Genomic DNA, 144,179 nt, shown 5'->3' on the forward strand with positions numbered 1-144,179 from the left:
GTAGCCATCAAAAGCAGCTACTGTGCCCATCAAACACAGCCACTGTGCCACCAAACGCAGCCACTGTACCCATAAATTGCTACCACTGTGCCATCAAACGCAGCTACTGTACCCATCAACTGCTGCCGGTGTTTCCATCAATTGCTGCCATTGTGCCCATCAATTGCCACTGCTGTGCCCATCAATTGCTGCCACTGTGCCCCATCAATTGCTGCCAGTGTGCCCATCAATTGCCGCTACTGTGTCCCATCAAATGCTGCCAGTGTGCCCATCAATTGCTGCCACTGTGCCCCATCAAGTGTGCCCATCAATTTCTTCCAGTGTACCCATCAATTGCCGCTACTGTGCCCCATCAATTGCTGCCAGTGTACATTCCCGGGGACTTACCTGTCTTGCAGTGGGTGCCACTGTGGCGTCCTCTACGCTGCTCATTGTCTTCTCCTGTCCTCTCTATCAGGCATCCAATCACAGCACCTGTTGTTTCAGCCAATCACGTGACAGGTAACAGACCCAATCACCTGATTTGCTGAAAAGTCAGACTGCGCTAGGAAAGCGATTTATTCGATTTCCTAACACAACGCTGAGTGAACAGCGGACGCATAGCACCGTTTTCGACGCTTAATCAGGTGCTTCCAACAAAAAAAAACGCCGCCGTGACCATAGATGCATAAATCTATCTATGGTGAGAGAGAGGTGACAGGAGAGAAGAGGTGGAGCCCGTGCGCCCTTTATGGACGCACCGCCACTGGTGTATTATGTACTCAGTATCATCATTTGGAAACAGCAAGATTTAAACGCTGCCAGACACTGGATTTTAGTTAATCAATAAATATATTAATTGGTATTGTAACCAGCAATCAAGCCAGAAGACTCCACATCTAATAAAATATATTGCTTACTCAATATCACTATTTTGTGCCTAGATTGAAACCAAAAATAATTATATAACCAGTATGAGCTCACATATTCAATAGACCCAACTTCCTATAGATCCTCTCAATATCCCTAGTGGGGAGGGGGATAAAGCCCCCCCCCCCCCCAAGATGGAACCGACCCCAACCCGTATGACAAGACAGGGTTACCCCAAATCCACTTGCATCGGAAGGAATGTGTGCCCATTGTTAAAGGGATTGTAAAGGTTAGTTTTTTTTATTTTCTAAATGGGTTCCTTTAAGCTTGTGCATTGTTGGTTCACTTACCTTTTCCTTCCATTTCCCTTCTAAATTTTTCTTTTGTTTGTTTTCTTTGTCTGAGTTTCTCACTTCCTGTTCCTCCTCAGTAAGCTGTTCTGGATGACTAACCACCGCTCGGATGATGGTGGCAAGCTTACTGAGGATAAACAGGAAGTGAGAAATTCAGACAAAGAAAAAAAACATTTAGAAGGGAAATGGGAGCAAAAGGTAAGTGAACCAAAATGCACGAGCTTAAAGGAACCTATTTAGAAAATAAAATGAACCTTTACAACCCCTTTAATTACTCAATGTACATTTTATCCTATGTCAGTAAATCTTCATAGAAAATAAACAAAACATTTTTGAAACCTTATCTTTCATTTATAAATACCTACAGCCGACATCCCATCAAAACAGGATGAAAATATCACCCTAGTCAAATCTTCAGGGAAAATAAAATTCCTAGAGAAAAAGTTTGAAACAAATCTGTTTAAACCTGGTGATTTTGTCGCCTGCAATCGGAAAATCCATTGGGTCTCCAACTGCAGGAGTCGTTTGTCAATGTTCCCACCTCTAGGGGGAGGCATTAATGCCGCGTACACACGACCGTTTTTCATGACAAGAAAAATTCAATTTTTTAAAATTGGTTGTGAAAAAACGGTCGTGTTTATGCTCCAGAGCATTTTTCTAGATGAGAAAAATGGCCGTTAAAAATGTAGAACCTGCTCTATTTTTTCTCGTTGTTTTTCACGTCGTTCTATTTCACATCGTGAAAAACAATTGTGTGTACGCTTTAACGAGGGGGAAAAAAACGCTTGTTCTGGTAAAACTAGTGTTCGTAATGGAGAAAGCAGATTCGTCACGCTGTAACAGACTGAAAAGCACGAAGACTGAAAAGCGTGAATCGTCTCTCACCAAACTTTTACTAACACGCGGTAACACAAAATCAGCCAAAGCAGCCCAAAGGGTGGCGCCATTCGAATATAACTTCCCCTTTATAGTGCCGTCGTCCGTGTTGTACGTCACTGCGCTTTGCGCAAGCATTTTTTTTCACGATCGTGTGTATGCAAGGCAGGCTTGAGAGGAATCACGTTGAGAAAAACGTATTTTTTTTCATTGACATGAATAACGGTCGTGTGTACGCGGCATTACACACAGAGCAAAAAAGTTCATATGGTCTAATTCAAAATGATGGTATAGGCCAATTGAATAAATGTTTGCTTATGAGTTTAATACTGTTTTAAGTTACCGTAAGCTACATTTTCCATAAGATGTACAAGTATTTATTTCATTTGTTTTTGATTTAGAAATATATATCAGCTGTATATGTTCAGCTGTTTTATTCTTTAGTCTCTTTAGCCCATTTCTAAATTCCTGACTGACTTTTTGAAATTCGGCCTATTTATTTGCGTGTTGAAAGAACTTTAGCAGAGAACAAATAACATCCTATTAGGCAGAAAACATTGAGATATGATGATTTAATCCACTTAGTGAGATTACTTCAGCCAAAGCCATGCCTGACCACCTACAACAGAGCCTGTAATGAAGGCATGCATGCTGTGATCTTAATGGTCCGATTTACTCTTTGCTTCTACGGTCATCAAGGTCACCATAGACACAGCTGCTCGGAGAACATCAACAAATTGAGCTGTCTTGGTAGACAAAGGTTGCTGACCTCGATGAACATTTTGATGGGTAATTTTGTAAAAAGGTAACAACATTTTGTATCACTTTATTGTGTTCAAATGTTGACATGAATTAAAAGAGTGATGCTTATTTGCAGTCCTCAATGGCTTCTAGCAACAGCGCTTGGTTCCCCAAATAACAGGTAGTGGTACAGCTGCTCTTTGTTGATCAAGATATTCTTTATTAACCACCTCCCGCCCACGCTATAGCCGAATGAAGGCTACAGCACGGGCCTTAATTGCCGGGATATGCCGCCATATGTGGGGCGCATGCAGCACGCTCTGTGATCACTGAGTCTATGAGAATCTAGGTGAGAGGATGATCGAGTTAAAGAGCTGCAACGGGCACAGTGAGGACAGGCTGTAAATGGGCACAGGGAGGCTGCAAATGGGCACAGTGAGGCTGTAAATGGGCACAGTGAAGCTGCAAATGGGCATTGTTGACCCTCTTTTCCGCTTACAGTAGCTGCTGCATTCTCACCCTAGGGAAAGGGAGTCACCGCCCCAGGTGGATATGCTGAGCAATCAAGAACCTCTCAGGAAACCAAGGGTGCCGGCAATGCACAAGGCAAATAATGGAAACTTCAAACAGATGGACACCCGCACTCCAAAAAACTCTTGAGTTGTCTTTATTGTAAAATAAATGATAAAATGCACTACAAGCAGCAGCAAAAAATAGGGAAAACAGCCAATTTCTCACCCTAGGCTTATACTCGAGTCAATACGTTTTCACAGTTTTTTGTGGTAAGATTAGGTGCCTCGGCTTATACTCGAGTATATACGGTAAATCCAATTGAGCATCTGTGGCAAGACTTGAAAATTGCTGTTCACAGACGCTCTCCATCCAATCTGACAGAGCTTGAGATATTTTGCAAAGAAGAATGGGCAAAAATGTTATTCTCTATGGGCCAGATTCTCAGTCAGCGGCGTATTTTAGCGTCGGCGTAACGTATCCGATTTACGTTACGCCTCCGCAACTTAGACGGGCAAGTGCTGTATTCTCAAAGCACTTGCTCCTTAAGTTGCGGCGGCGTAGTATAAATCGGCCGGCGTAAGCCCGCCTAATTCAAATTTGGATCAGGGGGGCGTGTTTTATGTAAAACTACTGTGACCCGACGTGATTGACGTTTTTGCGGAACGGCGCATGCGCCGTCCGTGGAATTTCCCAGTGTGCATTGCTCCAAAGTACGCTGCAAGGACGTCATTGGTTTCGACGTGAACGTAAATGACGTCCAGCCCCATTCACGGACGACTTACGCAAACGACGTAACTTTTTCAAATTTCGACGCGGGAACGACAGTCATACTTAACATTGTTACGCCGCACTTATGCCTCATATAGCAGGGGCAACTATACGCCGGGAAAAGCCTAACGTAAACGTCGTAACTTTACTGCGTCGGCCGCGCGTACGTTCGGGAATTCGCGTATCTAGCTAATTTGCATACTCGACGCGGAATTAGACGGAAGCGCCACCTAGTGGTAAAAAAAAATGCAGTTAAGATCCGACGGCGTAAGAGACTTACGCCTGTCGGATCTAATGGATATCTATGCGTAACTGATTCTTAGGCCCCATACACACGATAGAATCCATCCGCTGAAAAATCTCAGCGGATCGGTTTCAGCGGATAGATTCTATGGTGTGTACATTCCAGCGGATCTTTATCCGCGGATATTTCCGAATTCCAGCAGATAAAAATTTGTTGACATGCCAACAAATCTATCCGCTGGAATCGGATCCCACGGATCGATCCGCTGGTCTGTACAGACTCACCGGATCGATCCGTCCGAGGGGATCCCCCGCATGCGTCGTAATGATTCGACGCATGCGTGGAATTCCTTATATGACTGCGTCGTGCACGTCGCCGCGTCATCATCGCGGCGACGGCGCGACACGTCATCGCCAGAGGAATTCGGCGCGGATTTCGATTCGATGGTGAGCACACTCCATCGGATGGAAATCCGCGCAAATCCTCGAGAGGATTTATCCGCGGATACGGTCCGCTGGACCATATCCGCGGATAAATCCTCTCGTGTGTATGGGGCCTAAGAATCAGGCGCATAGATACGACGGGTCGGATTAGGACTTACGAAGGCGTACATGGCGCTGCGCCGTCGTAAGTCCTTTCAGAATCTGGCCCTATATGTGCAAAGCTGGTAGAGACATCCCCCAAAAAGACTTGCAGCTGTAATTGCAGTGAAAGGAGGTTCTACAAAGTATTGACTCCGGGGGCAGAATACAAATGTACCTCACACTTTTCAGATATTTATTTGTAAAAAATGTTGAAAACCATTTATCATTTATCACTTGACAATTATGTGCAACTTTATGTTGGTCTATCACATAAAATTCCAATAAAAGACATTTACATTTTTGGTAGTAACATGACAACATTTGGAAAATGTTAAAGGGGTATGAATACTTTTTCAAGGCGCTGTACATTTATAGTTTCTCTGGACCGTTTTGTGTTGCCTTTTTCACCGAAGGTCACCTCAGCTTATACATTTGCTCATCGCATGCTCGGTTTAAATTGTCCAGACCTGTGACAGGTTTACCCAGTCATGGATAAGGGGCACAAAATCCTTAATAAATTCCAAGTTCTCCCCAGATGCCACAGCTTCTCAATGTAATAAATGGTGCCTCAGCATCTGGAAAGTATTAGCTCTGCATTGGCTTGAGGGAACTATGACATCTAAGCCAGTATGGAAATTTCTAATCCACGTGTGAGCGCAAACCTTAATCATCCCCTAGTAATGTTTATGATGGGATAGCATAAATCTACAGATAAAATAGACAATTACCTAATGATAAACTATTGTGTATATGCATTTTTAATGTGGCTTTGACATGTTTCATGTTGGCTGTTTGCAGCCCCCCCCCCCCCCACTTTCTCCATCAATAAGTCCTGTAGACATATGATGTCATACTCACATTGTTCAGCCTTTTGTTCATCTATAAATCAGAAGTGTAATTTCACAATTTCCTAGTTTTGGTATCTGTTAAGGGAAAGGATCCTGTACTTAAAAAAAAATCAAAAAAAGTTAAACCAATATGTGAACTGATAACGATATATACACTAATGCCCTGTACACACGATTGGTTCATCCGATGAAAACGAACCGATGGATTTTTTCATCAGATATCCGATGAAGCTGACTTTCATCAGTCTTGCCTACACACCATCAGTTAAAAATCCGATCGTGTCAGAACGCGGTGACGTAAAACACAACACAACGTGCAGAAAATTTAAATACAGGTTCTATTTTTTTTCACCGATGGGGAAAAAAAAACGATGGGACCCACACACGATCGGTTCGTCCGATGAAAACGGTCCATCGGACCGTTTTCATCAGACGAACCAATCGTGTGTACAGGGCATTATGCCTTGTACACACGATCGGAATTTCCGATGAAAAAAGTCAGCCAAAATTTTTTCATCGGATTTTACGACCGTGTATGGGCCATATCGGACTTTTTTCCATCGGAGTTTAGAAATAGAACATGTTTTATTTTTTTTTTCGATTGAAAAAAATCCTATCGGAAATTCCGATCATCTGTGTGGTACTCCGACAGAGAAAAAAACATGCATGCTCAGAATCAAGTCGACGCATGCTTGGAAGCATTGAACTTAATTTTTCTCGGCTCGTTGTAGTGTTTTACGTCACCGCATTTTGGACGGTCGGAATTTGGTCTGACAGTGTGTATGCAAGACAGCTTGAATGGAATTCCGACGGAAAATTCCATTGGATTTTATCCTATCGGAAATTCCAATCGTGTGTACAGGGCATAAGAGCGTGATTTGGATCAGGACTTTACAGACATTACAACTACATGGTTATATAAATATACAAATTTTGTTTGTCACATATCATAAAAGACATTTAAAATGGTATGGACAATTTTGTAAACATATGGGGCTGGATTCACGTAGATCGGCGCATTGTTACGGCGGCGTAGCGTATCGTATTTACGCTACACCGCCTTAAGTCAGAGAGGCAAGTACTGTATTCACAAAGCACTTGCCTCCTAACTTACGACGGCTTAGCGTAAATGGGGCTGGCGTAAGCGCGCCTAATTCAAATGAGGATGAGGGGGGCGTGTTTTATGTAAATGATTGGTGACCCGACGTGATAGACGTTTTTTACAAATGGCGCATGCGCCATCCGTGTACATATCCCAGTGTGCATTGCTCCAAAGTACGCCGCAAGGACGTATTGGTTTCGACGTAAACGTAAATTACGTCCAGCCCCATTCACGGACGACTTACGCAAACGACGTAAAATTTTCAAATTTCGATGCGGCCTAGGGGGCAGCTTTATCTTTACGCGGCGTATCTCTTACGGAAACGGTGTATCTTTACTGCGACGGGCAAGCGTACGTTCGTGAATCGGCGTATCTAGTCATTTACATATTCTACGCCGAAATCAACGGAAGCGCCACCTATCGGCCAGCAGAAAAATTGCACCCTAAGATACGACGGCGCAGGCCGTCATATCTTAGCTAGGTTTAAGTGTATCACAGTTTGAGCATACACTTAAACTAACGACGGGCTTAGATTCCGAGTTACGTCGGCGTATCCACTGAAACGCCGGCGTAACTCTTTGTGAATCCAGCCCATGGTGATCATAGTATAGTTTTGGTGCATATTTCACATAAACTGATGCGTTTCGAGATATTTTCTTCTTCATAGCAGACAGCTGATAAGCACATATGGCACTAGGGAGATGTATCAGCTAGTAGACCAGAAATCACCGCACTTAACAGGATGAACTGATAAGCAAACACTGCCGCTGTACTGGACTCAAAATATTCATTTAGCTCATTCAGACAGGCAGCTGACTACCTACCTAAACCTAGAAATGTAGCCACTCGTGGCTGGGTCCATGCTGTGGCTACAATGCTTTTCTGATGCAAAAACCTTTCTTTTCCACAATTGATACCACTGCATTCAAATAAATGGGGATGTGCCATGGTGGGCCATTATTTAGAGTGTTAAAGTATCAACATATCACCTCCTCACCATCTGTCAAATGCCCTTTGAAAAGCTGGCAGTATAGATGGCAGTATATTAACCAACTATACAGAGGGCAATAAACAATGGCTTAAGGCAGGGGTGCTCAAACTATGGCCGCGGCCAGATACGGCCCACCTAGGCAATTTTCCCGGCCCGCGGGTGCTGTGTAAAAGTGAGCCATGGCGGATGCTTTGATTCCAATTACTACTTCCTGCCCAGTCCACTCATCCAGCCGCCGCTGGCTGCATACTTGTGGGCTGCCACCATCTCGGCCATCTCCTGGGCTCTTTGAGCTGCATCCACCACCCTGGGTCACACTCATCAGCTTCATCCTGTCCCTGAGGCTGTCTGGGGCTGGTCGGCTGGCCTTTTCCACGGATCTAGCTGATGTTTTCCCCATCCTTGTAGCTGGCCCTCATCTTGGCTCATCTGCTGCAATGATGTGCACAGGTGTGGCTGCATTGCCGTGCACATGTGAGGCTGCATTGATGTACACATGTGAGGCTGCATTGATGTGCACAGGTGAGGCTGCATTGATGTGCACAGGTGTGGCTGCATTGATGGGCACTGGAGAGGCTGCAATGATGTGCACAAGTGTGGCTGCATTGATGGGCACTGGAGAGGCTGCATTGATGGGCACTGGAGAGGCTGCATTGATGTGCATAGGTGTGGCTGCATTGATGTGCACAAGTGTGGCTGCATTGATGGGCACTGGAGAGGGTGCATTGATGGGCACTGGAGAGGCTTCATAGCTGGACACTGGTGAGGCTGCATTGATGGACACTAGAGATGCTGCACTGATGGGCACTGGAGAGGCTGCATCGATGAGCACTAGAGATGCTTTGATGATTTGCACTGATCAGGCTATATTGATCCAGCCCCCAACAGTCTGAGGGACAGTAAACTGGTCCCCTGTTTAAAAAGTTTGAGGACCCCTAGTTTAAGGAAATGAACTATATAAATTCTCATTTCACAGTAATATAATTATTAACCACTTGCTGACCACCCTATAGCAGATTTACTGCTATAGGGCGGCCGTTCTGTACGGAATCACTTATACATACGGTACATGATCCTGCACTTCCCCTATTTTGTAGACGCTATAATGTTTGCGCAAACCAGTTAATATACGCTTATTACTAGTTTTTTACCAAAAATATGTAGAAGAATACATAGTCGCCTAAACTGATGAAGACATTTTTTTTTCAATTTTTGGGATATTTATTATTTATTTTTCAAAATTGTCGGTCTTTTTTTTAGTTATAGCGCAAGAAAAAAAGAAACCACAGAGGTGATCAAATACCACCAAAAGAAAGCTCAATTTGTTGGAAAAAAAGGACATCAAAATTTGTTTGTGTACAACGTCTCATGACCGCGCAATTGTCAGTTAAAGTGCCGTATCGCAAAAAATGGCCTGTTCATTAAGGGGGTAAATCATTTCCGGGCTGAAGTGGTTAAAAGTCAGCAGCTACAGTATTTGTAGCTGCTGACTTTTACTTTTTTTAATACTGGCTGGAACTCCTCTTTACGTCAATAATTTTTTTTTATTGTAAAATTCACAAAAATAGCAATTGTACAATCATAAGAAAATTTCCGCCTTTTAACATGTACTTGCGTATAGACATGTGCACACTGAAATATTTTGTTTCGTAATTTCGTTTTCGTCCCAAAAATAAATTTATTTAGTTACTCCCGAAATTCGTTTTTATTTATTTTGTTTTTCGTTAAAAAAATGCATTCGTCCAAAAATCCAAATTAACCACTTGCTTACTGGGCACATAAACCCCCTTCATGCCCAGGCGAAATTTCAGCTTCCGGCACTGCGTCGCTTTAACTGACATTTGCGCGGTCATGCGACGTGGCTCCCAAACAAAATTGACGTCATTTTTTCCCCACAAATAGAGCTTTATTTTGGTGGTATTTGATCACCTCTGCGGTTTTTATTTTTTGCGCTATAAACAAAAAAAGAGCGACAATTAAAAAAAATATATATATTTTTTACTTGTTGCTATAATAAATATCCCAATTTAAAAAAAAAACGCAATAAGCGACTGGTTTGCGCAAAAGTTATAGCGCCTACAAAATAGGGGACAGAATTATGATTTTTTTTTATTATTATTTTTTTTACTAGTAATGGCGGCTATCTGCGATTTTTATTGGGACTGCGATATTGCGACGGACGTATCGGACACTTTTGACACAAATTTGGGACCATTCACATTTATACAGCGATCAGTGCTATAAAAATGCACTAATTACTGTATAAATGTGACTGGCAGTGAAGGGGTTAACACTAGGGGGTGAGGAAGGGGTTAAATGTGTAGCCTGGGTGTGTTCTAACTGTGTGGGGGGAGGGGGGTGACTGGGGGAGGTGACCGATGCTGTGTCCCTATGTACAAGGGACACAGATCGGTCTCCCCTCCTCTGACAGCACTTGGAGCTCTGTGTTTACACACAGAGCTCCACGTATCTGCTGTGTTACCGACGATCGCGTGTACCCGGCGGACATCGCGGCCGCCAGGTACACGCATCGGCTCCCCAGCGATGCGCCGGGACAGTTTTTACCCGATGCGCGCCCCCCAGAGGCGCGCGCGGGTAATGCACTTGAAATGATGTCCAAAGACGTCCAGTTGGCACCTGAGAGCCGCGCTGTTGACGTCTTTTGTCAATAGCGCGGGTCTCAAGTGGTTAAGGTCGAATCTGTCATTGAAGGCTTATGGTGTCTGTCGAATGTTCTAAGAAAAAATTGTTTTGACTCTTCATGTCTCTCTATGTCGAATCTTCATGTCTCTCTATGTCGAATCTTCATGTCTCTCTATGTCAAATCTTTTCTCTCTATGTCAAATCTTTTCTCTCTATGTCGAATCTTTTCTCTCTATGTCAAATCTTTTCTCTCTATGTCGAATCTTTTCTCTCTATGTCGAATCTTTTCTCTCTATGTCGACTCTTCTTCATGTCTCTATAATGTCGAATCTTTTCTCTTTATGTAGAATAATATTAGACTAATAGAGTTAAAGTGGTTCTCCACCATAATTACAACCTTGCCTCATTCATATTTCCGTCCTAAAATATGTTAAAAACCGATGTTTTCAATTGCTATAAATGTACATTACCTCTGTAATTGAAGAGGCTTCCGGTCTCCAACGTTGCGGGAATAATACGGGCATTCCGTCACTTCCCGTTTGCAGCAGTGTACTCTGGGAGCTAATATGCATAGCTCCCTTTCTTCAATGCGCAGCCGTAATATCGCGGGATTTCGTATGCAGGAAGTGACGTTCGAGATAAACAAAGGAAGGAGGGCGGGCTTCTCAAAAACCTCCGTTACTGCAAGGCTAAGGCTGTGTAACGTGATTACAGCGTCAGCGAAAGCAGGAAGTCGCTGCTGGTGGGATTCTAATGCCCACAGTGAAAATGGCGACGGCGCACACACATGAATATAACTGATTATTGCAGACTGTAATCGAAAGGAGCGGACGTTTAACCACCGAAACGTGAGTTTATTTAACCCTTCCTAAGGTCCTTTTAACTACCCCCAAAAAAAAAAAACGATTTGGCATGGGAGAACCGCTTTAAGGATAGGCACATTCGACCACAACGAAAACGGAAAAAAAGCATTTGTTTATGTCGGATGTTTCGGTTTTCGTTTTCTGTGCTTTCGTTATCGTTTGTTACTGTAAAACGATTACGAAAAATACCTGAAATTCAGACGAAAATGCATTCGGACGAAAACTAATGCACATGTCTACTTGCGTATAGTAAATTCAGAGATAAGTATTACAAGACATAACTGTATAGTTTCATAGCAATGATCTTCAAATCTAAATGGAATCTTAAAGGGGTTGTAAAGGTAATTTTTTTTTCCTAAATAGCTTCCATTACCTTAGTGCAGTCCTCCTCAAAGGGAGGGGGCGAGCACGACACTCCACACCAGGGAGAAAGCCTTGCATTACTGTGTGGAGTTACAGACAGAAGAACAGGAAGTGAGGATTTCTCAGAAGAAATAAGGACATTTAAAAGCAAAATGGAAGGATGAGTTAAGTGAAGGAGGACTGCACTGAGGTAAAAGAAGCTATTTAGGGAAACAAATTGTACCTTTACAACCCCTTTAATAAATCAAGTATGGCTAAAGAAACAAGTGCGGCACCCCAATGAACAGTCGGAGGTGTTGCGGTGATCAGCCGACTGGAACTCCTCTTTAAAGGGATGCCGGGCCTGGGCAAGAAGGAGTTAATCATTTGGTGTACCTTTTCACCCTCCGTTCCCATCAATACACATCTGTCATCAATGCTGGTCTTAACTTGTCTTGACAATCATTGAGTTGTGTAAAAGAAAGTTTCACATTGTACACCCTTCTATAATATGACTTGTTGAAACCTTGCATGCCGTGTTCACATACAAGTCTATCACGTGTGTGTCAGGCTTTGTACGGGAAGTTTTCATGTATCACTATCACAGCTTCTTATCCAACTTGTCTGTTTCTTTGAGTATCATCATTCAAGGGCATGATCAGCCCAAAGTCTTTGTTTCCCGAATCACTTCCTTCAATATGCGGCCATACATCCACGGCTGTTCCATATTTATATAAGCCCGATCCCGCTCCTAAATGTTATCTCGGTTCTGTCTGCACATACCTTTGTTTGTTCAGGTGCAAGGAACCCCTCTGAACTGACTTCACTGAAAGAACTCATTCATTGAGCCGGTCCACTGTGTATAGATTTAAATGCTGAAAATACAGGATTTACTGCTAGATTAAGTTATACAAACACAGAGAAGGCTTTTTTTTTTTTGGAATCCATCATTTAGAAGATTACTATAATGGGATTTTGATTCTGCCCTCCACCCTTTAGAATCTCAAGGCTGTAAAAACACTATTTGTTTTCACTTTAAGTGTCATTACATGTATGAATATAAGAAATGGCCAGATTATAATGGTTTAATCTGCTTGAAAAATAACAGGATTAGTTACTGACATACTTCACTAGACATAGTCATTGTCTTCTATCAAGTTTGGTTTAAAGAATATGTTACCTGTTATTCCTGATATGTGTCTGTTGTACCATATACAGTAAAACCTTGGATTGCAAGCATAATTCCTGGAAACATGCTTGTAATCCAAAGCACTCGTAGGTAGCACCCTGGTGTTTAGGCTAGGTTTCTCCTAAATTTACCTGCCAGGTAAAGCTACCTTGACTAATTGTTGAGGATCAATTGAGTTCACTCTAATGCCCGTTAACACACGGTCGGAATTTCCGACAGAAAAAGTCAGATGGGAGCTTTTCATCGGATATTTCGACCGTGTGTATACCCCATCAGACTTTTTCTGTTGGAATTTCAGACGCATGCTCGGAAGCATTGAACTTCATTTTCTCGGCTTGTCATAGTGTTGTACGTCACCGCGTTCTTGACGGCCGAAAGTTCAGTGTTTGCAAGTCAAGCTTAAGCGGAATTCCGTCGGAAAAAACATCCAGGTATTTTCCAACGGAAAATCCAATCATGTGTACACTGCATAAGTCTGTAATTGCTGCACTTTTATCTTTTGTCGCTAGGTGGCCGGGTATCTCGTGGCATTAGATACGAGAAGGGCAATGCAAGGTCAGATTATGGGAATATGAGGTATCCCAGCCAATGGGACAGAATTATGATTTTTTTTATTATTATTTTTTTTACTAGTAATGGCGGCGATCTGCGATTTTTATTGGGACTGCGATATTGCGACGGACGTATCGGACACTTTTGACACAAATTTGGGACCATTCACATTTATACAGCGATCAGTGCTATAAAAATGCACTAATTACTGTATAAATGTGACTGGCAGTGAAGGGGTTAACACTAGGGGGTGAGGAAGGGGTTAAATGTGTAGCCTGGGTGTGTTCTAACTGTGTGGGGGGAGGGGGGTGACTGGGGGAGGTGACCGATGCTGTGTCCCTATGTACAAGGGACACAGATCGGTCTCCTCTCCTCTGACAGCACGTGGAGCTCTGTGTTTACACACAGAGCTCCACGTATCTGCTGTGTTACCGACGATCGCGTGTACCCGGCGGACATCGCGGCCGCCAGGTACACGCATCGGCTCCCCAGGCAGGGCAGGGGTTTTCTTAAATCCCTTGGCCTGCTGGGAGAACCTATATATTTGGATGAAGTCAGGTGATCAGTGTTCTGTGGCACCTGGACGGCTGTCTGGGTGGACATGTGTTGTATTGCTGCTAGGCCGGAGTTTGGGCCTATCGCGGGTGCATCTGGCTGCTAGGCTGTCTGAGGGCCTATCCAGAAGCAAGAGAGCAGCACAGGATTGGGATTGCATCTTGCAGTCCAACCAGAAGTGACAGTTTTGCCAGCCTGTCGTGGTCGGAGGTAGAGGGGAAGCTGTCGCCACTAAGGGACCATCCACCTTATTACCAGGGACCACTGTGAGTAACTGAAGCAAGTAGAGTAGAATTCTCACCAACCGGGGATGATGAAGAATCTGGAAACTTCAGCGGGTATCAAGCCAGGGACTTAGCCAGTGGAGGTTACGCTTGCAGAGCAGCCTTGTGTGTCAAGCCAGGGACCGAGCAGGCCAGTGGGGTGAAGCTTGAGAAGTATCTGGAGTGCCAAGCTAGGGACCCAGCAGAGAAGTGGGGGTGATGCTTGTGGAATATACTACAGTAAAAATTGGAGGAGCTCACGGGATTCAGTGGCAGTGAATCATCAATTCTAGTGAGAGAGACTGGGAGCTAAGTGGGCTAAACAACAAGAAGTGATTGTATTGGAAGTGAAGGAAATGTTACACTTTGTGTTAGAAACTGTTAAAGACTGTTGCCATAGGAGACAGTATTCCTACACATGCAGAAGTGGCATCTTGCTGGATTTCTTTGACTAGCATGGCTGTCTTTCTGTTGAAGTCTCTGAGTCTGCCAATTAACATTGCAACTACCTAAGGGTGTCCTGGCCCTAACCCTCTCTCCCAAAGTTCTGTTAAGAGAAATACAATCTCTTTGCATTCAAGAAATGTCGGGTGCCCAATGAATCTACCTTACATTACACCCACCATGCTTTACAACCCACCATATACAGAAGGATATCAGATATCTCTGGCCCTGGAAGTTCTCATTAGACTGAAGGAGGCCTGGGACCTTATATCAAAGCGAATTTCCCCATAAGAAATGGTGGAAACTCAGATGATTCCCTAAGACCACACATCCCAGAGACCATTGCAGTGGCCTGAAGGCTGCTGGGAGGGACGATAAAAGGAGCTTAGAAGTCCACGCACACTCTCTTTCTGGGCCTGACGCAAAACGGACCTCTCTGTGTGACAGAGTGAGAGAGAGAGGTTGTGGCCTACTATGCAGAACGCTACTTCCACCACAAGGCTTCAGGGGCCTAGTCCTGCTTCCCCGCTGTCTGACATCCTGGCACTAGTATCATTTACAGCGCCTACCCATCAGTGTTGACGTGTGGAGAAAGTCACTACAGAAGGCCAAGACAGAGGATCCTAAGAGTAACCCTAGACTCTGAACTGTCCTTTCAGGCCCACATCCAATCCCTATCCAAATCATGCCACCTTAGCCTCCGCAACATCTGTAGAATATACCCCTTTTTAACCAATGACACCACCAAGCTTCTAATTCACTCCCTGGTTATCTCTCGTCTCGACTACTGCAACTCCCTCCTCATTGGATTACCTTTACATACACTATCCCCCCTTCAGTCCATAATTAATGCTGCTGCAAGACTCATCCACCTTACCAACCGTTCAGTGTCCTCCACCCCCCTCTGCCAATCCCTGCACTGGCTTCCGGGCTGATATGTCTGTTAGTAAATCAGTGATGTGTGAGAAAACTGATGGGGTGAGCTGAGGGATAGAGAGATAGATTTGGGTGTCATCTGCATATAAATGGTAGTGGAAGCCATTTGAGGCTATCAGCTGATCCAGGGAGGACGAGTAGATCGAAAAGAGTAGAGGTTCAAGGACAGAACCTTGGGGGACCCCAAAGGTAAGAGGTGTTGGAGAGGAGGAAGTGGAGTTGTAAGTGACACTGAAGGTGTGAGATAGATAAGAATCAAACCAATGGAGAGCCCAACCATGCATACCAGGCAAATTGAGTTTTTTTGGAGGAGGGGGTGATCAACTATATCAAAGGCAGCAGAGAGGTCCAAGAGTAAGAGTACGGAATAATGACCATTGGTTTTAGCTGTTAGCAAGTAGTGTGTGAGTTTTATGAGAGCAGTTTCTGTGGAGTGCTGTGGACGAAATCCAGACTGAAGGGGATCAAAGTTATTCTCAATGAGGTGGTCGCTCAGTCGGTTGTAGACTAACTGTTCAAGGAGTTTGGAGGCAAAAGGGAGTAAGGAGATGGGTCTTAGGTTGGTAAGATTGGTGAGGTCCAGTGAGCCGCTGGCTCTGATAGACACTTCCAAAGCCAACCAACTGCTAGTATTCAGATGGCCGGCCCTCACCAGAGGGCCGGCCATCTGAATAGTGGGCAGCAGCAGCACTGGCGACAATACATAGATTCATACAATGCAATTGACTTCAGTGGCGAAGCAGGAGAGAGAGGGGTGGCGCTCCTGCGCCCACTATTGACGTACTGCCACTGATGGAGTTGGTGCCAGTAGAGAGGGAGAGGTTAAAGATATGAGTTAAAGAGTGTAGGATAGAGTCAGAGGGTGACCGTAGTATTTGAGAAGGAACAGGGTCCAGCGGGCAGGATGTTAGGTGGGCGTTAGAAAAAAGTTTATTGACTTCCTCTGTAGTAGCTGTGTTAAACAACAGTATTGATTGTACAGGAATACAAAGAGTGTAAAGTAAGGGAAATATCTGTAGAGTGGAGATCTTGAGACGAATTGTCTCAATCTTATTTTTGAAATCATTAGCCATCTCCTGAGCAGCAATCAAGTTAGTGGGTGGAGGTAATTGAGAATAAAGTGGAGCGTTAAAGGTAGCAAAAAGTTGACGGGACTGCGTGAGAGGGAGTTAATGAGAATGAATAAGTAGGTCTGTTTGGCAGTGTCGAGGCAGGAATGGTATTTTTGGAGGGCAGATTTATATTGGCTGAAATCTTACTGTGACTTAGTCTTACGCCACAGATGCTCAAGAGCATGGCTCTGTCTTCTGAGGCCTTTGGTATTGTCTGTCTACCAGGGCTGTAGCGGTCAGGGCCTGATTCTGTGCGTAGTGAGGGTGGCCAATGTATCCAGGGTGGATCACAATGACCTGTTGTAGATAGAAGTGGCAAAGTTGGGGCAGGACAAGGATGAGATTTTTTTATAGAGACAATCTGTAGCAGAAAAAAAGAAGAGAAGGGTTAAGATGGCAAAGGTTTCTACAGGTAATTGTTTGATAGTTGGAAGGCAAGGAGGAGGGAGATAAGGAGAGAGTGAAACTAATAAGGTGGTGATCAGAGAGAGGAAAAGGAATGCTGGAGAGGTTGGGTGGAGTGCATAGGTAAGAGAATATGAGGTCAAGGCAGTTGCCAACAGAGTGAGTAGAAGTGTTTGTCCATTGTTTTAGGTCAAAAGAGGAAGTTAGGCTCAGAAATGTAGAAGTAGCAGGAGTGTTAAGAGTAACAGGGATGTTGAAGTCACCAAGAACGATTGTTGGAATTTCAGAACAGAGAAAGACGGGTAGCCTGGCAGAGAAGTCATCAACGAAGCTTGATAATGGTCCAGGGGGCTGATAGATCACAGCAATTCTCAACGAAACTGGAGAAAATAGACAAATACGGTGAGCTTCAAATGCGGAGAGGGACAGAGAGTGGGGTGGATGTAGAACCTGAAAAGTGCTTTGTGGGGATTGGAGAATTCCAACACCACCTCCTTTCCATCGACTAGGCCTGGGAGAGTGAGTCCACAGAAGGCCACCATGGGAGAGGGCTGCAGGAAACGGAAAGTACGGTTCTTGAAGCCATGTCTCCATAATTGCAAGTAGGTTGAAGGAGTTTGTGATAAATAGGTCATGGATGGTGTTAAGTTTGTTGCAAACAAAGCAGGCATTCCAAAGGGCACAAGAGAAGGGGAGGCTGGTTCTAGGCAGTAGAGGAATAGAAATTAGATTGTGTGGACTGCGGCTGCTGTCAGAGGATAGGCCAATGGGGAGTATGTTGGCCAAAGGTAAATGATGGCGGTCCAGGATTTTGGGAAATATCTCCAGACGTTAGGGGAGAAGCAGAAGGGTGAGAGAGGTAATAAGGGAGTGTGACTTATGTGGGGGGGGGGGGGGGACACTTTCTAGTGTCCTGGATGTTTTTATTGGTATGTGGGTTCAGAATTGGTAGGAGCTGATGAGTGCAGTAATACGGTGAAAACAGGAGAGAGGGTGAAATATGTAAGCTGTGGGGTGGAGAAGAGGGGTGAAGAAGAGAGAGTTTAAGGAGAGAGGATGCAACTGTGAGACGGAAAAGTAGGGAGTGCATGATACAGAGAGGTGAGTTTGAAAAGCAGACTGGATGAGAGATGAAAAAGTTCTACGAGCAATCAGGTCACCTGTAGTCTGTTTAGTGTGTTGCAGTAGTCAGTTGTGGATGTTCGCTGAAGTTCATTCGCTGAAGTGCTGAGCCGAAGTGCTGAGCCGAAGTGTAATGCCGCGTACACACAACCGTTTTTCATGTCATGGAAAAAAACAACATTTTTATCAACGTGATTCCTCTCAAGCCTGCCTTGCATACACACGATCGTGATAAAAAATGCTCTAGCAAAGCGTGGTAGCGCACAACACGTACGACGGCACTATAAAGGGGAAGTTATATTCAAATGGCGCCAGCCTTTGGGCTGATTATGCAACTTTCCCTTTTCATAACTTGCTTCTGAGCATGCACATTTTTTTTCCCGTCGTTAAAGCCTACACACGACCGTTTTTCACAACGAGAAAAACAACGTGAAAAAATGGAGCAGGTTCTAAATTTCTAATGCCCATTTTTCACGTCGAGAAAAATGCTCTGGAGCCTACACACAACCGTTTTTAACGACCAATTTTAAAAATTGCATTTTTCTCGTCATGAAAAACGGTCGTGTGTACGCGGCATAATACTTAATCCAAAATGATAGTTGCCAATGCAATCCCTGCCTATGCAAACCCCTGGCTGTGCATTCCCCAGAGAAGGCCTACATTTATACTAAGTTGGGTGGAGGTATTGACAATTAATCAGTCAGGATTGCATACGAGGAACACATGGCTAACAGAACAAACTTCTCACACCAAGGCAGACTATGCCCTGGTTCAGACATTGATGCTACTTTGAAATCGTGCTACTTCAGTTCAATTAGCACAATTTCAAAGTAGCAAGGTCAGCGCGATTTCAGGTGCTACTTGATAGAAATCTGTGTGGCTTCATGCACAGATGTCTATTGAAGTTGCACCTAAAATCGGCAAAAGTAGTATCGAAACTACTTTTTCAAATCAGTGCGGCACTGCAAAATCGGTGTCGCACTGATTGGAACAGTGCCATTGCCTCCAATAGGCTGCGACTTGTCGTGCGATTTGATCTCTCAAATCGCAGGACAAAACGCTCCAATGTGAACCTAGGCTACAAGACACAGCAAGAGATCAGAAGGGTCACGATTATAACGATAAGATCAGCTCATAATTTAGGTGTAGGCAATAAGAAATCAAAATAAACATCACAGTGATATGGACAGAGATAAAGAATTTGAAGGCAGATTACCATAAAGCACATTTAAAACAATGCAGCAGTTGCAGCTAAAGGTGGAACCTGAAGGCAGATTACCTGTGGAGGAATATTGGGCCAGATTCAGATACATTTACGTTGCTCCACGGCAGCGTAACGTATCCCATTTACGTTACACCGCCGCAGGTTTACAGCGTAAGTGCCTGATTCTCAAAACGCTTACCTGTAAACTTGCGGCGGTGTAACGTAAATCCGCTCGGCACAAGCCCGCCTAATTCAAATGGGGCGGGCACCATTTAAATTAGGCGCGTTCCCGCGCATGCTCCGTCTGGAAAATTACCCGACGGGCATTGCGCTAAATGACGTCGCATGGACGTCATTTGTTTAGACGTTAACGTAAATGCCCTCCAGCGCCATTCACGGGCGATTTACGCAAACGACGTGATTTTTTAAATTTCGACGCGGGAACGACGGCCATACTTAACATTGCTTAGAACACCTAGGGCTCAGCCCTAATTTTACGACGCGTATCTCGACGGAAACAACGTAAAGTTAGAGCGACGGGTAACGCGGACGTTCGTGAATCGCCGTAACTAGTCATTTGCATATTCTACACCGACCGCAATGGCCTCGCCACCTAGCGGTCGGCCTAGAATTGCATACTAAGATCCGACGGTTTAATTCAATTACACCTGTCGGATCTTAGGGCTATCTATGCGGAACTGATTCTATGAATCAGCCGCATAGTTAGGACGGGCGGATCACAGAGATACGACGGCGTATCAGGAGATATGCCGTCGTATCTCTTTTGTGAATCTGGCCCATTATGCCTAGTAACCTGCACCCTGAGGAGGAACGTCAGTTTTCCCTGGCACTGGGGGTCACCATCAGGTCCTTGGAAGATGAGGAGACCACTACACATTTACTTTGTATCCAAAATAATTTCCATGAGTTTGTATTGCAGCCTGCAGATGGTACTGGACCACCCAGTTGCTGAGCCCCTTAGTAGTTGTATGGCTTTCTCCTACAATAGTTGTTCTGAGTGTCAAATTTATCAAAACAGCTTAGTTGCCCATCTACCGAGGCAACAAAATCTCACCAAATCATACCGAGGATTCCTCACTGGAGGCAAGGGGCCCTCAAAGTGCAGGACCCACTACCCCAAACAATGGTAATCTTCTATTAGTAGAGACGAATTACAGTTCATACTGTTGTGGTGCTGAACTTTGGCTATGACCAGGCTGAACGTGCTTGATCAAGAGTATCTCAGGATCTGGCGTTCGGCCAAAGCACACACAACTTCTTCATTTTTAGCAAATGCTGAGAGAAGCAGAGTGTTAGGCCTCGTACACACGACAGAGATTCTCGGCAGAATTCGCCGAGAAACTCGGTCAAAACCCGGATTCTGCCGAGAATCTCTGTCGTCTGTACAGTTTTGGCTCGATGGAGCCGCCGAGGAGCTCGACGAGAAAATAGAGAACATGTTCTCTATTTTCTCGTTGGCCGCGTTGTTCTATAGGAGAAGGCGGCCCGCCGAGCTCCTCGGCGGCTTCATCCCAAAACGAGACGAGGAACTCGACGTGCCAAGCACGTCGAGTTCCTCTGTCGTGTGTACGGGGCCTTAGACACGCTATTCCAGAAAGTTAACTGAACAGTCCTGGGAGGGATTTCAGATACTAACTAAAACATAACCAGATATCCTAAGCTAAATAGAAGGAACTTGGGGCCAGATTCACAGCGGAGATACTCCGTCGTATCTCTCAGAGTATCTATGCGACTGATTCATAGAATCAGTTACGCATAGATAGCCCTTAGATCCGACAGGTGTAATTGTTTGACACTGTCGGATCTTAGGAAGCAATACCGCGGCCGCCGCTGGGCGGAGTTCGCGTCGTATTCCAGCGTCGGGTATGCAAATTAGCAGTTACGGCGATCCACGACGGATTTTCGCGTTCGGTACGTCGTCGCTAGTATAGTTTCCCGTCACAATTTTAGGCGTCGTTTGACCTGCCCTAACTTTAGTCAGCACACGTATGTGCTGTTTAAAGTATGGCCATCGTTCCCGCGTCGAAATTTAAAAATGTTTTTGTCTTGCGTAAAACGTCCGGGAATACGAAAGTACGCTACGCACGTCGCACGTCGTCGCCGTTCGAAAAAATGACGTCACTTCGCGCAAAGCACGACGGGAATTTAAAAACGGAGCATGCACAGTAGGTCCGGCGCGGGAGCGCGCCTAATTTAAATGGCACACGCCCTTTTGAATTACGTGGGCTTACGCCGGAGGCTGCCAGCGTAAGTTTTCACGCAAGTGCTTGGTGAATCAGGCACTTGCGATGAAAACTTGCGGCGGTGTAACGTATCTACGATACGTTACGCCGCCGCAATTCTACGTGAATCTGGCCCTTGGTGTGTTTTCTGTAGTGAGTAATTGTATGAGCAGGATAATAAAGATGACCATCGTTCCCCATCATATGGCATGGATGTACATTTAGCTAGTTGAGGATTATTACAACAATATGCATTAAAGGGGTTGTAAAGGTTTGTTTTTTTATTTTCTAAATAGGTTCCTTTAACCCCCCTGGCGGTATTCCTGAGTCTGGCTCGGGGTAAGATTTCAGGACCAAAATCGGTATCCCCGAGCCAGACTCGGGCTCGCCTCGCAGCATCCACAGGTATGGTTTACTTGCCTTGTCCCTGGATCCTGCGATGCCTCCCCGCTGTGTGAGCGAGCAGGACCTCGCTCTATTCACACAGTGCCTGTGTGCCGCCGATCTCCGTTCCCTGCGACGTTACGACACACGGGGGCGGAGAACGGCACCAAATTCAAAAAAGTAAATAAACACATCAGATCTTACAGATTACAGTACTGTATGTAAAAAATACACCCCCCTTGTCCCTAGTGGTCTTCCCAGTGCCCTACATGTTATTTTATATAATAAAAACCTTTTTTTCTCCCTGCAAACTGTAGATTGTCCATAGCAACCAAAAGTGTCCCTTTATGTCAAAAATGGTTTTAGATCAGCTAGAAAACAGCGATAATAAATTATAGCCACTTGCAGAATTGAGCGATAGCGATTTGTGGGGAAATTCGTCATAAGTAAAGAAAAGTAATGACAGCGACAATTCTGCAACTGAGTTTTCAGTGTTTTTGAGTTGATTACTCAAATGTTTTTTTTCTTTGTTTTTTTTCTTTGTCTGAATTTCTCATTTCCTGTTCCTCCTCAGTAAGCTTGCCACCATCATCTGAGTCGTTCTGGTTGGGGGTTAGTCAGCCAGAACAGCTTACTGAGGAGGAACAGGAAGTGAGAAATTCAGACAAAGAAAAAAAACATTTAGAAGGGAAATCGAAGGAAAAGTTAAGTGAACCAACAATGCACTAGCTTAACCTCCCTGGCGGTATGATTATTTCAGATTTTAGGTGCTGAAAGCGGTACCATTATTTTGCAAGGAAATTTGGCGTTTTACATTGTAGGCCTGTAATTCTTAGGAATAACTCACTTAAATCTGTCCAAACAAGAGTCTAGCAGGCATCCCGGGTATGATAAAGTTTGAAAAACAAAATCATAAATTGTAATATAATAATATAGGTTATATAATTATAACGCAAAAAAAAACTGCAGAGGTGATCAAATACCACCAAAAGAAATCTCTATTTATGGGGGAAAAAAGGACATACCTTTTGTTTGGGTACAGCGTTGCGCAATTGTCAGTTAAAGCGACGCAGTGCCGTATCGCAAAAAATGGCCTAGTCATTTAGGGGGCAAATCCTTCTGGTCCTTAAATGGGTTGTAAAGGTTCGTTTTTATTTTTTAAATAGGTTTCTTTAAGCTCGTGCATTGTTGGTTCACTTACCTTTTCCTTCCATTTCCCTTCTAGTAGCTGGATTCAAAGACGCCGCCGCAACTTTAAGGCGGCGTAGCGTATCGTATTTACGCTACGCCGCCTTAAGTCAGAGAGGCAAGTACTGTATTCACAAAGTACTTGCCTCCTAACTTACGGCGGCGTAGCATAAATAGGGCCAGCGTAAGCGCGCCTAATTCAAATTAGGATGAAGGGGCGTGTTTTATGTTAACGGAGGGTGACCTGACGTGATTGACGTTTTTTTACGAACGGCGCATGGGCCGTCCGTGTACATATCCCAGTGTGCATTGCGCCAAAGTACGCCGCAAGGACGTATTGGTTTCGACGTGATCGTAAATTACGTCTAGCCCTATTCACGGACGACTTACGCAAACGACGTAAAATTTTCAAATTTCGACGCGGAAACGACGGCTATACTTAACATTGACTAGTCCAGCTATTTGATGGAATAACTTTACACCTGAAAACGCCTTACGTAAACGGCGTATCTTTACTGCGACGGGCGCATGTACGTTTGTGAATAGGCGTATCTAGTCATTTACATATTCTACGCCAAACTTAACGGAAGCGCCACCTAGCGGCCAGCCTAAATATTGCACCCTAAGATACGACGGCGAAGGCTGTCGTATCTTAGATAGGTTTAAGTGTATCTCAGTTTGAGAATACACTTAAACTTAGAACGGCGCAGATTCTGAGTTAGGTCGGCGTATCTAACTCTCTCTGAATCCAGCTATAAATGTTTTTTTCTCTTTGTCTGAATTTCTCACTTCCTGTTTCTCCTCAGTAAGCTTGCCCCCATCATGCGAGTGGTGTTTAGTCAGCCAGAACAGCTTACTGAGGAGGAACAGGAAGTGAGAAATTCAGACAAAGAAAACAAAGAAAGAACATTTTTTAGAAGGGAAATGGAAGGAAAGGGTAAGTGAACCAACAATGCACTAGCTTAAAGGAACCTATTTAGAAAATAAAAAACAAACCTTTACAACCCCTTTAAGTGGTTAAGCTAAAGTAAATCTTGCCTGCTTTATTTTCAGAGTTGCTTTGCTTTGTGGGGTACTGAAAGGAACATATATAAATAACTTCAGTTAGTCATGATCTCCAGCTACACTTCACGCTCCGATGAAGTTGAAGGATAAAGTTATGAATCTGTTACTGTGACACCGTCTCTCTAATCAGAGAACAGAAGTGAAAGTCAAGTGACAAGAGGAAGTGGTTCCGCCCTGCTTGGACTGAATGCCAGGATCGGTCAGTGTCAGTGCTTCCCAGGAAACATCTCACCTAGACTGACACATATGTGTTTAAAGCCCCCTCGCAGAATTTTCCTGTAACCTGAGAGATTCTGTTTAAAGGATAACTAAGCCCAGGAGCCCAAAAAAAATGTATTATATAATGCAGAGTATGGACTGTAGATGTGGTGGCTGCTTTAGTTTACTTTTTTCAAGCTAAGAATATTTTCAGTAAATTTCATAGATACATGGAGGAGCGATTTAGCCATCCAAGGACAAGAAGTGTGTTTTTTGTTGGATTACCAGGTGAAAAAAAAAGCAAAAGAAGCCCTCTTAAGCTGCAGTATTTATTGCATTTTGGGTTTCAGGTTTAGATTAACTTTTTATAATATATTTTTGTTGACATTTTTATTATAGAAATTTGTAAAGATTTACAAAAGGAAAAAAATAAATACAGTTAAAGGGATTGTAAAAGTACAATTTTTTTTCCTAATAAGCTTCCTTTACATTAGTGCAGTCCTCCTTCACTTACCTCATCCTTCCATTTTGCTTTTAAATGTCCTTATTTCTTCTGAGAAATCCTCACTTCCTGTTCTTCTGTCTGTAACACACAGTAAAGCGAGGCTTTCTCCCTGGTGTGGAGTGTCATGCTCGCCCCCTCCCTTGGACTACATGAGAGTCAGGACACCCACTAACATGCAGCTCCTTTCTCTATCTGCAATGTAGAGAGCGTCCTGACTCTCCGGTAGTCCAAGGGAGGGGGCAAACACGACACTCCACACCAGGGAGAAAGCCTTGCATTACTGTTTGGAGTTACAGACCTTTACCAACTATGTAACATAGTACAAAGAGTGAAGCAATCAGGAATATGTAGCCCCGGGGTGCTCAACCCGTGGCATACCCTCTGAAATTTCCTACAACCTCATGCTCTGGCATGGCAGGTCGGTAAGTCTAGATTAAGAAGAAAAAGAAGAAAAAATGTAGTTGCGCTATAAAAATTAAATAACAAAAAATTACAAAATCCAATGAAGTGAATCAAAAATGGAAGACAATAAAAATGTTCATTGATAAGGAAGTCCTATTAAGGGTGCAATGAATAATTCCAAAGTGAATCGTATGCTGATAAACCACCACCAATAAAGATCATCGTAAGGGATGCAAGCTTACCAGATGTCAAGCATAACCAGCTTGCGACTGTAAACCCCAGCCCGGGCCTTGTGATGGAACTGCAACAAACACCGGTATGTGGGATCCTCCAGGTATGCGTGGGTAGCAGTATGAACCCAGAAAGAAATAATACTCACAATAGTAATGTACCGTAAAATAAACACAAATTTAATAGAAAAATTGCACTTACAACATGGTTTCTTCATAAAAGCATGGGATAAAATGGTAAAGCTGGCCAGCTCTCACGAACGCCCGTCCACACAGGACTGTAACGCCACACGTCAATACGTCTCCTTTCCCGACGTACGTTTCGTCATACAATGACGTCGTCAGGGACACCCCCCTTCCCAAAAATCAGCTTGTGCTGTAACGAATCACAGCACAGTGATTGGACACAAGAGTTGGGATTTATGATTTCTCCAATCACAAGCAGGGGGTGGGATTGTGCTCCTCCAGGCAATTACCGGTCAGGACAAGTACTGTCAGTGAGTAAAGCGGTGATGTGGCGGCCTTTTTTGGGGGCATCAGATTGACCCAGGTTGTGGTTGTGTTAGTTTCATTCCGGGACACTGTATTGTCCTGGAATGAAGGTGCCCGGGACAGACCTTCAAAATGCGGGACTGTCCCGGGCAATCCGGAACACGCGGTCACCCTAAGAGCATCGTGCATGGAGCCAGCACTGGCAGCAGGGGAAACTGCATGGAGGGAGCAAGAGCTGCATAGGCCAATGCACAAGAGAGTGCACCAGCCAGGACTATAAAACATACAACGCAGCATATAGAGTGCAGTGGTAAGGGATATGTAATTGTAGAACAAAGTCTCCCTTTAAACTCTAAAGATGTTTAAGAGGGGATTAGATAAATCTGTAGGTATAGTAGAAAACCTTTTTAAGCCAACCTGTTCGAAAAAAAAAAAAAAAACACACTGGATCTACTAGAAAAGGTCAGTCAGCACAGGAAATTCATGTTCCATATTAATAGGCTATCTTCAGTCAACACAGGGTTATCAGCGAGGATACAGTTTCAGAGTGGCGGAGTCTGTTTCTCAATGCTGCCAGTGTACATCTGCAATTATTAATCTGATGTATCTGCATGTATTTTTTTCCATGGTGATCGGTGACGTCTATATAACGGCTGAAGCATTTGGCTAGGGAGACAGAAAATTGCTGGAGGATCTGTGCAAGCTGGGACAACAATACTTAGATAAACATGTTATTTTTGTTCATCTCTAATTAAATAAGGCCTATTGATTGCATCTTGTGCTATTTTGTTTTTCATACAGCGTACTTAATGTACAAGGCATGGCTGTCCTACATTAAAGATTGTCAGTATACAGGGCACATGTGGAAACAAGTTCTGTTAAAGTATAGAAGAAAAGAGAAATCATTGTGTTGATGGCTAAAACTATCACAATTGAATGAATGAATGACTTGTATAGCGCTACTCATGCGAACTGAATCGCCTCTGGGCGCTTTTTCCAGCCAGTGTCTGCTTGGCTGCTGCGGTCATTTTACCCCGTAGGATCGTGACACGCTTGGGACACACAGATATACATATATATTCTGGGCCAATTTGGACAAGATCCAATTTACCTACCAGCATGTCTTTGGAGTGTGGGAGGAAACCAGAGTGTGGGAGGAAACCCACACGCAGGCACAGGGAGAACATGCAAACTCCAGGCAGATGGTGTCGTGGTCGGGATTCGAACCAACGACCCTTTTGCTGCTAGGCGAAAGTGCTACTCACTACACCACTGTGCTGCCCCAATTAATCTGGTTAAAAAAAAAAAAAAGTCCATCCAGTTCGAACAACAGAGAAAACAAGTTCAACCAATAGAGTAAAAAAAAAACACACACACACACACAAATAGAAAACCTCCATATACAGTAGGTCACCACGATATTGTGTCAATCTCGCTCCCTTTCTCTGCGAGATTGACCACCTACGAGCCCCGTCGCGGGAGCCAGCGCCGAGCCGGCTCGCTGCGATGGGGAAAAAGCCTTCATAGAAGCAACGGGGATCCGACTTGGATTCCCACCAATTCTAGCCACGGCGTTTTGTATGAATCATGAGGGGGAACTCCACGCCGAATTTTAAATAAAAAACCGACATGGGTTTCCCCCTGGGGGCATACCAGGCCCTTAAGTCTGGTATGGATTGTAAGGAGAACCCCCTACGCCAAAAAAACGTCGTGGGGGTCCCCCCACAATCCATACCAGACCTGTATCCAAGCACGCTGCCCGGCCGGTCAGGAAAGGAGTGGGGACGAGCGAGCGCCCCCCCCTCCTGAGCCGTACCAGGCCGCATGCCCTCAACATGGGGGAGTTGGGTGCTCTGGGGCAGGGGGGCGCCCTGCGGCCCCCCCACCCCAAAGCACCCTGTCCCCATGTTGATAAGGACAGGGCCTCTTTCCGACAACCCTGGCCATTGGTTGTCGGGGTCTGCGGGCAGGGGGCTTATCGGAATCTGGGAGCCCCCTTTAATAACTTCAGTGTTTACTTCAGTGTTTACTCATAGCTCATGAGTAAGCTATGAGTAAACACTGAAGTTAGTGTGAAACGTGTCAGCTGTCCTAGGTTCCGTTGCTGTGATTTGTAGTGCCTGTTTCCATTTTTTTACATTAAAGTTACGTTGGATTGGAGTGCGGCTGTCCTGACCATCTTTTGTTGTTATATAGATGTACCACTCGGTAGTTTAGGCAGGGAGGTCCTCACAAATTTACTTGCCAGGAGTAGTTTTCCTGGTTGATTGATAGAGATCTTTTTCCTAAGTTTGGCCTTGTTGCACTCTTCTCTTCTACCACTAGGTGGCCGGGTACTTGGTGGTACTAGATATGAGAAGGGCAACCCAAGGTCAAGTTATGGGTATGTGGGGTATCTCAGCCAATGGGCAGGGGTTTTCTTGAATCCCTTGGCCTGCTGGGAGAACCTATATATTCGGTGGAGTCAGGTGATCTGTGTTCTGTCCCACCTGGACGGCTGTCTGGGTGGATGCGTGTCATCTGACCCGGGCTGCTAGGCCGGAGTTTGGGACTATCCCGGGGGACATCTGGCTGCTAGGCTGTGTGAAGGCATATCTAGAAGTAAATTGGAAGGGTTTTGGGCCAAGGTGCGAGACATCATAAAACAGCTTACGGAGTACGATCTGGGTCCAGACCCAGACAGATATCTTCTTCAGATCTCTCTAAGCATAAATATAAAAATTCAATATTGGTTCATCTTCTGAATGCTGCTAAGACTTGCATTCTGGCCTTATGGAAGCAGGAAGCACACCCTATGATCTTGTTGTGTCTCACCAAAGTAGCTGATATTTACACTATGGAGAACATTACCGCAACTTTGCAAGGCAGAAAGGAGAATTGTTTTTAAAAATGCACTGGTCCCTCTATGTCTGCTCCAAGGAATATGGCTCTGCACTAATGGAGGGGGGCCCCTAGCTTTACCCCTTCCCTCTTCTTTTTTTTTCTTCTAGGTTTTCTTCTAGGTTTTCTTTTTCAAGTTACTGGAGTGCGGCTGTCCATATCCTTGTCGTTTTTTGCACATCCAGTGCATTGCCAGCACCCATCTGCTTCTGAGTGGACATCAATTACCCTAGTGAGCTCACCTGGAGCGGCAGCTTTCTTACCTGTTTCTTACCTGTTAGGTAGTGAACCAACAATACTTCACTTGCTTTCGTTTATTAACCACTTCCCATCCGCCCGTCGAGTTTTTACGGCCACAAGGTGGCTCTAAAATCCCGGGAGGCCGTCAATATACAGCCTCCCGCCACTGGGGGGGGCGCGCGCGCCGCCGCGTCACTCAGGTGCCGATGCGCGTGCCTGGTGGCCGCGATGTCCGCCAGGCACCCGCGATCACCTCCCCCAGTCAGTCCCCTCCCCCCACAGTAAGAATCACCTAGCAGGGCACACATTAACCCCTTGATCACCCCCTAGTGTTAACCCCTTCCCTGCCAGTCACATTTATACAGTAATCAGTGCATATTTATAGCACTGTTCCCTGTATAAATGTTAATGGTCCTAAAAATGTGTCATAAGTGTCCGATGTGTCCGCCGTAATATCGCAGTCCTGACAAAAATCGCAGATCGCCGCCATTACTAGTAAAAAATAATAATAAAAAAAATGTTTAAAAATTCTATCCCCTATTTTGTAGGCGCTATAACGTTTACGCAAACCAATCACTATACGCTTATTGCGATTTTTTTTTTTACCAAACATATGTAGAAGAATACGTATTGGCCTAAACTGAGAAAACATTTTTTTTTTTTTAATTGGATATTTATTATAGCAAAAAGTAAAAATATTGTTTTTTTTCAAAATTGTCACTCTATTTTTGTTTATAGCGCAAAAAATAAAAACCGCAGAGGTGATCAAATACCACCAAAAGAAAGCTCTATTTGTGGGAAAAAAAGGACATCAATTTTGTTTGGGAGCCATGTCGCACGACCGCGCAATTGTCATTGAAAGCACGAAAGCTGAAATTTTGCCTGGGCTGGAAGAGGGTATATGTGCCCAGTAAGCAAGTGGTTAAAATAAAATAAATAAAAATTCAACACAGCAGTTTAGAATATGCTGGTAAATGAGAAAATGATCATAAAGCTAGAAATGTAAATACAAATTTTACGTATGCAATATTTCATACTTACCTAACTAAAAAATATGCATGTTTTTAAACTGTGATTTTAGCCTGGACATAAATAAAATATAAAACAACACTATGCGTTCGTTACCTTTCAAAGAATGACGTGTTATGGCATTTATTAAAACCATGAGTACTAATCTTCAAGTATACATAATGTTGCAATGTGTAAATGAGAATGTCAGCGTGCACCTGCAGGTATGTTTGACAAATGGAGCAATTTTCATAAAATAGAAGGGCCTATGCTTCTCCATTTTTTCCATTCATCAACAAACCCTTTCATAGTATTTTTAAAGATATAAATTTTAGGACTGGGCTTGTTCATTTTCCACCAACTATGCTTGATACATATACCTGTCTCCGAATTCAGGAACCCATTTATCACAGCCACATCTGGACAACCAGCAAATTTTCATGTAAAAATTGTGCAGTTTTCTTTTTTACTAATTCATCAAATTCGTATCATTCAATGGAAACTATAAATGCAAGTAATCCATCATGGTGTTTTATTTGGGGAAAATGAACATAATTACATACAAGTGTTTTCCTTTGGATCATTTTAATGCCTAGAATAGCTTGTTGTGAATATGAAAGTGAGAATATGAGTTCTGTTTTTTTCATATACAGTTTGTCTGGATTCAAGGTGTAGAATATTGTGGCTAAAAAACTGGAGTAGGGTGCATTGACTGCATGCACTACAAAGGGGACTTACAAAAGAAAATGCCTGTCTTCAATGTCTTTCATGGCGACACTACTATGTAGTCCACAGACTCGTCGGGAGTCTCAATTTCATCCTCGTGTTCCTCGTCGGGCTGGTTTTCGACGAGAAACACGTTCGTGTGTATGCTTAGAAACCCGCACATGCTCAGAATAAAGTATGAGACGGGACCTTTCGGTAAAAGTAGCGTTTGTAATGGAGATAGCACATTCGTCACGCTGTAACAGACTGAAAAGTGCAAATCGTCTCTAACCAAACTTTTACTATAGTGGAGGTTCACCCGGAAATACATTTTTTTAACCTTAGATTCCTGCTCATTTTGTCTAGGGGAAACGGCTAGAATCGAAGCTGTACTTACCGTTTTAGAGAGCGATCTTCTCCGTCGCTTCCGGGTATGGGCTGCGGGACTGGGCGTTCCTATTTTGATTGACAGTCTTCCGACAGGCTTCCGACGGTCGCATCCATCGCGTCACGATTTTCCTGAAAGTAGCCGAACGTCGGTGCGCAGGCGCAGTATAGAGCCGCACCGACGTTCGGCTTCTTTCGGCTACTCGTGACGCGATGGATGCGACCGTCGGAAGCCTGTCGGAAGACTGTCAATCAAAATAGGAACGCCCAGTCCCGAAGACCATACCCGGAAGCGGCGGAGAAGATCGCTCTCTAAAACGGTAAGTACAGCTTCGATTTTAAAACAACTAGCCGATTCCCCTAGACAAAATGAGCATCAATCTAAGGGTAAAAAAAATGTATGGGTGAACTCCCGCTTTAACACGCAGTAACATGAGATTAGCAAAAGCAGCCCCAAGGGTTGTACCAGTGGAATCAAACTTCCTCTTTATAGTGCCGTTGTATGTGTTGTACGTCACCACGTTTGAGAGCGACGAGATTTGGTCTCGACAGTGTGTACGCAAAGAAAGCTTGTCAAGTTTCTCGACAAGCCTAACAAGGAACTCGTCGAGGAAAACGATGTTTCATTTACGACGAGTTCCTCGGTCGTGTGTACGAGGCCTGACTCCATCAGAGAGATTTCCTCTTTACCCTTAGATCACCAGGATAAAAAAAATACAGGTATAATTAAAGGAGAAGTATAGCCACGGCTATTTGGCTATACTTTTCCTGGGGATCACAGTTCTGTACTCCTGTGACCCATTTCCAGACGACAGTGGGCTAAAGCCCATTATCAGCTGACGTCACTCAGCCGCTCCAGGGTCGGGAAAGATCCCAACTAAATGATCGCTATCCACCCAGATTCCTGGACCAGCAGCTGGATCAGCCTCTCACCGAGTCTAAACCAGCCGCTTCTGGCCTCTCCACAGCCCAGCGCTCCACTGAGTGCTGGAGGGACAGAGCAGAGAGACGCTAACTGACCTTCACTGGCTCTTTGCAGTCTGACGACCGAGAGCTGAGCGAACAGCAGTGTTTGTTCACTCAGTTCTCAAGCCCTGTACACACGGGCCAGAATCTCGTCAGGAAAAAAACATAGTTTTTCCTGACGAGATTCTTGGCAAGAATCTCTAGCCGCCCGAGTGTACAGGCACTCTTTTCAAAAGAACCGCTGTTCTTTTGAAAGGCAAGAACGCGGTGACATCATGGCGTATGACGAGCATGTGCTCGTCACATTCTATGCCGTCGCCTCCATCTTGTTGCACCCTACCTATGCCTAGGAAGCTACTGCGCATGCGTCAAAGTCATTTCGAACATGCGTGGGTTTCCACGGCGACAGGTAAGTATACACACTCTTGGGTTTCTCGGCAGGAGAACACTGCAGAGAATCACAACGAGAAAATAGAGAGCAGGTTCTCTTTTTCTCGTCGAGATTTTAGGCAGTTTTCTTGACGAGAAACCTGAAAGCCTCGTACGCAAGCTCTGTATACTCGGCAAGAAAGCTCTGCAGGCAAGTTTTCTTGCTGGTTCTTGCCGAGTAAACGAGTGTGTGTACGAGGCTTCAGTCTAATGCCCCGTACACACGATCACTTTTTGTGATGAAAAACCATGCTTCAATTTATGTCATTTTTTTAAATGTCATTTTTTGTGTCATAAAAAATGATCGTATGTGGGCAAAAACAACGTTTTAAACCCGCACATGCCCAGAAGCAAGTTATGAGACGGGAAGTAAAACTACCATTCATAATGGAGTAAGCACATTCATCACGCTGTAACAGACAAAAAAGCACGAATCGTCTTTTACTAACAAGTAACCAGCTAATAGCAGCCTTAAGGCGAATAGAACTTCCCCTTTAGAGTGCCGTCGCTTTGTTCATAATTTTTCAAAACGATGGTGTGTGGGCAGCATCATTTTTAATGATGAAGTTGGAAAAATGTCGTGTTTTTTTTCATCACAAAAAGTGATCGTGTGTACGCGGCATTAGAGCCAGCAGAGTACAGCCACCCAGGTAAGTATAAATGTTAATTTTTTTTAAAACCCGAACTTCTCTTTTAAGACAAGAAGGCTCATAGAGATACAGTACGTATACATAAAGCTGAATTCCGTCAGTATTTTTACTGACAGCCAGTAAAAAATGGCCACTTTTCTCCTGCCAGTAAATGCCAGTGACAGGAAAAGGTTGCCAGTAAATAATATGGCTGTGAAGTTTGGCTCAGAACTGCATATGCCAGAGCCGACCGAGACCATCCGAGTGCCTGCTACAGTGTGTTTGGGGCGACGTCGGTGGGTCTGGTGATGGCGGTGCTTGAGCATGTGATATCATAATGCAAGGCTGAGTTGAGTGGAGCGGTTGGAGCCTCGTATGTGGGTCTGCGGGACAGGAGCAAGGCAATCCGGGAGCGGGACTGTCAGTGCTCTTTGGACTGGAGTGGACTGAAGGGACCACCTGGCGTGGAGAGAGATTGTCACCATCTGGATAACGTATTTATTGTGGCATATGTCCCAATATGCATACTCCGTTGTAGGGACCACAATGTACAGAGGCTGCTCAATGGTGACTAATATATATATATATATATATAAATATATGAGTATATGCAAACTGAAACCTTAGTTATTATTGGCATAGTAGAAGCAGGATTATTCAGGTTTATTTTGTTGGCTACCAAACCTGAGTGTCGGGGAACTTTTGTGTGTTATTCTAGATATATAAATACCTCTAAAATTATAGACATATATTTAAAAATGCTTTATGTAATGGCTAGGATCTTATCTTCCTTTATATAAAAATAGACCTCTTCTCCAATATTATTTTAAAGCAATGTTAACATCTTTGTTGGGATGGATATAGGGGAGCAGAATGGCAGAAATACCTTATTCGGTAACATTGCCCAGCTCCAGCATCAGCTGGTCACTGGATTAATGCTTCGCCAAGGGTGATGTATTAGCGAAATGAAAAATTAACCGTGCTTAGTGCTAATTAAATTAAACTCCAATGATTAGTGATAAAATCTGTGAATAAAACAGCAGCACTCAAAACTTACCACGTGTTGCGCTGTAAAAAAAATCAATAAAATTAAAATCAAACAAATCAACCATAACAGGTGAGAGCAGTCCCAAAAATATACAGTTCCAGTAAAAAGTCCACTGTGCTGAATGATCCTGCAAACACCTATACTAATTCCAGTGCTCTGGCCACCACTTCTCAGGCCCCGTACACACGTCCGAGGAACTCGACGGGCAAAACTCATCGTTTTGCTCGTCGAGTTCTGTGTGAAGCCGCCGAGGATCTCGGCGAGCCAACTTTCCTCATTGAACAACGAGGAAATAGAGAACATGTTCTCTATTTGGCTCGACGAGGAACTCGTCGGCTTCCTCGGCCGAAAGTGTACACACGCCGGGTTTCTCGGCAGAATTCAGCTCCGATCGAGTTTCTGGCTGAATTTGTGTGTACGAGGCCTCAAAATCTGCTTACCAGAGAATCAGACCTACGTATGCAGGAGGTCTCATATGGCTTATTAGTGTTTCCGTATGGATGGCTTTTCCTTCTGTTGTAGTATCTTTCCACTCAGTTGATTAAAACATATTAAAATATTCACAAGCGAGGAAGTAAAGACCAAGAACAAAGTAAAAAATGTTGCCCGTCCAAGCCAGCATGGTGATGTTACTGCATAGCTCCGTCCTAATGTGTTTTGTCCTACAGAATGTTAGTCATCACCAGAACAGGAGGCGAGGGGACATCCAATGGCAAAACCTTAGATGATAATTTCTCTATTTTTGTAGAGATTTCTTCTCATAACCTGTTGCATCTCTGAGACAGAAAGTGCAGGTAAGTCTTTGCAATAAGTCTCTAACAGCAGTTTTATGGGCTTTTGATGCTAACTAGCTGGAGAGTGTACTGGGGAATTATTGTGTTGTCCTCCAGAGATATTTCCATTCACTTTGTGTCTTGGGACACCTCTCGTATTCCAAGACAAAAATCCAAGGGAACAGGAGTCCCGACTCCCTCTCATGCCGCGTACACACGATCAGTCCATCCGATGAGAACGGACCGTTTTCATCAGTTAACCGATGAAGCTGACTGATGGTCCGTCGCGCCTACACACCATCAGTTAAAAAAACTATCGTGTCAGGACGCAGTGATGTAAAACACAACGACGTGCTAAAAAAATGAAGTTCAATGCTTCCAAGCATGCGTCGACTTGATTCTGAGCATGCGTGGATTTTTAACCGATGGTTGCGCCTACTAACGATCGTTTTTTTTCCCATTGGTTAGGAATCCATCGGTTAAATTTAAAGCAAGTTGGCTTTTTTTTAACCGATGGTTAAATAACCTATGGGGCCCACACACGAACGGTTTTGACCGATGAAAGCGGTCCATCAGACCGTTGTCCTCTGTTTAACCTATCGTGTGTACGAGGCCTCACTAGGACAGGAATTGAGAACAGTGATCACCCAGACTGCAATAAAAACCATAAAGAAGCTCTAAACCTTCTCCATACTTTGCATTTAGGATTAAAGAGACAATGCCACCTTGCCTTGCAGGGCAAAGTCACAATGTCTCTGGAAATTGTATCCCCATACCCCTACCCTTTGCAGCTGATAACTCTACCCAATACTTCTGGATATGGATGTAAAATATTATTATTATTATATTATTATTATTATTATTATTATTATTATTATTATTATACTCCCTTGTGGTGGTGCTCAGACCAATTAATTGATGTTGTCATAAGACCAGTGGAGTGACATCTTTGCTCTCATGGGTTACTGTGAAGGAGCACAGGTACAGTAAGTACAGTGGGTATAGAAAGTGCCGTGCCATTCTGCCGACGTATATGTACCGGCGGCGGTCGCAAGCGGTCAGGGGAGGGCTGGCAGCCTTAGGCCTGGGGGGCAAGTCAAGTGGCCCATTGAATCACCGAATCAGCTCACCAAGCAGCCTGATCACTGGGACAGGTTACATGGGGTGTATGGTGGGGGGGAGAGATGGGGGTCAGCTAGGGGTGTCAGGGTCTCTCACCTCAGTGATCCCAGCTCAGCAGGTCCTTGCACACCACGGCCTCCTGGGGTGGTAATGCTCCTGGTCCTGGGGTCAAGTTGCAGCCAGTGCCCAGTCCTGCATCCCTACTACCTGGCATGCTCTGCCTCTGTCTGCTTCCAAGAATCCAGTCCCAGGGAGTTGTAGTTTCCTCTGCGCTGCTCTGTTTTCCACCCACTGGGAGCTTGAGCGTGGACTACAACTCCTGGAATGCAACAGCTAGTGGTAAAAAATAAAATGGTAGCACATTTTGAACATAAGTTAGAGTGGCCTGGGAGGCAATTGCCACCCTGCCACCTGGCCCAGCCCTCCCCTGCAAGCGGTTAAATCTCATGTTGAACATTAGCTTTCCTGACAAGCGGTAGGCAGACAAATAAGCAGCTTTTTTGTTTTAGAGACTTTTGTGCTCTGCCTGGAGTTCTCCTTTACCATCAGTCCCAATATGCATTTATCACATCCAGATGAAATGGTACAGCTTGTGTAATAGAAGCAGACTGTTAACATTAGTGTAATGGGAACGGACTGTTAAGATGAGTGCCACGACCCATTGTGACATGTTTATTGTTCAACATCACGATCACCCTCCCTCTCATGTTGCAAGCCAAACCTATGCATATATGTACAAGCACCCTATTTTAATAAGCTATTATGCTAATCAGGAAATACCAAAAAAAAAAGACGCCTATTTAAATCAACAGCGGAAAGTTAAGAAAAGAAATAAAACTTCAGCACAAACGGTTCAATTTCCACCCAGCTGCTTACATATAGACCGTTCCATTCCCTATGGAAAATCCAAGTTTAATTTGAACAAGTTTATGCAGAATTTCTGTCATCGTGGATGTTTTTTCTTTCTTTCCGTGATGTGAATTCATTAGTCAGTGAAGGCCTCTGATGGAATCCAGAGCACAAATTCTATACTGGCAACGCTAAGTAGATTTGATATGCTTGTAGATTTTGAATATAGGACGTTTTTTTTTTTTCTGTAAGTCTGCATAATTTCCATTCAAAGCAACACACGTACTCCTCAAAGTCCTGATTAAAATACTAAACTAATACAAAAAACATCCCTTCAAAAGGCATTAGCATATTTGATGGATAGGCTTTAACCTACACCACGCTCTGTTTGAATAGATGCATTTACTTCTGCCTGATGGAGTATTGATGACGGGGAGATGTCAAAGTCGAGGCTTAATAAAGAGCAGAAATGTCTTGGCAAGCCAAAGCAGAGCGGCTCGGATCGTTTTCATGCTTTAGAACGCAAAAAAAAAACCTTTACTAAGGCAAAATTGATTTCTTTTTTTTTTTTATAAAAAACGAGGAGCTTGTAACGAGAACTATACACTGCATCCTGGATTTATACTTTCCAGATGGTTCTCATTAAATGTGCAGCTCCACTTTCACTTTAAGGTTTGCATGTAGCCCTGCTACGGTAAAAGAACTTCATGTTAGTGAATGTTACCAGTTAACAGAATTTGTATTCCTGGAAAAGAAAGCCAACGGCAGCCAAAACTTTATTTTTTATTGTATTTTTTATTTTTTTTGGACAAAGTAGGAAAGGGTTTAAAAATCGAATAGGTTTATATTGTTATCTGTGTAAATGTCACCAGAACAGGAAGGCCCAGATTCACAAAGCACTTACGCCGACGTATAACAAGTTACGCCGACGTAAGTGCAAATGTGCGCCGTCGTATCTGTGCGCCAGACCCACAAACTAATATGCGCCTAAAAACAGGCTACACCCCGCCGACGTATCTTGCTTACGCCGGCGTAGAGTGGGCGCACATTTATGGTTGGGAGCATGGTGCCGCTCCCATTGATTAGTCATTCGAACATGCAAATGAGGGAAATACGGCGATTCACGAATGTACGTGTGCCCGGCGCATGCTACGCTAGATGCGCGTTAGTTGTACGTCCGGCGTAAAGTTATTCCCAATAAAGGAGGTGCAACCCAGCAACAGACATGCTCAGGTCTGCACCAGGGAACACAAGCCGGCATATTGTGCGTTGGACGTGTGTCTGGCTGGGCGTACGTTACGTTCACGGCGTACGCAGTGATCCGGCGCAGCTTAGGCAGTTGTGCCGGCGTGGTTGTGAGCAGGCGGGGGGGGGCAGGCGCGGGGGGTGTGCGCATGCGCAGTTCGTGATACGTACCTGTCTGGCGCTCGGCCCATCATTTGCATTGGGTCACGCCTCATTTGAATGGGTCACACCCACTTCTACCTACGCCGGTGTACGCCTACGAAACCCACGCCACGCTGGCGCAGCGTTGGGAGCACTACGGCGGCGTAATGTGCGCCCACACTCTGTGAATCTGGCCCAATGCGAGGTTCTTCTAAAGGTGATACAGGCAGTATTAAAACCTGGCAGAAGTCCTAAAGGCTAACCGTAGCACAACATTAGCATAAGTTGCCCAAAGTGTGGCGCTAAAGAGCCGAAAAAACCACGTAGTGTCGTATTTATTCTGACAAAGTTTTGCCGTCTGTATGCAGAACAAGTTCACAGCCAAAGCCCTTCGGACAAAAGTCCTACGCTTTGTCCGACGGAAATCCGATCGTGTGCATGAGGCTTTATTTATCCTTCCCTGATCGCAGTGGCGGGCATATCAGCAAAGGACCCCTGTGTAAGAATAATTTTTTCTTCAGTCATTCAAAAACTGTGGATTGATAGATAGATAGCTAGATAGAATACGTTGGAGTACATAGTTACATAGTAGGTGAGGTTGAAAAAAGACACAATGTCAGCACTACAAATAACCTTTATATGAATAATATGTCAGTAAATACAATAACCTCAGCATTGGTGTTATTGGCGGTAATAACAATCTTCAGCATTTGTTTCAGTGAGCGCAATAATAACTTTCCAGCATTGGTGTCAGTGGACAAATAATAACCCTCTCTCATTCATTGGTGTCGGTGGACACAATAATATACCCCATCATTGGTGTGATTGGATGCAATAATAACCACAGATCATTTATGTCAGTGGATGGAATAATAACCCCCCATCATAGGTGTCAGTTAATGCAATAACCCCCCCCCCCCAATCATTGCTGTTATTGGACGCAATAATTGGTATCATCATTGGTATCAGTGGATGGAACAATGGCCCCCCAACATTGGTGTCAGTGGATGAAACAATAACCCCCCAACATTGGTGTCAGTGGATCCAATAATAACTAGTGTTGAGCAGAATATGCCATATTCGATTTCGCGATATATCTCGAATATATATTCGAATATTCGAGATATATTCGCTAAATTCGAATATTCGTGATATTTTATCGAAAGTAAATGATTGCGATTTTTCGCTATTGCGAATGCGAAAATAATTGCGATTTTTTGATAACTGCGGTAGGAGCACTCTGATTGGCTCAGAATATTCGTGATATTTTATCGAAATATCGCAACATGCGAATGCGATATTTATTGCGCAATTTCGAGAAATGCTGGAGGAGCGCTCTGATTGGCTCAGAATATTCGTGATATTTTATCGAAATATCGCAACATGCGAATGCGATATTTATTGCGCAATTTCGACAAATGCTGTAGGAGCACTCTGATTGGCTCAGAATATTCGTGATATTTTACAATACAAAATAATTGCGAATATTCGGCAAATGCGGAAGGAGCACTCTGATTGGCTCAGAATATTCTTGATATTTTACAATACAAAATAATTGCGAATATTCGGCAAATGCAGAAGGAGCACTCTGATTGGCTCAGAATATTCTTGATATTTTACAATACAAAATAATTGCGAATATTCGGCAAATGCAGAAGGAGCACTCTGATTGGCTCAGAATATTCTTGATATTTTACAATACAAAATAATTGCGAATATTCGGCAAATGCGGAAGGAGCACTCTGATTGGCTCAGAATATTCTTGATATTTTACAATACAAAATAATTGCGAATATTCGGCAAATGCGGAAGGAGCACTCTGATTGGCTCAGAATATTCTTGATATTTTACAATAGAAAATAAAAAGTGTTTTGCATTGGTGGTGATTCTTTACTCTATCCATCTGTCACAGCCGTTTGTCAATCAAACACCTTGAAGATTGAACACGTTCATGCTGCATGCTTTGGACTTTTTTTCACTTCACATATCAGACATTTTTATGAAAGATTATTTTTCTATTATTGGGACTATATTTCTTTATATATTTGTTTCACTGTGTATTTCACAAGTTATTTGCGCTTGCTTATTTTATAATTTGCCCACATGTCTTGTCACTAGACATATTTTTTATTCTTGTAGAGCGACTCCATTTTCTGTCTTGTATTAATTTATGTTGTATAACATTTTTGAGTTGCTGCTGTATTCTCCCCTTTTTTAAGGTATGCGCAATTTTTTCCTTCTTACAAAAAATAATAATATCAAACATACAAATATTCATAACATACACATACACAAAGCCCCCCCCTTTTGCATCAGAGACAATCAGAGTTCTCCTACCACAGTTATCGAAAATTCGCAATCATTTTCGCATTCGCAATAGCGAAAAATCGCAATTTTTTTTTTTCAATTTGGCAACATAAAAGGATCGCCTCAGCTTAGCTACTCGGCCCAGGGTCTCTAATCATACCAGCAATGCTTTTAGACGTCGATAGGATGTGATCTGTTTTAAAAATCAAATTGAAAAAATGCGAATATTCGGAATTGCGAATATTCACCGCGAAATTCGAAATATAGCGCGATTTCTCGAATATGCTATATTCGAGTCGAATATTCGCAATGCGAATATTCGTGAGCAACACTAATAATAACCCCTCCATCCTTGGTGTTAATGGAAGCAATAATAACCCTTCATCATTGGTGTCAGTGGATGCAATAATCCCCCCAACCCCCTGCCCCCACCCTTGGTGTTAGTGGAAGCAATAACTCTTCATCATTGGTGTCAGTGGACCCAATAATAACCCTTCACCATTGGTGTCAGTGGATGCAATAATCCCCCCAACCCCTTGCCCCCAACCCCTTGCCCCCAACCTTGGTGTTAGTGGAAGCAATAACTCTTCATCATTGGTGTCAGTGGACCCAATAATAACCCTCCATCATTGATGTCAGTGGATGCAATAATAACCCCCATCAGTGGTGTCAGTTAATGCAATTATAACCCCCATCCCATCATTGGTGTTAATGGACACATTACTATCCCCATCATTGGTATCATTGGGTGGAACAATAACCCCCCAACATTGGTGTCAGTGGATCCAATAATACCCCCCCCCCCATCCTTGGTGTTAGTGGAAGCAATTATAACCCTTCATCATTGGTGTCAGTGGATGAAATAATACCCCCCGCCCCCACCCTTGGTGTTAGTGGAAGCAATCTTCATCTCAATAAATATGTAAAAAATGTGGTATGCATTTTTATCCAGCCCCTCTGATATCCCTAACTAAAATCTAGTGGAACCAATTGCCTTCAGACGTCACCTAATTAGTAAATAGAGTCTTCCTGTGTGTAATTAATTCTCAGTATAAATACAGCTGTGAAGCCCTCAGAGGTTTGTTAGAGAACCTTAGTGAACAAACAGCATCATGAAGCCAAGGAACACACCAGACAGGTCAGGGATAAAGTTGTGAAGTGTAAAGCAGGGTTAGGTTGTAAAAAAATATCCCAAGCTTTGAACATCTCACAGAGCACTGTTCAATCCATAATCCGAAAATGGAAAGAGTATGGCACAACTACAATCCTACCAAGACATGACCGTCCACCTAAACTGACAGGCCGGGCAAGGAGAGCATTAATCAGAGAAGCAGCCAAGGGACAAAGCATATTCACATGTTAGTCAAAGTCCAGACCTAAATCCCATTGAGAATCTGTGGCAGGACTTGAAAATTGCTGTTCACAGACGCTCTCCATCCAATCTGACAGAGCTTGAGCTATTTTGAAAAGTAGAATGGGCAAAAATGTCACTCTCTAGATGTGCAAAGATGGTAGAGACATCCCCAAAAAGACTTGCAGCTGTAATTGCAGTGAAAGGCGGTTCTACAAAGTTTTGACTCAGGGGGGCTGAATACAAATGTACCCCACACTTTTCACAGATTTATTTGTAAAACATTTTGAAAACCATTTATCATTTGCCTTCCACTTCACAATTATGTGCCAGTTTGTGTTGGTCTATCACATAAAATCCCAATAAAATATTAGGGCTGCAACTAATGAGTATTTTCATAATCGATTAGTTGGCCGATCATTAAAAAAACGTAATATGCAATTTTTTATTTATTTAAAATAATAATGAAAAAAAAAAGTGTTACACAGGTATACACAGGTCATATACAGGTATACTGTCATGATGGGGTTTATAGTACAAGAAACCCCCCAGGAACACCAATGATGGGGCACTATCCCCCCCAGGAACCCCAATGATAGGGCACCATCCCCCCCGGAACACCAATGATGGGGCACTATTCTCCCCAGAAATGCCTATGATGGGGCATTATTCCCCCCAGTAACACCACTGATGGGGTACTATTCCCCCCAGGAACACCAATGATGGGGCACTATTCCCCCCACCTCCCCAGGAACACAAATGATGGGGCACTACCCTCTCTCCCCCCAGGAACACCAATGATGGGGCACTATTCCTCACAAGAACACCAATGACGGGGCACTATTTCTCCCCGAAACACCAATGACGGGGCACTATTTCTCCCAGGAACACCAATGATGGGGCACAATTCCCCCCTGGGACACCAATGATGGGGCACTTGTCCTCCCAGAAATCCCAAAATCAATGTTTTGCCATTGTATTTTAAAAGTAAGCCGCTACTCTATCGCAACTCGGCGCTTACCCCTGCTTCTCTCCTCTCTTTCTCCCCTCGCGGCAGCAAAGCGGGCGGGGCTGAGAATACCCCTCTGCCATCAGAGAGGAGGTGAGAGGTGGACGTACCTGGTCACATGAGTGCCACTTTGAGAAAGCAGCTTGTACACAGGGGATTGTGTAACACTTGGACGGAGACAGGACTGACAGGCAGGGAGGAAGGTGCGTGCAGACCAACAAATCGATAATGAAAATTTTGGTCGAAGGATTTTCATTATCGATTTTATTGATTAATCATTTTAGCCCTATAAAATACATTTACGTTTTTGGTTATAACATGACATGGATTCCTATGGATCCGCAGCATCTCGTGGGGGCGGCGAGCGCGAGAAGCACAGCATCGCATCGCCGGTTTCCAGCGCGATCCCATCGTGCTGGAAACACATAATCGGCGGCACCTACTGTACCATGCACAGCTGCACCTAGATTTGCACTCTCCAGTTTTAGTAAATCAACCCCATAGGCTTTTAGGATCGTTTAGGTGCTGCCGCAGTTAGTGGAGGCTCAACCTCCCTCTAACTAAACGCAGAAGAATCACGTTCAGGATAGGAACGTTTTTGGATGCAAAACATGGCAAAACTGCAGCACGATTTTGCCGCGTTTCGCGATTTCCCACAGCCGGCGGTCATAATAGGCATTGTGTACATGAAGCCTAAAGCTGCATGTGAAGGATCCAAGCCACGATGGCCACCAATCACTTTGTGTGGAATGTTTTATATCCACAGAAATGTGGCCTAACCATAGAAGGACCTGTAGGTCGTGTTCGCCAACCAGCCCAAAATTTTCCATTCCTTCTTTATCTTCGAAGTGTCTGGTTCAGTGGATATTAGTTGCCCTTCCAGAGACAATATTTTTCTTAGATTATTGATTATTAGATCTTTAATTATTTAAAAATTGAAACAGCTTTGCTATTAACAACTAATGAAAAAAAAGTTTAGACTGGACCTCTCATTTAATCTAGATTACTCTCGTCTTCTGCGTCTCTATAACTGATATTGATGGATGTGACTTGCTGCACATTGTTACTGAGGCTGATCAAAGCGGGTCGTTGAGTAATCTGCTGAATTAAATGTCACATTAGTAAATTCTTGTGGGCTATTATTTAGATTATTCTCACTGTGTGGAAAGCTGTCAAGAGATAAATCACGGGTCAGAGGAGATGAGGGTGGAAATGTCATTATGGCATTATGGTAAAATTTCCTTAGCTTGACCCACACTCAGCCATAAATCAGTATTGGTCTCTTTCGTAATTAAAGGTTACTCCACTTTCATGGGAAAAAAGGACAAATAAAATGATATTGCATAAACAATAACTACACAAGTCATAATGTAATTGAAAGAGGAAGTAAACCCTCTAAAACATTTTTTCTTTTGTTTTTAAATGTGCAAAAGAAAGGCATTATGAATTACTTACCTGAGATCGAAGCCCCCGAAGCGACTCTCGTTCCTCTCCTGTGCCCCCACCATGATACCCGACTGACTTCCAGGTATCGCGGCTCTGGCGCTGTGATTGGCCAGAGCCGCGATGAAGTCACTCCCAGCACGATCATCGCCTTCACAAACGGCACGCTCAGTGCGCCTGCCCCGTTGTCTACGGCGTGCCTGCGCCTTAGACACCGGCCCAGTCTTTTCTGCAAATATCTCCTAAACCGTGTAGGTTTAGGAGATATTTTTTGCACCTACAGGTAAGCCTTAATCTAGGCTAACCTGTAGGTTAACGTGGTCTGTAAGGCCGAGTACACACGGTCGGTCTAACCGATGAAGCTGACTGATGGTCTGATGCGCCTACACACCATAAGTTAAAAAAACTATCATGTCAGAACGCGGTGATGTAAAACACGACGACGTGCAGAAAAAAGAAGTTCAATGCTTCCAAGCATGCGTCGACTTGATTCTGAGAATGCGCAGGTTTTTAACCGATGCTTTTGCATACTAACCATCGGTTTTGACCTATCGGTTATCAGTCCATTGGTAAATTTTAAAGCAAGTTCTCTTTTTTTTTTGACCAAAGGATAACAGACCGATGGGGCCCACACACGATCGGCTTGGACCGATGAAACGGTCCTTCAGTCCGTTTTCATCGGTTTTGACCGACCGTGTGTACGCTGCCTAAGGGTTTACAACCACTTTAAAGGGGTTGTAAAGGTAAATGTTTGACGGTACCGCCCCCCCCCGGAACCCCCGTTTTACTTACCTCACCCCTCGAAAGTCCTGCGCGCGTCCCCGTGATCTTCTTCGGTTTCCAACCTGGCCGTTGATTGGCTAGGCTGAACGGATTGATAGCAGCGCAGCCATTGGCTGGCGCTGCTGTCATTCACATCCAATGACGCGGCGCGCCGGGGGGCAGGCCGAGTGATACATTGGGTGGCTATGCTTGCCGCTGTATCACTAGAGCGCGCCCACAAAAGCTTTCCACCATGCGAGGGAGCTTGCATGAAGGTCGAAAGCTCTTACGAGGAGGAGCCTGAGACAGCCACTGAGGGACCCCAGAAGACAGGGTTCGGGGACACTCTGTGCAAAACAAGCTGCACAGTGGAGGTAAGTATAACATGTTTGTTATTTTACAAAAAAAAAAAAATTTTACTTTAGTGTTCCTTTGATGATAATGAACAAATCCTTTCCTTTTCAATCTGCATCGCTGTCATTTTCTTAAATACTCCAAATACAATATGACAACCTGAAGGCGCTCTGTACACAGTTGGTGTACACAGCGCCCCCAGCAATGTAATTTCCTGCTTATGTGATTGGCTCACTGATTTCCCCAAAAGTCTGCACTAAGTTACAAGTCAGATTTTAGGCATCCTCTGCAATAGGATATTTTTTTGGTGAGATATTTGTTAAAGAATATGTAAACCAAACATTTCATATTACTAAAATGGGCCTGCTGTACCATGTACTTGTGTGAAAAAGTATCCGGTTCTCTTTGTATTGCTTGTATTGCAATACCCCCCCCCCCCCCCCCCCCATACTCACCCCACTTCTTTTTTTGGGCATTAGAGATAGGGGAGGGGGTCTTTGTTTCTCAATATTGGGACAAAGGTGCCTTGCCAGGAAGAAAGCTTTTCTGCCCCATCCTTTGCCAGGTAACCCCCCAATGTTGAAAGACACATGATCTGGTCTGGTACAGGAAGGAGGGGAACAGGGAGAAAGCTCGCTGACCTCTATTTTCTGGTCATCCATGCTGCATGTCTGAATAAGGATATTGGTAGAATTTTAAGGAGAACCGTACACCGTTTTTTTCCCTTTTTCCTTTTTTAAGGGACTTCTTCTTACTGTCTCATAACACCACATGCGAGTAGGTAGGGTGCAGCATGGTGTGACAGCAATAAAACACAGTCCAAGTGCGATGAAGAACTTGTATTGAAATAATGCAAAGATAGTTTACAATAACCCCGGCAGAAAGACAACCCAACCAGGAATACCCACGGATCCAGCAACATGTAGAGAGGTTTCAGCTGAACGAATTCTGCGTACACACAATCGGATTTCCTTGGGTGTTTTTTCCAACAGAATTCCGCTCAAGCTTGGCTTGCATACACACGATCACACAAAAGTTCTCTGAACTTTCGACCGTCAAGAACCCGGTGATGTACAACACTGCGATGAGCCGAGAAAATTAAGTTCAATGCTTCCGAGCATGCGTCAAATTGTTTCCGAGCATGCGTCGAAATTTTGCGTGTCGGAATTGCTACAGGCGGTCAGAATTTCCGATTGGATTTTTTTCAGTCGGAAAATTTGAGAACCAACTCTCAAATTTTTGTTGGTGGAAATTCCGACAGGAAAAGTCTGATGGAGCATACACACGGTCGGAATTTCCGATCAAAAGCTCACATCGGACTTTTGTCAGAATTTCCGACTGTGTGTATGGGGTATTACAGTTCCTGTTAGGAGGGGCAGAATGCGGCCTGACCATCTCGTGCCCAAATGGGAAGATATCCTGACAAGTTGAGAGCCCTACACCTTCCCTCATCAGGAACCTTTCCCTGCCACTAGTTCTGTCCCTACCGGGCAGGATACCTGGCCCTACTCTACCCACATGCAAAATGTACACCATAGACTCTGCCTGACCAAAGATGGCTGTTAGAGACAAATGAAGTGACAACATCCAATTGGATTGCTTCCCCAGTGACCCCAAGAAACCATAGAGGAACCATGCTCCTCCTGACTTTCACTTCAAATGCAGTGCCACTGTAGAATAGCGCCACCTGGAGTGGAGAAAATAGACTGCACCTGCCGACATGCAGATTTAAAGCACCCCCCATGCTAACCCTCTTCATTCGGTCTCCTTCACTTCTCTTTGTCTTCTCATCTCCTGGATCATGAGAGGAAACCTCCACTGGTCAGCCAATTGGAATTCTCTGCATCCTTCAGGTAGTAGTGTGGACTCCTAGAAGAAGGGTCCCTCCAGTAAATAAAGACAAGAAGGACCTACCTGATGCTCGATGAATTTGTAAATACAATTTCACGCAAATTAAATTTTCTCTTGTTTAAAAAACAGCAATCAGGTAGAGGAGGGTGGGGAGGGGGTACATTTATCACAGAATTGGGATTAGGGCCAGAAGTTCCATACCTCCCAACCGTCCCGGATTTCACATGAATGTCCCGCGATTCACGAAAAATCCCGTGGTCCCGTGAGCAATGCTATGTCCCGTAATTTCGCGGTAAATCCTGCGGTCCCGCGATTTGCGGTAAACCCCCCCCCCACTCTGATCCACGGATTCCCCCCCGCTCAACAACTCAGATCCGCGAACCCCCCCCGCTCAACAACTTTAATCCGCGGCCACCCCCCCGCTCAACAACTTCGTTTGGGGGGGTATGCTCATTTGTCCCTCATTCTGAAGTTTAAAAAAAGTTGGGAGGTACAGTATGTGAGAAGCACAGTGGAAGACCCCCTCCGTGGCAGGTGTAGACCCCTAGTTTATATCTGCATCAGATCTAGCAAGCAAAGTAAAAATGGCACAGAAGCCACATGCCAAAAACTTCCAGCACCAGGCTCCTGGCACTAGAACCCAATGACAAGACCTGGCCTTGAAAGAAAGCATGCACTATCTTTCGAAAACATGAGCTATGTATTCTTCATGAAGGAAAAGGAAGGTTAGCTGCGGAATATATTGAATACCAGATCTGATATCTGTTTATGCGTGCAGAAAGCTTTTGCCAAGAAGGACACTGTAAAGAAAAATATTGGTTTAGAAGTAGTTATCCCTCTGAAATGAAAGTGTTTTACCAATTCTCCTTGCAAGTCAAATAAACAGAAGGTTCTGTCATGTCTGCCGAGCACTGAGCCGGCCTTTGCAGCCCAGGGTTCTACTTACTAAAGCAATAGGACGAGGGCAAACCAAGTGCAAGAAAACACTTCCATATTTATCAACGGAAAAGAAGCCTATTAAAATAAACCCACATTTTTCTGATGTAGCCCTCTGAGGACCGGCCTTTATCCCTTCCTGCAGCAGGTAGAGTCCAGAAAATGAATCCTGGAAAGTTCACAGGTCAGCGGGGAGTTGTGTATGAATTTTCAAATTTAAAACTTGAAATCAACTTGTGCAGTGGCCCGTGAAGAATCTCTCAGGAGGCCTCGTTAGTATGGGAACATAACGAACAATAAGCCCTTAAAGGAAAAATTGTTTAGTTTAAAATATATTTATGTAGCGCTTACCCCCGCAGGAGCCGCTGGATAGAATAGGGATGGCGTGTTACCTCTGTGAGCGTCTAGGGGTAAATGATGATGATGAGGTGATGAGAGAGCAATGACGGAATGTCCAAGCAGCAGGTGTCTTTTCTTGTGCTTAATTTCACCCAACATGGCAAAACAGTAAACTTGAGGTAGATAGGAAAAGATGGGTGAAGAGGAGAATTGCAGATTCAGGCTTGAACAATACAGAAGCAGTCCTGCTTCTAACGGCACTTTTCTTTACGTCGCCACTCCAGCCGGAGTGGGTATAGTGAATCTGGACAGGCCTCTCACACCGACCTGGCAGCCAGAGTATCACTCGGAAACTTGAGGAGAAAATAAGTCTCTGCCACAGACTTAGTAGAAATAAAGGTCAGAACGGGACCTCTGCCACAGGCCCCTTCTCCAGAATGTAGATTGTGAGGTAAATCCTCCTTACTGAATTTAGTGCCTGAATCTCCCTCAGGTAGCTCTCAAATGGTCACCGACTGACAGGTTGCCAACAGACAAACTCTCAATGTCCGGTCACCTTGACCCCCGGTGGATTGTCGAGGCCCTGTTGGATCGCCTGCCTCTGGGCTCTCCTCAGACTGACCCCCCACCGAACAGCACAACTCGCTTGGGATCTTCTCTCAAAGTTTGGGGGACCCAGTAGATCACTGGGGCCTCGCCATAGCTTCAGTTGCTCCGGGCCAGCATGGTCCCAGAACCAAGAACACAGCGTTGCACACGCACCCCGGCCTGGAAGGCCATATCGCCGGGGGCCGTGATGTGCGCACACCCTGAAGGTGGGTGCTTCACCCGGAACAAGAACCCCGCCAACCGGCGTCTGCCTCAGAAATACCCTCCCCCAGCATGCCCCGCGAGGGAAAAAAACCTCTGATTGAATGCTGGAGAGAGGCACCCCTGTCTGGACCCCTCTGGCGCCATCTGTCACCCCAAGGTGGAAAAGCACCTCTGGAATACAAAATGAAACCACAGCGCAGCCCAGCCTGGCAGAGACCCAATTTACACAAATTAACCGGATGAGAGCCAAGTAACTTTTTCATCCCCCTCTAAATTTAAAATAGAACCTGGACTGAAAGTACACAGGCGCTACATTTATATACTGTATATACAGCGGGTAAAATAAGTATTGGACACGTCACCATTTTTCTAGGTATATATATTTTTAAAAGTTCTATTGATTAAAAGTTCTATTGATATAAAATGTTCACACGTGTTGGTAACAACCCGTTCAATCCATACTTACAAAGAAACCAAAGCAAATAAATTGAGAAGTTAAGTTATGTGTATTAAAATGGAATGGCACAGGAAAAAAGTATAGAACACATGAAAAAAGGGAGGTGTAAAAAGGCATGGAAAGCCAAGACACTAGCGGAAATCTATCAGCACCTAGAAAGCAATCCAGCCCCTTGTCAGTGCAAATTAATATCAGCTGGTTCAGTCTCAACTGATGGCTTATAAAAAGATGTCTCATTACCAAAACATCTCATGATGGCTAAAAACAAATTGCTCTCTCAAGACCTTCACAGCCTTAAGCCTCGTACACACGACCGAGGACCTCGACGGGCGAAACACATTGTTTTCCTCGTCGAGTTCGTTGTTAGGCTGTCGAGGAACTCGACAAGGCAAGTTTCTCCATTCCCGTCGAGGAAATAGAGAACTTGCTCTCTTTTTGGCTCGTCGAGTTTCTCGACAGTTTCCTCGACGAAAGAGTACACACGACCGGTTTCCTCGACAAAAAAATATCTCCCAGCAAGTTTCTTGCTGGTTTTTGCCGAGAAACTCGGTCGTGTGTACGAGGCCTAATTGTTGCAAAACATACTGATGGCATTGGTTACAGAAGGATTTCTAAACTTTTGAATGTTCCACTAAGCACTGTTGGGGCCATAATCCAGAAGTGTAAAGAACATCATTTTACTCAAATGGCCACGACCAGGTGCTGCTTGCAAGATTTCTAACAGTGAGTGAAGAGTGAAAAGAATTATGAGAAGAGTTGTCCAAGAACCAAAGACCTCTTGTAAAAAGCTTCAGCAAGACCTGGAATTAGCAGATACAATTGTTTCAAAGAAAACAATAAGTAATGCACTCAACCGCATGGCCTATATGCACGCTCACCACACATTGCTGAAGAAAAAGCATGTTGAAGCTCGTTTGAAATTTGCTGCACAACATTTAAGCCCTTTACACACGGGCCAGAATCTCGTCAGGAAAAAACGTTGTTTTTCCTGACGAGATTCTTGGCAAGAATCTCTTCCCGCCCGAGTGTACAGACACTCCATTCAAAAGAACCGCCGTTCTTTTAAATGGCAAGAACGCGGTGACGTCATCGTGCACGACGAGCATGTGCTCGCCACACTTGATGCCGTCGCCGCCATCTTGCTGCACCCTACCTATGCCTAGGAAGCTACCGCGCATGCGTCAAAGTCATTTCGAGCATGCGCTGGTTTCCACGGCGACAGGTAAGTATACACACTCGGGTTTCTCGGCAGGAAAACACTGCAGAGAATCACGACGAGAAAATAGAGAGCAGGTTCTCTATTTTTCTCGTCAAGGTTTTGGGCAGTTTCCTTGACGAGAAACCTGAAAGCCTCGTACACACGCTGAGTTTTCTTGGCAAGAAAGCTCTGCCAGCAGTTTTCTTGCTGGTTCTTGCCGGGAAAACCGTGCGTGTGTACGAGACTTAAGACAAGCCTGTGAACTACTGGGAGAATATAGTCTGGTCACATGAGATCAAAATTGAACTCTTTGGATGTCATTATACACATCATGTTTGGAGGTCAAATGGCACATCACCCCAAAAACATCCCAATACCAACAGTGAAGTTTGAAGGTGGGAACATCATGGTGTGGGGCTGTTTTTCACCATAAGGTACTGGCAGACTTTAAATTATTAAAAGGGGTTGTAAAGGTTTGTTTTTTAACAGGAAATGAAAAGGAAATGAAACAGGAAGTGAGAAATTCAACCGAAGAAAAAAAAAAAAACATTTGGAAGGGAAATCGAAGGAAAAGGTAAGTGAACCAACAATGCACTAACTTAAAGGAACCTATTTAGAAAATAAAAAAAAAACCTTTACAACCCCTTTAACCTCCCTGGCGGTATTCCCGAGTCTGGCTCGGGGGGGAAATTTCAGTACTAATAGAGGTAATCGCATCGCAGTATCCAGGCAGAGTTACTTACCTTATCCCCTGGATCCTGCAATGTCTCCCCGCTCGATTGACACAGTGCCGTGTGCGGCCGAGCTCTGTTCCCTGCGACGTTACGACGCACAGGGGCAGAGATCGATGCCAAATTAAAAAAAGTAAAAACACAGTACACATACAGTATACTGTAATCTTACAGATTACAGTACTGTATCAAATAATTACACACACCCCTTGTCCCTAGTGGTCTGTCCAGTGACCTGCATGCACTTTTATATTATAAATACATTTTTTTCTGCCTGGAAACTGGAGATTGTCCATAGCAACCAAAAAGTGTCCCTTTATGTCAAAAGTGGTTTTAGACCAGCTAGAAAACAGCAATAATAAATTATAACCACTTGCAGAGTTGAGCGATAGCGATTTGTGGGGAAATTCGTCATCAAACACTGAAAGTAATGACAGCGAAAATTCTGCAACTGAGCAAATTTCAGTGTTTTTGATTTGATTACATTATTGAATATTTTTTATTATTATTATATTATTATTTGTTATCATTATTTATAGTTATTTATTATTTTATAATTTATGATTTTGTGTTTCAAACTTTATCATACACGGGATGTCTACTAGACTCTTGTTTGGACAGATTTTAGTGAGGCATTTCTAAGAATTACAGGCCTACAATATAAAACGCCAAATTTCCACGCAAAACAATTGTACCGCTTTCAGCACCAAAAATCTGACGTAATCATACCGCCAGGGAGGTTAAAGAAAGGGTGAATGGAAAAATGTACCAGGGCGCTCTTGATAAAAATCTGCTGCCATCCCCCAGGATGATGAAGATGAAACAAGGGAAGACATTTCAGCAAGACAATGATCCCAAACCCAAAGCCAAGGAAACTCTCAATTGGTCTCAAAGAAAGAAAATAAAGCTGCTAGAATGGCCCAGCCAATAGAAAATTTATAGAAAGAACTAAAGATCAGAATTTATAGAAGAGGCTCATGGATACTTTAAGATTTGAAGACTGTTTCTGTGGAAGAATGGGCCAAAATCACACCTGAGCAATGCATGTGACTAGTTTCTCCATACAGGAGGCATCTTAAAGCCATTATTACCAGGGCTGGCCCAAGACATTGTGCTGCCTGGGTCCAAGAATTAAATGTTGCCTCCCCCCCTCCCCTCCAAAAAAAACAACACACCCACCAAAAGGCCCTCACACTTATTATGATTATTTTACATCATAATAAATAAAACTAAAATGTAAATGATCAGGAAGTCAGATTGTGTACTAAACACATACAGTAAGTGTGAACCTAGGTTAAGGGCTAGTGTAGTATATAGACAGGCTAGTGTAGTAAATAGACAGGCTAGGGTATATACAGACAGGCTAGTGTAGTATATAGACAGACTAGTGTAATATATAGACAGGCTAGGGTAATATACAGACAGGCTAGTGTATTATATAGACAGGCTAGGGTATATACAGACAGGCTAGTGTAGTATATAGACAGACTAGTGTAATATATAGACAGGCTAGGGTATATACAGACAGGCTAGTGTATTATATAGACAGGCTAGGGTATATACAGACAGGCTAGTGTAGTATATAGACAGGCTAGTGTATATACAGACAGGTTAGTGTAGGATATAGACAGGCTAGGGTATATACAGACAGGCTAGTTATTATTATTATTATTTAAGGTACTTATATAGCGCCGCCAATGTACACAGCACTTTACATATACATTGTATATTCACATCGGTCCCTACTCTCAAGGAGCTTACAATCTAAGGTCCCTAACTCACATTCAGATACTGGGGCCAATTTAGACAGAAGCCAATTAGCCTACCAGCATGTCTTTGAAGTGTAGGAGTAGACAGGAGTACCCGGAGGAAACCCACACAGGCACAGGGAGAACATGCAAACTCCAGGCAGGTAGTGTCGTGGTTGGCATTCAAACCAGCAACCCTTTTTACTGCTAGGCAAGAGTGCTACCCACTACACCACTGTGCTGCTAGTGTAGTATATAGACAGGCTAGGGTATATAGAGAAAGGCTAGGGTATATACAGACAGGCAAGTGTAGTATACAGACATGCTAGTGTAGTATACAGACAGGCTAGGGTATATACAGATATGAAAGGGTATATACAAACAGGCTAGTGTATATACAGGCAGGCTAGGGTATATACAGACAGGCTAGTGTAGTATACAGACAGGCTAGGGTATATACAGACAGGCTAGGATATATACAGACAGGCTAGTGAAGTATTCAGACAGGCTAGGGTATATACAGACAGGCTAGTGTAGTATCACACCCACCAAAAGGCCCCCACATCCATTATTTTACATCATAATAAATAAAACTAAACTAAAATGTAATTTTTCAGGAAGTCAGATTTTGTACCAAACACATACGTGTGAACCTAAGGTCTAGTGTAGTATATAGACAGGATATGGTATATAAACAGGCTAGTGTAGTATATAGACAGGCTAGGGTATATACAGACAGGCTATTGTAGTATATATACAGACTAGGGTATATAGACAGGCTAGGGTAGTATATAGACAGGCTAGGGTATATACAGACAGGCTATTGTAGTATATATACAGACTAGGGTATATAGACAGGCTAGTGTAGTATATAGACAGGCTAGGGTATATACAGACAGGCTATTGTAGTATATATACAGACTAGGGTATATAGACAGGCTATGGTATATATAGACAGGCTAGTGTAGTATATAGACAGGCTAGGGAATATACAGACAGGTTAGTGTAATATATAGACAGGCTAGGGTATATACAGACAGGCTAGTAACATTTTATCTCCTTTCCCAATTTCCTCCTTGCCCTGGGTTACCAGCTTTCTGGTAAGTGTAGTCCAGTCAGTGCTAAAGATTACAGTATGTCCTGGCTGCAGGACTACGTGTCCCAGAATGCTCTGCTTGTTGAAAGAAGAGATCCCACTTTGCTGGCAAGAAATTATGCAACTGTCCCACCATTGAGCTCTAGAGGGAAAAGGCTACATCTCCATACTCCCATCTTGTGTCTAAAAAGGAATTGCATATTGAATACTTTTACATTAGTCTATGGGTTTTCACATAATTCAGGGACAGCAAGCTGCTTACATTTGTTTTCTTATTTATTATATGGGTGATAGTGTTGGAGATGGGGTAAGTTTTATAGAGAAAGATTTTTTTTTGTTTGTTTGTTTTTCCCAACAATGTTAATTGGAGTTAGGTATTAGGAAGGAGTAAAGAGCCTTCGTAAAACAGAAGGTACCCCCATGTCTCACCTTCATGAAAAATACCAAAATTAAGGGTTTACTGTACTTCTTAAAGAAGAGCTAATCTCTCTCCATCAATATGAACTATTGTATTCATTATGCTGATGGTATTAGTAAATAAATAGGAAGGTATCTTATATTTACTTGTTTTAAGCGTTTTTTTACATTCCTTCAGTTGCTTCCTGGTTTCTGACTGTGACGGTATTGGTATGATATCCCCGTCAAACAGTCCCTTCTTCCCATAACGAAAATCACCCAATACTCCACAAGTAGGAGTCCATGGAATCGCCCCAAATAGCCACACATGAGACAAGCTTACTGCTGGAACAACACAGACTTTTAATGGTATAACACAGAGCTTATATGTGGTTACAACTGTTACAATGACAATCTCCGCCCCCCCCTCACACAGTGGGGGGTGTTCAATACAGATCCTTTGAAATAAGGATATTTCTTTGAACTAATCAGTATCTAGCCGGTTCGGCTCCGCTATGTTTAACCTGATCAGACACATTTCTTTAGACAATGAGATCAGTGACGCTAATTACTAGTTGTACTGAATACATTAACTAGACAGCTCGACCCCGCATATAGAGAGATAATTACCACAATGAAGCAATCAGCATAATTAACATGAGCCACTTATCTAATCACAGTAACCAGTAAACACAGGGCTTTTCCACACAACACACTAGAGCAATTAACATTTGAAACAGGACTGGCTGCAGAAGGGTAAATACCATTAACAGCCTTAAACGAGCAGGGAGGATTACACTCAAGCATGCTTCACACTGACCTAAGCCAAAATGATGTCATACATCTCAGGAGTCTTCATGGGCATTTTTTTTTCTTATTTGGAAGAGAAGAGGAGAAGCTTTCTCAGCTAAACATACCCTGCTATCTACATGCCTGAGCTAGGGACAGTTGTGAAAGCGGGCCGGGGTTCCTCTCTCGGTTCTTTGAATGGGAGAACTACAAGTACCGACATCCTTTGCGGCTGTCGGCTTGTACTTCTCAATGAACAACCAGGGTGCTGTTGAGGTTGGTAAGTAGCTCATTGATGCTCCCCGTCATTGTGTAATGGCCTGCTGATACAAGGTAGATTGACAGTCTGCAGGAGGCTGAGATCAGCAGATCGTGGGTGCAATGGCTCTGCACCCCGAGGACCCCCCTTTTTTGAAGCCAATTAGAGCCTCGAACTCTAATCATGTGCTTCTAAAAAAAAACAAAAAAACATTGGAATCCATGCATCCGGCGCCCTGCATGCAGATTAGGGGATGAACGCATGGATTAGGGGGGCGATGCCCCTGCACCCCGTATGGATGGGCCGCCACTGTTTAAAGGGTTATAGCACGCCCTGCATGCAGATTAGGGGCTGGACGCATGGATTAGGGGGGCGATGCCCCTGTACCCCGTATGGATGGGCCGCCACTGTTTAAAGGGTTATAGCACGCCCTGCATGTAGATTAGGGGCTGGACGCATGGATTAGGGTAGCGATGCCCCTGTACCCTGTATGGATGGGCCGACACTCTTTTAAGGGTTATAGCATGCCCTGCATGTAGATTAGGGGCTGGACGCATGGATTAGGGGGGCGATGCCCCTTCACCCCGTATGGACGGGCCGTCACTGTTTAAAGGGTTATAGCAAGGGGTGAGGAGGCGATAAAACGCCTCCTCGTTGTCTGTCAAATGCTCTTTGAAGAGCAATCTGAATGTGGGCCTTTATTCAGAGATCAAAGCATGTATGAACGAGCCCTGACACTATAAAAGTGGGGAGGCCTCAGCCCACCCTACATCACCTATAACTGAAATACCTCTTTGGCAGGGCTGATTCTTAAACCTCTACTTCCAAACTGCCCCTGAAAAGTGACAATGTTAGTGGCTTCAGATTGAAGTGTTGCAACACATACAGTAAGTATTACGCATACCTACTAAAGAGCACAGCTGGTTATAATTGCATCTCATTTTTAGAAATATGCAGACTGTTTGATATTTCTATTCAGACAATATGAGTAGAAGGTTCTCAGTTTCTGCATCCAATAAATTTTTCTTTTTAAGTGAAGTGTTATATTTATCCACACCTCCGGGATGTGTCTAAGCTTCGTAAAAGGCTGTAAAATTTTGTCAGGCGGACTTTTGAACAGCTTGTATGGAATGAATCAGCCTTGTGTTCTGAGGCTCTTTACTCTTCCACTCCAGCTGCTGACTAAGTCCAGAGCCTTTTTTTTTTTTAAGTGCTAAAGGCTCCACAAATTTTTAAATTTAATATTAATAGTATATTTTTAGCCTAAAATTAGAAGCAGGCCATGTCATCTGGGAGAGGAGTAGTGGATAGCACACTTTGTAGGCAAGCTTTAAAGACGTTCTAGACACAAACCTTTTTCTTTGACGGTTTTACGTTGCACGTGGTCTATGTCCTGTAGGAAAATACGTTTTTCTTTATTGACCCTATGCTGATTCCCAGAAACCTAGCCATGGCACTGTCAGTGAATGGGGCCGTTCAGAGATTGCAATTCATAGGATAACCCTTCAGGTTAGGGATACGGTAATGCACACACCGTGGTATGCTGGTAGGAAACAAAGAATGTTTGAAATAGAAAAAAAAGTTTTAAAAGGGTCACTCCCGCCATTCCTTCACAGTTATACAGGCTCCTCTCCTGTTCAGAAAATTCTTAATCTGTTTTACCTTCACACTTTTAGGTAGATTCACGTAGATTGGCCTAACTTTAGGGCGGCCTAGCCTTTTTAGGCTACACCGCCGTAAATTAGTTAGGCTAGTAGTGATTCACAATCTACTTACCTGCTAATCTACGGCGGTGTAGCCTAAAACGAGCGGGCGTAAGGGCGCCTAATTCAAATGACTTGGAGGGGGGCGTGTTCTATGGAAATGAGGCTTGACCTCACGTTTTTTGACGTTTTTTGACACTGCGCATGCGCCGGGCGACTACATTTCCCAGTGCGCATTGCGGCTAAGTAGGCCATATGGGCGATTTCGACGCGGATGTAAACGACGTAACTCCCGATTCGCGGACGACTTACGCAAACAACGTAAAAATTTCGAACCTCGCGGCGGGAACGGCGGCCATAGTTTAACATTGTTTTTCCACCTCATAGGTGGAATAACTTTAGGCCGCCTAAGGCCTTACGGAAACAACGTTAATCGACTGCGGCGGGCTCGCGTTCGTTCGGGAATCGTCGTAAAAGCTAATTTACATAATCTACGCCGGCCGCAATGAAAGCGCCACCTAGCGGTCAGCCAAAACATTGCAATCTAAGATAGGACGGCGCAAGCCATCCTATCTTAGATATGTTTAAATGTATCTCTGTTAGAGAATACACTTAAACAAACGCTGGCGTAGATTCAGAGTTAGGTCGGCTTATCTACTGATAAGCCGGCCTAACTCTTTGTGAATCTACCTATGTGAGCTTCTTACAGTTTGCATTAGAATATGCAGCAAGTCCATAATCTAGATATATAGATCAGGGGTCTCCCAACTGCGGCCAGAGGGATGGATGTGGCCCTTTGCTTGCATTTTTACGGCCCTTGGAAAACGAGTCATTCCATTGATACAAGGCACTATTCCTTGCACTGGTTGTAAACCCACTTAAAAATAAATAAATAAATAAAACTAACACCTGCAAGACAAAGGCATAATGAGCTACTATGCATAGTGCACTATAGTCCATTATCAGGGCATAGAACATGTTGGCAAAAAAGAACTCCCCTTCTTCTTTACTTGAGCAGTAAAATCCCCAGGAACCTAGTCTAACGGACTAAACATTTTATTCCCCCCAAAGTCAAACACATCACAGCCAATGTGGGAAGGAAAAACACAAAAATCATTCCTGTTCGGGACTTCTTTAACCACTTAAGACCCGGACCTTTAGGCAGCTAAAGGACCCGGCCAGGTTTTGCGATTGCGTCGCTTTAACAGACAATTGGGTGGTCGTGCGACGTGGCTCCCAAACAAAATTGGCGTCCTTTTTTTCCCCACAAATAGAGCTTTCTTTTGGTGGTATTTGATCACCTCTGCGGTTTTAATTTTTTGCGCTATAAACAAAAATAGAGCGACAATAGAGCGACATTGCAATATTTTTTACTTTTTGCCCCAAAATATCCCCAAAATATCCCCCAAAAATATATAAAAAAACGTATTTTTTTCCTCAGTTTAGGCCGATACGTATTCTTCTACCTATTTTTGGTAAAAAATAAGCGTTTATCGGTTGGTTTGCGCAAAATTTATAGCGTTTACAAAATAGGGGATAGTTTTATTGCATTTTTATTAATTTTTTTTTTTTTTACTACTAATGGCGGCGATTTTTTTCATGACTGCGACATTATGGCGTACACTTCGGCCAATTTTGACACATTCAAAAAATGCATTTAAAATGCATTGTTTACTGTGAAAATGACAATTGCAGTTTGGGAGTTAGCCACAAGGGGGCGCTGAAGGGGTTATGTATGACCTCATGTCTGTTTCTAACTGTAGGGGGGTGTGGCTGTAGGTGTGACGTCATCGATTGTGTATCCCTATAAAAGGGATCACACGATTGATGCCGCCGCCACAGTGAAGAATGGGGAAGCTGTCTTTACATACTGCTCTCACGATCAATTTCTCTGGGGCTTTTGATAACCACCCGATCATGGTAAATGTGCCGTCCGTGGCTCCAGGCTTCCAGGCAACCTTTCGAACCGGTGGCTAACACTCGAGTCTCATTACCTTTTAATAATGCGACTTCCCAACTGGCTTGCGGGATTTCTGCCCTCGGCGTGGTATCCCCTGAATCCATTGGAGAACATTCTCTGGAGTTGTGGGTAGGCAGAGCATGGAACCCTTTGCCCCATTGCAGCTCGGGCAGCTCCGGTTTAAACCAATGGTCATCGCCCACGTCGGAGGAGGAATCAATTTCAGAGCTGTGGTACTCCTCCGCGGGCAAACAGACACGTTCAACTTTTGGTTTACTGACCTTGTCCTGCTTTCTAGACCTCTTCTTGACCTCGACAGGGGCAACATCCTCCCTGGAGTTTGGTCCGGGTGTACGCAGGGGTAGGCCTCGACCACAGCTGTGGGAGGCCTTTACGGAGCCCATTTTATCCAGAGTGAGCCACGCGGGCACCACCGCCATACATGCAGTCTCGGTGGCAGCATCCACTTTTACAACAGGCACAGTTTCATTAACATCTCAGTCACTTACATTGGGGGACACCATTGGTGTGGCGACCAATGACAAAGTGGCAGCAGCAGCAGTAGTAGTAGGGATAGGATCGGGCCAGGGGAGGACTTCTTCCGCTGTCACAGCCCCGGTGAGCCAGTCAACCCGATATTCGCGGGGAGACTCCGTAGGTTGCTCCACTTGGAACAGATACTCCCCACACTTCTGGCATCAGACGAACGCCTGAATCCTGATAGCCAACTCTGTGCATCTGGGGCAAGACACGCCAAATGTCCCTACGCTACCGCCATACAACCGCTCGAACCTCCCCCGGGACTTCATACGGATTTCGGTGTCTGCCAAGGAAGCTCCAGTAAGGACAGGCATTGGGTTAACTCCCGGGAAGGACATGGGAGCCTCAGCCTCTCGGGTGGCGTTGGGACTGCAGACATGGTTTCACTATCCTCTCTCATGGGCGGGCAATCACTCTCTCCCTTGGCGCCAAACTCGCCCTACATCTCACGCAGGGGTGGGTAACTCCTCCCACTTCGAGCTCTTTTCTAGCACATTGCTGGGACACGTCACTCCACTGCACGTGAGCCCAGAACTTTTCAGTGGATAGAAGAAAATCCTGGACTGCCGCACTCCTTAAAACAATGTCTTTATTGTATAAATAAAATCCAAAAAACAACCAAAGCGAAGCAGTCAAAATGAAGTGAACAACAGGAAACGAGTAAGCATCACATGATGTGAAACATTTCAGCCACCTTTTTCCTGTTGTTCACTTCATTTTGACTGCATTGCTTTGGTTGTTTTTTGGATTTTATTTATACAATAAAGACATTGTTTTAAGGAGTGTGGCAGTCCAGGATTTTCTTCTATTCAATGCACCTGTGCATAGCCAGCACCTTTTTGGTTTAGAGGGACGGAAGCAAAGCCAAGGGATCAGCAGTTTTTAGAGCGGTATCATTTCTCACAGAACTTTTCAGTACCTGAATTTAACCCCTTCTTCACCGGCACAGTCCAACACCATGACAATTCCAAGCTCTCAATGGCAGAATAAAAAACACAAAAATCACTCAGTTCAGTTGCCAGAGGTAACAGCCAATCCCGGGACGAGCCCCCATGTGTAGCACTACCCCTGAAGGAGCTGCTGGTTTGATTTGGGTGGTATGTTACCTCTTTATCTCCTCCGTCTAGGGTACTGGATGAGAGCTGCCGTAAAGTCCATGTCCACAAGACAGATGTCTTTTCTGTGCTTTTATTACCCAATGGGGCAAAATAGTGAAAATTAGTGGAAGATGAAGGCATAGCAAAATGAAAGACAGCTAATTCAGGTGTAACTGGATATGGAAACAGTCCTGCTTCCAACAACAACTTTACTTCACCACTGCGGCCGGAGTGGGTATAGTGCATCCGGACAGGCCTCTCTCACCAGCCTGGCAACCAGAATGTCACTCGAACGAATAAACCGGATTAAGCCTCTGTCACAGACCCTCCTGAAGATTGGAGACAGTTGCGGTCCAAAATCCTTCTTGACTGGATTCAGCAACCGGTTCTCCTTCAAATAGCTTTGGTTAAATCAGCAACTGATAGACCTACGTCCAGCCTCTCAGAACCAAAGTGTACTTCGATGAATGGCCTCTCCTGAAACACCAGCCTTGTGCTCATTATCTCCCAGACAGGTTCCTCATCAGTCAGCTTCCTCCAATTGGACGGACAGCCCAGGACCATCTGGCAAGTTAGGGACCCAGTCGACTCACTGGATCCACCAGATAGATGAATGTGCTCCAGACCAACGTGGTCCCGGAGCCAGGAACACTGCGACATGCACACACCCCGGATAGGAGGGCCACACACGGGGGTGGCGGGAAGACTGCCCAGCTCAAGGGCAGGAACACAGCGACCTCGAACCAATGGCATCTTCCCTTTGAATACCCCATCCCAGCATGCACAGCAAGGCGATCAACCCTCCTGATTGGCTGCCTGGAAGAGATATCCAACTGCACTTGACCCTACTGCTGCCATCTGTCGGCCTGGGGTGGGACTCACTCCCCAGTCAACGACAGTATGCACAAATAGTACAGCCAAAGCTGGAGCAGTGGCCCTCAATTTAACTAAATAAACAGGTTCAGAGCCAACCACCTCTCTGAACTCCCTCTAAATTTACAATAGCACCGGCTCTGAAAATAGCCTGGCGCTACACTTACAAATCATAACATAAGTGCATCTTAGTCCTGGAGGACCACCCGCCACAAGAAAGAAGAGGCAAAACCTGTGACAGCATTTCCAATTAGAAGGTTATAGAGAGTTATGTATAAGGGAGCTTTAAAGATCAAGGAGGAAGGCTTTAGAGGGTTGGGGGTGGGCACTGGTAGTTAGAATAGCTAGAGGGTTACTTTAGGAAGTTCTCAGACCCAACAGTGAGACTCAAACTGATTTGGGGAGTTTGAAGCTGCTTTGTGATACAAGAAGCAGAGAGAGAAAGAAAATGAGATTGCTTAGGTTTCAGGAAGTACGTTCCCATTGACCATGTGAGATGTTCTCTGAACAATTTCAGAGAATCCAGATTAAACTAAATGATTTTTTGACTGAGCACAGCTGCTATGTTTTCTGGATAACCTCAGTAGCTAATTATTTGGTTTCACTTTTTCCCTGGAGTTGTAATTTACCTTTCAAAGAAGACTATTAGACAAAAAAAAATTAGTTGTTGGGTTTTCTTAATTTTGGATATTTTCTGTACTGAAAACCACTAACATTTCTGGGGGCTGAACTACTAGGAACAGATGTGAGATTGTGGCATATGAAACATTTGACTGCTTGGCTGCTAAAACTTTAATAAAAGCTCAACTTTCATGTGAAATGCCATGTATAATATTCCCTGATGTCTGGGGGGTGGGAGTAGAAAAATTACTCTATGCTGCATAAGATCGTTGAACAGGGCTATTTCTATCATGGTACAAACGCAGCTCCAGGCAACAAGTCAATGAGTGGATTGTTAATGCAATCACATTAAAGCTTCAATTTTTTTTTAAATAACAAACATGTCATACTAACCTCCACTGTGCAGCTCGTTTTGCACATAGTGGGCATGATCCACGTCTCCTGGGGTAACTTAACGGCTGTCTCAGCTCCTCCCCGCTTCTGGTAACACCCCTGGGAAGCGTTTTCCCAAGGGGTTTAACTTGCGGGCGCGCTCCCGTGTCCTGTATCGGACATCCATAGCTGCCGACTACAGAACTTGGCCCGGGCCCCGCATCATTGGAGTTGATTGACAGCAGCGCGAGCCAATGGCTGCGCTGCTATCAATCTATCCAATGAAGAGCCGAGAAGAACCGAGAAGCAAGCGTGTTCTCGACGTGGGATTTTCGGGGGCTCGGGTAAGTAAACGGGGGGGCTGGGGGGCTGGTATGTAGTGAATGTTTTTCCACCTTAATGCATAGGATGGATTAAGGTGAAAGAACATGAAGATTTACAAACCCTTTAAGTTGGAAATGTATCAAAAATGTATTTCAGTCAGATTCAGCAGGCTTTTTGCAATGCTTTTGAGTAGGACTGGTGATGTTTTTTTATGATCCTTTAGGCTGGGTTCATACCATTGCGAATTGAATGCGGGATCCCAGCACCCAATTTGCAATAGCAGGAGATTTTGACCAGCTCACTATGGAGCCGGTTCACATATGTCCTCAGCGGGTCCGGTGCATTTTGCACAAAAACACTGTGCGTATTTTGGTCCATTTCAGGTCCAAATTCAGCCCAAAATTTGGGCTGAAATCCAACTTGAAATGGTGAACCAGCATGCCCGGACACCTGGTGTGAGCTGCATGCGGCTCATATGTGAAACAAGCCTTAACCTGAAAACTAAAGAGGGTCAAGCTTAGAGTGTGAAGGGGTCAGTCTTGTATTTTGAAAATATTTGGATATTGAATCATGAAAAAAAATGACACTGGCAGGCATAACTGATGAGGCAGTCAGCTACACATGATAAATGTTAGCGTAAAATAATTTACAGCCATTCAGTAGGTAGGCTAGTTCTTCTGTGTGAGTAATTTCCTTTTCTAACAAATCTTATTGAATTTTCAGCAGAAGTACTGTAGGTAACATGTAGACCTAACAACGTTGAACCAGAGACAATAGTCATGGAATCATGACTCCACTGACTCCACTGTATTTTGCCAAAATGGCAAAATTTCACCAGGATTCAATAACATGAAAACCCCCAGTTTAACTCAATCCACAGCTGTCAGAATAAAATATTTTTTTGCAAAATGTTCCTTCAAATAAATGGAGAAAAAATGTTGGTCTATACAAAATGTACATAAAATAATCAATTTAAAATATGTAGATAGATGGAAAAAATTGCTGAAATAAAAGACTCATTTAATATAACATACACACAACACATATACTTGTGTTTCTATGTACGGTAGGTCAAATAACTAAGTGGCAGGTCATTATTTTTTTTAAGAGGCCTACAAAAACATTGTTTGACCCTTGGCAAAGACATATGATTGTGGGGTTAAAGGTGACTATATTCCACAATTTGTCCTCTCTCATTTATAGAATGTGATAATAGCAGTCTTTTAGTAAAACATGTTACGCACTTATGGAGAGAAAATAGATGCAATTATAAATATTGAAACTGTAAATGGAAATGTCATCAGCTGCGCCGTTTAACCCTCCTGTGGAAAAAAGATGAGTACTGGATTACCATAGGATTACCAAAGGTTCCTTGTATTTTTTCTTTCTTCAGCCTCACATTTAAAGTATAACTAAAGGCAAAACTGTTTTTTTCATTTTGAATGGAGTGGAGATGGATTAGAACACCTGTCAGTTTTTATTGTTGTCTGTGCCAATGTCAGATTTGGTGGATTTGATTTAAATCATTATATAAATCACTAGTAAAAAGGCTTGAATTAAATCAACTCAATTTTAAATCATCATTTTTAACCACTTCCATACAGGGCAGTTATACACACTTCCATACCAGGCCTATTCTGGCACTTCTCTCCTACATGTACAAATCATAATTTTTTTGCTAGAAAATTACGCAGAACCCCCAAACATTATATATGTTTTTTTAACAGACACCCTAGGGAATAAAACGACGGTCATTGAAACCTTTTATCTTGCACGGTATTTGCGCAATAATTTTTCAAACGCCTTTTTTTTGGAAAAAAATTGTTTCTTGAATTAAAAAAATTAAAAAACAGTAAATTTAGCCCAATTTTTTTGTAAAATATGAAATATGATGTTACACCGAGTAAATAGATACCTAACATGTCATGCTTTAAAATTGCGCACACTCATGGAATGGCGCCAAACTTCGGTACTTAAAAATCTCCATAGGCAACGATTTGAAATTTTTTACAGGTTACCAGTTTAGATTTACAGAGGAGATCTAGTGCTAGAATTGTTGCTGGCACTCTAACGCACGCGGCGATACCTCACATATGTGGTTTAAACGGCGTTTACATATGTCGGCGGGACTTGCGTGTGCGTTCGCTTCTGCGTGCAAGCTACTGGGGACAGGGGCGTTAAAAAAATCAATTTTATTTATTTATTTATTTTTATATATTTATTTCTTTTTTTACACTTTTTTTTTTAATTTTTTTTTTTTTGATCACTTTTATTCCTATTACAATGAATGTAAACATCCCTTGTAATAGGAATGTGTGTGACAGGTACTCTTTATGGAGAGATGCGGGGTCAATAAGACCCCACATCTCTCCTCCAGGCTGGAAAGCATGAAATCGGTGAAAAAAAATTCACCGATCTCATGCTTGTGGTTGCTTAGCAGCCGCAATCGCGGCTTTGTTTACTCACGGGGACCCGGGCGTGACGTCATCACATCGCGCCCGGGTCCTCCGACGGTCATAGAGATGACTGGTGACCATCTGGTCACCAGTCATCTCTATGCTTCCTGCGAGCGCCGGACGATTCGTTCTCCGGGCCCCCGATGGGCCCCCGATAAGCACCGGATGGCGGCGGGAGGGGGGGGATGTCCCCTCCCGCCGCCTGTAAGAACGATCTAGCGGCGGAACCGCCGCTATGATCGTTCTTACGTTGTGCAGAATCGCCGGCACAAGAGAAGGATATCTGAATGATGCCTCTAGCTGCAGGCATCATTCAGATATCCACCCGGAAAGCCCAGGACGTCATATGACGTCCACTCTGAACGGCAGAGGTTCTTTGTGGACGTCATTTTACTATGGGCCGGTAGGGAAGTGGTTAAAGAGCAACTGTCATCTCTTTCCCATCTCTGACCTGCGGTGATCTCTCCGCAGGGATGCAGTCCCAAGGGAGGGGGCGAGCACGCTGACTAACCCCCAGACAGAACGGCTCGGATGATGGGGGCAAGCTTACTGAGGAGGAACAGGAAGTGAGAAATTCAGACAAAGAAAAAAAAACATTTAGTTCACACTGGGGCGGCACGACTTCGATGGGGACTCGGCAAGGCGTCCTGAAGACGACTTCAGAGGCGACTTCCAAAATGACTTCTGTATAGAAGTCAATGCAAGTTGCCCCGAGTCACACCCGAAGTTGTACAGGAACCTTTTTCTAAGTCGGAGCGACTTGCGTCACTCCTATTAGAACGGTTCTGTTGAATACAATGGGACGCGACTTGTTAGGCGACAGTCGCCCCAGTGTGAACCGGCTCTTAGAAGGGAAATTGAAGGAATAGGTAAGTGAACCAACAATGCACGAGCTTAAAGGAACCTATTTAGAAAATAAAAAACAAACCTTTACAACCCCTTTAAGTTCACACTTCTGACCACCTTCTCAAATACATATCTGAAGCCACTTCTTCTCAGATTATTGAAATCAGTGGATGCACATAAAAACACACTTATAACTGCATTAGTGAATGCCTGAAGGCAGCAGAGGTGAATTCAGAGGACTCACTAAGGCCGCGTACACACGATCTGTTAAACCGATGAGAGCGGTCTGATGGACCGTTTTCATCGGTCCAAACCGATCGTGTGTGGGCGCCATCGGTTATTTATCCATCGGTTAAAAAAAAGCCAACTTCTTTTAAATTTAACCGATGGATTCCTAACCGATAGAAAAAAAACGATCGTTAGTAGGCACGACCATCGGTTAAAAATCCACGCATGCTCAGAATCAAGTCGATGCATGCTTGGAAGCATTAAACTTCGTTTTTTCAGCACGTCGTTGTGTTTTACGTCACCGCGTTCTGACACGATCGTTTTTTTAACCGATGGTGTGTAGGCGTGACGGACCATCAGTCAGCTTCATCGGTTAGCCCAGTGGTCATCAACCCTGTCCTGCAGGGCCCACTAACAGGCCAGGTTTTATGTATTACCTTGGGGAGATGAAGTCTAGAATACTGCAATCACTGAGGAGCAAATGATATCACCTGTGATGTATTTCAGTTATCTTGCAAACCTGGCCTGTTAGTGGGCCCAGCAGGACAGGGTTGATGACCACTGGGTTAACCGACCGTTTTCATCGGATGGACCGATCGTGTGTACAGGGCTTAACTTCAGCTCAGTTTCTGCATTTACGACATAGTCATAATAGAGAACCAAAAGATTTTACTTGTTGCATGGAATTTTTCATTAACCAGCTGTGGACACTGGGCATGGGATGCTACGCATGCCTAAAACAATCCCTATAAAATATACAGGGTGTGTGTAGGCCTGTCCTTCTGCCCTGATGATGCTACCCCATTGCACTTACCAGGAATTTCCATATGTCAAATTGACAGCTGGGAGTTGTTGTGTAAATACAACAGCTGTTTAAGCTGCTACTGTCAAAAACCAGACTGTCTAAAATACTGTAGTGTTTATAAACATTGTTCAGATGCAGATAGAGACATACAACATAACTTTGCCACTTTTGTATCCACTTTGTTTTATTCATCTGCAGAGGGATTAGGCTCCATGTACACGGGACGCTGCTAAACGGAAGTTCAGAGGTAGTTGGACACTTTTTTCAACTGCCCCTGAACTCATTCAATGTTATCTTATGTGTATATGTACACAGGTTCGTTTACTGTCGTTTTAAGGCAGTTGCGCTTATAGGCTTTTTTTTTAAGGCAAAAAAATGAGTTCAGACGCCGAAGTTTCCCAGGTTTCAGACGCCAAACGCTTTTTCAAATGCGGCTAAGCGTGTTTCGTTTATAGACGTTTTTCGTTTTTTGTAATTTTCAAAGAAACACTTCTAAACGCGAATGCAGAAAAACGCGGCTAAATTCGACATGTAAACGTGGCAAAACGAATGTTTTAAACGCGGGTTACTATCTGTCAAGTTAAATCATTCAGGAAAGGTTGTAAAAACGTCCCGTGTACATGAAGTCTTAGGCCCCGTACACACGAGAGGATCCATCCGCTGGAATTGATCCGCGGACCGGCTCCAGCGGATAGATTCTATGGTGTTTACGATCCAGCGGATCTGTTTCCGCGGATTTTTATCCCCTGGGATGGATTTCCAGCGGATAAAAATTTGAAGACATGCTTTAAAATCTATCCGCTTGAATCCATCCCAACGGATTGATCTGCTGGTCTGTACAGACTCACCGGATCAATCCGTCCGAATCAATCCCCCGCATGCGTCGTAATGTATCGACGCATGCGTGGAATTCCTTATATGACAGCGTCGCGCACGTCGCCGCGTCATCATCGCGGCGACGGCGCGACACGTTATCGCGATGGGATTTCGGCGCGGATTTCGATCCGATGGTGAGTACACTCCATCGGATCAAAATCCTCGAGAGGATTTATCCGCAGGAAACGGTCCGGTGGACCGTATCCGCGGATAAATCCTCTCGTGTGTATGGGGCCTTAGCTTTAAATTGCATATGATGTCAGTTAAATCCGAACTATAGGCAAAAACCTCCTTTTTTTTTTTTTTTCATTTTGGATAGAGCAACGGAGGTTTGTAACCCTTGTCACATTGTCCCATTGCAGAGATTTCCCTTCACTTCCTGTCCCATAACCAAACAAAATTAAGGGAATTCCTTGGGGACCCCCAGATCAGCAGAACTAGTTTCCCTACTGGAAGATTTCCCCTACTACTTTTCTGGGGACAATCCAAAATCACTTTCAATGATAATGGTAAACATGACATGTAGAGAGGGTGAATCTCCCTAACGGGGACACAGACAGCAATAAAAACTTACAAGTGTTCTAATCTCTCTCCACTCCATCCAAAACTAAAAAAAAGTTTTGCCTTTAGTTATACTTTAAAGCACAAGTGTCAAACATAAGGTCCGTGGGCCGAATCCGGCCCTCCAGGCCATTTCATGTGGCCCTCGCACCTCTCCTGCAGCTGCAGGAGAGCTCCAGCCCTTCTCTGGTCCTCCTCCAGACCCTTACTTTCTGCTTTCCAGCAATGCATCCAGCTTCTTCCCAGCAGCAGCATAATGAAAGTGGGAAGGGGGGGGTGCACTGTGATGTAAGAGAGAGTGGGGGACTTAACTACTGATGGTGGGGTGGCTCTTGACATCTAATGTAAAGGGCAGGGGATGCGCTGGACATCTAATCTTACAGATACAACCGGCCCCTTTGAGGGCAATCATAATGCTGATGCGGCCTAAGATGAAATTGAGTTTGACCAGGGCCGGCCTTAGGTGTTCAGGCGCCCTGTGCGAGCTAATCCCGTGGCGCCCCCCCCCCCCCCCATCTTCACCCCCTCGTCACCTAAACATACACAAAGAGGACAAAAATATTTGTAACAAATAATTTGTTTTAATAAACAGACAATTTTAGTGCATGTGCAAACAATCCATGCATCTCTATGGACCCTTTCACACTGAGTCCTGCAAGCAGCATCTTTGGAGCAGCTTTTGGCCGCTAAAAAAAACGCTACAAAAACGCCCCTCTCTGTAAAAATGCCTTAGGCCCCTTTCACACCGAGGCACTGCAAAAACACATAAAGCACTTGTTAGGCAACACAGTTAAGCCTTTAATTGCCCTAGATCAGGGGTCTCAAAACTGCGGCGTGGGGGCCAGATGTGGCCCTTTACTTGCTTTTATCTGGCCCTTGGGGCAATATTTCATTTTCTGACATACAAAATGGGGCACAATTCCTCCTAATGACACCAACAATGGGGCACAATTCCTCCTTATGACACCAACAATGGGGCACAATTCCTCCTAATGACACCAACAATAAGGCACAATTCCTCCTAATGACACCAACAATGGGGCACAATTCCTCCTAATGACACCAACAATGAGGAACAATTTCCTTCTAATAACACCAACAAAGGGGCACAGTTCCTCCCAATTACACCAACGATGGGTTATTACTCCTCTCACTGACACCACAAAATGTGGCATTGTTTAATGCGTCACTGGTTCCCACAAAGTGTCAGATTGTCCGTCGCAATATCGCAGCCCCGCTATAAGTCACTGATCTCCGCCATTACTAGAAAAAAAAAGAAATTCCATAAATATATCCAATAGTTTGTAGACACTTATTAGGATATTTTGTACCAAAAACATTGGCCTAAATTAGTGGTCTCCAAAATGCAGCCCGGGGGCCAGATGTGGGCCTTTGCTTGCTTTTATTTCAGCCCTTGGGTACAATTCCTCCTACTGCCACCAATGATGGGACACAATTCATCCAATGACACCGATAATGGGGCACAATTTCTCCCAATGACACCAATGATGGGACACAATTTCTCCTGACAACACCGATTATAGGGCAACCATTACTCCCACTGACATCAATGATGGGACACAATATCTCTTAATGACACCAATTATGGGGCACAATTTCTCCCATTGACACCAAAGATGGAGCATTGTTTTTTCCCCACTGACATCAGGACCTTTTGTACTCCAAATGGCCCTCCTGAAGCACAAAAAAAAAATTGAATAAGGCCCCTTTCACACGTGCGGACCGTATGTCCGCATTTTCATCTGTCCGTTGCGGATGAAAACGGGACATACATGGGTCCCTATGTGATTACGGGTGTCAGCGACACCCGTAATTTGTCCGCCTCCGCAAAATTGGACGGAAGAAATCCTATTTTTCTTCCGTCTGCCGGATCGGATGAACACGGACATACGGTCCGTATTCATCCGATCCCCTATAGGGGAGAGCGGAGGAAAGACAGGGCGGTCCCTGCACAGTGTGCGGGGACCGCCCTGTCAGTTGCCAGCTCAGCGGGGATTTTACGGAGGATCCCCGCTGAGCTGTACGGACACACGGAGGCGGATCATTACTGATCCGCCTCCGTGTGAAAGGGGCCCAAGTTATATAGCAGAAAGTAACATTTTCTTTTTCTTTTTTTCAAATTTGGTCTTAAAAAAAAATATATAAAATAAAAAAACAAGGAAAAAATAAAATAACGCAGAGGTGATCAAATACCACAAGAAAAAAAAATACAAATGTTATTTGTGTACAGCGTCGCATGACCGTGCGGTTGTCAGCGTAAGTTACACAGTGCACATTGCAAAAAATGGCCTGTCATGAAGGGGGGGGTAAATCTTCCAGAGGTCACGTGGTTAATCAGTGATTTACGCCCCCCCCCCTTCACGGCAGGCCATTTTGTATATGTGCACTGCATTACTTAAGCTGACAACTGCGGGTGGTTTTTGATCACCTCTGTGTTTTATTTTTTTCCTTTTTTTTTTTTTCCAACAAAAGACCATTTTTTTTTTTACGTTTTTAAAAAAAAACTGGCTCACATCTGTTGCCTGGGAAACAGGTGAGGTGGGAGGAGGGAGGACACCTATCAGCCTTCTAGATAAGGTGGAGGGGACGGGCGGCCTTACCATTACTTTTCTTCAGTGCCGTCCTGTTCTGGTCCCGCCGTTAGACTTTGAACTGCATGCATTACGCATGCACGCAACGGCGCCGCGCTACCCAGGACAGTACCACCTGACCTGAGACAAGACGCAGAGGAGCGGAGGAGAGGAGGGAGGAACGGAGGGCGTGCCAGCCAGCAGGGACCAGTGTGAGTGTCTTGTCAGACACTTCGGGCGCGTCGGCGCCTCCTCCCCTCTGCAGCGCCGGGTGCCGTGCTGGCTGCCTGCTGAGCAGGGACCCGGACGGCGGCCTCCCGGCACACATCATTTATTTATTTAAAATGATTGCGAGCTGTGACGGCCGCACAGCGCCCCCGTTGTCATGGCGCTCTGTGCGGTCGCACAACCCGCACATCGCAAAGGCCGGCCCTGAGTTTGACACCCCTGCTTTAAAGCAACCTGACAAGTACAAACAAAGTTTTTATTTAAATAAATTATGTTCATATTTAACCCCTTAGTAACTCTTGATTTGTCCTAAACAGCCCTAATTAACTCCTTAATTTCCTAATTTTTATATGTTTTTCTATTTTTTGTTTAATCATTAATATTTAAACTTATTTTTCACTTTATTTTTTTATATTTCATTTAATAAAAAAGAACAAAAAAAAAAAAGAAAAACTCTATTTTCCTTGTCAAAATATCTTTATTGAACAGTATTAAAGACAAGTGTACATTCGGGTAACAGTGATAATAAAATTAAATGGTACTAAACAGAGAGTATTTCCGAATCTAGTCTGTATACAAATAAGAACGTAAGTAAATTAGATAGAGGTGGCCCTATAATTAGCCCTTCTCACCTCTCATGGCATAAGAATTAAACAACATGTTAATCAGGAGCAAAGAGATGTTGAACATGTCAATACTAAAATTAATAACGTTCCAGGAATTGTGGCTAAGTGCTACTGGCCCTAGGATCTTTAGCATGCTTTGCCTCTTCTAAGACTTCCTGGGTAGCGCATGGCTACAAGTTTACTAAGTTACTACATGACTATCCTTATACATCTAATTTGTTAGTTAAAGATGGGTGCTTAAGGAAAAAAAAGAAAAAAAATCGGTCTTGGGTGGGTAGAAAAGGATATGAGGGAAAAAGAAAAAGAAAATAAAGAAGGGGGGGGAGGGAGGGAAGGAGGGGTCTGCAGGGTCAGAACGGGAGTCTACCAACACTGTGCCTATCAATGAGCCGGGAAAAACTCTATTTTCATTTCAAATAACTCAGCAAGTTAAAATTAAATATTAACTTTTTATCTCCAGTAATAATATATATTTTTCTAATCTAACACTAGTCAAAGTATAAAAAAAAAGCAACTTATTTTAAACTTTGCTACATTTTTTGCCTATAGATTGAATAGAAAATTAAATAATTTTTTGTAAGACAATAGAAAGGCTTGTTTGTCTGAAAAAAAAAAAAAAGGATACAGTGGAATCTCAAATTGTGAGTAAAGCGGTTAACGAGTGTTTTGCAATATGAGCACTGTATTTTGAAAAATCCTAATTAGGTTTGCAAGTGGTGTCTCGCAAAATGAGCAGGATTCAGGCCAAAACGGTGTGCAGTACCGCGTTTGGCCTGAGGTGGGGGGGCATTTCTGAAGGTCGTCGATCAGAAATGTTCGGAAAGACCCGGTTCCCAAGCCTTTCCGAGGTTTGCCAAGGTCAGCCGAGGTGTCCTCGGACCTTTCTGTAGGTTTCCGAGGTTCTCCTGCGCCCCCCGCCTCTGGCCGCATGCGGTATTGCATGCCATTGAATTCAATGCGGAACAAATTATTTTCGTTTCCATTGACTTCAATGGGGAAACTCGCTTTGATATGCGAGTACTTTGGATTACAAGCATTCTCCTAGAACGGATTATGCTCGTAATTTGAGGTTCCACAGTATATGTATTACTTTGCTATATTAAGTAATGACCAAGTTATTGCTGAATAAACTGGCCTATAGAAGAAATGTAAAAATTGTGCTGGTTAACAGGAGGCATCCAGGTGTGAAAGCTGAACTGTTTAATGGTAGGGCACAGGTAAATGGAATGAGTGGATGACATACAGTATATCCAAGAACATAATTTAGGTTTCATGGTTTATGACTCTGAGGTAGAAACCCAATTCTAGAAACACGTCAGCTCTATACTTGTTGGAAAAAATAACACGTTCAACTTCTATCCTGTTTATTACAGTCTGACACTGAGGACACCTATTTGTAATATAACATAAGTGCCACAAAGAGCTCCCAACAGGAAAACAGACACTTGTATGTTGCATGAATGAGCACAGACTAAACTTAGAGCCTAACATACTAAGCTTCATACAATTTTTATTTATGTATTAACTGCCAATGATGTCATTTGAAAGACTGTCTTATATAATCTGTTTAAGAATTATTTATGAGACGTGGATTTCCAAATTTTTTCTACTGCACGGGTGTTGCAAAAACTGTGTTACATATTATCATATTTAAAGTCAAGCTATCATTTGAAAATAAATGTTAAGCAAAGATAACTACTGCATAGTAGGTACCATAAGGTGACAAATCGTACCAAATAAGCTCTATTGGAGTCCCAAAAAATATCCTGCCACCTAAGTGAAAAAGTACACCCATTTCCTTGATCACATTTTAGGTGAATATTTGCAAAGATTCTTATAGATGAATTTCTCCCATTTTCCCGTCCCCTTCTTACCTGTACAGCTCTTTAGGGTTGGAGATCGCGCTGGACTAACTCAATGAATAGTAGGTCAATGGGTAAGAAATGGTGGAGTGCAGGTTGGAGGAATTCCCTTCCGATGATTTCTTCCCAGTTTACCGGGATGGTGGTGATGAGCCCTTTATTTGGGGGCTTGGGCAGCTACCACTGGGTACGACCTCAAGGTGGTTTCTGCGTGTATTGGCAAAGGTAGGTGGAAAGAAGCGATATCCAATGAAACGCAAATAGGAAAGTAGATTTGTAATCGTTCATTGAAAGCGGCAACAAATTGACAACAACTTGTCGCTTTCAATAAACGATTACAAATTCACCTTCCTATTTGCCTTTCATTGGATAGCGCTTCTTTCCATCTACCTTTACAAATACTTGTATAGCCAGGCTGTGCACAAAAAAACATACTCACAAGCCTGGAGATCCAGTGGTGTTCTCTAGGGATCAACTTTAGCTCCATTGGTCTTGCGCTGTCATGTTCTTCTGATGTCATCAAGGGATGCCAGCTATCTTTTTCGGGTTCCCATAATGATGTGCCATGGATCATCGGAGGCGGCTGACACATGTGCCATAAAATACCCTTTGGCCTCTTGGAATTCTTGGCATAGGTATCCCAGGAGTCTGTGAGCACTGTACATGTCAGGGACCTGCCAATAGGCTCCAGCGTGCACGCATGCGCACACTTACTGATGGTCAGAATCAGCACCAATCACCTATTCATGTGCGCAGGCGCGTCCCACATGCACACGGATATGTGCCAAATGCGTGTCCCACATGCACACGGATATGTGCCTGTGCGCGCTCGTGTGCACGCGCATGCGCCTACTACACGTGCACGACGGCGGGAACGCACGCGTGCTCGTTAATGCGCGATTGGCGCCACTCAGCCTTTAAAAAGCAAGCAGCTGCAGTGACACTTTGCTGTCTGATCTGCAGCATTGTATCAGTGAAACCTGTGACCTGTTGTAACCTGTTACCTCAAACCGACCCGGCTCCGTCTGACCATCCGACCCTCTCCACTCCGACCCCTGGCTTGCTCTGACTCCGCTCTGCTCTCCTGCCCATCGTTACCAGACCCTATGCCTGAATCTGACTACGCTTGCTTAACCCACCTGATTATCTGCTAACCGGTTTGCTTCACCAGCTCCTGCTATCCAGTGCCTGTGCCACCTCCAGAGACTCTGTCTCCTACAACCACCGTCCGGAAGGACCACCAACGGTGCCGGGCTGCTATCATCACCAGGCACTCCTACCTCGCCGCGCTCCCGAGCTTGCTGTCCCAACTCCAGCAGCTCCAGAGCCGGGGCTGTAAGAGAGGCCTCCTCCTGCACACTAGGCTCTGGCTACAAGGTACGTTCCAGTACATAACAGTACAAGTCATTCTCACCTTGGTATCCCCCTCATAAAATAAATCTATTTCTGTGAAAGGAGGGGGCAGAAGATGAATGGGTGAAAAATGGTCGGGAGGTAAGTACAGTACTATAAACATGACGTACAGTACATAATGGTTTGGACAGAAATGTGGGATATTTGTTCTCAACCTTCAAGCACTAATGCACCCTTTTCTTGTTTGCTGTAGATGACTGTAATAACTCTTCAATAGGTTGCAAAAGGCTACTGTAAGTGTACTTTTTTTTCTTTCAAAGGTTGTGTAGCATGTGTATAAATAAAACAAAACAGATCTTTCTGCAATACTCACCTCTTCTCTTAGGTTGACTATCACAGATTCACTGGCTCTATCACCCAGCGTTGGTTGCCTTCCAGGTTTAATTGCACCCGTTGTCATCAGATCACTTCCTGTGACAAATTTAGGGTGTCATAGGCCCACCTCCTGGGAGCAAATCACCGCAGCACCCAACATTCACAGTACAATTATGCAGAGAACATCACTGCATCACTAAAGTTTAGTTACACTCTAACGATTAACGTATTTTTTTTGTATCCCTTCTTCTCTGTTACATATACTATTCTGAACATTTTGAGGAACTTGTTCAACAAATGCTAAATACCTGTAGAACACTCTAGCTAGTGTGCTGGGGTAGTGTACATAGTTTGTAATATAGGTAAATTTGGCCTGGCTGAGAGCCAGGATGGGTTGAATCTCCGTCAGGGTCAGTGACTAAGGGAGACTGGATGACTCATTAGGCAGCACCTCTGGTACCTCCCCTTACTTGGAGAAGTTTCCAGAAGAATGGGAGGGAGGTTAGGTGGAGATGCCTGGAGTATTGAGGAGGGCCCTAGCCAATCCCCAGCAAGTGGGCTGGCAGGGGTAAGACCCCTCTTTTATACTCAGGGTCAGGCCTGCAGGCGCAGTGGTGTCGGGTGGAAGATTGATGGAGTGTCAAAGAGGCTGTTGGTGGCCCTTGAGGGAGCCCGCTGGTCTGGGGGGGGGGTGACCTCGGGCCTGGGGCTCGGATGCTGGAGGGATCCTCTACAACACATGGAGGAGTCCTGTCCTGGATGCACAGAAGCAGGAGTGAGGACAGCGGAAGAGTCAGGGCCGTCTTTACCACAGGGCAAATGGGGCAGCTGCCCAGGGCCCTGTCACTGTTGGGGGCCCAAAGCAACCCCCTTTAAAAAAAAAAAAAAAAAAAAAAAAACTTTTTTTTTTTTTTTTAGGGGTCCGGAGGTCCCCAGGGGCCCGGAGGCCCCCAGGACCCCAGATGGCAACCCCCCTTTTTTTTAAATAAAAAAAAATATTTTTTTTATATATTTTTATTTTATTTTTTATTAAAGGGCAATTTTTTTTTCTTTTTTAGAGGTTTTTTTTAATAAAGGGACAATTTTTTTAGGGGTCCCCAGGGGCCCAGAGGCCCCCAGGGCCATAGATGGCAACCCCCATTTTTTTATTTATTTTTAAATAAAAAAAATATATTTTTTTAATATATTTTTATTTTATTTTTTATTAAAGGGCCAATTTTTTTTTTAGAGGTCTGGGGGTCCCCAGGGGCCCGTAGTCCCCCAGGGCCACGGATGACAACCCCCCTTTTTTTATAAACATTTTTTTTTTATGTATTTCTTTATTTCTTTTATATATATTTATTTATATATATATATATATATATATATATATATATATATATATATATATATATATATATATATATATATATATATATATATATATATATATAATATATTATTATTATTATTATTATTATTATTAAAGGACCCAGAGGTCCCCAGGGCCCTGGATGGCAGCCCCCCTTTTTTTATATATTTTTTTCATATTATTTTATTTCTTTTTTTTTATTATTTCTTTTTTTTATATATATATAGATTTTTTTATTATTATTAAAGGGCTCAGAGGTCCACAGGGCCCCATGTGGCAAACGTCCTTTTTTATTTTTTTTATAAATGTTTATTTTTTTATTTTTGTTTTATATATTTTTTTTATTTTTTTATTTTATTAAAGGGCCCAGAGGTCCCCAGGGCCCTAGATGGCAACCCCCCTTTTTTTTATAAATGTTTTTTTTATATATATATTTTTTATTTTTTATTAAAGGGCCCAGAGGTCCCGGATGGCAACCCCCTTTTTTGTAATTTATTTTTATAAAAAAAAATTATTAAAGGGCCCAGAGGTCCCCGGGGCCCCAGATGGCAACCCCCTTTTTAAAAAAAAATATATATATTTTTTATTTCTTTTTTTCTTTTTATTAAAGGGCTCAGAGGTCCCCACCCCTTTTTTTTATATATATTTTTTTGTTTATTTATTTTTTCTTTATTTTTTTGTAAAGGGCCACCCGCTTCTAAATTCGCGGCAGCCCCCCCCTGCTTCTCAATTTCAGGTGGCAGCACCCCCCCCCCCTGGTTCTCTGCTCCAGGGGGCCCATGCCTGAAGCTGTGTAAGTAGCCCCATAATTCCTGATCCCTGCCGCCCGTTAAGCCCCTGTGCTGCCCACAAATCAGGCTGAAAATCATCAGCGGCACGCAGCCAGTGACAGTACTGCTTCCCTTCCCAGTGTTTTAAAATGTACAGCACCCCTGGCTTCCCTTTAGACGTGCACTTCTCCCTTCCAGCCACTGGGTGCTGCTTGTATATAAAAGTGAATTAGAATGTGATTTTATAACATCCCCAGTTTGCTCTTTCCGAGGCTGACTTCTTCATGTCCTGCTCCTCAAGGTATGTCACCTTTTGCTAATCTATATTGTAAATATAAGTTTTCTGTAGAGTGTGCCCAAAGTCTTTATAATATTTGATGATTCACTGCAGGTCTGGTCAGTGTTTTAAAAAGTTCCTCTATTTTACACATGGCATGGCATGGGGGTCACAGCACCGTCTGTCCATTCTGCTTTAGCACCATGGGACCCCCATGCCATGCCATGTGTAAAATAGAGGAACTCTTTAAATCACAGACCAGACCTGCAGTCCAGGCTGAGTAAGGCCTCAGAGCACATGGCATTACTGTCTGTATTTAACTGCTTGATGGGCTTATTTTAGGCCTGAATGAGAGAAACTAAGGTTGGGACTTTGAGGAAGAACATCACTGGCATATGAACCAAAAACATATGGTAAAAAATATTTATTATACAAACAAAGGAGGTATGACATATACACATTAAGATGATAAAATGGTACAATTAGTAACCACCTAGAAATTATATAATAGTACAAATTAGTCCAACAAAACATACATGGTAATGCATAATAGTAATGGGTCTAGGTACATAAATCTAGAGGAAGCAAGAGGGTACATGATAGTCTATGGTAAGTACTCATAATGGGGCATCTGGTACATGAGAACCGGCTTTGTAAGGGTAGCATAGAAAAAATAAATAATAATGAGTTGGTTCATAAAATTGCAATGTTAGAGGGTAAGTATTATACATGTACACTGTGACATATCATCGTATAATGGCTCTACGCGTTTCGTGTTCACTTTAACACTCATCAGGAGCAGATACACAGTGTACGGGTATCTATAATAGAGAAAGAAATGCCATAGTAAGGTAATGGACATAATAGGGAACATAGAAAAGAGGGGGAACAATAGTCCCAAACACTCTCACCTAGTTATAGTAAAATGGGTAGAATCATAAAATGGTACTGTAAGAGAGGGGTAGCTATAAATGGCATCATCCCCGGGAGCTGAATTGGTGACACCTTGGCACGGCAGTAGCAGCAACAGTAAACAGTATTGGCCATGAACATCGGATAGTGGATATCAACAGTGGTGGAAGTGATAAAGTCTGTGTTAAGACCCAGAGGTATCTGTGGGGTAAATAAATAAATAAATAAATAAATAAATAAAAATAATGGGTAGGAAGTGAAGTGTAAGGTTGAAGAGGTAGACATATGAGTGAAGACATGCACGAGCATGTCCAAGGTGAACATAAATCCAAAAGTAGTAAGGGTGCAGGTATGATAATGGAAGCACTGCACCAAAAATAATAATAGGTAGGAAGTGAAGTGTAAGGTTGGAGAGGTAGACATGTGAATAAAGACATGCACCAGCATGTTCAAGATAAGCATAAGTCAAAAAGATAGTAAGGGTGCAGGTGTGATAGTGAAAGCACTGCACCGTAGGTACCTACCCAGCGAGGGTGGATCAAAAGGTGGCACCATAAAGTGTGTAGGGTCCCATGAAAATGATACAATCCGAAGTGATGGCTCAATATGGGTAGATATATATAGTGGCCGTATACCAAAGGTGGCCAATGAACGCCACGCAGCGTGAATAGGGGGGGGCCTGCATCGCCGTCCAGGCAGTAGCGTGCCTGGCGTTGGCGCGCAAACCCTCCTCGTACTAGCCGCAGATGGATAATCCACGCCGGCATTGCGGCGTCACAAGTGACGTCACCCGTCGAGCGTGGAGGCGTGGCGTCGACACGCAGTGAGAGCCCGACCAGCCCTCCCAAAAGGGGAGGGGAGGGGGGAGCCTCCCAGAGCGAGTCGCAGCTCCCGGGGATAATGAGAAAGCTAGCCCCAACTGGCAGAGCTGATCTAGGAGGGGAAAAGTTCTAAATTAGATAATGAAACGTATGGCAAATGACAGTCACAGTGTGGGAGGGCTGGTGGGAGGGCTGGTCGGGCTCTCACTGCGTGTCGACGCCACGCCTCCACGCTCGACGGGTGACGTCACTTGTGACGCCGCAATGCCGGCGTGGATTATCCATCTGCGGCTAGTACGAGGAGGGTTTGCGCGCCAACGCCAGGCACGCTACTGCCTGGACGGCGATGCAGGCCCCCCCCTATTCACGCTGCGTGGCGTTCATTGGCCACCTTTGGTATACGGCCACTATATATATCTACCCATATTGAGCCATCACTTCGGATTGTATCATTTTCATGGGACCCTATACACTTTATGGTGCCACCTTTTGATCCACCCTCGCTGGGTAGGTACCTACGGTGCAGTGCTTTCACTATCACACCTGCACCCTTACTATCTTTTTGACTTATGCTTATCTTGAACATGCTGGTGCATGTCTTTATTCACATGTCTACCTCTCCAACCTTACACTTCACTTCCTACCTATTATTATTTTTGGTGCAGTGCTTCCATTATCATACCTGCACCCTTACTACTTTTGGATTTATGTTCACCTTGGACATGCTCGTGCATGTCTTCACTCATATGTCTACCTCTTCAACCTTACACTTCACTTTCTACCCATTATTTTTATTTATTTATTTATTTACCCCACAGATACCTCTGGGTCTTAACACAGACTTTATCACTTCCACCACTGTTGATATCCACTATCCGATGTTCATGGCCAATACTGTTTACTGTTGCTGCTACTGCCGTGCCAAGGTGTCACCAATTCAGCTCCCGGGGATGATGCCATTTATAGCTGCCCCTCTCTTACAGTACCATTTTATGATTCTACCCATTTTACTATAACTAGGTGAGAGTGTTTGGGACTATTGTTCCCCCTCTTTTCTATGTTCCCTATTATGTCCATTACCTTACTATGGCATTTCTTTCTCTATTATAGATACCCGTACACTGTGTATCTGCTCCTGATGAGTGTTAAAGTGAACACGAAACGCGTAGAGCCATTATACGATGATATGTCACAGTGTACATGTATAATACTTACCCTCTAACATTGCAATTTTATGAACCAACTCATTATTATTTATTTTTTCTATGCTACCCTTACAAAGCCGGTTCTCATGTACCAGATGCCCCATTATGAGTACTTACCATAGACTATCATGTACCCTCTTGTTTCCTCTAGATTTATGTACCTAGACCCATTACTATTATGCATTACCATGTATGTTTTGTTGGACTAATTTGTACTATTATATAATTTCTAGGTGGTTACTAATTGTACCATTTTATCATCTTAATGTGTATATGTCATACCTCCTTTGTTTGTATAATAAATATTTTTTACCATATGTTTTTGGTTCATATGCCAGTGATGTTCTTCCTCAAAGTCCCAACCTTAGTTTCTCTCATTCAACCTATCGGGGATGGAGGCATGCTAGTTATTGCCTCAATTGAAAGTCCCAACCTTAGTTTTAGGCCCCATTTTTTTATTTTGGGCCTGGCTGGTTCACATTTATGTGTTTTGGCGGCCCACATTTGCGCAGGCACAGCAGCCCATTCATTTGAATGGGCCGCCATGCCTGCGTTTCCTGCAAAGAAAAGCGCATGCCTCATGTAATAGGCTGTGCACACGGCACGTCTATGCCCATCAAGCACTAAAATACAGCACTGTCTGTCCATTCTGCTGTCTGCTGTGACTTATCTGCAGTTCCCGCACTGTCAAACTTGCTGCATTTTTAGACGTTTAGGTCACGCTTTTAAAAACACAGTGCGTTTGTGTGTGTGTGTGTGCAAGAACTGCAGGTACGTAGCATGGTGCAAAAGCAGAATGGATTTCAAGGCAACTGTATTTTTATAATGCTGAATGCACCTTTTTTCTGCAGGAAACAAAGGCATGGCAGCCCGTTCAAATCAATGGGCTGCTGTGCCTGCACAAATGAGGACCGCCCAAAACATACATGTGAACCAGCCAGGCCCAAAATAAGCTGGAGGGGGGCCCAAAAAAAATGTTTGCCCAGGGCCCAAACCATATTAAAGACGGCCCTGGGAAGAGTGTCAGCAAATCTAAAGAGATCTCCAAGGAGAAGTCAGTCGGGGGGGCTGGTGAGTGTACAGTCGGGGAGGACTGTGGAGAATTAGCCAGGTGGGCTACTAAAATGGGCAGGAGATGTATACTGGACACTGACATTTTGCTGCACACCAAAGAGGCCTGCAGTCCCTGCCTGTAAAGGGCCTTTGCTACTAATATGACTAAGTACTAAATTGGATTTAACCATCAGTGTGCAAGTGGGAAATTTGTAAGCAAGTGTGCTGGAGTAAAAGGAAGGAGTGTATATAGCTGTATAAAGGAAAGTTGTCCCTGAACAGTTATTCTAAAGTCAAGTAGGCATCCCATAATTCCCTTGCTCCCCATTCAAAATGCACTGTTTTCCTGACTCAAGTGTGCCTGTGGAAATTTGGTGTGCCTGGCTGTTCAGGGTGGAGAGTCCCAATTCCCCAGTGGCTCCTACGTCGGGTGCGCTACATACATACCCATTGACCCTGCCAGGATTTGTGTAAACTTAACTTCCTATACACTCTGCCTCTGTTGATACTTATCAGCTTGTATCATTCCAGGCTCTACAAAACTCCTACCCCTATTTAAGGGAGATGAAGAGTGGGGAGATATTAGTAGCTCAGACACACTTTCTGTCCCAGAGAAGCAACGCTCCTCCTCAATAGATACTAGACATGTACACACTGAAATATTTTGTTTCGGATTTTCGTTTTCATCCCAAAAATAAATTTATTTAGTTACTCCCGAAATTTGTTTTTATTTACTATGTTTTTCATTGGAAATTGCTTTTGTCTGAAAATCCGAACGAATTAAGGTTGAATCTGTTATTGAAGGCTTATGATGTCTCACTGTCTGTCGAATGTTCAAAGAAGATTCGACGGAGCAGCGAAACTGTACGGCGCTGCAATCATACTTTTCCGGTCGAATGTTCCGCCTACAAGCTATAGTAGAATTCTAATGTTGTATGACTAGTAATAATTATATTTATTAATTATTATTACTAGTCAACCAACATTAGAATTTTTCTATAGACTATGGGCTGAGCATTTGACCAGAAATGTATGATTGCAGCGTCGTACAGTTTAGCTGCTCCATCGAATCTTCTTAGAACTATCAACAGATACCATAAGCCTTCAATGACAGATTCAACGTTTTTTCGATGCTTTGTTGAATCTTCGTCGTTCATGTTGAAATGTCAAGTTAGTTCTAGCTATTTTACTGCTCCTCCTCTTTGGTTACAATCAGCCAATAACATTCATCATGATCATGATTTTTTTTTTACTTCCCCCACCCAATTCCAGCAGCGATCTTTTCTCTCTATAATGTCGAATCTTTTCTCTGTATACAGTAATATCGAATCTTTTCTCTCTATAATGTCGAATCTTTTCTCTCTATAATGTCGAATCTTTTCTCTCTATAATGTCAAATCTTTTCTCTCTATAATGTCAAATCTTTTCTCTCTATAATGTCAAATCTTTTCTCTCTATAATGTCGAATCTTTCCTCTCTATGTAGAATAATCTTGGACTAATAGCGTTAAGGTTAGGCACATTCGACCTACGAAAACGAAAATAAAGCATTTGTTTATGTCGGATCTTTCGGATTTCGTATTCTGTGCGTTTGTTTTTGTTTGTTAAAACGATAACGAAAATACCTGAAATTCGGACGAAAATGCATTCGTAAGAAAACGAATGCACATGTCTAATGGATACAGTATAATGAGTGAGCGTTGTCACCCTAGGACAGGAAGTGTGCTTCTGGTAGGATCACCAGGTGGAAACTTACTGTATATACTCGAGTATAAGCCACCCCGAATATAAGCCGAGGCACCTAATCTTACCACAAAAAAATGGGAAAACGTATTAACTCGAGTATAAGCCTAGGGTGAGAATGCAGCAGCTACTGTAAGTGTTAAAGAGGGTCAACAATGCCCATCTGCAGCCTCACTGTGCCCATTTGCTGCCTCACTGTGCTCATTTTCAGCCTCAATGTGCCCATTTTCAGCTTCAGTGTGCCCATAAACAGTCTCACTGTGCCCATTAGCAGCATCACTGTGCCCATAAGCAGCCGCACTGTGCCCATTTTCAGCCTCACTTTGCCCATAAGAAGCCTTACTGTGCCCATAAGCAGCCTCGCTGTGCCCGTTTTCAGCCTCACTGTGCCCATGTACCTTATACGCCGTGTCAGTATTGATGAGAAGGGAAGGAAAACTTATTACGCTGTACACTGTCCCCTCTGATTCACAGCAGGGCTGTATGTATCGAAAGTCTGCGCCGTCCACTGTAACAAAGCTCTGCCTCCTCCTGAGGAGGAGGTGGGATGGCGTGGACTTCTACTGTGAATCAGAGGGGACAATGTACAGCATAATCAGGTTTCCTCCCGTCCTCATCAAGACTGACACAGCGGGAGAGGAGAACCTGACTCGAGTATAAGCTGAAAGAGTCCTTTTCTGCTCATAAAAATGTGCTGAAAAACTCGGCTTATGCTTGAGTATATACGGTGAGTAGAAAAAAAAAAACACCACGTCTAAAGACTGGTAAACTGCAATTTCTCACTTTTTGGGATTAGATAAGCAGCAGCTGAGAAGAGACGAAAAGTGCCAGGACCCTGCATGTCAAGGGCCAGATTCACAGCGGAGATACGACGGAGTATCTCAGATACTCCGTCGTATCTCTCAGAGTATCTATGCGACTGATTCATAGAATCAGTTACGCATAGTTAGCCCTAAGATCCGACAGGTGTAATTGTTTTACACTGTCGGATCTTAGGATGCAGTACCGCGGCCGCCGCTGGGGGGAGTTTGCGTCGTAAACCAGCGTCGGGTATGCAAATTAGGAATTACGACGATCCACAACGGAATTTCGCACTCGCTACGTCGCCGCTAGTCTAGTTTCCCGTCGCAAAGTTAGTCGTCGTTTTTGGTGCCTTAACTTTACACAGCAATCGTATTGCTGTATAAAGTATGGCCGTCGTTCCCACGTCGAAATTAAAAAATTCACGTCGTTTGCGTAAGCCGTCCGGGAATAAGGAATTACGCTACGCGCATCGCCGTTCGAAAAAATTACGTCACTTCGCGCAAAGCACGGCGGGAGTTACGAAACGGAGCATACGCAGTAGGTCCGGCGCGGGAGCGCACCTAATTTAAATGCCACACGCCCATTTAAATTACGCGGGCTTACGCCGGAGGCCGCCGGCGTAGTTTTCTTCGCAAGTGCTTTGTGAATCAGGCACTTGCGATGAAAACTTGTGGCGGTGTAACGTATCTACGATATCTACGATACGTTACGCCGCGGCACTTCTACCTGAATCTGGCCCCAAGTGACCAGCCAGAAGGTATCCAAAGAGGTCTATATTAAGTAAAAGCAGACAATATGTGGGGAGCCCCTGGGGAGAAGTGGGGTATGAGGAGGAGGGTGGAATTAGTCTCTTTAAGCTATGGAACTGCAATATTGTAAACATTTAAAAAAAGGAAAAAAAAAAAAACTTTCAGCCAAATTATACAAACTTGTTTCTAAAACTGCATGCTTCACAAACAGGCCTGTAACTTAGTCCAATAATGTTATATAACTTGGAGATAGTATGACTAATACTAACCGTATATGTTTGTTGTCTTCTATCATTATGACCTTCTGTTTTATGTTGAGATTGAGAAGAACAATGAATGCCTGCGGAGCTTTAGCAGTATATGAGCCCAGTGTAAATTGGCATCTGGAATGTTTATAGACTGTATGAATTTTGATTTGCTCATTCAGGCTGTTGACAGACATCACTGCTTGGAGTTTATACCCTGGCTTCTATTCAATAAAGTCTTACTAAACCTTTTATCATGCTCTTGGCTCATAGCCGCACTTAGTATAGAATGCAGCGTAGCGTTGTAATTTGGACAGCAGTAGATTAAAAAAAAAAAATCCAAAAAAAGACTAATGTGCAGCACTTAAAGAAAATAGCCAAAGCTTCACTGTGCTTAAAACATGAATGTTTCTACAGTTTATAATGACAGAGCTTTTCTGTAAAGGTGGCAGATCAGGAGACAGTCTAATGTAAGGTGACCAGATTTGTAAAATGAAATCCGGGGACATATTTATTTTTTTACTATTAATCAGCGGCAATCAGCGACTCTCTGTCCATCACCGCCGCCGCCTGCCTTACAGCCAGTCAAGTCTTAGGCCCCGTACACACGACCAAACATGTATGCTGAAACTGGTCCGCGGACCAGTTTCAGCATACATGTTCGGTCGTGTGTAGGCGCGAGTGGGCCGAATTCCAGCAAACATTTGCCCGCCGGGCCTTTTCCCAGCAGACAAATATTCCTGGACGTGTTTTAAAACCGTCCGCTGGAATCCTGCCCGCTCGGACATGTACGGTCGTCAGTACAGACCTACCGTACATGTCCGAGCGCCCGCCGCCCCTCGCATGCGTCGAATGACTTTGACGCATGCGTGGAAGCCTTTAAATGGCAGGCCCGCCCACGTCGCCGCGTCATCGTCGCGGCGACGACGCGGACACGCCCCGCGTATTGTTTACACGCGTACATGTCTGCCAGAGGGCTTCTGTACGATGGTGAGTACAGCCATCGTACAGAAGCCCTCTGGCAGACATGTACAGTGAAAACGGTCCGACTGACCGGTTTCATCGTACATGTTTGCTCGTTAGTACCCGGCCTTACTCTCCGGGCCCCGGTTACTACTGGGTGGCAGGGCTGGACTGGGACAAAAATTTTGCCCTGGACTTCATCCAGACTGGCCCATTTCACCCCCTCCCCGGCCACCCAAGCCCCCTCTCCCCCTTCACTAGCCACTAGCCATTCTACTTTATTAGAGTAGACCTGCTGGTGCTGGTACTCTTATAGACAGTTCCAGTGGGGAAGCTAGACTCGGGGCAAAGAATCAGTTCGGTGCCCCCCCTTATGGGACGGGATTAGGCAGAAGTGAGAAACTCCCAGGCCATAGCTGTTGAGTCAGCTGTCTGTCCCCTCCCCCATGCTCCTCTGTCGTCGTCCCTGCTCCTCTGGTCCTCCCCCTGCTTCTCTGTTCCCCCCAGGTGAGCGCTGCGGGAAGGGAGAGACAGAGGAGCGGAGGGGGGTGGCGGTCCACTGTCACTGAAGCCGGCCCACTGAGCCATCGGCCCACTGGGAAACTCCCTGTAGTCCCAATGGCCAGTCCATCCCTGCTGGGTGGGAAGCAGAGGAAGATCACTCTGTGAGGGAAGGCAAGGAGATAAGCAGGCAGGCGGCTGGCCGGGACTTGAGCCAAGGCAGAAGAACATGAGAGCGGGAGCAGAACGGGCATGCACCTGAAATATTCCCTCCGCTCCGACCAGCACATGATCATCAGAATGGTCCTAACGAACCCAATATATTACATTGTTTTATGGCAACTTTTAGAAATGGGAATAATCATTAGGATGGGAAGTTCACAACAGGCTTCAGCCTGAACCAAAAACCAAACATGACGAGGGTCTCTTGGGAGCCACCAGCTGTTATGGCTTTGTTGGTTGTCATGGTCATTGGTCATGTGCAGAGCTAAACACCTGGAAAACATAACTTCTTTCTGAGATTTACACTCAGCTGGCACTGACAAGCTGTCATTGTGGTGAAATGACTGGGAACCACACAAGATGGTTCCCATATGTGAAGACATTGTGTGTACTCATACTCAAGGCTTAAGACAATAGTCACAACTGTGCTCTATACATGGGATATTGGAGCCTAACACTGACTAGTGTGCTTAAATAAATTAGTTACCATAAGTTACTCCACTTTCTCCATCTTCATGGCCTTTGCAATGTTTTATTTATCTAGTGTTTACAATGAAACATAAAACAAAAACAATATTTCTCATATACATAAAAGAACATCACAGAGAGTTCAATTAAGACAGATCTTGTGCACATAAATAGTGAAAGCGAAGGTGACAACATGAGATCTTGAAAGCTGATTAAAAGTTTTATTGACTTAACCACTTAAGCCCCAGACTATTTTGTAGCTAAAGGACCAGGCCACTTTTTGCAATTCGGCACTGCGTTGTTTTAACTAACATCGCGGTCGTGCGACGTGGCTCCCAAACAAAATTGGCGTCCTTTTTCCCCACAAATAGAGCTTTATTTTGGTGGTAATTGATCATCTCTGGGGTTTTTATTTTTTGCGCTATAAACAAAAATAGTGACAATTTTGACAAAAAATCTATATATTTTTACTTTTTGCTATAATAAATATCCCCCAAAAATATATATAACATTTTTTTTTCTCCTCAGTTTAGGCCGATACGTATACTTCTACCTATTTTTGGTAAAAAAATTGCAATAAGTGTTTATTGATCGGTTTTCGCAAAAGTTATAGGGCCAAATCCACAAAGACCCGGCGTAACGGCAAAATTCTAATTTAAGTTACACTGCCTTAAAATTTCTACCACATGCCCGATCCACAAAGCACTTACCTAGAAATTTCTGGCCGTGTAACTTAAATTCCGCCGGCGCAAGGCGTTCCTCATTTCATGGGGGCGATTCCCATTTAAATGAGGAGCGCTCCCGCGCCGGCCGTACTGCGCATGCTCGTGACGTCATTTTCCCGATGTACATAGCGCGAAATTACGTTACGCCGGGCTTTGTGGATTGCGACGGGTCAATAAAGTTGCCTCGGGAAAAAAAAAAGATACGGCACGAAAAAAAAAAAATCAAATTCGAAAAAAAACGCGTCGCGAGACAGAAGGGTCTGCTTTTACATGGTGTACTAACTTTACACCATGTAAAAGCAGCCCTAATTTTGCGTATGCAACTTAATACTTATGGAAAAAAAACGAAGCAGAAAAGCTTCCTGGATCTCCGTAAGTGCTAATTTGCATACCCGAGGCGGCATTTTGACATGAAATGCCCCCAGCGGCGGATGCGGTACTGCATCCTAAGATCCGGCAGTGTAATTCAATTACACATGCCGGATCTTCTCCCTAACTATGGAAAACTGATTCTGTGGATCAGTTCCATAGTTAGGAACAGGGATACGACGGAGTAACAGCAGTTACTCCGTCGTATCTCTTTTGAGGATTTGGCCCATAGCGTCTACAAAATAGGGGATAGTTTTATGTCATTTTTATTAATATTTTTTTTTTACTAGTAATGGCGACGATCAGCGATTTTTATTGTGACTGCGACATTGGTTTGCGCTATAAATTTTGCGCAAACCAATCGTTAAACGCTTATTGCAATTTTTTTTACCAAAAATAGGTAGAAAAATACGTATCAACCTAAACTGAGGAAAAATAAAAAATTTTAGACCTTTTTTGGGGATATTTATTATAGCAAAAAGTAAAAAATATTGAATTTTTTTCAAAATTGTCGCTCTATTTTTGTTTATGGCGCAAACAATAAATACCACCAAAAGAAAGCTCTATTTGTGGTGAAAAAAAGGACACAAATTTTGTTTAAGAGCCATGTCGCACAACCGCGCAATTGTCAGTTAAAGCGACGCAGTGCCGAATCGCAAAAAGGGGAAAGGTCCTTAACCCGCATATTGGTCCGGGTCTTAAGTGGTTAATATTTAATGTTGGTAATATATTCAGGTAATATGTGCAATGGCATTACAGCCAATAGAGTTTACATTTTTTTGACTTTTTGTATATTTTCCAGTTGAACTTCTGCTCGTCAAAAAGCAATATTTTTGTTTCTTTATAAAACTTTGTTTTATTTATAAAGAAGTTTTATATCGCAACAGCTAAATCTGTGTCTGTAGCACATTTTCATACCTTAATACCATAAATAATAACATGTTATTCGATTTTTACTACAGAAATATTTAAATAATGCATTAAAATGGAACTAAACCCATTCGATTTTTAGTCGACTAAAATGTACTGGAGATTTTAGTCGACTAAAATACAACTAAAACGAAAACAATTCAGATGACTAAAATACGACTAAAACTAAAATGTAATTTGTAATTTTAGTTTTATGTAAAAAATTAACACTGTTGACATCACTACAGGACATATTGTGCTGGTGGGAGGAATCATTGCGTGTGACAGGGCCAGTAGGTACTACATCCATCTACCTGGTCAAATACTTGCCGCAACTGGAGAGCAGTAACACAGTAGAATTTCAAGACACGGAGATATGGAAATGTATGAATTGTGCCACTTCTTTTACAGAGTTGGTCTTTTTTGTACTGTAAGTGACCCCGCGGTGACAGGTTCACTTTATAGCTGAACTCAGTGATAAGAAAATATTCTCTAAATACAAGAGGCACGAGAATCTTATTTGAAAAGTGGTGTGCTTTTCGTATTATTTCCAGATCTGTGCAGTAATCCAGTCTGTGAGTCACCTCCTGTTTAGTGCTAGTTAGTTCAGTTCTAGCTTAGACCCTGCCCATTTCTTCCTTGTCTCCTCATTGTGTGTTAATACTTCGCAGTAACAGGGCTTGGGAAAGTCAGTGTCTTTTTGCACTTAAAAAAACTGGAAGAACTTCCCCTGTACTGCAGTGTGCAATTATCCAAGGTAAAATTGTGTTGGATTCAACTTCTGTGTCTTATTGAAGAGTTTAATAATATGTAAACCCAACATTTCCTATTCCTGATATATGGCTGCTGTACCATGTACTTGTATGAAAAAGTATCCTTTTCTCTTTGTATTGCTTCCTTTGTATTAAATCCCTTGTGTTCCTGCCAGTCCCTCTGCTTTCCTATTAACCACTTAAGCCCCGGACCATTTTGCAGCTAAAGGCCCAGGCCAGGTTTTTTGCGATTCGCCACTGCGTCGCTTTAACAGACAATTGCGCGGTCGTGCGACGTGGCTCCCAAACAAAATTAGCATACTTTTTTCCCCACAAACAGAGCTTTCTTTTGGTGGTATTTGATCACCTCTGCGGTTTTTATTTTTCGTGCTATAAACAAATAGAGCGACAATTTTGAAAAAAATGCAATATTTTTTACTTTTTGCTATAATAAATATCCCCCAAAAACATATATAACATTTTTTTTCCTCAGTTTAGGCCGATACGTATTCGTCTACCTATTTTTGGTAAAAAAAAATCGCAATAAGCGTTTATCGATTGGTTTGCGCACAATTTATAGCGTTTACAAAATAGGGGATAGTTTTATTGCATTTTTATTAATTATTTTTTTTACTACTATTGGCGGCGATCAGCGTTTTTTTTCGTGACTGCGACATTATGGCGGACACTTCGGACAATTTTGACACATTTTTGGGACCATTGTCATTTTCACAGCAAAAAATGCATTTAAATTGCATTCTTTATTGTGAAAATGACAGTTGCAGTTTGGGAGTTAACCACAGGGGGCGCTGTAGGAGTTAGTGTTCATTTTGTGTGTGTTTACAACTATAGGGGGGTGTGGCTGTAGGTCTGACGTCATCGATCGAGTCTCCCTATAAAAGGGATCACTCGATCGATGCGCCGCCACAGTGAAGCACGGGGAAGCCGTGTTTACATACGGCTCTCCCCGTGCTTCAGCTCCGGGGAGCGATCGCGACGGAGCGGCTATAAACGAATAGCCGCGCCGTCGTCCCGGATCGCTCCCTGAGGGGATCCGCCCGCCGCACGCAGTGGAGGGGGTCCCGATCGGACCCCCCACCCGCTAGAAGGCAAGGACGTATATATACGCCCATCTGCCTGTCCGTGCCATTGTGCGGACGTAAATAGTCGTGCGGCGGGCGTTAAGGGGTTAAAGACTGACCACACTAGGCATGAGAGCACAGTGTGGACCATTTTCTGGCATGCTGGCAACTCTTCTGCTGACCTGCACATCCAGTCACTGGGAAGACCAGTGTGCTGTTATTTCTCCTCCCCTAGCTCTCTGAGCTCCCTATCCACTTAACAACCAGCAACGTCGCTGGACTTTCAGTGGTTACACCCGGATTATGCCTGCAGCCGCAAACATCATCACAGTACTGTTTTTATAGAGCCAGCGGTCAGCACTTTTGTAATAGCAATCAGAGTGGATAATTACAAGCTGCTATTACAAGCAGAGGAAAGGGGACATCCCCACCCCTCCTCCCACCTTCCGTGGCTCTCTTAGGCTCTCCCGTCCCACCGGGTTTGGCTTTGAGCGGCTCTGGGCTATGGTTTATGCGGATGTCAACGTCGCCATTTTTAGAAAAATCAAAATCGTTCAAAAACACTGATCTTGGTGTTTTGAATGCTTTTAAGGGCAGAGGAGGGATTTGGGATCTTATAGAATCCAGATCTCTCCATAAAGAGGACCTGTCACATGCCTGCTGTCAAAAAGGATGTTTACATTGCTTGTGACAGCAATAAAAGTGATAAAAGAAAATATTAATATATGAAAGCAACAGTGTAAATATATATTTAAAACTATATATATATTTTTTTAAAGGGTCAATTTTATTGTAATTTTTAACAGTATTGTGGGGGGTTTTTTCACATTAAAAATAAAAACAGCGTATTTTTTCCAAAACAATTGCATTTGAAAAAATGCTTTGCAAATACAGTTTGGCATAAAAAATGGCAACACACACCAATTTATTCTCTAGGGCCTCTGCTTTAAAACACTATATGATATTTGGGGGTTCTAACTAATTTTCTAGCAAAAAACACAGATTTTTACAAAATGTACAACATTTTTTTAAACAAAGTGTCAGAAAAAAGAACTGAAGTGGTTATGCAAATGAGAACAGGGGAAAAAGGTATTTATATTTTTTATAATATATATACTCAAATGGTTTGCCTTTAATTTCTATTTTAAATTGAATGGGTTGTTTTACAAGCCGAAGGTTTACATATTTTACTTATACTTTAAACTGCCTGTGGATGGCGCCAAGTCAGCAGGTGACCATACTGCCTGGAAAGACTGGGTCTAAGGAGGTAGGTCAATGCATAATTTAAAACAAATTGAGTTTTCTAAGACATTTGGTGCAGACAAAGGGGGTTTATATCATAACGGGTTATTGAGCAAACTATTTAAAGTGTAAGTAAACCCTCCTATCGTTTTCAGCCAAGGAAGCTGCCATCTTTGCCCCTGTTTAATCTACAACTGTCATGATGCTGCACATGTGATCAGTTATGACACCAGCCATTGGATGGTTTGACAGTTTGGTTGAGAGCACAGCCAATGGGAGTGTTAGACCTCATACACACGATAGGATAGCCAGAAGACAACGGTCTGAAGGACCGTTTTCATCGGTCAAAACAGATAGTGTGTGGGCCCCATAGGTTATTTAACCACTTAAACCCCGAGCCTGTTTTTCAGATTCGGTGTTTACGAGACTAAAACATTTTTTTTTGCTATAAAATTACTTAAAACCCCCAAACATTATATATATTTTTTTCTAACACCCTAGAGAATAAAATGGCAGTCATTGCAATACTTTTTGTCACACCGTATTTGCGCAGCGGTCTTACAAGCGCACTTTTTTTTGAAAAAAAATCACTTTTTTAAATTAAAAAATAAGACAACAATAAATTTGGCCCAATTTTTTTACATATTGTGAAAGATAATGTTACGCCGAGTAAAATGATACCCAACATGCCACGCTTAAAAATTGCGCCCGCTCGTGGCATGGCGTCAAACTTTTACCCTTAAAAATCTCGATAGGCGATGTTTAAAAAATTCTACAGGTTGCATTTTTTGAGCTACAGAGTAGGCCTAGGGCTAGAATTATTGCTCTCGCTCTAATGATCGCGGCGATACCTCACTTGTGTGGTTTGAACACCGTTTTCATATGCGAGCGCTACTCGCGAATGCGTTCGCTTCTGCGTGCGAGCTCGTCGGGACGGGGCGTTTTTTTGGGGTTTTCGGATTTATTTTTATTTATTTATTTTACAATTTTTAACACTGAAATAAAAAAAATTAAAAAATTATCACTTTTATTCCTATTACAAGGAATGTAAACATCCCTTGTAATAGAAAAAAGCATGACAGGTCCTCTTAAATATGAGATCTGGGATCAAAAAGACCTCAGATCTCATAGTTAGACTAAAATGCAAAAAAAAAAAAAAAAAGTGAAAATGTCATTTTTTCAAATGACAAAAAAAAAATTTTGCTTTAAGAGGCTGGGCGGGACTGACGTTTTGACGTCACTTCCGTCCAGCAGAGCTATGGGGACGGGTGAAGGAGATTTTTCCTTCACTCGTAACCCCGCTCAGCTGCCGAACGGTCCCGATCTCCTCCGACGCTACCGACGGCTACGGTAAGCGGCGGAGGGCGCGGGAGAGCGGCGGAAGGGGGGGGCCCTCTCCCGCCACCGATAACGGCGATCTCGCGGCGAATCCGCCGTGGAGACCGCCGTTATCGTTTACACGGTTGCCCACTGAAGAGATGAATATCTCGGTTGTGGCAGCAGCTGCTGCCGTTACCGAGATATCCATCTTTAAAGTGCCGACGTAGAATGACGGTGGGCGGTCGGTAACTAGTTAACCTTCGGTTAAAAAATAGGAACTTGCTTTAAAGTTTAACCGATGGACGCCTAACCGATAGGTCAAAAACGATCGTTAGTATGCAAAAGCATCAGTTAAAAACCCGTGTATGCTCAGAATCAAGTCGACGCATGCTTGGAAGCATTGAACTTCGTTTTCTTCAGCACATCGTTGTAGGGTTTTATGTCACCGCGTTCTGACACGATCGGTTATTTAACCTATGGTGTTTTATGGATGGGTTTACTTCCGCTTTAAATACAGGTTTTTGTGCCTAGAGTTCAGCTTTAAAGTGTTACTAAACCCACAGCAGTAAAACCAGTCTGTATATGCAGTAAAGCATGCTTGTTATACACACTGTGGAGGGGTTAATCTTCCACATTGTGTAAAAAAGCTGTTTGATCCTGTCTTCTCTGATTCTCACCTTTTTCCACAGTCCCCAATCCATCTGCTGATAAAACAGGGCCCTAGGAGGCACCCTGCACATGCTCAGTTTGGTGTGTATTGCTAGAGAGTTTTTTTCTTTGGAGGGTGCATGTGATCAGCACAGGGCCAATCAGCACTGTCCAACTAGAGGGTCAGGGGTAATGCAGCCTCATAGGACAGTCATAGTAGAATAAAACTCCTCCTAAAAGCTTTAACCAGACACTGATAGAGGTCTATATGCTGCCAATGAGAAAATGTATTTAGTTTATAGTTACTAAAGTAATTGCATTTCCATGTTCTGTGTACTGTGGGAGACCAGATATAGTGGATGCAGGCTCCTGGGTTTAGCTACACTTTAATGAACAAAATGTTTAGACTGAATGTCATCTTTGCAGTACTTTTCCTCCTACCACCCGTGCCTTTTATATGGATTGGTAGAATCTCCTTTTCACACATTTTGCTTTTCCTTTCCAGGTTAGAATGTGTGCACATCTCTAGTTACAGTTTGCTTAGAACCATTCATGAACATCTTTTCTGCTGACTATGTCCGCTTGCATTGAAGACAAACTTCGGCTTGTTTCTGGGGCTACATATTTTCCCAGGTAAATATTTGTGTTGGTCTTTTTCCTGGCTGTTTACCTGTCACTCACTGATAGACCTGACTTTGGCAAATCTAATTACTCTACATAAAGGTACTGTTTATTTTTTGAAAGCGGTCTTCCATGCTTTTTTGGTATCTTGCCATTACTTAACACTTTTCGTACATGAAAACAAGATATTTTTATGCTTCCATCAGTCTTTAAAAATAGATAGAGTCCGGCAAACTGCACCATGCTCACAAACATCATCTATATGTTGCTATATTGCCCAAAGCCAAATTACTAGGGTTGTCCCCATGTCAAGATTGGGGACAGGAGAATTAATGGACCTGAAAGTGAAAAAACAAGAGGAACCCAAACATATTAGGAGTGGAATATGCAAATTGATGAAAAGAAAGGATCTAGTAGTCCGACCAGCCGACAAAGGAGGTGGTATTGTGGTACTTTCCAAGGAACAGTATAAAATGAGCATGGAACAAATGCTAGGAGATACCAATACCTACAACCGCCTTTTGAGTAATCCTATGTTTAAATGCAGAAAAGCTTTGGAACAGATTGTACATCTAGGACTAAAAAGAGGAATTCTGGACAAGAAAGAAGTACAATATTTGATTCCTACATCATGTCGTACACCTATTGTATACTCACTCCCCAAGATACATAAAGACAGCATAAATCCACCGCCCAGACCCATAGTAAACGGAATCGACTCTTTAACTGCAAGAATGGGGCAATACATTGACTTTTACTTACAGCCAGTAGTTCAGAGTACAAAAGCGTATCTCAGAGATACAAAATAGATGTTACAATGCCTGGATGATATACCAAGAGATGATGGACCCTTTTGGCTAGCAACGGCAGACGTATCGTCGTTATATACGATCATACTACACCATCAAGCATGTGAAGCAGTCAAATGGGGCCTCAGGAAATACTCCCAGTTGCCCTGCATTCAACGCAAATATCTGGTAAAAAGTTTGGACTTTTGCCTAAAAAATAGCTATTTCTGGTATGGCGGCAACTATTTTTTCCAGAAAACCGGCGTAGCCATGGGGGCAAAATTTGCCCCTAGTGTAGCTGGGCTTTTTATGGCCCAATGGGAAGAAGGGAAAATCTTTTCCGAACCACCTGATGATCTGTACATATATAAAAGATATATTGACGATATCTTTATACTGTGGAAGGGCGAGAAAGAAACATTAGCAGATTTTCTACAAGATTTAAATACCAATGACAGAAATATTAAACTCTCTTGGGAAATCAGCAACAAAAAGATCACTTTCTTAGACCTAGAGGTGGAACAAGAAAACAATAAACTCCGATCTAAAACTCATTTTAAAAATGTGGATCGTAATAGCTATTTGCCGCTTGAAAGTTGCCATCATAGAAATTGGCTTTTTAACATTCCAAAGGGGCAATTAATGCGCCTAAAACGAAATTGTACAGACCAAGATATTTTCCTTGCCCAAGCAAAAGACATGGGAGAAAGGTTTAAACAAAAAGGATATGATAATTCCTTTATTAACCAGAAAATTGCAGAAGTGGCAGCAATGGATAGACGGACCCTTATGAGTGATAAGCCTAAACAAAAAACACACAAAGACCTGATGCCCATCATCCTTGATTACAGTATACAACATAAACGCATTGAAAAAGTCATCAGACGCCATTGGAATATATTACTGGCTGACAAAGAACTAGGGAGTATCCTTCCATCGATTCCAAAATTTGTATACAAAAGGGCACCTACTATTAGGGACAAAATTGTAAAAAATGTGCCTGATCCGCCTAAAAATAAAAATAACCTCCTCTGCTTTTTCACTGGTAAAGGTTTCTTTCCATGCAAGAGATGCTACGCATGCTCGAGAACACATAAACCGAACCAGAAGAGGAAAGATTTTACTGCAACGAGTACAGGAGATGTATATGAAATAAAATAATTTATTTGCTGTAACACAGAGGGAGTCGTATACGCACTGGAATGTAGCTGCGGACTACAATATATAGGTCGGACCAAAAGAGCACTACGTGTGCGTATAAAAGAACATGTTCAAAACATCCTTAAGGGTTTTGGATAAACATAGCGTATCCAGACATTTTCTCACTCACCATAATAAAGATCCGACACATCTCAGATTTTGGGGCATAGAGCCCTATGTGAGACACTGGCGAGGCGGCCATAAAGTTAGAACATTGAGCCAGTTAGAATCTCGCTGGATATTTACTTTGGATACTTTTGCCCCTCGAGGTCTTAACATAGACTTTGATCTTAATTGTTTCTTAAGTGACCGCTAAGAGTATATTTAACTTATTTTAATATTTCGCTGCACTTATTTCCTCTGTTCCCTTCTCACTTCCTTGCTATCCAATATTGATGACGCAGATTGTTTTAATATTTATATATGGATCTATTCGCACACGTCATCTACGTTTTTAACCTTATGTGGCATACTTATCCAATGCAAAAATTAATATATTTATATGTCGACATATTTTCTTAAATTTTTTATAATTTTTAACAAACAATTTTATTTTGGCTCCCAATATCCCTTATATGTGGTATTAATTGAGTTCTAACTCTCTTAGGTACATTACGAGGTATTAAATATTCTTCTCCTCGTTTTTAAATGTTTTTAATCTCCCTCCTTGAGGATGTTGCCCATTATCATTGTAATACCCATTGGCTCCGGAAAGATGGCCGCGGCTCCACTTCCGGTGGCTGCAAAACAGCCGCGGCTCCACTTCCGGCGGCGCTCGTTTGGACGGACGCCGCCGTTACATGTCAGTTACCGGGCCTGTAATGCTGGCCGAGACCGGGGGGCCCCGTGCTGGCTCCCAACCAGACGCTAGAAAAGATGGCTCAATGGGAGAGACGGACGCCCAGCGCCCTGTGAGACGCTGGGGACGCCTCCTGAGCTTCAACAAAATGGCGGCTGCCGGACTTCCGGCGGAACGTATTTGTAATGTCAGCACACAATGTTATGGGGATACAATGGGATTTCTTTAGTCATTTTTTGCCTTTTTTGTTCCTTGCTCTAATTTTTCAAAAATCAACTATACAAATAAGATGGCATGCCCATCACTCATCCTTTTTTTGCCATTAAGCCAAATATATGCTGGGTGGGATATCAGTATCTCTATTTTTATTGGATACCAGCAGGCTACGGGAAAATGGCTGCGGCTACATTTCCTGTATGACAAACAGCTGATTTTATTGACAGCCCACCAAACAAGTCACCCTATATAAGGTATCTCCCCTATGCCTCTCACTACTCCTGAGGAAGTCACATGATAGTGACGAATGCGCATGAGCCCACTGAGAGGTATCGGAGGCGACGTTGGCGACAGACTGCTCTCCTTTTTTACATGCCTTATTGTATTTGTAACAATGTGAGTACCCTTGTTTATTTTTTACGAGAATTAAAATTTTAAACGATATCACACTATCGATGCTTTATTTTGTTTGGGGCGTGATACTCATCAATCTGGGACGAGATTTCCAAGGAGGATCTATCGTGTCTGGATAAAAGCCCATTTGGTTAACCACCCAATGTGGTTGGATCTATATGCTGTTACCTTACAGCAGTAAGGTAAGGGGACACCCTTATTCACCTTAAAAGGATCACTGGATACCCATCCTTCCTCCACCTCACACTGCGGACTTACACCAGCACTTCTTTCTTATTTTTTGGACTGCTTAATTATTATTCATATATATTTTGGCTGACACAGCTTAAGCCTTGTCTATGGACTTTTTATCACCAGTTTAATACTGTTGCCCATCACAGTTATTCGGGTGTTGTGTTATACACAAAATACTGTTTTTTGCACTATCCATTACCTTATTTCATTTTTATCACATTAAGAGAAATGTGTGGAGTTATATGATTTGCACCAGTATTGTTCACTGATCAGTTTTTTGTTTATGCTATTTTGGTTACACTGTTCCTACTTTCAGTTATACCATCTTCCATTCCCTTCCCCCACTTGTCCATACACCTACCCATCCACCACCCATTAGCGCAGCATTACCCTCCCCACTATCAAGTATTTATGGTTTGATACACCTTTCAGTGCCGCAGCTGTACCCTCACCCCTCCCCACCTCCCTCCCCCCCTTCTTCCCCTCTCCCCTGATAAGCGCGGTAATATTCACTTTTTTCATAATCCTTATCGTATAGTTTCTTTTTGAGGATGGCACTGTGTAATCAGTTTTTTTGGTGCAATTTCGCCTCAAACGGCAAAATTGACCTCTAGGAATATTGTTAATCCACTTTTTGTAATGGCAGCTATTATAATGAAGCAGAGAATTGCCTGCAGTGGGTTTGAAGTGATTTCTCTGCTGATAGAATGCCCTAAGCCTAAGGAAATAATCAAGAAACACTGGAGACTCCTTCAACGTGATAGATATCTGGGCCCTGCCATTCCGGAATAAGCAGGTGTTATATTTAGAGGGGCATGGTCAATACGTGGACAGATAGCACCCAATGTGATTGATCCCCCTAAAACCATTTGATTTTTCCAGCAATGTAAAGGTTACTTCCCTTATTGGAAGTGTAATGTGTGGCTCCACATTACCTGTGGGAGACGGAAAACGGACACATTCACGTCATCTGCTACACAACGTACAGTACCTACACTATGAAGCACTTTACTACTTGTGCAACGAGATTTATTGTTTATTTGTTGACCTGTCCTTGCAACAAGCAATATGTAGGATGCACTATTAGGACATCTTCAGTGTGAGTCAATGATCATTTGGCTAGCATCAGGAAGGGAAGTATTAACCACTACTATTTTAAATATGACAACAAAAATCTGAATTGGAACACAATTTCAAATTGGCCCTAGTATATGAATGTGAGTTAGGGACTTTAGATTGTAAGTTCCTTGAGGGTAGGGACCAATGTGAATGTATAATATATATGTAAAGTGCTGTGTAAATTGATTGATTGTGCTATCAAGTTCAACCAATATGATGACCTGATCTACCTATGATCAGGGATGTCTTTAACGGGGGCAAAAGGGAAGCTGCCCCAGGCCCAGTCATTGTTGTGGGGCCCAAAGCAGCTGCCCCTTGGGCCAGCACTGTCAGCAAATTGGGGGCCCATCATGAAGCGTCTGTGACCAGAACTGGGTACATGGAAGGCAGGCAGCAGCATTGTGCTGTAACTGTATTCCCACGCCAACAGGTATGGGGAGGGGCCTGGGAGCTAGACTGACACTGCCATGCAGCCTGTATGCTCAGGGCTTGGGAGGCCGTTGGGAAGGATCTTCAATCGGACAGGAGCGGCAGCTGGCAGTGCCAAAGAGCCCACGGATGGTAAGCAAGGCTGGCCAGGAGTTCAGGACCAGGTAGGTGATGGTCCTTCTCCCATAGCACCAAAATATATCCAAAAGCGCTTGAAACTTACTGCACTTGGCTTAGTGTTTCTCACAATAAATTGTACTCCATAAAATAATTATTAAATTGCATTAAATGAAATCCGCTTGGAAATGTATAAGAACAAGAAGTTTTTTTGATAAAATCCACAAGGCCTGAAATGTGGCTTTTGGTACATGCAGACCCCCTGTCACAGGGGGCAGGTAAGTTCAAGGCTCCATGCACTATATTAGGAGTATTATGATAAACAAGAAAACATTCACCCAGAATTCACACAGTTTTCCAAATCAATCTATTAAAAAAAATATATATATATATGAGAATCTTCAGTGAAAGTTGCGTAAAAAAGTAGACTCTATTGTGTTTATACACTTCAAAACCGTCCTGGTAACATGCCTTGCTGTTTTGCATGATGCATAGAAAATATTTTTCGAAATCAGTTGTTTATTTGGCATTTCCATTGAATCACATTACAGCGTAAATTTGGCTTGGCAGGACACCGTGTGACAATGTTCCGAGTATGAACTTCCTGTATAAGAGAAGCCAATATCTACCTTTCGAAGATGTGTTTCACAAGGTGTAAAACAGCTCGCTGTAATAATATTTTTTATGAAGGAGATAATAATCAGAGCGTGTACTTGAATCCATTCAGATGTTTTAGGTTTGCTACTGAAAAAATGGATATAAGCACGTTATATTTGGGTGTTGGGTATGTCTTGGGGACTAGAACATTTTGGTTTCTGCTTCATTAGAATGTCAGGGAAAAACATTTCCAAGTTCAAAAAAATATTTACAACGAAAACTTGGATTTGGTTAAACTATAGCTAAGGGGCCAAACTTGTTTTAGTTTTGAAAAGTGTAAAGCCCCGTACACACGATTAGTCCATTCGATGAGAACGGTCTGAAGGACCGTTGTCATCAGTTAACCGATGAAGCTGACTGATGGTCCGTCGCGCCCACACACCATCGATTAAATAACCGATCGTGTCAGTACGCGGTGACGTGAAACACAACAACGTGCTGAAAAAAATGAAGTTCAATGCTTCCAAGCATGCATCGACTTGATTTTGAGCATGCGTGGATTTTTAACCGATGGTCGTGCCTACTAGCGATCGGTTTTGACCTATCGGTTAGGAATCCATCGGTTACATTTAAAGCAAGTTGGCTTTTTTTTAACCGATGGTTAACTAACCGATGGGGCCCACAGACGATCGGTTTTGACCGATGAAAACGGTCCATCAGACCGTTGTCCTCTGGTTAACCTATCGTGTGTATGAGGCCTAAAAGGAGTAGAACACCTAGCAGGTCCTTAGAGCTCTCTATAGTTCCATTAGGAAGATTCACCCTCTCTATTTGTCCTGGTGACTATTATGACGAAACACCGAAGAAACCCCCAAGTTTTGGGTTGTAAACCAGAACAGGCATAGAGGGGAAATCTTCTAATGGGGATGTTTTGGTGACGTGGGTGACAAATAGGTGATTCCCTTTCTTTAGAAGGATTTTCTCTCACTTCTTCCTGTTTTGGCTTCAGGACAAGAACATAAGACATAGTCGAAATAATAAAAACTTTTTTGAAAATGATTACCGTATTTATCGGCGTATACGCGCACATTTTCAGGGCAAAATCGTGGGTGCGCGATATACGCCGATACCCGCTTCCCGCACTGTGTTTGAACCACTGCGCCGGCATATACCGAGCGCAGTACACTCGGGTATAGTCGGGCAGGCTTGGCTCCTCTCACGGTCACGCCCTCTGCATCCTGTACATCCTTTACGTGAGAGGAGCCGAGCCTGCCCGACTATATAGTGTACTGCACTCGGTATATGCCGGCGCAGTGGTTCAAACTCAGCGCGGGAAGCGGGGAATCGAGCGGGGAGGACACCACGATGGCCGCAGAAGGACACCGGACCGGACGAGGCCGCAGATGGACGTGATGGACGACGGGCAGGACACGATGGACGATGGGCAAGACACCGACGAGGGGCATCCAAACTGTAAGTATTTTTTTTTCCAGGAATTTTTCTTCAAGTTCGGGGGTGCGCGCTATACGCCAGGGCGCGCAATAGGCCGATAAATACGGTATATTTTTTTATTGTTTTCACTATGCTTTATGTTTGTTCTTGATGAAGGGACAGTGTTGTTCACCTGAAACACGTTGGCTATGTGACTTGTTTTTCTACCAATTAAATATTATCTTGGCCTTTGGTCTGGTACTCCTTTCTAAATTTTTAGGGGTAGGTTTTATTTTGCTACTTGCAGCAAAGGAAGGAAATTATGAATGGAGCTGCTTAAAGTGGATGTAAAGCCACTCTCATCCTTTCTAAGCTATTGCCATAGTGCTGATATATAAGGATATACATGCCTCTTGCATGTATCCTTACCTGTCAAATGTTTCCCCTCTTTCTCTGTTATAAGAACTGAAAAATTGCAGATTCTGTGGATGGATCTGCTGTCTGGAGCTCGGTGGGTGGAGTTGTGATGTCAGAAGACTCCCCGCCCACCTCTGCACTCCCCTTGTCAAAATGATTTTTTTCCTGTGTATTCCTTTCACTGAATTCTGCTATGATCCCTAACATCCAGTCAAAATCCAGAAAAGTAACCACATGACTTCAGAAATGGAGTGGGGGTGGCAATTAAAAAATAATGCCTGTCTCCAGGCTAGTGCATGAGATATGTAAATAACCTGTCATTCACAGCAAGGGGGAGGAACGGACAAAAGTTTTCTCCTGTTTGTCCGTTTATTTCACTGAAAAAGAAAAGAGGATTGCTCAGAGCTGGATTAACTCTTTGTGGCAAGACTGGGCACAGATGATAGGAAATCTTTTACTATACATTGTGACAGCAATAAAAAAATAAATAATTGGGTTTACATCCACTTTAATTATCATAAATCTGTCTCAGATCTGTCTCACTCACTGCTCCTGTTTAGCAATGCCTTGCAACATAATTAATAAATGTACCCTGATGTGTGGCATAGACCGCGACCATTCCATAAAAAGCTGACCATATGTGGTATGTCAGATAGTGAAATGAGTGTACAGCCCATTTAATGTTTTAATTTTATTGACCTTTAAAAAAAAAGTAAGACTAGACATCAAATGCCTTTGTATGGACACATCCCTTTATTTAAAAGGGTTTACTCAACATAACTTAAAGGCAAAACTTTTTTTTAGTTTTGGATAGAGTGGAGAGGGATTAGAACTCCTGTCAGTTTTTATTGCTGTCTGTGCCCCCGTTAAGGAGATTTACCCTCTCTATGTGTTCTAAGTTTACCATTATAATTGAAAGTAAAAGAAAATTCACAAATTTTGGGTTGTCCCCTGAAAAGTATTAGAGGGGAAATCTCCCAATGGGGACAGTTCTGGTGAGCAGGGGGTCCCCAAGGAATTCACATAATTTGCAGGAATTTCCTCTCACTTCCTGTTGGGCTAAGGGACAGGAAATTAAGGGAAATCTCCCTTGCTCTATCCACAATTAAAAAAAGATTTGCCTGTAGTTCTACTTTAATAAAAAGATAAACACCTTAAAGAGGTTGTAAACCTCCGAAAAAACTAACAAACAAAAAAAAAACCTGCAAGATAAAGGCATAATGAGCTAGTATGCATCCCTATAGTCTGTGAGTAAATTGTTTTTTCCTTTCCTCCTCTCAGTAAAATGGTGAGACCAACATTCAGGCTGGGTTCACACTATTGCGAATCGGATGCAGATTTCTCCGCATCCAATTTGCATAGCAGGATATTGTGACTAGCAACGGATCCGGTGTGAATTGCACAGGAGCCCTGTGCGTCTTGTAATCTGTTTCAGTTCTGAATTCAGCCCAAAATTCGGGCTGAAATCGGACCTAAAACGGTGAATGGAGACGCACCGAACTCCTGTTGTGAACCGGTGTGTGCTGCGGTTTGAACCCAGCCTTAGGCCTTGTACACATGACCGAACATGTCCGCTAAAACTGGTCCAGTTTCCGCGGACATGTCTGACCGTGTGTAGGGCCAGCGTAAATATGTGCCCACGATACGCCGGCGTAGGAAAGTTACATCGGTCGGATGAAGCCTATTTTCAGGTATATCTTGGTTTCAGAGTCCTGCGCATAGATACGGCGGCGCATATTTACACTTACGCGGCGTATCTCGAGATACGTCGGCGTAAGTGCTTTGTGAATCCGGGCCATACTGTCCTTGTGATCTCATTTGTAATAAAAAAGTTTTTTTAAAAGCAAGTTTTGTTTATTTGCTGAATAAGTATAATACTTTTATACACACTGCATTTCATCTTCCCGGTGAAATAAAATGGCTTTTAATTTGTCAAAACTACTCCACACTGATATTTTTTTTTACATTTCTGAAAGTTAAGATTTTTCCATAAAAAAGTTTTTTTCCCATGACTTTAAAATTTCCAGAAATGTGACATCTCTAGGTATGGGTCATGTGTAATGTGTGTTTAATCACTTTAGTACCACGCTATAGTCAAAAGTTAGCTACAGTGCGGTACGTCAGTTCTGGGAGACATCCATAGAGGTACTCCCAGAACCCCGTCCTCTGCGGCGTGCATCAGGCACGCTCTGTGAAAACTTTGGACACAGCTGATCACAGATTGGTGCAAAGGGCCAATCACATCGGCAATTTACCACGTGATCAGCTTGGTCCAATCACAGCAGGTCACATGTAAACAGACTTGCCGGTTTCCGGCAATCCTCTCCTCATGCACTGTGTCTGTGTGAGGAAAGGAGTGTTGATAACTGGCAAGGCTGTCAGCATGCTGTTTACACTGATCATCAGTATCCTGATGATCAGTGCAGCCCCATTAGTGCCAATCAGTGCCCATCAGTGCAGCTTATCAGTGCCACTGTTCTGCCGAAAACTACAGCTCACCAAAATCTCAAACCAGGTCACTTCCGGTTATACTACAGCAGCAATAATTGAAGATTTCGACAAGTTGCTGTTTTAACAGACCACTGGCAGCCTATACACTACTGTACAGGCTATAATGAGTGGACTCTGTTAGTCCGCCCACTACTAACCAATAACATAGCTGCCTTCAAGACGGTGACCACTTTTTTCCTCCTTATGCCATGTACACACGATCAGTCCATCCAATGAGAACGGACCGATGGACCGTTTTCATCGGTTAACCGATGAAGCTGACTGATGGTCCGTCGCGCCTACACACCATCAGTTAAAAAAACTATCGTGTCAGAACGCAGTGACGTAAAACACGACGACGTGCTGAAAAGAACAAAGTTTAATGCTTCCAAGAATGCGTCGACTTGATTTTGAGCATGCGTGGATTTTTAACCGATGGTCATGCCTACTAACGATCGGTTTTGTCCTATCGGTTAGGAATCCATCGGTTAATTTTAAAACAAGTTGCCTTTTTTTTAACAGATGGTTAACTAACCGATGACTGATGAAAATGGTCCATCAGACCATTCTCATCGGTTTAACTGATCGTGTGTACGCGGCATTACCCTGTGAAAACAGACAACTGGTCATGTACCATAGTGTATTGGCTGCCGGTGGTCTGTGAAAACAGCAACTCGCCAAAATCTCCAACTATTGCTGCTGTACAGTCACCGGAAGTGACATGGTTTGAGATTTTGGTGAAATGGAGTTTTCGGCAAAACACTTCCACATCAGTGCAGCCTCATCAGCGCACATCAGTGAAGAAGAAAAATTGCTTATTTGCAAAATTGTATAACAGAAACAAAGAAAAAAATATTTTCCCCCCCAAAATGTGATTATTAAATACCACCAAAAAAGCTCTATTTGTTTAGAATAAATGATAACAATTTCATATGGATACAGGGGCAGATTCATCAAGAGATACGACGGCGGATCTCCTGATCCGCCGTCGTATCTGTGAGAGCCGACAGTCAGATCTGTGAGATCCCACGGTCGGAGCTATGCGACTGATTCATAAGAATCAGTTCCGCATAGATCTCCCTTAGATCCGACTGGTGTAAGAGACTTACACCAGTCGAATCTTAGGCTGTAATCTCCCGCCGGCCGCTAGGTGTCGTCGCTTTTTTTTACATGCATATGCAAATGAGGAGAACCGCCGATTCACGTCCGTACGCCCGCCCGTCGCTCTTTTTCAACGTCGTTTGCGTTCGGCTTTTTCCGGCGGATAGTTACCCCTGCTAATATGAGGGGTAGCTAATGTTAAGTATGGCCGACGTTCCCGCGCCGAGTTTTAAATTTGTTACGTCGTTTGCGTAAGTCCGTCGGGAATACGGATGGCCGTAAGTAACCTAGCCGCCGAAAACAATGACGTCCTAGCGACGTCATTTGGAGCATGCGCACTGGGCTTTTTCGCCGGCGGCGCATGCGCAGTTAAATCGGCGCGGAAACGCGCCTGATTTAAATTGTACACTCCCCCTAGCCGCGGAATTTGCATTCCGCCGGGGGGAATTAGGATCCGACGGTGCAATTTGCGAGGTAAGTGCTTTATGAATCATGCACTAGCCTCGCTAAATTGCACCAGCGGATCGTAAAACACGTAGATCTAGCGGATCTCAAGATCCGCTGATCTACATGAATCTGGCCCACAGTGTTTCATGACCGTGCAATTGTCATTCAAAGGAAGTTTCGGGTAGCAGTAGCATCCTGAACTTCTGAAAACAGCAAAGAATCCTCACACAATCCATTGGAACGGTAGACAGACTCTTCTTTTACAAGCTATTTTTAGTTTTATCCTTGTCAGTAGTGCACAGAAGTCGTCACAGGTAGAAAACAGGATACGGGTCTTCTTGTTTAAAAAGGTTTACATACTGCTGTGATCCTGAGAACAGATTCTTCTTGTAGTTTATTTAGAAGCTCTCAATGACAACGCTTATCTTAGTTCTATTTTTCACTTAATTTTCCAAGCTAATAATAGCCTGGGAAGACAATCTTTGCTTGGGATAGGGTTTTTTTTTACCGCAGACTTGTAGCGTAACTGGCGATAATCAGAGTTTGATCTGAGATACCTGCATTGCTTTAAAATGCTGATAACTAGAGGAGAATGAAGACTCCTTACAAAACACATCAAATTCAACTGTAAATTATGTTATACATTTTTATATACACTATATTGTCAAAAATATTGGGACACCTACCTTAACATGAACTTTAATATTATCCCAGTCTTCGTCGGTAGGATTCAATATTGAGTTGGCCCACCCTGTGCAGCTATAACAGCTTCAACTCTTCTGGGAAGGCTGTCCACAAGGTTTAGGAATGTGTCTATGGGAATGTCTGACTATTCTTCCAGAAGGCCATTTGTAAGGTCAGGTACTGATGTTGGACAAGAAGGACTGGCTTGCAGTCTCCACTGTAATTCATTCAAAAGGTGTTCTATCAGATCTAGGTCAGAACTCTGTGCAGACCAGTCAAATTCCTCCACCCCAAACTCGCTTATCCGTGTGTTTATGAACCTTGCTTTGTGCACTGGTGCGCAGTCATGTTGGAACAGGAAGGGGCCATCCCCAAACTGTTCCCGCAATGTTGGGAGCATGAAATTGTCCAAAATGTCTTGGTATGCTGACGCCTTAAGAGTTCCCTTAACTGGAACTAAGGGGCCAAGCCCAACCCCTGGAAAAAAAAAAACACTCTATTATCCCCCTCCATCAAATGATTTGGACCAGTACACAAAGCAAGGTCATAAAGGCATGGATGGGCTAGTTTGGGGTGGAGGAACTTGACTGGCCTGCACAGAGTCATGACCTCAACTAGATAGAACAACTTTGGGATGAATTAGGATGGAGACTGCGAGCCAGGCCTTCTCGTTTAACATCAGTGCCTAACCTCACAAATGCATTTCTGGTAGAATGGTCAAACATTCCCATAGACACACTCCTAAACCTTGTGGACAGTCTTCCCAGAGGAGTTGAAGCTGTTATAGCTGCAAAGGGTGGGCCAACTCAATATTGAACCCTACGGACTAAGACTGGGATGCCATTAAAGTTCATGTGCGTGTAAAGGCAGGCGTACCAATACTTTTGTCACTAAAGTGTATATATAATCTTCATAGGTATTAGAAAACTGAACCTCTGCATTTGGATTAAAGAAAATGTTACCTTTTTGCCTCTAAATTGACTATATTACATACCCCCAATGTATTTCAAGGGAATAACACTGTTTATTGGGCAGGGAGAGTTTGAACTTATGAGAATAACATTTTTTAAAGTGGAATTTAAAATACACATTATATATATATATATATATATATATATATATATATATATATATATATATATATATATATATATATATATATATATATATATATATATGATCTCTGCTGCTCTATTCTATGGCATACTGATGTTATTGCAACCTGGAAATGCACCCCAAGACCTGCAAATTGGTTTGATGCTGCATTCTAAAATAGTAAGCATTGTATCAGTATATGTCTTGTATCAATTTCTTTAGAGTGGCTAAGTGGTCATCACTTGTTTTTTTATTTGTATGTCTTATTGGTACATGTGGTGGTTCTTTAGTTTCCAGTGGGCACATAGAAATTCTTCAGTTTTTATGTAGGTACTTCCCATATATTGGAATTTGAACTTACAAAAATATTCAACATTAGCCCTATTTAAATGTCATATATTTTCATTTAATTGCTTACTATTTCAGTGATATTTTTGTAGTTGTGGGTTTTGCTTGTTAAAGGACTAAATGATCAAGAAGAAAAACATGCGTTAAACTGTTCAATATTTGAAAATGTACAATATCCAATGTTATGGTAATCTATCAAAAATGACTCTTGGAATTCACAAAAAAAGCAATCACATTTATAATATAACCTATGATAAATAGTATCAGTATACTTACATTTTTTTGCAGCTAAATTGACTATGTTACATACCCTCAATGCATTGCAGAGAAATAAAACTGCTTATTGGGGAGGGGGGGTCCTAAAATTCCATTTGTTTTTTTTTAATATTTAACATTAGCCCTATTTATATTTCACATATTTTCATTTAATTTCTTACTGTTTCAGCAAACTTTTTGTAGTTGTGGGAAATGCTCAAGAAAATATACAAAATCCAATGTTATTGTAATCTATCAAAAATGCTTCTCCGGGTTCACAAAAACAGCAATCATAGGTAAAATGTAAGCAATGATAAATAGTACCACAATAACTTAGAACATTGTATTTATTAGAACATTTTCAAATCCATTAATTCAAATACATAATATTCTTCTAAGGCTATGCCATTATAATGTAATGACTTAAAAGCAAGTTTTTGCTCAAAGTGACCTTATTGTTAGTAATCTGAACTTCTGGGAACACCAACCCTCCTCCAGCCTGAATGTGAGGAGAATTAGTCCCGACCATTCACACGTAGCTTTTACGTTTCCTATAGGCTCTAAATACCATGTGGTCAGCATGATGACTTCCCCTTTAGTAGCTTTTCTTAGTTCCTGTAACTCCCCTGTCCCTAGAGTATAGGCTCTTCCTTGCTTACGTCAGCCCTAGTATCTTTCCGAAATTAGACACAACCTCCTCTTATTAAATAAGAGAATCACTCAACTAAAAGACCAACTGAAAAAATAAGTTAGATCCTTGCCAGGATTTGCAGAACTCCTATTTTAAGAATCCCTGCTCCAACGTTACTCACAGAACATCCAGTTGTGCTCAAAGAATCCCTGATAGAACTTCCAGTGGTACTTGAGAACCCCACCAAGGACTTCCAATGGTGCTTTCAGAATTGCTGTCAGGTCTTTCATAGGTACTCACAGAATCACTTCCAGTAGTGCTTTCATACTTCCTGTCAGGACTTCCAGAGTTTCCAATAACAACGCTGGACATGTCTTCTACCACAGTAGTCATCAACCCTGTCCTCAGGGCTCTCTCTCTACACCTTGGCTCACGGTTCATATGGTTCATAAGCTCTTAAGCCCTATACACACGATCGGTCCATCTGATGAGAGCGGTCTGATGGACCATTTTCATCGGTTAACCGATGAAGCTGACTGATGGTCAGTCGCGCCTACACACCATCGGTTAAAAAACGATCGTGTCAGAACGCGGTGATGTAAAACAAAACGATGTGCTAAAAAAAATGAAGTGTGATGATGTGTGAGAACCGACAACGGCTAATAAATGCCTGGAAAGTGAAGTCACCCATAGAGCTACTATTAGTGTTCCATTGTTGGCTGTCTCTCCTTCACACTCCTACACACTGAAGCTGCCACTGACAGTTCAGCGTGGGACCGGACCAGTGCGGCTGCAGAACAGGTAAGTATAGCCATTTTTTCTTTCCAGGGCAAATACATTTGTTTTGGAATGTGGTTGCAGGTAGGTTTAGAGTTACCAGACAAACCAAAAACACCATTCAGCATTCAAATCAGGGACACCCCAAAACAGGACTATGGCAGGCAATGGTTTTAATGATGCAGCCCTTCTCAGACTAGGCGGTCTTCCAAGTACTGCAGAAACATACACAAGAGGGTGCAAGGTTCTGGTCACCAATCCTCAGGAAGGTTGTGCTGGAACTGCAGAGGGTCCAGAGAAGGGCAACAAAATTAATAAGGGGACTGGAGGAGCTCAATTATGAAGAATGGCTGCAAGCACTAAATGTATTCTCCTTGGAGATGAGACGTTTGAGAGGAAATATGATAGCCGTATATAAATATCACAATGGCGATCCCAGCATAAGAAGAAAACTTTTCAGTCTCAGGGAGTGTAAGAAGACATGGGGCCACACAATGAGATTGGATTAGAAGCGTAGGGGGTTTTTCACTGTCAGGGCAATAACGATGTGGAACTCTCTTCCACAATTGGTGGTGTCAGCGGGTGTATTGGTATATTTAAAGTGGTTGTACACCCTGTACAACCACTTTTACCTACAGGCAAGCCTAGATTAAGGCTTACCTGTAGGTGCTGAAAATTTCCCCTAAACCTCCACGGTTTAGGAGATATTTACAATAGAGCCGTGCACCGATGTCTACGGAGCAAGCGCCGTAGATAACAGCGCAGGTGCACTTTAGAAACAGCAATCATGCTGTTTCTAAAGGGGGTCATGCCGTGACTGACGCCTCCCACGTGCATGCACGGGAGTGACGTCACATGACTTCGGCCAGTCACAGAGCCGGAAGTTCGTGGCCTCGGAAGGAAGAGGGGTGAAGATGGACACCCGCTGCTAGTGGGGACAGAGGTGACATTGAAAGCTTCGGTTTCAGGTAAGTGACACATAATGGGCTACTATGCAATGCAAAGTAGCCCATTATGCTTTACCTTTGCAGGGAAATAAAGAGGAAGTAAAACCCATTAGGGTTTACCTACTCTTTTAAGGACTCTTGGATGTGCATCTTAGTGAACACAACATACAGGTTAATGGGAAATTATTATCATCATTGACACACATACACCTACACAGGTTGAACTGGATGGAATATTGCCTTTATTCAACCGTGCCTACTATGAAACCATTAACCTATAAAACTTCTACTTTAATTCTGAACTCCAGGATAAGCATTTATTGTGTAAATACACTCATCATATGTATTCTTCTTGAATCTTGGTGTGCTTTGTGTATTTCTTTCAGATCTGTGCAGTAATCTAGTGTTAAATATTGCCTCTGTGCAGGACCTTCCTGTAATAAAAGACCAGTCGCTGCTGCTCTCTCTCCTTGTGCAGGGTGACTGGTCTTGTCTACGCCCCCTCCTGTAGTTTTCTGCAGGCAGCCTGTAGTGGGTGGAGTATGCTGAGTTCCCCACACAGCTCTGCTGTCTGAACAGGCTATGTACAGTACTGAAAAATTGGGCGTGCAAAATTATTCAGTCCCTTTACTTTCAGTGCAGTAAATTCTCTTCAGAAGTTCAGTGAGGATCTCTGAATGATCCAATGTTGACCTAAATGACTAATGGTGATAAATAGAATCCACCTGTGTGTAATCAAGTCTCTGTATAAATGCACCTGCACTGTGATAGTCTCAGAGGTCCGTTTAAAGCACAGAGAGCATCATGAAGAACAAGGAACACACCAGGCAGGGCCGAGATACTGTTGTGGAGAAGTTTAAAGCCGGATTTGGATACAAAAAGATTTCCCAAGCTTTAAATATCCCAAGGAGCACTGTGCAAGCGATAATATTGAAATGGAAGGAGTATCAGACCACTGCAAATCTACGAAGACCTGGCCGTCCCTCTAAACTTTTAGCTCATACAAGGAGAAGACTGATCAGAGATGCAGCCAAGAGGCCCATGATCGCTCTGGATGAACTGCAGAGATCTACAACTGAGGTGGGAGACTCTGTCCATAGGACAACAATCAGTCCCTGTATACTGCACAAATCTGGCCTTAATGGAAGAGTGGCAAGAAGAAAGCCATTTCTTAAAGATATCCATAAAAAGTGTTGTTTAAAGTTTGCCACAAGCCACCTGGGAGACACACCAAACATGTGGAAGAAGGTGCTCTGGTCAGATGAAACCAAAATCGAACTTTTTGGCAACATTGCCAAACGTTATGTTTGGCGTAAAAGCAACACAGCTCATCACCCTGAACACACCATCCCCACTGTCAAACATGGTGGTGGCAGCATCATGGTTTGGGCCTGCTTTCCTTCAGCAGGGACAGGGAAGATGGTTAAAATTGATGGGAAGATGGATGGAGCCAAATACAGGACCATTCTGGAAGAAAACCTGATGGAGTCTGCAAAACACCTGAGACTGGGACGGAGATTTGTCTTCCAACAAAACAATGATCCAAAACATAAAGCAAAATTTACAATGGAATGGTTCACAAATAAACATATCCAGGTGTAATGCCGCGTACACACGGTCATTTTTTGTGATGAAATAAAACAACGTTTTTAAAAACGTCATTTAAAATGATCGTGTGTGGGCTTCACATCGTTTTTTGTCTTCATAAAAATTACGTTTTTTGTGTTGTAAAAAATGATCGTATGTGGGCTAAAATGACGTTTTAAACAACGTTTTAAACCCGTGCATGCTCAGAAGCAAGTTATGAGACGGGAGCTTAAATGGAACAGAGTGCCGTCGTACGTGTTGTACGTAACCACGCTTTGCTAGAGCATTTTCAGAAAACGATGGTGTGTGGGCAACGTCGTTTTTTTTTTTATTACTTAAAGTTTTTATTGAAAAAAAAAATATTCAATTCGCAACTTACAATCAGTTCAAGATATTACACAGATATGAACTAAAAATTAGTACATCAGAATAGAAAAATCTCAAACTGTTCCAATCTTAATACATAACGGTCAATAACACATATAGGTTCCATATGAGCATCACAGAATCGGATGAATCATGTAAAAGACAAATATCAGTACAAGAAGAAGCTAATCAAAAGGAAAATAAGGAAAAACGAAAAACAAAAAGAATGTATATATAAAGGAAAAAAAAAAAAAAGAAAGAAAAGAGAAGGCACTCAGGTTAATCTGATATACGAAACACAAACCAAGGGGTCCATTTAGCATCATAGAGTGGAATCATGTCCCTGAGGGTGTGATGAATTTTCTCTGTTACCATTATCTGGTCCACCCTGGATTTAATCTGAGCGATGGGCACTGCGTTGGATTTCCAATGCAGGGCAATTGTGCAATGGACTGCAATACAAATGGTATGAAATAACCTCATGAGGGGTTTAGGGGTATCTGGGATTTTTTCAAATAGCAAACAATGAGTATGTGTCAGAGCCATGCGCCTCCCTGCCAGCTTATCCATCAAATCTAGGACTTCTTTCCAGACAGGACGTAGTTTCTCACATTCCCAAAAAACGTGTAAAAAAGATCCCTGAAGGGGACATCCACGGAAGCATAGGGGGGAGCTCTGGGGGAAAATCTTGCTTAAACGAAGGGCAGTGAGATACCAGCGGGTGTATAGCTTAATGGCCGTTTCCCTAACTGAGAGGGAAATAGTGCACTTCCTCAAATTCTGCCAGCTAGCATCCCAATCCCTCTGTTCATATTCCAGGCCCAGCTCCTGACTCCACTGGGTCATATGTTTAAGGGTGGAGTCCAGCCCGACAGCCCCCATATATAGGACAGAGATCAGGCCCTTTTGTCTGGGGGAGGAATGACAGACGGTCTCAAAGATTGTGCAAGAGGGGACAGCAGCATAGTGTGTCTGAAAAAAATGGCGGATCTGTAAATACCGATAATATTCCCGCAGGGGAATGTTTTTCAATGTTCTAAGCTGAGTAAAGGAGATAAATTTGTCTTCATGCGAAAAGTCTCCAAGCGATGACCGACCGTTGTTAATCCACCAGGCAACGTTGTTTTTTATGATGAAGTTAGAAAAACATTGTTTTTTTTCATGATGAAAAAAGTTGTTTTATTTCATCACAAAAAACGACCGTGTGTACGCGCCATTAGAATGGCCAAGTCAAAGTCCAGACCTGAATCCAATCGAGAATCTGTGGAAAGAACTTAAAACTGCTGTTCACAAATGCTCTCCATCCAACCTCACTGAGCTCGAGCGGTTTTGCAAGGAGGAATGGACAAAAATTTCAGTCTCTCGATGTGCAAAACTGATAGAGACATACCCCAAGCGACTTACAGCTGTAATCGCAGCAAAAGGTGGCGCTACAAAGTATTAACTTAAGGGGGCTGAATAATTTTGCACGCACAATTTTTCAGTTTTTTATTTGTTAAAAAGGTTTGAAATACCCAATAAATTTCTTCCACTTCATGATTGTGTCCCACTTGTTGATTCTTCAAACAAAATTACAGTTTTATATCTTTATGTTTGAAGCCTGAAATGTGGCAAAAAGTCGCAAAGTTCAAGGGGGCCGAATACTTTCGAAAGGCACTGTATGTAACTGAATGTTTTTGTGCCTGGAATCAACATTTTAACCCTTCCAGTGTATTGGGCCACTGCAAGGGTTTGATTTTTTCAACCCGGAGTTCAGCTTTAACAGTAGTAATCTTTCTTGGTCCGCACATACTGAGAACAGTGCATGCATTTTATAGGTGCCATGTGTAAATGTCTCCAGTCTTAGTGGCAGTGTTTATACTAATGTTTAGCAAACTCTATACGGTAATTAAACCATTAAGAAGTGGAAGGGAATGTTGTGTAATAACTCGTTATAGTTCAAAACATAAAATTTTCTTTTAATTGTGGTGAATGCAGCTTTTCTTACCACATGTTGTTTAGCCTGGGAAAAAAAAGTACGGTATACAGAATTCATAGCAATATAAATGTTGCAGTACAGCTCGGCTCTTGTGTAATAGTAAGAGATGTTTCTGTCAACAATTAAGAATTCATATGTTTTAGGTAAAGTGATGCACAGTTCTGGTATGCAGACCAGCAAGTGGAAAAATCCACGTAAGGCCCAGAGCTGGACTGACACCGTGAATCACTCTCCGCAGTAACTGCAGTCATATAAAAGGAAACAGGCCTCTGATCTCCAGATTATGTTAAATCTTGTCTTTTTCTAATCTATAACTCAGCGATTCTCAACCTTTGTTCAGTCGCGGCACCCTTTAAAAGTATGGCAAATCTCAAGGCACCCCAAACTGGGATGTAGAAAATATAAATGTGACTTTTCAATGGGAAACCTGAGCCTGGGGCGATGCACACAACCACTATGATGAAATTAACTCCACATCAGAAACCGCCTTCATATCAGGGGTCCCCCCCATCATACTAGAGGTCCCCCATCACATCAGAAGCCCCCTTTACATCAGAGGCTCCCCAATTATATCAAATGTCTTTCTATAACATCAGAGGCCCCCCATCACATCCGACTCCACCCTATACATCAGAGGCCACCTTATACATATGAGCCCCTCATCACATCAGAGTCACTTCTATACATCAAAAGTCCCACACTAGAGGTCTCCCTATCACATCAAAAGCCCCCAATCACATCCGAGCCCCCCCCCCCTCCATCACACCAGAAGTCCCCTTCGCGTCAGTAATTCCCCCAATACATAAAAGGTCTTTCTATAACATTAGGGGTCCCCTCATCACATCAGAAGCCCCCAAATCACTACAGAGGTCCCCCCATAACATCAGAAGCCCTACTCACATTAGGGGTCCCCATTACACTAGAGGTCCCCCATCACAACAGAAGCCGTTATTCAGATCAGCCCCCACATCAGACTAGAGGTTCCCCAATCACATCAGAGGTCCCCCTATCACTTTAGAAGCAAACTTTTACATCAGAGGTCCCCCCCACATCATACTACAGATCCCTCCTATCACATTAGAAGTTCCTTCTGCATCAGTGATTTCCCCAAAAAAGGTCTTTCCATAACATCAGGGGTCCCCATCACATCAGAAGTCCTCATTCACATAAGAAGTGCCCCCCCCCCCATCACAACAGAAGCCATCATTCACATCACTGGTCCCCTATCACATCAGAAGTCCCCATTCATATCAGGGGTCCACCATCACTCTAGATGTCCCCCCACCACAACAGAAGCCATCATTCAAATCAGAGATTCTCCATCACACTACAGATCTCCCCATCACAAAAGAAGCCCCCATTCACATCAGAGGTCCCCCCATCACACTACAGTTCCCCCCATCACAACAGAAGCCAAAAGGTCTTTCCATAACCTCAAAGGTCCCTCCATCACATCAGAGTATGTTTTTTTTTTTTAAATAATACCTACTTCTGTCTGATGCTGCATCTGTTCCTGGGCGCCTCTAACACTGAGAACTGTGCGATTGAACATCACTGATCGCTTGGTTCTCACAGCTCCCTGAGCAGAGAGCTGGTGACTGTCAGGCTGGGTTCACATTATTGTGAATCGGATGTGAATTCAATTTGCATGTCAGGAGATTGTGACCGGCTCTCTATGGAGTCGGTTTACACATCCATGGAGCGGCTCCGCAGCGCATTGTACAGGAACCCTGTCCGTCTTCTGATCCGTTTCAGGTCCGAATTCAGCTCAAAATTCAGACTGAAATCAGACTTAAAACAGTGAACAGGGATGCACCAGACCCCTGCTGTGAGCCACTCTGTGCGGCAGTGTGAACCCAGCCTAAGTCAGCAGCTCTCTGCTCTGCCCCTCCACACTCACTGGAGTGCTGGGCTGTGGAGGGGGCGGAAGCAGCTTGCTAAGGTTCTCAGCGGCTCGCTGAGAGGCTAAGCAGGGTGTCGGCCCAGGCTTGTGGGCGGATTCCCTCTCCATGGTCGAGATCTTTACCGAGCCTGGACCGGCTCTGTCATGTCAGCCAACAACGGGTTTCAGCCCACTGTCTGCTGAAAACGGGTCACAGGTGTGCAAAATGGACTGAAACCCTGAGATTAACTGTGAGAAGTTCAGCCAAATGAGCTTTGGCTGTACTTCTCCTTTAACCACTTCCCAACCGCCGCACGCGATTTACGTCGGCAGAATGGCATGGGCAGGCAAATGGGCGTACCTGTACGTCCCTTTGAATTTGCCCCCTAGTGGGCACTCGCGTGTTGCCGATGACGAGCGTCGCGGGAGTGTGCCCGCGGGTCTCAAGAACTTGATGTTTGCTGGCGGCCCACGATTGTGGTGAGGAGAGGCAAAACGGGGAGATGTAAACAAGACATTTCCCTGTTCTGTCTAGTGACATGACAGGGATCTACTGCTCCCTGTCATCATGAGCAGTGATTGCTGTCATGTGACTGGTAGCCCATCCCCCAACAGTTAGAATCACTCCCTAGGACACACTTAACCCCTACATCCCCCCTAGTGTTTAACCCCTTCCCTGCCAGTGTCATTTACACAGTGATCAATGGCTATTTGTAGCTCTGATCGCTGTATAAATGACAATGGTCCCAAAATAGTGTCAACAGTGTTCGATGTGTCTGCCATAATGTCACAGTCCGATAAGAATTTGCAGATCGCCGCCATTATTAGTAAAAAAAAAAAATTATAATAAAAATGCCATAAATCTATCCCCTATTTTGTAGACGCTATAACGGTTGCACAAACCAATAAACATATGCTTACCAACAATATGTAAAAGAATACATATTGGCCTAAAAAAAAATGTTTTTAAATTGGGATATTTATTATAGCAAAAAGTAAAAAATATTGGCCCGGATTCACGTAGCACTTACACCAACGTATCTCGAGATACGCCGTGTAAGTGTAAATGTGTGCCGTCGTATCTATGCGCCGTATCCATAGACCTAGATACGCCTGAAAATAGGCTTCCTCCAACCGACGTAAATTTCCTACGCCGGCGTATCTTGGGAGCATATTTACGCTGGCCGCCTCATTGCAAATATGCAAATGAGTGAGATACGCCGATTCACGAACGTACTTGCGCCCGGCGCATTAATATACGTGGTTTACGTAAGTCGTACATCCGGCGTAAAGTTAAGCCTCATAAAGCAGGTGTAAGTCATGTTAAGGTATGGACCAGGGAACAGCCGTCGTATTTTACGTTGTTTACGTAAGACGTACGTGAATGGGGCTGGGCGTAGGTTATGTTCATGTCGTAGGCATTGAGCCGTCATATCTTAGGGAGTATATTCGACGTGATTCTGAGCATGCGCACGCATGCGCCGTTCGTTCGGCCCATCATTTGCATGGGGTCACGCTTCATTTAAATGCCCACTTCCACCTACTTTGAATTAGGCCGGCTTACGCCTACGAATTTACGTTACGCCAGCGCAACGTTGGGAGCATTTCCTTTATAAATACTGGGGTGGATTCATCAAGGGGATACGACGGCGGATCTCCTGATCCGCCGTCGTATGTCTGAGATTCGACGGTCGGATCTATGCGACTGATTCATAAGAATCAGTTCCGCATAAATCTCCCTTAGATCCGACTGGTGTAAGTGACTTATACCAGTCGGATCTTAGGCTGCAATCTCCTGCCGGCCGCTAGGTGTCGTCGCAGTTTTTTATGCGTCGGATATGCAAATGAGGAGAACCACCGATTCAAGGCTTTTTCCGGCGGATAGTTACCCCTGCTATATGAGGGGTAGCTAATGTAAAGTATGGCCGTTGTTCCCGCGCCGAGATTCAAATTTTTACGTCGTTTGCGTAAGTCGATCGGGAATACGGATGGCCGGAATTTACGTGGTGAATCATGCACTAGCCTCGCTAAATTGGACCGGCGGATCGTAAATCAGATAGATTACCCGGATCTAAAGATCCGCTAATCTATCTGAATCTGGCCCACTGTGCTCGCCGCTCTGCGCAACGTCGACGTAGCGTATATTCGATACGCTACGCCCGCATAAAGATGCGCCAAGGTATGTTTTTTTTCAAAATGGTCGCACTTCTTTTGTTTATAGCTCAAAAAATAAAAACCGCAGAGGTGATCAAATACCACCAAAATAAAGTTCTATTTGTTGGGAAAAAAGGGAAGTCAATTTTGTTTGGGAGCCACGTCGCACGACCGCATAATTGTCAGCAAAAATGCTCTGGTCAGGAAGGGGGTAAAATCTTAATCTTAAATCTTAAGCTGAAGTGGTTAAAGGTACTCCTGTCACCCATTTGAAGTCCCCCTATAGGTACTCAGCTTGCAAAACCCTGCACCTCCACGTCCATTAATGCAACGACTAATGTAAATGAAACCCAGATTGAATGGAACTCTAAATACGGTTCATATTCCACTTAAATGGTTTTAATGCAGTTCCTATTTCAAATGATCCCCTGCCACTCATGTGTAACTGATTAGAGCTTTATTTGTTTTACAAATAACTGCCCTGGACCCATAATTAAAGTCTGCGCGTTGTGTATAATCTTCAGCTCTCTCTCTATATATATGACTCATTTTTACGAGAGTAGCTCCATTGATTTAATTCCAGGGACACACTAATAATCTGCGGGATAAAATACAGCCTCTGATTAAGCTGACCTAAGAAGATGACTGTTATTCCTTCACCGGGGCTGAGCAAAGCACACACACTTCATTCGATATTATTATTATTTTTCAGACTAAACCTCGTGTGTACTCTAAACACAGCCGCAACACATTCGCCATCGCGCTTTATCAATGGGCAGTCTGAGAGGTCTGCTTTTTATGCATAAGTGGTTTTTGGACGGGGGACCTAGACATTGCATAATAATGCTTATTTTACCTAAAGCGAAGTCAGCCAACAGATGAGAGAAGCTATGCAGTGGAGCAGGAAACCCACATCTCTGGCCTAGAAGAAAGCCGGCTTTATCTGTGCCTTGTTTACCCAAGATGCACCAGCACAGCACTTTCATGACCAGGGCGGCTAAGGCTCAGTGCAGCTAAGGAAGCAAAGGGGAAAGGAGGGGGGCAAGAGGGCAAAATAGTGACCTTTGTCGAAGCGGGACATCTGTCTGCATGCTCCGTTAAATCAGTCTGGCCTAAAAATATTCACCGCTAGGAAAATAAACCCTACGTTCTAAGTCCATGGACAGCAAGACCCTAGAGAAGGAGCTCTTTCTAATAGCAGCACTTGCATTGTAGCGTGAGAAATGAAAGCCCATGGCTGTATTATTCCTGGTGGGGACATTCATCAAAAGTCTTGCAATATTTTCGGAGATTGTAGCCTGGGCTCAGTGTATGTGTATGGGTAATGTTCTATCAGATGGTTTCCTCATGTTGTGCTCTCTAAACCAGGGGTCTGCAAAGTTTACCTTATGAGGGACACATTGTATATCTTACAAATATTCATGGGCCAAAGAAATTTATTTTTATAAATGAATTAATCAAATTTAAATTACCGAATACATTTTGGATTTTTTTTAAATAATCTGCATGATATGATTTAGAACAGAAAAGAAAAGAAACTTCAGTAAGTAACACAAAGAAATTCCAAATAAACTTAAGCTCAACAGAGTCCCTCATTACATCAGAGTCCCCATCAGACCCACCTTATATGAAAGCCCCCTTTACTTTAGAGTCCACCTTAACATCAGAATCCCCCCTTGATTTGGAGTCCCCATAAGAGTCCCCTCTTACACCAGATGACCAGATAAAAATGCAACAGATCCCCCCTTACATCATGGTCCCAATCCGAGTCCCCTCTTATATCAGAGGGCCAGATAAAAATGCATCAGACTCCTACTTTCCTTAGGGTCCCTCTTACTTACATTAGGGTCCCCATCAGAGACCCCCTTACACCATGGTCCCCATCAGAGTCCTCCTTACCCCATGGTCCCCATCAGCATCCCCTCTCACATCAGAGGCCAGAAAAAAATACATTAGATTACCCTCTTAAATAAGGTTCCCCCTGAGAGACCACATCAGAATCCTCCCTAACGTCAGAGCCTTACATTAGGGTCCCTATTAGAGTTCCTCCTTACATCAGGGTCCCTATAAGAGACCCCTTTACACCACAGTCACCATCAGAGCCCCCTCTTACATCAGAGTTGCTCCTTACACCATGGTCCCCATCAGAGTTCCCTCTTACATCAGAGGGCCAGTTAAAATACATCAGAGTCCCCCCTTACATCAGGATCCCCATCAGAGTTCTCTCTTACAGCAGAGGGCCAGATAAAATACATTGAAGTCCCCCTTTAAATCAGGGTCCCCCTGAGAAACCCCCTTACATCAAGTTCTTCATCAGAGCCCCCCTTACATCAGAGGGACAGATAAAATTACTTCCAAATCCCCCTAACATCAGAGTCCCTATCAAAGACCCCCTTACATTAGGGTCCCCATTAGGTTCTGGACAGGAGGCACAGCAGGAGCTAGTACTGCCGGGCAAGTCTTCAGGAGAGAACCACTGGTTTCAGCCAGGAGGGCTGGTGAGTGAAATGTGCAGTCAGGAGGACCGGGGAGGCATGCCTGTGAAGACTGGGAGCATGGAGTCAGAGATGGGTGCAGAGCTAGTAGTGAGGACTGCAATTTCATGGGCAGTGACTAAAGACTTTTAATTTCTTGCTACACCATAGGGGCCCGCGGCCCCTGCCTGCAAAAGGCAATTGCTAAGGCCTGGCTGATCAAGTATTGGGCCTAACTTTAAATGTGCTAGCTGCTCCTGGGAGTTAAGAGTTGTGCAGGTAGAGGAATAATCTGCAAGCAAGGAAAGTGCTGGAGGAGACTGAAGTAGTAACTTGTACAGAGAAGTGTACACAGTTGTCCCAATTGATTGATATACAATCCTCCGATTGATTGATATACAACCCACTGGGCATCTCATATTTCCCTTACCCCATCCAAGTTAAATTCCCTCAATAAAATAAACAAAAACAAGCACATGGACTGTTCATTGTCTCAAGGTGACTGAGAAGTGAATGCCAGGCTGGGCAGGGTGACAGGTGGACCACTACACTCAGAGCTCCTACGGTGGGCACCGCTACACCTTTTTTAAGCAGAAATGTCCGTTCCTGCCTCCCTGTGCATGTCATTTGCCTCAGGCGAAATCAGATTGAAGCGAAGCTCCAAAGTCGACAAGTCTCGCATAACAAAAGGAATCAATAAATGACTGTTAGAGAATGTATTTTTATATATGTAAACAAAAAATATGGAACCCACCTCTCCTGAGTCCTGGTTATAAACAACATGCTGCTGATAAAAACATAAATAAAAAGAAAAGGGGATGGTAAGGGGAACATATGGAAAAGGAGGAACAATAACAAGAGCTCAGGTATACACAAAAACAAACATATGAGATGTCTATGTAACATTTAACAGAAAGCGATCCATAAATGGTATATCTGTGGATATTACTGTTTAAAATTACCCCAACGCGTTTCAATCATAATTTTGTATGCGGTCTTCTTCAGGGAGATACAGACATTTATAACATACCAATACAAAATATTAGCAATATTTACATCAATAATATCATCGTCATTGAGAATGAAGAGCCTGTATATGCAGGAATTCAAAATGAACAAAGGGTCCTCCTACCTTTGACACAATAAATATTTGAATAGCCAAAGCAGAAAGACAAAACGTCACAACACATCAGGATGTGCTCGCGGTGGTTCACCATCCTGAAAGTGGGCAGGGAGTCCAAATCTGGGAGAAGAAACAGATGCGCGTACGGTATATATAATATCTAGGGATGAATTATCTTCAGCTTTTTTTTTATTTTTGTAAGGATATCACTGATACAAATCCTATGCTTTGTGCTGAAGAAATGTTTTTCACAGATTCAGTGCGTCACATGGGGGATATAAATTTCCAAAAATTCCCAACTATGACAGCTGATCACAGTGTAAACAGAAAGAGTAGTTTATCGTGTTTTTCCTCCACTTGCACTGATAGACGCAAGTAGAGGAGAGCCGATCAGCTGCTCGGAGGGGGGTTCTGCGCTGATAATCAGCCCACTGAAGACCACCAGGTGAGCCCACCAGGGGTGGCAATCAGGGCCCATTAAGATGGCACTCTGTGCTCATCAGTGATTGCCTGTCAGTGCCACCTGATCAGTGCTGCCTATCAGTGCCGCCCATCATTGCCACCTATCAGTGCCCACCAGTGCCACCTGTCAGTGTCCATTAGTGCCAACTATGAGTGCCCATCAGTGCCACCTATCAGTGCTGCATATCAGTGCCACCTATCAGTGCCCATCAGTGCTGCTTATCAGTGCCGCATATCAGTGCCCATCAGTGCTGCACATAAGTGCCCCATCATCAGTGCCTATCAGTGCTACCTCATCAGTGCCCATTAGTGCAGCCTCATTGGTGCTCATCAGTGAAGGAAAAAAGTACTTAGGGCCAGATTCCCAGAAGAGATACGACGGCGTATCTCCTGATACGCCGTCGTATCTCTCAGAGTATCTATGCGACTGATGCAATACTTCGGCCGCCAATGGGTGGAGTTTGCGTCGTATTCCTGCGTTGGGTATGCTAATGAGCATTTATGGCGATCCACGACGGATTTCGCGTTCGTTACGTCGTCACTAGTAATTTTTTCCCGACGCAAAGTTAAGCCATGTTTTACATGGCTTAACTTTACATGAGCCATGTTAAAGTATGGCCGTCGTTCCCGCTTCGAATTTTAATTTTTTTGGCGTAAGACGTCCAGGAATACGAAAGTACGTTACGCACGTCGCCGTTCAAAAAAATGATGTCACATCGCGCAAAGCACGGCGGGAATTTCAAAACTGAGCATGCGCAGTACGTCCGGAGCGGGAGCGCGCCTAATTTAAATGGTACACTCCCCATTTGAATTGGGTGGGCTTGCGCCGGACGTGTTTACGATACACCGCCAAAAGGTACGTTTACAGGTAAGAGCTTTGTGGATCAGGTACTTACACTGAAAACTTGCGGCGGTGTAACATAAACGGGATACGTTATGCTGCCGCAATTGTACGGGAATCTGGCCCATATTTACAAAGTTTTGTACCAGAAACAAAGAAAAACATTTTTTTTTGCCAAATTTTCGGTCAAATACCACCAAAAGAAAGCTCTATTTGTGGGGAAAAAATAATGAAAATTATGTTTGGGGACAGTGTGGCATGACTGCGCAATTGGCATTCAAAATGTGACATTGATGAAAATTGGACTGGGCAGGAAGGAGGGTAAAAGTGTCCGGTATTGAGGTAGTTAATCTATTTGAAAACATACTGTGAAATTTAGTTTAGCTTGAATGAATGCTTCAGACATTCATGCAATAAATGTTTTATATATATAAAAAATAAAAAAAAATAAAAAAAACTTTGATTGTGTAGGTGAACTTTTAAAAAATGAAGCTGGTGGTACAGGGCTAGTTTGTTTTCGTTCATCCAGATTCCTCTCCATTCACCTTGTTTGTGAATCCCAGGACATTATGGCAGCGGCGCCCACCACTGTCAGAATACACTGATCTGCAGCTGATTGACGAATAATTTCCAACATGGTATATTGAAAGAAGTCGATTAAACAGTCAACTTCTGATGAGTGGAGGAGACCTGATTGAAATTATTATTATTATTATTATTATTATTATTATTATTATTATACAGGATTTAAAAAGCAACAACAATTTGTGCAACGCTTTACAACATGAGGGCAGACATTACAGTTACAATACAATTTGGTACAGGAGGAATCAGAGAGCCCTGCTTGTTAGATCTTATGCCACAAACACACGATCGGTTTGTCTGATGAAAATGGTCTGATGGACCGTTTTCATCAGACTAACCGATCGTGTGTGGGCCCCATCGTTTTTTTATCCAATCGGTTAAAAAACTAGGAACTTGTTTTAAAATTATCTGATGGTTAACTAACCGATAAGAAAAAAACGATCATCTGTAGGCACGTCCATCGGTTAAAAATCCACCCATGCTCAGACTAAATGAAGGGACGGGAGCGCTCGTTCTGGTAAAACTAGCGCTCGTTATGGAGATAGCACATTCATCACGCTGTAACAGACAGAAAAGCGTGAATCGTCTTTTACTAACACAAAATCAGCTAAAGCAGCCCCAAGGGTGGCGCCATTGTATTTGAACTACCCCTTTATAGTGCCGTTGTACGTGGTTTACGTGACTGCGTTCTGACACAATCGTTTTTTAACCGATGGTGTGTAGGCACGACTGATCATCAGTCAGCTTCATCGGATACAGGGCATTACAATCTACAAGGGAGGGGCAAGTGATACAAAAGGTAATAACTGTGGGGGGTAATCTGATGGAGAAAGTAAAACACAATGTACTAGTTAGAAGCAAGGCCCGTCCTTTAAGGGCGCACGGGTGCTGCCTCCCCTATCCATGCATCCGGCCCCTTTCAGAACACCGGCACATGGATTATAATGCGGAGGGGCTGTTTTTTTGAAGGACCGATTAGAGGCACTAATAGGCTTCAATATAGGGTGGGCTAATAGCCTTCAATATTCGTTGTTGTAACACTGATCCTTCTCCTGGCCAATCAGAGAGCGGGTTTTGACACTGTTAACCCGATTGTCTGAAAGGACAGGCGAACCTTTTGGACGCCTAGGAGGAGAAGGGGAGCTGGAAGCCGCCATGGAGGAGAGGACACTCGGAGCCGAGCCACTGCACCTCGCTGCCTGCCAACCGCCACGATGGGGTAAGTTGTAAGTGTCGGACCAACCGGCAAACAGCAGGGAGGGTGCCGAGCGAGGGGGGTGGGTGGTTGTTTGCCCCCCCCCCCAAAAAAAATTGCCAGCCACCAATTTAGATGGCTTCTTACCAGATGGTAATGTCCCTTACTTTGTTACCAAAAAAGGGAACATTAGGGCTTATGACAGGATCACCTGTGAAGTCAATGCCGTCCTGGCAGTAATGATTGCAGTGTTCATTGAATACCCGATATTTGCATGAAAAACAGAACGATGCCAAACATAGTGTAATATGTTTTATTGAAGTAAAAAATATATGCAGAGGGAGCCAAGTGGCCGCCTACCGTTTAGGGTGCCTCAAACTCGGCACTGGGGCTATCTCGCGTAGGAGCAGTTAGGATCCTGGATGCTGTATGCCGCGCTCGTTGCCCGGGCGTGCGTTCCACCTCAGCAGTGATGAGAACCAGCGATACAGGAAGTGACGATATTGCGTGCGTGGTTAGGTACCGCCCCGACGTACGTTTCATTGTAAACGTCTTCAGGAGGCCTTTACAACGAAACGTACATCGGGGCGGTACCTAACCACGCACGCAATATCGTCACTTCCTGTATCGCTGGTTCTCATCACTGCTGAGGTGGAACGCACGCCCGGGCAACGAGCGCGGCATACAGCATCCAGGATCCTAACTGCTCCTACGCGAGATAGCCCCAGTGCCGGGTTTGAGGCACCCTAAACGGTAGGCGGCCACTTGGCTCCCTCTGCATATATATTTTTACTTTAATAAAACATATTACACTATGTTTGGCATCGTTCTGTTTTTCATGCAAATATCGGGTATTCAATGGACACTGCAATCATTACTGCCAGGACGGCATTGACTTCACAGGTGATCCTGTCATAAGCCCTAATGTTCCCTTTTTTGGTAACAAAGTAAGGGACATTACCATCTGGTAAGAAGCCATCTAATATATTCACTTTGGGTGACAGTTTAAAGGTGAAGGTGGAAACATCACTTTATTTGATCAAACAGCACGCAAAAACTTTCTTCACAAATCGAGGATTAATTTGGGAAAAGACTCTCACCTGTATGCCACTATGCATTAATAGGGCTTGTTTTCATTATCACAGTTTATTTAATTTATTTGGCACAGGAATCTGAGCAACCACTACTGCAACACAGCTCAGGATTCTAGGACTTTTTTTACTAGATCTTCTAGTAATATAAGGTGTTGTAGTAATATATATTTGTATATTGATTGGTTTCAAGTATGTATCACTATTATCAATTAGCGCACCCATTTCCAATATTTACCACTGGAAGCAGGATAGGCTTCTTTAATGAGAAGGGTTTTCAGGGATCGTCTAATGATGGCACAGGTGTGCGCAGTCCATTGCATTAGGGTGTGCACATGTTTTTCTATGCTGCCTCAGCTGCACTGAACAGTGAATGAATGGGATGAATGAATGAATTACATATTGATTAGCCCCTTCCCCCACTCTCTATCCTGAAACATCCCCCAGAGCAGCCGGGTAGAGAGGAGAGGAAAGGAGGAAAGCCAACAGCACTGCGGTGGGGAGGGGGCAGGGATGGACTGGCCATTGGGACTACAGGGAGTTTCCCGGTGGGCCGATAGCTCAGTGGGCTGGCTTCAGTGACAGCAGACCGCCGCCCCCCTCCGCTCCTCTGTCTCTCCCTTACTGCAGCGCTCACCTCCTCTTTCTCCCGCAGCGCTCACCTGGGGGGAATAGAGAAGCAGGGGGAGGACCAGAGGAGCAGGAGGGACGACAGAGGAGCATGGGGAAGGGGACAGACAGCTGACTCAACAGCTATGGCCTGGGAGCTTCTCACTTCTGCCTAATCTTGTCCCATAAGGGGGGGCACCGAACTGATTATTTCCCCCTGGTGAAATAATGTCTAGATTCCCCACTGGTACTGCCTATAAAAGTACCAGTACCAGCCGTTCTACTCTAATAATAGTGGCTAGTGAAGGGGGAGTGGGGGCTTGGGTGGCCTGGGGGGGAGGGGGTTAGTTGCGAGAGTTGTCCGGCCGCCATGGGAAAGACCTGTCAAAGTGGGCCAGTCTGGATGAAGTCCAAGGCCAAATTTTTGTCCCAGTCCAGCCCTGGGAGGGGGGTACAAAACGAGGGGAAGCAAAGGCAGTAGGGGGAATTGACACTGCACAGAGTGATTAGGGTGTGCCCAGGCGTACCTGGCACACCCCCTGCGCCCGCCTATGAAAGATGAACAGTTAGGAGAGTCAGACAGATTGGAGTAGGAAGTTCCAAAGGATAAGAGAAGCTTGGGAGAAATCCTGGAGGTGAGCATGGGTGGAGGTGACAAGGGAGTAGAGAGCAGGAGGTCTTTCACCCGGTCGCTACTGGAATAGACACATTTCGATCAGTGTATGGCCAGCACATTGTGATTTCAACAAGTGCACTGGAAAAGATTATCTACATAACCAGGGCAGGACTTAGGGTGGTGGGGGCCCCTGGGCTTGAGTGTTGAAGGGGCCCCCTGGAGCCGAGAATTGGGGGGGATCGAAGTTGTTGAGCGGGGGGGGCGAATTGAAGTTGTTGAGCGGGGGGAGCGCATTAAAGTTGTTGAGCGGGGGGGGGGATTTTGCAGTTGTTGAGGGGGGGGGGGGTGCCTCTCACCTGTGCCAACAGCCGGGGCCACAGACTGTCATTAGCCCGGCTCTCGGCTATCTTCCCTTCAGCAGCCACAGTCCTCCACACACCACTCCGGTTCCTCCTGCTTCCGTGCTGCCTCCTCTTGCAGTGCGGGAAAATTAACCCTTTTGCGGGACTGCGGGAAGAAGCTGTCTGTGCGGGAAAGTCCCACAGAATCCGTGCATGTTGGGAGGTATGCGCAGGGCCGCCATCAGGAATTTTGGGGCCCCTTGCACAGCTTAAGGCATGGGCCCCCTGAAGCAGAGAACCTAGGGGGGGTGGGGGTGCTGCCGCCTGAAATTGAGAAGCGTGGGGGCTGCCGCAAATTGAGAAGCGGGGGGGCCTTTACAAAAAAAAGAAGAAATAAAGAAGAAAACAAATATATATAAATATATGTAGCCATCCGGGGCCCTGGGGACCTCTGGGCCTTTTAATAAAAAGAAAAAATAAACCTCTGGGCCCTTTAATAATAATAAAAAAAAACATTTATAAAAAATACATAAAAAAAGGGAGGTTGCCAAACCCGGGGGCCCTGGGGACCTCTGGGCCCCTGGGAACCTCTGGGCCTTTTAATAAAAAATAAAAAAATAAACAAAAATAAAAAAATAAACATTTATAAAAAAAATAAAAAAGGGGGGGTTGCCACATGGGGCCCTGGGGACCTCTGAGCCCTTTAATAAAAAAATATATATATATATATATAAAAAAAATGTAATTTTTTTTATAAAAAAATAAAAAAGGTGGGTTGCCATCCGGGGGCCCTGGAGACCCTTGGGCCCTTTAATAATAATAATAAAATATATATATATATATATATATATATATATATATATATATATATATATATATATATACATATATATATATATTATATATATATAAAAATAAAAAATATATAAAAAAAACATTTTTTTACAAAAAATAAATAAAAAAAAGGGGGGTTGCCATCCGGGGCCCTGGAGACCCCTGGGCCCTTTAATAATAATAATAAAATATATATATATAATATTATATATATAAAAATAAAAAATATATAAAAAAAAACATTTTTTTACAAAAAATAAATAAAAAAAAGGGGGGTTGCCGTCCGGGGCCCTGGGGGCCTCCGGACCCCTAAAAAAAAAAAAAAAAAAAAAAAAAAATTTTTCTTTTTTTTTTTAAAGGGGGCCCCCTATTGGGTGGGGCCCCTGGGCTTGAGCCCAGTCAAGGCCAATGGTAAGTCCGGCCCTGTACATAACAGATGCAGGTAAGGACCTGCAATAAAATGTCCTTCTAATTTTGTAAGGTTTATAGCTAACCAGGATTCGAATTGTGACCTTCATTTCACTCCAACCCTACCTAGCTTTCCAAATTTCTTATTTTTTTCCAAAAAGAAGCCATTTTTAGTCTCAGACTCCTAATAACGCGTACCTTTGACTTCCTAAATATAGACCATTTTTTTTATTTGTAAATAGCCAGAAACCTTGCTGTGTTAAGGCCAAGCTTGACCTTCATGGCACAGGTCCAAGCTGTCAGCTACAATCCTTCCAATGATTGCTCAAGTGAGGAGCATATGGGGAGTGTTTTTGAATTGCCCATAGTCAGTAATCACGCTCTGCGGAAAGAAAACATTTCCATGAATGACATATTAAAAAAAAAAAAATTATACTCCCAGGCACCCTGAAAGCCAATTAGAGGGAACTGTGCTTTTACTTATAAGAAAATGACTCAGCAATCACATGGGGTACCCGAGCCAAGCGTTTGAGAGCGAACTCATTCAACATTTGTCATGAATCCTCATGAAAGAATGTGTGATTCACGGCCACTTCCTGTGTCTTTCTAAAAGAAAAGAGAGAGAGGGGGAAAAAGGGAATAAAAAAAAAAAAAAAAAAAAAACATTCTTTGAAATGAAAGAAAGCTTTAGCAGCATGCTTCCAGTACTGCGGAGTAAGAAAATATTTTAATAAGGCCATCTGAGAAGAGCTTCATTTCCTGAGAATGAATAAAACAGCCATATATTGCACAGATGGCTTGCAAACGCTGCACGCTGCTTGCTCAAAAACATCTTTCCTTAAAGAGACCCTGTCACCAATTTCAAAAATTGCAGGTAAAACAACAGAACAATCAAGCATTGTTACAATTTTTCGCTTGAAGTATATTTTTACATTTTTAAAGGACTTGCAATGACCTTTTGAAATGGCAACTTGCGTGAAAATTTGACTACTTTGGAGCAGTCAGTTCCCTAGCACAGTCCTCTACCCCACTGCACATTGCGCCTCTCCTCTACTGGTAGGGGGAGATTCACAAAGACGGCGTATCTCTGAGATCCGACGGTCGGATCTATGCGACTGATTCATAAGAATCAGTTACGCATAGATCTCCCTTAGATCCGACAGGTGTAAGTGACTTACCCCGTCGGATCTTAGGCTGCAATCTTCCGCTGTCCGCTAGGTGGCGTTTCGTGTTTTACTCGCGACGAATATGCAAATGAGGAGATACGCCGATTCAGAAACGAACGCCCGCCCGTCGCTTTTTTTTTTACGTCGTTTGCGTTCGGCTTTTTCCGGCGGATAGTTATCCCTGCTATATGAGGGGTAGCTAATGTTAAGTATGGCCGTCGTTCCCGCGCCGAGTTTTGAATTTTTACGTCGTTTGCGTAAGTCAGTCGCGAATACGGATGGCCGTAATTTATGTTCACGCCGAAAACAATGACGTCCTAGCGACGTCATTTGGAGCATGCGCACTGGGAAATTTCGCCGGCGGCGCATGCGCAGTTAAATCGGCGCAGGGACGCGCCTGATTTAAATTGTACACTCCCCCTAGCCGCGGAATTTGAATTCCGCCGGGGTAATTACGATCCGCTGACGCAAGTTTGGAGGTAAGTGCTTTGTGAATACTGCACTAGCCTCGCAAAATTGCGCCGGCGGATGGTAAATCAGATAGATTACGCGGATGTAAAGTACATGTAGTCCTCCTTCAGGTCCTCCTTAGCCATGCAAATGAGGACTTGAAAATGAGTCAGCAGGGATTGGTCCGATAGCTTGATTAGAAGGACTGTTATGTGTAATGAGACGGAAGCCCCAGGGGGCAATCAATGTACACAATAGCCAGACACAGAACAATGGAGCCGTCTGGAGCCTTAAGTCAGGGCAGAAGACCCCCCCCCCTGTGTAACAGATTTCAAGGAGGAACACTTCCGCATTCCAAGGTCCATGACAGGGTTATTATGGAATGCCCATTCAACATAGGTAACATCAGGCACAACGTTTCCTATATACAGTCTATATATACTCCTCTGCTTCCTCCAGCACACTTGCTTGCAGAACTCCACTGGCACACTGATAAAAATTATCTGACACAGCACAGTCAGATTTGTTAGCAAAATCCTGTTATAAGCAGCAAACTGAGGCCCCTTTAGGTGTGTAGCAAAAATCAGTCTCCAGCTTATCTCTCTGTAGCTACTAATCCCAGCACCCCCCTCTTCAGGCACTGCCAACCCTTCTGGCTGCAGCTGCCCTCTCACTAGCCCTCCTGGCTACTTCTCCACAGTCCTCCCAGACTGACACTCTCTCTCACCACTGTCCTCCTACACTGTTCACTCACCAGCCCACCCAGGCTGACTTCACTGGAGAACTCCTGGATGTGCTGACCTGCTTATGCTGTCCACTCCTTGCTCCCGTGCCTCCAGGAAGGATTTCTCCATGTGCTGTAGAGGGTACCTCCAGCACCCGAGCCTCAGGCCCAAAGTCACATCCCTAAACTAGGAGGCACCCTTAAAGGCCACCGACAGCCTCCAAAGCACTCCTTCTCCATCTTCCACCCGACCGCCCCTGCTGGCATGACTCAAGAGTATTTCTGAAGTGGCCTGCTCCCTGCCAATCCAGCTTGCTGGGGATTGGCTGGGGCCCTCATCAATACCCCAGACAGCTCCTCCTAGACTCCACCCTCTACCTCTGACTTAGAAAAAGGTTCTTGTACGACTTTGGGGGCGACTCGGGGCGACTTGCATTGACTTCTATACAGAAGTCATTTTGCAAGTCGCCTCTGAAGTCGTCTTTAGGACGCCTTGCCGAGTCGCCCCCGAAGTCGTGCCGACCCAGTGTGAACCGGCTCTGAATGTACATAATATGGATACTAGTATATATCGGTAAAGTTGTTTTGCCTCTTGGGGGAATCAAGATTTGTTTAATTCCCTGTAGCCAATTGGAGCATGCTTTATTGTTTGTTTGTTTTTTGCCTTTCTTTGGATCAACTGTGGGTATAGGCAGGGCCGGACTTACCATTGGGCTTGACTGGGCCCCGCCCAATAGGGGGCCCCGGGAGGAGGAAGCAGGAAGAAACATGCCGCTGCTGATGAAGAGGTAAGAATTCCCCCCCCCCCCCCCCCCGCTCAACAACTACGATCTGCAGCCCCCCCTCAACAACTTTGATCAATCGGCGAACCCCCCAGCTCAACAACTCCGATCGGCGGCCCCCCACCGCGCAACAACTTTGGTCAGCTCTGATCGGTGGCCCCCCACTCAACAACTCGGATCGGTGGCAGCCTCCCCGTAACTTCGATCAGCTTCGATCTCGGTGGCACCCCCCCGCTCAACAACTTCGACCCCCCCCCACTTTTCGGCTCCAGGGGGCCCCTCAATCAACACTCAAGCCCAGGGGCCCCCACCACCCTAAGTCCTGCCCTGGGTATAGGATTGTGTATATGGAGGTTTTCAATTTGCGTGTGTTTAGTTCTTTTCTATGTGGGTTGAACTAGACAGACTTGTGTCTTTTTTCAACCAGACTAACTACGTAGTTATGTAACTCCTACCGATGTTTGCAACAAAGTCCTATAAATCTGAGGGCATGGTGGTGTTAAAAACAAATTTAAAATAATCGCGTGTTTAATGTTTCCCTCCTGAGATCTGCTGCTGCTGTCTGAACAACAAGTGTTTCTACTCTGGACTTTGTGCAACACATAAAAACCTTCTGACTAATTGCTGTCTGGTTTAACCTGCAGAGCCTCCGCTGAGACCTATTTATTGCTTGCTTCCTGACAGGCCAGTGCCAAATAACTGTGGCCTAGGCGGTCATCCAACTACTCGGGCCTTTTCCCTGAATGAAATGAACCCCAGCTTGTTATGAAATGACGAGTCCTCTGATCCCTCACCAGATCCCCCACCAGTAAATTCTTGCTGTGTTGCTATTGTTTTTTTGGTCCATTCCATTAGCATCGCTCTTTCTATTTTGCACGAATAGTTATAGGAAGCTACAAGAATTTGCTTCTTTATTTGATTTAGGAAAGCAAGCTTTGCAACGGCGAGGCAAAAGTAAGGAGCAGTTGACGGTGAAGAAAATGGTTGTTGACACAACTCTAGCATGTTTGAACAAAACCCCCTCAGTCCGTTCCCCAGTAAAATGCTTCTCTTAGATGGTGTACTTTGATTATGTCACTTTATATTTATGAACAGGGTTATGGTTGTTAAAGCAGACCTATCAGTAACTTTAAAAGTGTGCATGAATACATTCCTAAAATGTTATGTCAACAGTATAATAAAAAAAAGTCACATTTTATCATTGAAAAGCAGTGACTGAACGCCAGTCAAGTGACTGTGTCAATGCAATTTGAATAAATGATGTCATTGGTCTGCTGCAGGCAGGAGGAGGCGTTTCCTCAGTCCTCCTCCCCATTGATCATCACTCTCTAGGACTGTTGTAGCAGAATTACTTTCTGACAGCTCATAGTCATGTGTACACATTATTTTATAATGGCAACAGCTATTTTCCTGGGGCCAGTGAGGTCATATCTACATGTATAGCTAGATTCATATAGAGCGCCGCAACTTTAGGGCGGCGTAGCGTATCGTATTTACGCTACGCCGCCTTAGAGCAGAGTTCCGGCCACAATTTCACTTTTTATATATAAATACCCCTGTAATACACAAGCTTAATGTATTCTAGTAAAGTTAGTCTGTAATCTAAGGTCCGTTTTGTTAGGTTGTTACAGCATTTAGACACTTTATAAAATAGAAATTGACTGGGGCCATCTTAAGTGTGGGCATCATGAAGCCAGACTGTATGACTTCCTGGATTTCAGCCTTGCAGATCTCGCACATGCTCACTGCTGCACAAGCAGTGTAATAGGTTTCAGATCAGGTTTCAGCACCTGTACTGTCCAAGTCATATGATTCTTCGAGACTGGGGAGTGCACAGACTCCTGGAAAGTTACACCCACTACATTCCCAGGAGTCTGTGCGGTGTAGGTTAGGAAGCATTAAGCACCTAGGTGCAGGAAGAGGGAAGAATAACTATTCTGCCTAGCAACAACACTTTGAAGGCATCTAAAAAAAAAAAAAATTCTTAAAGGACTAATGACATTTTTTTAAAACTACTGATGTAATGTTATATTTATGGGTGGAGCTCCACTTTAAGTCAGAGAGGCAAGTACTGTATTCACAAAGTACTTGCCTCCTAACTTGCGGCGGCGTAGCATAAATACGGCCGGCGTAAGCGCGCCTAATTCAAATGAGGATGGGGGGCGTGTTTTATGTTAATTACTCGTGACCCGACGTGATTGACGTTTTTTTACGAACAGCGCATGCGCCGTCCGTGTACATATCCCAGTGTGCATTGCTCCAAAGTACGCCGCAAGGACAAATTGGTTTTGACGTGAAGCCCCATTCACGGATGACTTACGCAAACGTCGTAACATTTTCAAATTTCGACACGGGAACGACGGCCATACTTAACATTGACTACGCCTCCTAGGGGCAGCTTTATCTTTACGCAGCGTATCTCTCACGGAAACGGCGTATCTTTACTGCAACAGGCGCACGTACGTTCGTGAATCGGCGTATCTAGTCATTTACATATTCTACGCCGAACTCAGCGCAAGCGCCACCTAGCGGCCAGCCTAAAAATTACACTTTAAGATACGACGGCGTAGGAGACTTACGCCGCTCGTATCTTAGCCTAATTTAAGCGTATCTGGTTTCCAGAATACGCTTAAATTAACGCCGGCGTAGTTTCAGAGTTACGACGGCGTATCTACTGATACACCGGCGTAACTCGCTATGAATCTGCCTAGTAGACCGGCCTTTGAGACTTTTGTTGGTGGTCACTTAAGCATGTTTTTCACTATATGAACCTTATTTGCCACCCCAAATAGTAATGGATGACAAAGTGTATGTGTTTGGAGTGACCGATATATATTTTAGCTGTGTACTGTCCTTGAGTTTTTTTTCTGACAGCTCTGTTCAGCCCTGATACACCATTCTCTGGTTCTGGGGTAGCCTGGACTCCTCTTTTGGGGCTGAGCATGTCTTTTAAATTCTTTATGTCAGTGTTCCCCAACCCCCGGTCCGCGGCCCACTGCCGGGCCGTGGGCTATTTTCAGCCGGGCCGCGAAGGCTGCACTGTGTTTGGTGCAGCGGCGGGCAAACAGAGAGATGACATCTCTCACCGCCCGCCTGGATCACAGCACTTCCACCAACACAGCGGGGCTGCTACACTGCAGCGAGGTGCGGGAGCAGAGAGATGAGATCATCTCTCGCCGCCCGCCCAGAACACGGCACTTCCGCCCACACAGCAGGGCTGCAATACTGGAACACGGCACTTCCGCCCAGAAGGGAAATCAAAGGAAATGGTCTGCACTGGGGGTCTGTACAGAGGAGGTGGCCTGTACCGAGGAGATGGCTGCACTGGGGGTCTGTACTGAGGAGATGGTCTGCACTGGGGGTCTGTACTGAGAAGATGGTCTGCACTGGGGGTCTGTACTGAGAAGATGGTCTGCACTGGGGGTCTGTACTGAGGAGATGGTCTGCACTGGGGGGTCTGTACTGAGGAAATGGTCTTCACTGGGGGTCTGTACTGAGGAGATGGTCTGCACTGGGGGTCTGTACTGAGGAGATGGCCTGCACTGGGGGGTCTGTACTGAGGAAATGGTCTGCACTGGGGGTCTGTACTGAGGAGATGGTCTGCACTGGGGGTCTGTACTGAGGAGATGGTCTGCACTGGGGGTCTGTACTGAGGAGATGGTCTGCACCGAGGAGGTGGTTAGTTCTGGTGACTTGTACTGAAGAGGTGGTCTGTACTAAAAAGATGGCCTGTATTGAGGAGAGGAGGTGGTCTGTACTGGGGGTTTGTAGTGAGGAGGTGGTGTGTACTGACCCCTGCACTCTGTATTATGCACCCCTGCACTTTGTGCCCCACGCACTCCAGACCCCTTCTCTCTGTGCAGTATCCTGAGCCCTGAAGAAAATACGTTAAGCACTCTCCTGAACAGGTGTCACACGAAAAAGGCAAGTGACAAACTGCATCTGGTGGCAGATTCTGCATTATGGTGAGTTTGAACTATTTAATTTTACATTACAATGCAATGACAGAAACAATGCACTTCAATCATCCCAACACCATATCAGCCATTGTTCTGTGATGATTGAATCGCTAACACCAGCCATTTCCTCGACAAATTGCTCGCGAAAAGCTACATAATAACCTAACCCCCCGGGCCTTGGCCCGATTCTATGCCACAACACCGGTCCTCGGTGCCAAAAAGGTTGGGGACCACTGCTTTATGTGATCTCCTGAGAAAGCCCTCTTTGGTGAAACGCGTAGAAATCAAGATTGACAATTGGATTCCTCATACCACCTGGCCCAGTACAATTGTTGGTAATTTGCTGCTTATGTTGCAGATATACATGTTGTATATGTTTCTGGGTTAGACCTGTATGGGTTATATGCACTGTCACCCCATTTGGGAATATAGTTGACATCCATTATGGATGTATAACGTTTTTATACTGTTTTTAATGATTTTTGAATTATGAATAAACATTGTACATGTTTATACTCAAAAATGCTTAATTCCTTTATTTAGGGGTTATTTGTGGCAACCTATAAAGTCCTTTTATTTTCTTACTTTTTTTTTTTTTTAGTCTGACATTATTATATAATTTTAATTTAATTTGTACACATTAACATTATTTTATAATGGCAGCAGCTATTTTTCTGGGGCCAGTGAGGTCATATATACATGTAGACATGCCATTGAGACTTTTGATGGTGGTCACTTAAGCATGTTTTTCACCATACGAACCTTATTTGCCATGACAAAAAATAATGGATTGCCATGTGTAAAGCCATATGTGTTTGGAGTGACCCCATATATATTTTAGCTGTGTACTACCCTTGGGGATTTTTTTCTGACAGCTCTGTTCAACCATGATACACCATTCTCTGGTTCTGGGGTAGCCTGGACTCCTCTTTTGGGACTGAGCATCTCTGAGCCTTTTCAATTCTTTATGTGATCTCCTGAGAAAGCCATTTTTGGTGAAACGCGTAGAAATCAAGATTGACAACTGGATTTCTCATACCACCTGGCCCAGTACAATTGTTGGAAATGTGCTGTTTATGCTGCAGATATACATGTTGTATATGTTTCTGGGCTAGACCTGTATGGGTTATACTCCGTTTGGAAACATACGTAAGAAAAACCTCCACAAGTCAATTGCCTCATTTAAAGTCCCACATTCCTTTCTTATACTTTACTTGAACCCGAATAGAGGTACATTTATTGCGCCTCATTTAAAGTCCCAAACTCCCCCCTCTTTGGAAATACAGTGGAACCTCGGTTTAAGAGTAACTTGGTTTGAGAGCGTTTTGATTTGCAAGCAACTTTTTTTTTACATTCTGACTCGGTTTGCGACTGTTGACTCGCAAGACGAGCAGAATTCAAGCTAAATAGGCCTACAGTACCTCATTTGGCCTGAGGTATGGGGGCGCAAAAGCCGAGCAGAGCCGAAAATAGGGCTGCAGTACCTCATTTGGCCTGAGGTACGGGGGCGCAGGAGCCAAGCTGAAGTGTCCTTGGGCCTTTTCGTCCATTTTCAGCACTCTCTGGCGCCCCCCACCTCTGGCTGCATTCGATATTGCATCCAATTGAAGTCAATGCGGAACAAATTATTTTCGTTTTCCATTGACTTCAATGGGAAAACTCGCTTTGATATGCGAGTACTTTGGATTACGAGCATACTCCTGAAATTATGCTCTTCATCCAAGGTTCAACTGTATAGTTCACATTCATTATGGATGTATGAAGTTTTTATACTGTTTTTAATGATTTTTGAATTATGAATAAACATTGTACATTTTTATACTCTAAACTCTACTCATCTCCTTTATTTAGGCATAATTTGTGCCAACCTATAAAGTCCATTTTTGTCTTCCTTTTTTTTTTTCTGAGTCTGATTATTATCTAATTTTACACATGCACTGCCCTCATCATCTTCCAAAATATTTTTTTGGTGGAGTCATGCTTTAGGCAAAAAAATAAATAAATTTGGTTCTCAAGTTCCTTTGCCGTTCTTCAGCCCCATGTCAGCTTCTCAGGCGGAGCGTTCTATTTTCACCTGTGTTTTTCAGTCAACATGGTCAGGTCTGAATTATTACTTGTATTGCATTTCCAAATATATACCAGAGCTGTGCCTCGTGCTGCTTTTATATTCATGATTGAATGGAAAAAAATAGAACCCCTGCCAAGAATGACTAGGAGATTGCTGGCTCAGTCGGTTATACTTTGAAAGCTGTTTAGATAAGGCCATGAATGTGCTGTGTTTTTCAGAGCTGTGAGAGCTGCAGAATGTGTAATATTATGAAAGTGCTATGTGTGGAGTGTGCATGATCCCTACAAAGAAAAAGGCTTGTGTTGCAAGTCTCAGAATAATGAGGTGGGTACGGAGTGATTGCGAGGATGTGGGTTACCCCTTATGAGTTTGACAGCTTGTGTTGGCAGATACACACTGGGCAAAATGAACGTGGTTGTTTTTAATTTTATATGGATTTACACTTTACTCTCTTTCCTTGAATATTGAATGTAGAGGCCTTGTTCTGTGTCACTGGTGTGTGACTATTTAAGGAGGGCCTTTTAAGCTTAAAGATTTTTTTTTTATTAAAGGGGAATTCCAGATCATGGCATTTTTTTTTTATGCAAACAATATAAAACTTAAAGCGGAGCTCCACCCTAAAGTATTTGGTATTTGCACCCACTTCCAGCCACACAGTCTGCGAGCAGGACGTCACCTCCCGACCCCAACCCCCCCCCCCCCCCCATTGTGTTCTGGGAACACTCGGCTCCCAGAGCACAGCGGGAGCCAGTCAGCAGGCATAGCGCGACTCGCGCATGCGCCGCAGGGAACCGGGCAGTGAAGCCGGAGCGTTTCACTTCCTGGTTCCCTCACCGAGGATGGCGTGGGGGGGGGGGGCAGCAGAGTGACGAGTGATCGCTCGTCCTCTGCTGCGGACGGCGCTGGACTCCAAGACAGGTAAGTGTGCCGATATTAAAAGTCAGCAGCTGCAGTATTTTTAGCTGCTGACTTTTATTTTATTTTTTTTCAGCGGACATCGGCTTTAAGCATAGAAATTGCTATGTAGACAAATAAATCAAAGAATTCACATGTACCTGTAGTTAAACATGAACAACATTCACAATCACAAACTACTTGTAGACATCAAATGGTGTCCTTTTAGGCCAGGTCAGGTTCCCTTTAAGGCTGCATCCACACCTCGGCATTTTGAATCACAGGCAGATTTGCCGCGATTCTGCCCATGATTTCAAAGAGCCCAGGTATGAATGACAAATCGCAGAATGCATATTTGAGATGCCATTCATTTAAATGGCACCTAAAATCACAGTGCGGTTCTGCTGCGATTGTCGCGTAATAAATCGCACTGCAGTGCATTGCATGTGTAGCGCTACCCCAGGAGGAGCCGCTGGTTGAGTTACCTCTGTGTGGTGTCTAGGGGTGAAGGTAGTGAGTAGAGCAATAAGCGAATGTCCAATCAGCAGATAAGGTTTTCTGAATGCTTTATTTCCTGGCCCAACACGACCAACATCAACTTGAGACAAATAGGAAAGGCTGATGAAGTAGAAGAACTTTGCGGTATCAGGCTTTGGATAGGAGGAAAGCAATCCTGCTTTCAATAGTAGTACAGTTCGTCGCCACTCTAGCCAGAGTGGGTGAAGTGCCCCCGGACAGACCCCTGCCACAGGCCTGGCAGCCGGAGCGTCACTTTAAGGTTGTTGGGAGGAACAGGCCTCTGCCACAGGCCTGGCTCTGATTGGATTAAGATGCCAGTTGAGGCCTCTGCCACAGGCTCAATGCTGACAATGTGAACGCAGAGCGAATCTTCCCAATAAATCACGTTAGGGTCACCGTCTGACAATTTCAGCATACCTGTCAGTAACCGGTCACCAGATCCCCAATCAGTTGCTCTAGGCCAGGAGGGCCCAGAGTCTGGAACTCCGCGTGGCACGCGACCCCAGGCCAGGTAGGCCATAGTGGTGGGGCCCGCGATGTGCGAACACCCTAAAGGTGGGTGCCGCACCTGGAACCAGGAACCCGCGAAGAACCCAGAACAACGGCCTTCGCCACAGAAATACTCCATCCCAGTATGCACAGCGAGGCTCAACTCCTCTCATTGGCTGCTGGGAAGAAGCGGCTCTGCCTGGACCCCTCTGGCACCACCCGCGATTCCAAATTTGAATCGTTAGAAAACTAATATACGAAACAAAATGAAATGAATTTCAACAAAATTTTTTACTATTTAATTCGGAGATTTGCATACATCCAAATCTCTGAATAACCAAAAATTTGTCCGAATTTATATTCGGACCGAAACGAATTGCAAATGTCTAGTCAGACCAGATGATGGACTATTTGTTCTTTTTTTTTCAGTTTTCGATTTTTCTAATATTCTTTATGAGCATTGACCTTTGTTTAAAAAAGTCTTTCTTAAACTTTTTACAATTTTTTACAACTGAAGAACCCTTAAAAATTATTATCAGGTCTTGGGTAACCCCTGTTCAAAAAAATTACATGTACAGCTTATGGTACAACAACATGACCAGTCAGCCTAACATCGATACTATGTAAGCTAATGGAGGGAATGATAAGGGACTATCATAGGCTGCCTATTGCATTAGGGTGTGCACCCCAAAGCTCTAACACATATGCGCTTGACATATTTACCGGCCTCTTCCCCGCTCTCCGTCCTGAAACAATGGGAGAAAGGGAGCACATGGGGGACCTGGGCAACAGAAGGAAGAGGAACAGGGAAAGGAGGGGGTGGCATATATTGTTATTGATCCCCCTATATTTTCCTTCTGTGGCAACTGAATGGCAAATGGGGTTTATTGTTGAAAAATGTAGAGTAATGCATTTGGGTGCTAAAAATAGGGGAAGAACCTCTGGGGGAGTTGAGGATGGGAAAGGACCTGGGGGTCCTTGAAGATGACAGGCTCAACAATGGCATGCAATGCCAAGCTCCTGCAAGAAAAGACAACAAAATATTGGCATGCATTAAAAACAGAGTTTAACTCCAGAGATAAAACGATAATTCTCCAACTCTCCAAGACTCTGGCCCGGCCGCATCTTGAGTATGCCATCCAGTTCTGGGCACCAGTCCTCAGGAAACGTGCTGGTCCTTTTTTTTTTCCTTTTTTTTTTTTGAGTCTGACATTATTATCTAATTTTACACATGCACTTCCCTCAAAATTCTGTTGCTTATTGGGGGAAATGGGGCATTGGTGCCCAACAGGATAGATGGGAAAGGCATCAGCGGGGCCGCCATCAGGGGGTACAGGCATTACACCTGTAAGGGGCCCGATGGTCCCAGGGGCCCACCCCCCTTTTATTTCCGTCTGACTTTAGCAACTTGCGGCAGGAGAGAGAAGAGAAGACTTGACTTGACTTTGTTTTATTCGTCAGCACCAACCCTCTCCCCCCCCCCCGCGGCAGGAGAGAGGAGGGCTCTGCTCCAGGGGGGCCCTGCCTAAAG

The sequence above is a fragment of the Rana temporaria genome, chromosome 4 (genome assembly GCF_905171775.1).
Source record: "Rana temporaria chromosome 4, aRanTem1.1, whole genome shotgun sequence".
Classification (NCBI taxonomy): domain Eukaryota; kingdom Metazoa; phylum Chordata; class Amphibia; order Anura; family Ranidae; genus Rana; species Rana temporaria.